This window comes from Stegostoma tigrinum, chromosome 46, assembly GCF_030684315.1.
Source record: "Stegostoma tigrinum isolate sSteTig4 chromosome 46, sSteTig4.hap1, whole genome shotgun sequence".
Taxonomy (NCBI): domain Eukaryota; kingdom Metazoa; phylum Chordata; class Chondrichthyes; order Orectolobiformes; family Stegostomatidae; genus Stegostoma; species Stegostoma tigrinum.
Window position 1 is genome coordinate 5584580 of NC_081399.1, and position 144179 is coordinate 5728758.

General features: G+C 45.7%; 1 protein-coding gene across 1 annotated transcript; it reads right to left on the bottom strand.

Annotated features, from left to right (window-relative positions):
• Positions 1–35369: 35369 nt before the first annotated feature.
• On the bottom strand, positions 35370–87777 carry LOC125449507 (equilibrative nucleobase transporter 1-like). Its single transcript, XM_048525320.2, has 13 exons — positions 87676–87777; positions 85456–85691; positions 85189–85321; positions 84758–84804; positions 77013–77089; positions 74498–74590; positions 71550–71689; positions 54254–54453; positions 51715–51882; positions 49390–49509; positions 43685–43877; positions 40642–40765; positions 35370–37592 (listed from the first exon to the last, which is right to left on the bottom strand). Exons 2-13 carry the CDS (start codon positions 85643–85645, stop codon positions 37431–37433), a joined length of 1647 nt encoding a protein of 548 aa, XP_048381277.1. The 5' UTR covers positions 85646–85691; positions 87676–87777; the 3' UTR covers positions 35370–37430.
• Positions 87778–144179: the final 56402 nt, after the last annotated feature.

Below are 144179 nucleotides of genomic sequence, written 5' to 3' on the forward strand. Positions count from 1 at the left end.
TGCTCTTTGTGTCCTCATTTACGAAGACCCTACGCTGGATGTGAGCTGACACCAGAACCAGCCCCATCCCCCACCCCTCTGCTATTGGACCCAACAACCCATTCCCCTCCGGCCGTGGGATCAGAGAGGACCCTAAATCCCCAGAGCTACAACTACCACCCATAGCCCCCCTCCAGCCCACTTTAACTAAGCCCACACGCTTATCACTTTTATGTCAGGCACTCAGAAGCCCCCCCTCCCCACCCCCGACAGCAACTGACAGACTACCCTACTGGCATCTTGCTTGCACCGCAGCCAGAATTTTACTGACAGTCCAACTGGACCCTACCCACATCCCAGTTGGCAATCTAGCCACTGCCCAGCTGGCACTCTACATGCCTGATAGCTTGGCACCCTAAACACCTGGCTCCCCGATTAACCCGGTTCCCTCCGTCATTTCCCATCTGGCACCTGACTCTTACAGCACCATCAAACCGCATTTACTTCATACAACATATGGCAGTGCTGGCCAGGAGAGGTCTGTCAGGATGAAGGCATGGTTCTGCATCTCTGAGGGTGCCCTGAGTGGAATCCCCTCTCAGAGATGCAGAGCTCTGCTCTTGCATCAGAAAGTAAAAGGACCCCGAATGCTAATCAGTGTGAGATACTCACTGGAAAACCTGTCACAGTGTTCTGTTTGATTTAAAAGGCAATAATAAAAGAAAAGCAACATCTTAGTCTGATACAGAATGACTTTATTACTGACTGTAGTGCATTGTTCTTTCTGTTGAAATTATTTCAAAAATAATCTTTTAACTTTCAACTTCATTCCTTTGTTTTTCCACAAAATATTAAGAAGGGCTGTAATGTGTAATTTTTAAATTTGTTTCTTAATTTTTCTACTTTGCAGTTAACATTTTGTAGCTTTGGATGTAAGATAACCCTGGGAATGGTGGCATTCTACACGTTCCACTGTGCTCATATAATTCCCTACTTGAGTACATATGACAATAAAATATCACTCTAATTCTCAAGAAATCAGTGATATTTTATTCTTCAAGCTAGATTCCACTGCGTGATAACCCTCAAAGGAAAGTGTTTAATTTGCTGCTTGTTCAAATTACTGCAACTAATATAATTAGTGAATCAACCAGGTGTATTGTCTCACTGGGCATTTAGCTTGCAAATAAAATGAGGTTGTGTTTGCAATGTTATTGCATTTCAGTGGACAGAATCATTTGCTCCACAACAACAGACTGATCTGACTGGGGCAGAATGAAATACTCTGCAGTCATACAGGTAGCACAAATTTACTACCGAATACTTGCAGCTGTTGGCATTATTGGTAAATCGTTAAGCCCAGTCATGTTTGCGTAAATCTATTTATATCCCAACTCTCTCATTCTTTCATTGGAGTTCGGCATACTTTCCCCGGATGTGGTTAATTTCAACCAGTGCTCTCCTTGTGCTTCCAAAGGTAGTTGATTTTTCTTACTGCTTCCTTCCATCTAACAGAGAAGGTTTATTTGCAAATGTTTTAGAGAGTATTTAGTTCCAATACAGAGCAGGCTGTGTCAGAATTTATTCCCCAACCCAAGTTATACTGAAGATGGTGGGGGTGAGCTGCCTTCTCAATTCACTGCAGACCATTTGGTGTAAAAACACCAACATCGTTTATTCATTCATGGGATGAGGTTGCCGCTGACCAGGCAGCATTTATTGCCCCATCCCTAATTGCCCAGGAGACAGTTCAGAGTCAACCACGTTGCTGTGGGTCTGGAGTCACGTTTAGGCCAGACCAGAAAAGGATGACAGTTTCCTTCCCTTAAGGGCATTCGTGAACCAGATGGGCTTTTCCAACAATCAGTAATGGTCATCATTAGATTCTTGATTCCAGATTTTTTATTGAGTTCAAATTCCACCGTCTGCCATGGTGGTGGGATTCAAACCCGGGTCCTGAGAGCATTGTCTGGGTCTCTGGATTAACAATGCAGCAACAACACCACTAGGCCAACACCTCCCCATCGGCTCATAGAACATGGAAACAGACCCTTCTGACCATCTCGTCTGTGCCGACCAGGTTCCCTCAACTGAACTCGTCCCATTCACCTGTATTTGGCTCATAGCCTGTGAAACCTTTCCAATCCATGTCACTGTCTAAATGTCTTTCAAATGACTCAACAATGAATGGCATCGTGTTTCAAAGTTAGGAGGTTAGTGTCCTGAAGGGAACTGACAAGTGGTGTCATTCCCATACATCTGCTGCTTCTAGACAGTAGTGGCTTGAGGATGAGAGGGAGTTGTCTGAGGAGCCTTGGTGAATTGCTCAAACACATCTTGTAGGTGGTACACATTTCTTTAGCTGAGCAATATTTGAGGAGAAGGACTAAAGGTTTGTGGGTATATCAAACGGGCTGGATATATCCTTGAATAAAGAAAAACTACAGTGGATTCTGGATATCTGCAATAAATCCAAATAAAATGTTGGATAAGTGAGGCAGATCTGGCATTTTCTGTGGAGAGACTAACAAAAGTTAAGGTCTCAGGTCTCGTATGACTCTACTTCAGAATTTTCCACAGTTGTAGACGGTGTCGAGCTTCTTGAGTGTTGTTGGGGCTGCCCATCCAAGGCTAGTGAGGAGTTTTCCATCACCCTCCTGGCTTGTGCCTTGTAGAAAGTGGGACAGGCTTTGAGGGGGGAGTCAGGAGGTGAGTTACTTGCTCCCAGCCTCTGAACCGCTCTTTTGCGACAACAATTATATGGCTAAGCCAAAGCACTTTTGGATCAAAAGCAATCCCCAGGATGTTAACAGTGGTGGATTTCCTGATGGCAATGTCATTGAATATCAAAGGGTGATTGTTAGAATTTCCTTTGTTGGAGACGGTAATTGCTTGACACTTGTGTGGACCAAAAGTTATTTACTTCTTGTCAATAAGATCATAAGAACACAATATATAGGAGCAGAATTAGGCCATTCAGCAAACAAATCTGCTCTGCCATCTGACCTTTTCTGAACCTCATTCTTCCTGTAATCCTTGATCACCTAACTCATCAAGAAACTATCTCCCTCTTAGATACAATCAGTATCTTGGTCTCCACAGCCTTTCTGAGGCAATGAGTTCCATACATTCACCACTCTCTGGCTGAAGAAACTCCTCTTCATCTCAGCTATAAAGTGTTGCCCCTTTACCCTGAGGCTATGGTTCTCCTGCTGGCGGGAACATCTTCTCCACTTCCTCTCTATACAGGTCTGTCAGTGTTCTGACCGTTTCAATCAGATTCCACTTTGTATTTCTATACTCCATCGAGTGCAGACCCAGAATTCTCAACTGCTACTCATATGACACATCTTTCAAAATGTGAAGCATTTTTGTAAAACTTCTCATTCAAGTCCAGCACATTCTTCTGGTTACCGCATTATAAGAAGGATGTGGAAACTTTGGAAAGGGTGCAGAGGAGATTTACTACGATGTTGCCTGGTATGGAGGGAAGGTCTTACGAGGAAAGGCTGAGGGACTTGAGGCTGTTTTCATTACAGAGAAGAAGGTTGAGAGATTACTTAATTGAGACATATAAAATAATCAGAGGGTTAGATAGGGTGGATAGGGAGAGCCTTTTTCCTAAGATGGTGACGGCGAGCACGAGGGGACATAGCTTTAAATTGAGGGGTGAAAGATATAGGACAGATGTCAGAGGTAGTTTCTTTACTCAGAGAGTAGTAAGGATATGGAACGCTTTTCCTGCAACGGTAGCCAACTTTAGGTACATTTAAGTCGTCATTGGATAAGCATATGGACGTACATGGAATAGTGTAGGTTAGATGGGCTTCAGATTGGTATGACAGGTCGGCACAACATCGAGGGCTGAAGGGCCTGTACTGTGCTGTAATGTTCTATGTTTTATATGTTCCTAAGACACGAGGCACAAAAACCAATCATGTTGAATAATATGTTAACTATGTACGAATGAGGACATAAAATCAATGAGTACAAGAAGCCTTCACTTTTATTACATATGTGAATGTGTTACACTTTCTGCACAGTTCCTATAAGTTGATTTTTTTGTGATAGTTGCAATAATTTTCTTGTAATTGACAGAATTGACAGAAATATTTTCTGTTTCCTGGTCGAGTGCTCTTGTGTTCAATTTTATGTGCTTGACTGATGGTTTTTCAAAGGGCAGTGATGTAAAATATTGTCCAGCATGATCAAACACAACAATGCAAAATAACTTCAATTCAGAATCATCAGATTAGCAGCACCGTGTCCTGCTCATATAATGCCTAATATCACATCTGTCCGATGTGAGCTTGAACAAATATATACTCAGCATGACTGGGGCTAATTAATATATACATCTGCAATTTGACTTTTTGAATTTCATTCTGGTGAGTTGCATTGGCTCCCTGGTAGATTGCCAGCAACATTCAGCTCTGTTTGGATGAATGCTTTTAATCCCTACCTGTGGATCAGAGAGTCCCAGTCCCACCTGCTCCAGGGGTATGTCATAACATCTGTGAACACATGGATCCTGAAAACACATCGATGCTTTTAAACATCTGTCAAAGTCTATAAATGGAAGTCAATCAAATCGGTTTTGCAGCACTCGCTCGCATTTTCTTGCCAACATTGTTTCATGCAGCATTGAGTCAAATGGAGTTGTACAGTTGTACTGCATGGAAGCAGACCCTTAGAACCAACTAGTCCATGCAGAACATTATCCCCAACTAAACCAGCCCTACCTTCCTGTTCCTGGCTCACATCCCTCCAAACCTTTCTTATGCATGCATCCATTCAAATGTCTTTTAAATGCTGTAACTAAGACCCATTCACCACTTCCCCAGAAAGTTCATTCCACATGCAATCCACCCTGTGTGTAAAAAAAAAGCCTCTCTTTTTCAAGTGTCTGTCCTCTCACCTTAAAAATGTGACCCCTAGTCTGGAAGTCCCCCATCCTAAGGATAAGACAACTGCCATTAACCCCTCTCGTTATTTGCTGAGTTTGCACATACGTAGGCACAAAAAGGTTGTAATATCGGAGCAACTTTAATTTTCCAAACATTTTCTTATCCAAGGAGCAGCTGCAAGATCCACACTGCCTCCCACAACTTTGGAACAGCGAAAAACATTGTTTGTGCTATTTAACATCATCATGTCATCAAATGCTGCCAACGTGTGCCAGCAAGATTGCAGATTCTGTGAGAGCAATATTTGTTCTCATCCCTTCTGCCATTTCAGCACTTTCATACTCCCCGAATCTCCTTCTGCAGAATAGTTCATGGAATCATAGAATGCCTATAGTGTGGAAGCAGGCTTTTCGACCATTTGAGTCCACAAGAATCCTGCAAAGAGCATCCAATGTAGATACACCCCTTCCCCTTCCATCCCTGTAACATTACACTTTACATTGCTAAACCATTGAGCCTGCATATCCCTTGCTACTATGGGCATTTAGCATGGGCAATCCAAATCATGTGCAAATCCTTGCACTGTGGGAGGAAACCAGAGCATCCAGAGAAAACCCACACAGACACAGGGAGAATGTGCAAACCCCACTCAGTCACCGCCTCCCAAGTTGGAATCAAACCCGGGTCCCAGGCGCTATGAGGCAGCAGCACTGACCACTGAGCCACAGTGCCACCCCAAGCCAATTGTTTGGTCCCTGTACATCATTGTCTATTTGTGCTCCCTGCATCAAAGGTTCATCTTCTGAGTGTGGCTTGCAACGCTTCCTTGGAGCTCTGCATTCTGCTGTTCTTAAAAAGATTTCATTTTACAGTTTAAAGATCAAACGTGGGGGTTTGTTACCTTTTGAGGAACTAAGAAATTCACAAAACAGAGAAGTTGATTTTGCTGTTTCCTTCTGAAGCATATGTTGATCTTCTCCAAAGCTTGAATTCTCACACTTCCATGATCTTTGCAAACTCCTCGTAATTCAGTCATCTTGATATGATATAAGAACATGGGAAATGGGAGCAGAAGTAGGCTACCCTCAAGCTTGCTGATTGTTCTTTCAGATCATGGCTCATCTGCTCTAAGTCCCAACACTTCTTTTGTGCCATGGACTTCAACTCCTTGATATTTCAGAAATCAATCTCCCGCTTCTTCAAATACTTTCAGTGATCAAGCTTCCAAAATTTTCTGGGCGGAGAATTCCAGGCATTCACTACCCTCTGAGAGAAGAAATTCCTTTGAAGCATGACTAGTAATTTTGGAGATGACACTAAAATTGATGGTATAGCGGGCTATGAAGAAGGTTATCTACGATTACAAAGGGATTGGGTCAACGGGCTGAGGAGTAACAGCTGCAATGTAATTTAGATGAATGCGAGGTGTTGCATTTTGGTAGGATGAATGAGGGCAGGTTTGTTGCAGTTAATGGAAGGGCCCTGGGTAGTCTGGTCAAAGAGAGACCTCAGAGATCAGGTACATAGTTTTTATGAAAGTTACACCACAGATAAACAGTCTGGTAAAGAAGGCATTTGGCATGTTTGCCTTAAAAGCTCAGACCATTGAGTACAGGAGTTGGGGCTCCATGTCGTGCTTGCACAGTTTGTTAATGAGGCCATTTTTAGACTACTCTGTACAGCTCTGGTCATCCTGCCCATCGAACATAGAACATTACAGCGCAGTACAGTCTCTTTGGCCCTCGATGTTGTGAATTTTATTAAATTGGAGAGTGTTGAGAAAACAATTTACGAGGACATTGCCAGGACTGAAGTTTTTCAGGATAGGCTGGATAGTCAGGATGGTGAGTGGCATGGAGAGTAATATATAATAAAGGCCTTTGTTCCTCATCTCCACTAGCTTTTTAGTTTTGAAACGACAGGATCTTTTTTGTGTCCAGAGGTGGATATTGGATTGGAATGGTGTCCAGGAAGTTTAAAACCAGAATGAACTCTTCTAGTGGTGGCACTACCAAGTGGTGTATTTGCCAGTGAGAGGTGGCTTGAGGTATGCACATTTTCCAGTTGGCTGACTGGACAGTGTTCCAACTTGTGACTGTACGCACTTAGAATGGGGGCCCGTCACTGAATTCCATCAGAAGCTATGAGCTGCATGACCTTTTCTTCTTTAAGTAGCCCTTGGGAGAGGTTAGTATCTGTTACTGTCACAAATTTACATCCGGAAAGGCATTGGTTTAACTTTTTCATGCCAAAGATGACTTCCAAACCCTCCTTCTCTATCTGGAGATAATTGATCTCGGCCAAAGTCCGGGGAGTGCATGGTCCCAGGCCACTGGTTACGCAATACTACCCTGATACTATACATGGAGGAACTGCATGTCAGCACCATCTCTTGCTTTCGGTTGTAACGGGCCAACACCATTGATGCTGATAACTGCTTTTTCACTTCGCTAAAGGCTATCTCTTGTGTACATGGCCAGCTCCAAGGCTGACCCTCATTCGTTAGCATGTGCCAAGGTGGAGGCCAGGTTATATATGAAATTCCTGAAACAAATCACCAATCCAATAAAAAAAAGTACAGACATGGAAACCAGGGCACATTTGATCACCCTCACTTTATCTTCTAGTGAGTGTCACCCAGTCTTGTCTACTTTGTAGTCCAAATAGTTTACGTGGGCTGCCTGGTATACACATTTTTCCCTTCTAAGGTGTTCACCCATCTGGAAGAAAGCACTATTTCCAAATTCCCCAAGTGCTCTTTATTGGTCTTCCTTGTTAATAGGTCATCATCCACATAAATGGAAATCTAGTGTAGACCTTGTTCCATGGTCTCCATCATCTACTGGGAACAAAAAAATGCAGGCTGATGATACCCCAAAGGGCAGTCTCGCATAGTGGTTCAAATCCTTATGGTATTAATTGTGGTATACTTCTGGAAAATCCTCATCTAGTCACAAATGGCAGGTATGCATGGCTCATGTCTAGCTTTGTGAAGGGCAGCTGCTGGTGTGAAGAGACTCTCTGAGGCCAGAGATAATGGGAACTCAGATGCTGGAGAATCCAAGATAACAAAGTGTGAAGCTGGATGAACACAGCAGGCCAAGCAGCATCCTAGGAGCACAAAAGCTGATGTTTTGGGCCTCAACCCTTCACCCCTGGAGAGCTTCAGACTCTCTGGGACTCCTGTTTATGTTTGTCAGCCCGGGCTTCCTGATTGGCCCAGGGCAACAGCCCCAATCCGGGATCTCACAGTCATTGCAATCCATCTGGCCTTCCTTCCAATCACTACAAACACCAAAGTGTAAACATCTCCCATTGAACCAAGATAACGAAGTGTGGAGCTGGATGAACACAGCAGGCCAAGCAGCATCTTAGGAGCACAGAAACTGACGTTTTGGGCCTTGACTCATCAGCTTTTGTGTTCCTGAGATGCTGCTTGGCCTGCTGTGTTCATCCAGCTCCACACTTTGTTATCACGGATTCTCCAGCATCTGCAGTTCCCATTATCTATGATCCCATTAAACCAATAGTTTCAGTTTTTGTTTGTCAGTGACAGCAGTCTCTAGGGTCTTTAAGTTGTGGAAAGCTTTTTTGTTCCCCTCTCTTGTTTGCAGCTCAAAGCTGGAGTTCTCTGCCTGTTACAAAAATTGCATGTGAGACAATGTGCTTTCGTTTTTGCCAAGAATAAGCATTGATAGTATTGCTATATCAGACCAGTTACTATTAGGTAGTTGAATAATCTATTATAAAGTTTTCCAACAGAGTTAAGTCATTCCAATTTCTTCTTTCTAATGTTGTATTTTAACTACTGTGCATGCATAAAGTGTGTTTTGCTTCAAATCCAGTAGTTTGACCAAGCAAATTGCACCCAGAATGCAACACCTAGAACTTGCCTTTAAAATAAGAGAAAGTTAGTGTCAAGGCTAGCTTTGTAATATGTTTTAAGAGGTTATGGTCTGGTCCATAATGAACTGGGGACTCTTAGTCTAATTCCAGGTTGGGTTTAGGATTGTTGGGTTCAAGGAGAGCCAGTACTTTTCCAGTACATGATGGGGCACATGTAACAAGGTCTATCCCATTTATTGCCATGTGTTGCCATTTGTCTGAATGATGTGCTAATAACCAGAAAGACCAGGAAGGAAGGGTTACCAGACCTGAACGTTAACTCTGATTTTTTTTTAACTTCTCAGGTGTTCCTGTATCCCTCCAAACATTTTCTATTCATCTACTTGTCCAAATGTCTTTTAATTGTTGTAACTGTTGAGCCTTCCTATCAACTTCTGTGTTTGTTCCTGATTTACAGCATCCGCAGTTCTTTCAGTTTTTAAGTCACTTTGGGGGTTTGACAGACAAAGGCAAACCCTTTGGGATCGGCAAAGAAGCTGGAGTTGGGGATGTCTGTGCCTGTAAGGAAAGGGGAAATAATTGTGGCAATAGCTCAGTGGTTACAATGACCAGGAAAGCCATCAGAATCTTTTGGAAATAGCTAAAATCCAACTGAAAATGAAACAGCTTGAAATTAAAAGGAAATGATACAGTTTGGATGATGATTGAAAGCAGAGGCTAAGCAGAGAGAATAGTCTTAGCAGAAGGAAACAAAAATGAAAGGAAAGCCCTAGCAGAAGGAAAGGAGAAAGAGAAAGAAGATAGGGGGAAGCTGAGAGAAGATAGGGGGAAAGAGAGGGAAGATAAGGAGTAAGAGAAAGTTTAGTTTATAGGTTATCTTCTTAATATGTTTTGAAGATGATTTGCTCTGCTCCATAACACTGTTCAAACAAAGTACCAAATTTACCAAGTTTCAGAATGTTTCTTATACGCTCCTGTGCTTCATCACCTGCCGTCCCTGATTGGTAGCCCTTGGAGACTGTCAGAAGTGAAAGAGTATCTGTCTCCATTAAATGACAGGCCAGTCCAACAGCCTAAACCTCATATCTGATCCTCTCAGCTTCCCTTCAGAAAATATATATTGCCCTGTCTCCTCATGTATTACATTCCTGCTTTGGTCCAATGATGCTAAATACCTTGTCCTTATTACCACTTTAATTGGATTTATTTTCTTCATTGCCAGTTTGATAAGCATGAAAAACCTGTAACCATTTCAGTGAATCTGTCAGCATAAGATACTTGCATTAAAATATTTCATTCATAATAGTTTTTATTCCTCATTTATTTGTTCATTTATCTGTTTGCCTATGGTTCAAAGCATGTCTTTATTTCATTCTAGTTTGCTTGAGTCAATAATCCCATTGTAAATTTTCATGTATAGTGTAATTCAGTTCACATATTAACCTGAGCTAATTGGTATGATTTATCAGACATATTAAGCTGGTGTTTTTGCTGTGACCATGATTGTGAATAAGTTCATCTTTCTTTTTTTTAAAACAGCCAACTTCGTGGGAATTGTGATCCTGAGCCAAGGCAAGTGTGGGCTCTCCAAATGCATCACTCACTATTTGTTGGCGATGTCTGCAGCAGATCTTCTTCTTGTCATCCTTAATGTTTTACTGGACCGAATTAACAATCTTTATTTCCCAGTTACTTTCTTATTCATCACTCCTGTGTGTGCCTCAAGAGTTGCTTTGTATGTGGCAGCCATGGACTGTTCAGTTTGGTTCACAGTTGCTTTCACATTTGCTTGGTTTGTAGCAATTTGTTGCCAGAAGCTAAGAGCAAGATATTGCAATACGAAAACTGCACTTGTGGTTATAATAACTTTGAGTGTAGTAAGCTGTTTGCGGTCAATTACTTGGTATTTTGTATTCATTCCATCAATTGTTATTGACAATGTACCGTGGTTTTTCACCACAAAATCAGATTATCACACATCACTATTTTGGAAAGTGTATCTGTGGATTAATGTTATAATCGTACCTTTACTTCCAATTGTATTGATTTTGGTGTTCAATGCTCTGACTGTCAGGAATATTAAAAGAGCCAACCGCATTTGGTGTCGTCTCCAGACTTATGGAAATGCTGATCCAGAGGTGGGGAATCGGAGAAAATCCATTATCTTGCTCTTTGCATTGTCTGGAAATTTTATACTGTTGTGGATACCATTTGTCATCTGCAATTTAATGTGGCAAGAAGTAAACCATAATTATCATGACAAGACTTTGAATGATCCAATATTTGTCTTTCAAGAAATTGGATTCATGCTACGCCTTCTGAGTTCATGCACCAACACCTGTATATACGCTCTAACACAGGCTAAATTCAGACAGGAGTTGATCAATGGAGTAAAATATCCATTTACTCAAATTGTTAAACTATGCAAATAATCATACAGGTCTGAGCTGTATTTGAAGACGCATTTCCTGTCGTAAAACAGGATGTCCAGATTGAAAGAGCTCATGGAATTTCCCTGGCTGCATTAACTGAAAAAGAAGTCCATGTTCTTAGATAACAAAGTGTGGAGCTGGATGAACACAGCAGGCCAAGCGTCATCTTAGGAGCACAAAAGCTGACATTTCGGACCTAGACTCTTCATCAGAAAAAGGGTCTAAGCTTTTGTGCTCCTAAGATGCTGCTTGGCCTGCTGTGTTCATCCAGCTCCACACTTTGTTATCTCGGATTCTCCAGCATCTGCAGTTCCCATTATCTCCATGTTCTTTTAGAATTGGAAAGAAACCTCTCAGCCACTAAAATTGGAAACAACCAGGTACGCGAAAAATAAACCAAATTGAATTCAGAATATTATTCCACTGAAACTTAGTATCTGTCAAGAATATTGCTGATCAAAAAGCTGAACCTTTTCTTCTGTGCTCCATGTTAAGACATTTTCCAATTTCTAATGTAATGCTTTTTCTCATTAATAAGTTTATGTTGTTGTGCTGAAAGGACAGTGACAGCCTCATGTGAACAATGATTAACCACCTCAACAACCAAATGCAAAAAAAACTTAAGACCTTCCAAATTGTTGTCAATCTGCTTTGAGCAATCAGATTTGAGCAGGAATATTAGCTGCAGCGAGCATTACATACAACATTTAAAGGTTTCCTTCCACAATTCACGGTCAGTACTGGCATTGCTTCCTGCAAACAACTTCATCAGTACTTCCAATTTGTGTGTACCACCTCCCACCATCCATCTTTGAAACTACTCCATTGACAACATTCCTGAGCATTCTTCTTGAGGTGTGCCTTGCATTTAGTCTTTTTTATTTAAGCTGTTATAAAATGCCAGTTGAGGTTTCAGCCCCTGTCTACAATTGTGACTGCTTATTGTTACTCCTCCTATTTATTTCCGGACACATTGAGTACAACACAGAGTGAATGGTCACTTAGCTCACCATATCTGAGCAGCTCCCTGAATATTGAGACTGAGCATCGAACTTCACCGTGAAAGAAATACCAAGCACTGACACTAATGGTGAAGAAAATCCTGAACCAGCCAGAATTTGAATAGTATCAGAGATAATAGGAACTGCAGATGCTGGAGAATCCAACACAACAAAATGTGAGGCTGGATGAACACAGCAGGCCAAGCAGCATCTGAGGAGCGCAAAAGCTGACGTTTCGGGCCTAGACCCTTCATCAGAGAGGGGGATGGGGTGAGGGTTCTGAAATAAATAGGGAGAGAGGGGGAGGCGGACCGAAGATGGAGAGAAAAGAAGATAGGTGGAGAGAGTATAGGTGGGGAGGTAGGGAGGGGATAGGTCAGTCCAGGGAAGACGGACAGGTCAAGGAGGTGGGATGAGGTTAGTAGGTAGATGGGGGTGCGGCTTGGGGTGGGAGGAAGGGATGGGTGAGAGGAAGAACAGGTTAGGGAGGCGGAGACAGGTTGGACTGGTTTTGGGATGCAGTGGGTGGAGGGGAAGAGCTGGGCTGGTTGTGTGGTGCAGTGGGGGGAGGGGACGAACTGGGCTGGTTTAGTGATGCAGTCGGGGAAGGGGAGATTTTGAAACTGGTGAAGTCCAAATTGATACCATTAGGTTGCAGGGTTCCCAGGCGGAATATGAGTTGCTGTTCCTGCAACCTTCGGGTGGCATCATTGTGGCACTGCAGGAGGCCCATGATGGACATGCCATCTAAAGAATGGGAGGGGGAGTGGAAATGGTTTGCGACTGGGAGGTGCAGTAGTTTGTTGCGAACTGAGCGGAGGTGTTCTGCAAAGCGGTCTCCAACCCTCCGCTTGGTTTCCCCAATGTAGAGGAAGCCACACCGGGTACAGTGGATGCAGTATACCACATTGGCAGGTGTGCAGGTGAACCTCTGCTTAATGTGGAACGTCATCTTGGGGCCTGGTATAGGGGTGAGGGAGGAGGTGTGGGGGCAAGTGTAGCATTTCCTGCGGTTGCAGGGGAAGCTGCCGGGTGTGGTGGGGTTGGAGGGCAGTGTGGAGTGAACAAGGGAGTCACGGAGAGAGTGGTCTCTCCAGAAAGCAGAAAGGGGTGGGGATGGAAAATTGTCTTGGGTGGTGGGGTCGGATTGTAGATGGCGGAAGTGTCGGAGGATGATGCGTTGTATCCGGAGGTTGGTGGGGTGGAGTGTGAGAACGAGGGGGATCCTCTTTGGGCGGTTGTGGCGGGGGCGGGGTTGAGGGACGTGTTGCGGGAAATACGGGAGACGCGGTCAAGGGTGTTCTCGGTCACTGTGGGGGGAAAGTTGCGGTCCTTGAAGAGCTTGGACATCTGGGATGTGCGGGAGTGGAATGTCTTGTCGTGGGAGCAGATGCGGCGGAGGCGGAGGAATTGGGAATAGTGGATGGAATTTTTGCAGGAGGGTGGGTGGGAGGAGGTGTATTCTAGGTAGCTGTGGGAGTCGGTGGGCTTGAAATGGACCGCTCAGTGGATATGTACATGTTAAACCCAGTGATTTATGGCCCACAGGCTACACTGAACTGAACATCTAGTGATTGTCTTAAGTCATTCCTCTCTAACAAAGAGTGTGTGACATTTGGTGGTTGAGTGGAGCATTGAGTCGATGGTCGATGAGAAGGTGAAAGTAAATTTGAACAGATGGAGACCAGTTCAGCCCCTTGAGCCTGCTCCACGATTCTGTAGGATCAAAGTTGGCCAGACAGTGATCACATCCAATTCCTAGCCCTTTCCCCATAACCCATGATTTCCTGATTGGTCAAGAATCTGTCTCTCAGAGGCTTAAATATGCACAAGCACTGCCCCCCAACTGCTTTCTGTGGAGGGGAGCTCCAAAGTCTCACAACCCTCTGAGGGAAGAAATCCCTCCTCATCTCAGTCTTAAATTGGCACCTCTTAATCCAGTTACATGCATGGGACAGCACCAGCGATACTCAAGAAACTCGCCTGCATCCAGGGTAAAGCAACCCACTTGATTGGCACCGCATCAATAAACATACACTCTCTCCACGACTGGCACTCCGTAGCAGCAGTGACAAGGTGTGCTGCAGAAATTTACCAATGATCCTTGGGCAGCACCTTCCATACACATGACCACTTCCATCGAGACATGGGAGCACCATACCCTGCAAGCTCTTCTCAAAGATACTCGTCATCCTGACTTGGAAATATATCACTCTTTCTCCAATGCCATTGGGTTAAAATCTGGAATTTCCTCTCTGAGCGCAGTGTAGGTCAACCCAACCAGAATGTAGACAAGAAGGGATCCCACCACTATCTTCTCAAAGGGCAACTTAGCACAGGCAATAAATAGTGGCCCATCTGCAATGCCTGCATCATTGCTGGAAGAAAATAAGCTGACCTGTTAATTTGTCCTCATGAAATTGATTTAAAATAGTTGTGGATTTAGATGCCTTCTTGAGACACTGAGTGGACTCAGTCCACCAATAAACAAATGACTGTTCTCTTTTATTCCAGTTCAGATTTCTAATCAATTCGAATTCATAACAATGAAATGTATTCATTTTTTGACAATGTCCCAGACACCACTATCACTGTCCTTGGATATGTCTTGCACCTCTGGTAGGACAGACCCAGCAGAGGTGGTCACACAGGATTATACAGTAGGGAGAGAGTTGCTCTGGGATTTCTCAACTTTGACTCCAGACACCATGAAGTCTCATGGCTTCAGGTTAAACAAGGGCAAGGAAAGCTCCTGCTGATTACCACATACCATCCTCCATCAGCTGACGAAACAGTACTCCTCCATGTTGAACAATACTTGGAGGAAGCAGTGAGGATGGCAAGGGCACAAAACATACTCAGGGTGGGGATTTCAATGTCCACCACCAAGAGTGGCTCTGCAGCAGTACGTCTAATCGAGCTGATGAGTCCTAAAGGACACTGCTACCAGATTGGGTCTGTGGCAGGTGGTGAGGGAATCAACAAGAGGGGAAATAACATCCTTGACCTCATCCTCACCGATCTGCCAGCTGCAGATGCATCTGTCCATGACAGTATCGGTAAGAGTGACCATCGCACAGTCCTTGTGGAGACAAAGTCCCACCTTCACATTGAGAATAACTTTCATGTTGCGTGTTTCTATCACTGTGCTAAATGGGACAGACTTCGCACAGATCTAGCAACAAGAATGGGTATCTATGAGACGCTGTAGGCCATCAACAGCAGAATTGTTCTCCTGCACAATGTGTAACCTCATGGCCCAACATTTCCCCCACTCAACCGTTACCATCAAGCCAGGGGATCAGCCCTGCTTCAATGGAGAGTGCAGGAGGGCATGCCAGGGACATACCAGGCATACCTGAAGATAAGCTATCAACCTGGTGAAGTTGCTAAACAGGGCTACTTGCGCACAAAACAGTGAAAGCAGCAAGTGATAGACAGAGCTAAGCGATCCCACAACCAACGGATCAGATCTAAGCTCTGCAGTTCTGCCACATCCAGTCATGAATGATGATGGATAATTAAATAACTCACTGGAGGAGAAGGCTCCACAAATATCCCCATCCTTGATGATGGAAGAGCCCAGCACATCAGTGCAGAAGATAAGGCTGAACATGCACAGCAATCTTCAGCCAGAAGTGCTGAGTGGATGATCCATCTAGGGCTCCTCCAGTGGTCCCCAGCATCACAGATACCAGTCTTCAGCCAATTCACTTCACTCCACATGATATCAAGAAATGTAAGCAGACACTGGATACTGCCAAGGCAATGGGCCCTGACAACACTCTGGCAATAGTACTGAAGACTTGAGTTCAAGAACTTGTCGTTCCCTTAGCCAAGCTGTTCCAGTACAGTTGCAACCCTGGCATCTTCCCGACAATTTGGAAAATTACACAAGTCTGTCCTTTATACAAAAAGCAGGACAAATCCAACCCGACCAGTAACCTCCCTATCAGTCTCCTCTCGATAATCAGTAAAGTGATGGAAGGTGTCAGTAACAGTACTCTCGAACAGCACCTGCTCAGTAATAACCTGCTCAGTGACGCCCAGTTTGTGTTCCGCCAGGGCCACTCAGTTCCTGATCTCATTACAGCCTTGGTTCAAACTTAGACTGAAGGGCTGATTTCCACAAGTGAGGTGCGAATAATAGCCCTTGACATCAAGGCTGCATTTGACTGAATGTGGCTTTGAGGAGTCCTAGGAAAACTGGAATCAGGTGGCAAACACTCCGATGTTGAGGGTCATGCCTGACACATAGGTAAATGTTCGTGGTTGTGGGAGGTCAGTCATCTCCTGGACATCTCTGCAAGTGTTCCTCAGGTCAGTGATCTAGGCCCAACCATCTTCAGCTGCTTCATCAACGATCTTCATTCCATCATACGGCCAGAAGCGGGGATGGCCACTGATGATTGCACAAGGTTCAACACCATTCTTGACTCCTCAGATACTGAAGCAGTCCACGTTCAATTACAACAAGATCTGGACAATATCCAGGCTCGGGCTGACAAGTAGAAAGTGAAATTGTGCCCCACAAATGCCAGGCTGTGCCCATCACCAGTAAGAGACAATCTAACCCCTGCCCCTTGACATCCAATGGTGTTACCATTGCTGAATCGCCCACTACCCACATCCTGGGGGTTACCATTGACCAGAAACTCAACTGGACTGACCACATAAACACAGCAGTTACAAGAGCAAGTCAGAATCTGGGAACCCTGCAGTGAGTAACTCCCCTCCTGACTCCCTCAAAGCCTGTCGCACCATCTACAAGGCACAAGTCAGGAGGGTGATGGGATACTCCCCACTTGCCCCTGGATGGGGGCAGCTCCAACAACACTTGAGAAGCTCAACATCATCCAGCACAAAGCAGCCCCCGCTCGATTGGTACCACATCCATAAACATCCCACTCCTTTCCCCACCGACGCTCAGTTGCAGCAGTGTGTACCATCGACAAGATGCTGCACAGAGATTCACCAAAGATCCTCAGGCAGCACCTTCCAAAACCTACGGCCCACTTCCATCCAAAAGGACAGGGAAGCAAATACATGGGACCCCCACCCCCTACAAGTTCCCCTCCAAGCCAATTCCCATTCTGACTTGGAAGTATATTGCTGCTCCTTCACTGCCACAGGGTCAAAAACCTGGAATTCCCTCCCTAATGGAATTGTGGGTCAGCCTACAGCAGGTGGACTGCAGCGGTTCAAGAAGGAAATTCATCACCACCTTCTCAAGGGGAGTAACTAGGGATAGGCAAGGAATACTGGTCTTGGCCAGGTATGCCTACATCCCATATAATAGACAAAAAATATTGAAATAACTGCCAGTATCCCATCACCAAGTCACCTTTTTTGTACATGTGCCATACTACACGGTCCCTTGACCAGCCAGCTCAAAGCTAGTCCATACAGTGTGGAGACTGTCCTCACTATATGTCAGCCAGGGCTCTCTGATAGGCCCAAGTTAACACCTCTAATCAAGGACCTCAAAGGCTTTGAGATGAGCCTCATTCCTATCATGACATCTCTCCCCCTACTTTGTCTGGGAAAGGAGGCCTGTTCTTTTTCTTGTAGCCTTTACTGGGAAGTGATACTTGCAGCTATTCAATCATCACCCATGTGTTTGACAAGTTGACTCTACATCCATTCAATCACTTTGAATGGGCATCCCAATAGCCAAGGGGGTTGAGCTCATGAATGGACCAGCGTAACCGAGACTAGGGTCTACCCAGCCATTCCCACGATGGTGGCAGAGCTGCCTGGTGGTACTATTTTGTGCCTTGTTGGGACCCTGTGCATTGCACCTCCAACGGGGATGTGCCTGCATCCAACCCTGGCCTCCAGACGTTATACCTCAGCAACATTTTCCCTTTGGGTAACTCTGATGGAGTACAGCCAGCATCCAGCAGCAAACTTTAACTCGGGACTATCGCTCTTCCTCCCAAATACGCCGTCCTCCCACTGAATCCCGGCAGGTTTCCATCCTGGTGGCGATGGTCCTTTTGTTTCCCACGTCAATATCAGCCGTTTTACCTTTGGCCAGGACAGGACCTCACTGAGGTCTTGCGCAAATGTAAGGGTTGGAGTCCACAGTGAATCTTGTTCTTCGACACTGGCACTGCTGGGCTGCTATCAACCTCTGTGGGAACTGGATGACCATTCAGTCAGGTGTTGGCTCTCATTTGGATGTTGCTAAGTTGTTCTATCCCACACTTCAGTTTCCTCCCACAGTCCAAAGATATGCAGGTTAGGGTGGATTGGCCATGCTGAATTTGCAAGACGTTTACATTTAGAAATAGAGCCCTGGATAATGATGTAGAACAGAGAGACCTAGTGGTTCAATTCTTTGAATTTTTAATCATAGGTAGACAGGGTGGTTAGGAAGGTGTTTAGCATGCTTGCCTTCATTGCTCAGACCTTTAAGTATAGATGTTGAGGTCGTACAGACATTGGTGGAGTTGGTTTTGGAGAACTGTGTCCAGTTGTGGTCTCCCTGCTCTGGGAATGATATTACTAAGCTCGAGAGGGTTCATAAGAACTTTACCAGGATGTTACCAGGATTGGAGGGTTTAGGATATAGGGACAGGCTGGATAGTCTGGGACTATTTTCATTGGAGCACAGGAGGTGGAGAGGTGACTTCTTATAAAATAATGAGGGGTCAAGATAAGATGAATATCAAGTGTCTTCCCCTTCGGGTGAGGGATTTCAAGACTAGGGGCATATTGTCAAGGTGAGAGGATAAAAATTTAAGCAAAAAATAAGGAGGGGCAGAAGAGTTGGTGAATACAGGTATAGTTACAACATTTAATAGTCATTTGGATAAGTACATGAATCAGAAATGTTTGGTGGGATATGAGCAAAGCACAGGCAGGTGGGAACAGTTTAATTTGGGATTATAGTCAGCATGAACTGGTTGGGCCGAAGGCACATTCCAGCAGATGTGTGACAATCTCTAGCCCCCCACCCCACCTCCACACAGCTGCTTGCAGAGCAGTATGCGGTGGTGCAGATCAAATGGGTGTGGATTAAGGATCTCGGAGGTGGTGAGCTTCTCTCCACCTGCCAAACGATGCCTTGGTGCTTGTTGGAAAGTCCTGGGGATGAGGCAGTCTGCCAAATGACTTTGACAATCTGCCCAGGGAACCACCGGACAGGATCCACATCCTCCTTTCCCCTCAGGGTCTCGAGGACACTATGCGCTGACCATTTCCTGAAGGACTGGTGGTCAAAGGTGTTTCTCTTGGCAAATTTCTCCACGCAGGACAGCTGATGAAGAATGGCCCAACTAGTTGGAACGTCCTGTGACAGTGAGGTCAGTCCCAACCTTGGCAACACCAGGGACGGGTGGAACCTCAGTGCGTAGTGACACTTGGTGTTTGCGTACCGAGGGTCTATGCACAGCTTGAAGCAGCTGCTCACAAAAGGTGGCCATCAGGGTAAGGACAGTGTTGGATACCTTCTCCTCCTCACTTATCGACAGATTCCCACCAATGTGTCCCTGTGGACATGGTCCATCTTAGACCTGCAGATGAAATGGACGCTGTCTCGGGTGACTGGAGTTTTGGGGGATGGGTTCGGCCTGCGCCACGTCCAGCAACAGAGAGAGTGCCTCACGCCTGATGACCAGTTTTTACCTGGAGTGGTGGAGAGGGAGCAGTGCTCTCAAAAGCTCCTTTTCCACCCTGGCAATGGGCTCCTCCCAAGGCTTTGTGTGCACCCCAGTTCCACTGAGCCATTTCCCAGCAACTTCGGGTAAGCTGTCCCGACCGCGAAGGGGATTGAAGGGTCAGTCGGCCCCCTTCCCAAAGAACATGTCCTCCCTCTTGCCTTGATTGACCCGGTGTCCCAAAGCCAGTCTGAGCATGTCGCAGATGCTCGAGGTTCTGCTCTCTGATGGCAGATCTGGGTAGAAAACAGTGTCCCTGACCATTTACATGGGGCCTTTGACCTGCAGGCGCCATGCTAACTGGCACAGTCACCCCCCCTCAGGATCGCATCCTTCCAGATGGACTGAGCAAAATGCTCTCTATGATGGTAGGACGGAGCGGGCAGCCCTGCCTGACTCCAGATCTGCTTGGGAAGCTTTTTGATTCCCTCTCTCATTGACTAAAGATGTTGGTGCAGAACAGTCGGACACAACTTCCAACTTCCTCCCTAAAGCCCATTTTGGATGGCACGTCCCACACGGACAGTGTGCGATATCCTGTCACAGGCCTTCGTCTGGTCCAGGCTGATGAGGCATTTGGCCAGTCCCTCCGCAACTTCACGTAGGTGATCGTATCCCTGAGGAGCTTGAGAATCTCAGAGCTCATCCAGCTCAGGTGCAGCACAGGTTTGGTCAGAGTGAGTCACAGATCTCAGGGCAGCTATAAAGCAATAACCTTAGGCAGCGTTTGGTAGCCTGCATTCAGAGGTGAGAGCGATTGGCTGGACCATCTGTGCCACTGCACACTTTCAGCGAAGTGGCTGCGGATGTGGGGAGTAGAGACCGCCACACACGCTCTGATGAGTGTGCCCTCAATTTCAATTCATGATTAAGATGCTGAATTAAGAAGCAGCAGTTCAGTTAACCAGGCATGAAAGGTGTATGGGACACAATATTCAAGGATCTATCTGAAGCAAAGCAGGCATCTTGAGCTTGTGGAGGAAGTACCCTGCTCCCCACTCTTTCTTTCAGTGCAGAGGGAGTGCCGCACTGTCGGAGGGTCAGTGCTGAGTGAGTGGGCACTGTCGGAGGGTCAGTGCTGAGGGAGTGGGCACTGTCGGAGGTTCAGTGCTGAGGGACCGGGCACTGTCAGTGGATCAGTGCTGAGGGAGTGGGCACTGTCGGAGGAACAGTGCTGAGGGAGTGGGCACTGTCAGAGGGTCAGTGCTGAGGAGCACCACATTCTCAGAGATTCAGTGCTGAGGGAGCGCTGCACTGTCAGAGGGTCAGTGCTGAGGGAGCGCCGCACTGTTAGAGGGTCAGCGCTGAAGGAGTGGGTCCTGTTGGAGGGTAAGTGCTGAGGGAGCCCTGCACAGTCAGAGGGTCAGTGCTGAGGGAGTGGGTCCTGTCAGAGGGTCAGTGTTGAGGGAACGGGCGCTGTTGGATGTTAAGTGCTCAGGGAGTGGGCATTGTCGGAGGGTCAGTGCTGAGGGAGCGGGCACTGTCAGAGGGTCAGTGCTGAGGAGCACCACATTCTCAGAGATTCAGTGCTGAGGGAGCGCTGCACTGTTGGAGGGTCAGTGCTGAGGGAGCGGGCACTGTTGGAGGGTCAGTGCTGAGGGAGCGGGCACTTACGGAGGGTCAGCAGTGAAGGGGTGGGTCCTGTCAGAGGGTCAGTGCTGAGGGAGTGGGTCCTGTCGGAGGGTCAGTGTTGAGGGAACGGGCACTGTCGGTAGGTCAGTGCTGAGGGAGCGGGCACTGTCGGAGGGTCAGAGCTGAGGGAGCGGGCACTGTCGGAGGGTCAGTGCTGAAGGAGTGGTTCCTGTTGGAGGGTAAGTGCTGAGGGAGTCCTGCACTGTCAGAGGGTCAGGGTCAGTGCTGAGGGAGCGGGCACTGTCAGAGGATTAGTGCTGAGGGAGCGCCATACTGTCGGAGGGTCAGTGCTGAGGGAGCGGGCACTGTCGGAGGGTCAGTGCTGAGGGAGCGCCGCACTGTTGGAGGGTCAGTGCTGAGGGAGCGGGCACTGACGGAGGGTCAGCACTGAAGGGGTGTGTCCTGTTGGAGGGTAAGTGCTGAGGGAGTCTTGCACTGTCAGAGGGTCAGTGCTGAGGGAGTAGGTCCTGTCGGAGGGTCAGTGTTGAGGGAACGGACACTGTTGGTAGGTCAGTGCTGAGGGAGCGCCACATTGTCGGAGGGACAGTGCTGAGGGAGCGCTGCACTGTTGGAGGGACAGTGCTGAGGGAGCGGGCACTGTCAGAGGGTCAGCGCGGAGGAGTGCCACATTGTCAGAGATTCAGTGTGGAGGGGGCGCCGCACTGTCGGAGGGTTTGTGCTGAGGGAGCACTGCACTGTTGGAGGGACAGTGCTGAGGGAGCGGGCACTGTCGGAGGGTCAGCGCTGAAGGAATGGGTCCTGTCGGTGGGTCAGTTTTGAGTGAGCGCTGCACTATTGGAGGGACAGTGCTGAGGGAGTGGGCACTGTCGGAGGGTCAGCGCTGAAGGAGTGGGTCCTTTCAGAGGGTCAGTGTTGAGTGAGCGCTGCACTGTTGGAGGGTCAGTGCTGAGGGAGCGGGCACAGACAGAGGGTCTTTGCTGAAGGAGTAGGGACTGTCGGCGGGTCAGTGCTGAGGGAGTTGGTCCTGTTTGAAGGTGAGTGCTGAGGGAGTCCTGCACTGTCAGAGGGTCAGTGCTGAGGGAGTGGGTCCTGTTGGAGGGTCAGTGCTGAGGGAATGGGCACTGTCGAGGTTCGGTGCTGAGGGAGAGGGCACTGTCGGTGGGTCTGTGCTGAGGGAGCGGGCACTGTCGGAGGGTCAGTGCTGTGGGAGCGGGCACTGTCGGAGGGTCAGTGCTGTGGGAGTGGGCACTGTCGGAGGGTCAGTGCTGAGGGACTGGGTCCTGTTGGAGGGTCAGTGCTGAGGGAATGGGCACTGTCGAGGTTCGGTGCTGAGGGAGCGGGCACTGTCGGTGGGTCTGTGCTGAGGGAGTGGGCACTGTCGGAGGGTCAGTGCAGTGGGAGCGGGCACTGTCAGAGGGTCAGTGCTGTGGGAGTGGGCACTGTCGGAGGGTCAGTGCTGAGGGAGTGGGCACTGTCGGAGGGTCCGTGCTTAGGGGGTGGGCACTGTCGGAGGGTCAGTGCTGAGGGAGTGGTCACTGTCGGACGGTCAGTGCAGAGGGAGCGGGTCCTGTCGGAGGGTCAGTGTTGAGTGAGCGCTGCACTGTTGGAGGGACAGTGCTGAGGGAACGGGCACAGAGGGAGGGTCTTTGCTGAAGGAGTAGGCACTGTCGGAGGGTCAGTGCTGAGGGAGTGGGTCCTGTTGGAAGATGAGTGCTGAGGGAGTCCTGCACTGTCAGAGGGTCAGTGCTGAGGGAGTGGGTCCTGATGGAGGGTCAGTGCTGAGGGAATGGGCACTGTTGAGGTTCGGTGCTGAGGGAGCGGGCACTGTCGGTGGGTCTGTGCTGAGGGAGCGGGCACTGTCGGAGGGTCAGTGCTGTGGGAGCGGGCACTGTCGGAGGGTCAGTGCTGAGGGAGTGGGCACTGTCGGAGGGTCAGTGCAGAGGGGGTGGGCAATGTCGGTGGGTCTGTGCTGAGGGAGCGGGCACTGTCGGAGGGTCAGTGCTGTGGGAGCGGGCACTGTCGGAGGGTCAGTGCTGAGGGAGTGGGCACTGTCGGAGGGTCAGTGCTGAGGGAGTGGGCACTGTCCGAGGGTCAGTGCTGAGGGAGTGGGCACTGTCGGAGGGTCCGTGCTGAGGGAGCGGGCACTGTTGGAGGGTCAGTGCTGAGGGAGTGGACACTGTCAGAGGGTCAGTGCTGAGGGAGTGGACACTGTCAGAGGGTCAGTGCTGAGGGAGTGGGCACTGTCGGAGGGTCAGTGCTGAGGGAGCGGGCACTGTCGGAGGGTCAGTGCTGAGGGAGTGGACACTGTCAGAGGGTCAGTGCTGAGGGAGTGGGCACTGTCAGAGGGTCAGTGCTGAGGGAGTGGGCACTGTCGGAGGGTCAGTGCTGTGGGAGCGGGCACTGTCGGAGGGTCAGTGCTGAGGGAGTGGGCACTGTCGGAGGGTCAGTGCTGAGGGAGTGGGCACTGTCGGAGGGTCAGTGCTGAGGGAGTGGGCACTGTCGGAGGGTCAGTGCAGAGGGGGTGGGCAATGTCGGTGGGTCTGTGCTGAGGGAGCGGGCACTGTCGGAGGGTCAGTGCTGTGGGAGCGGGCACTGTCGGAGGGTCAGTGCTGAGGGAGTGGGCACTGTCGGAGGGTCAGTGCTGAGGGAGTGGGCACTGTCAGAGGGTCAGTGCTGAGGGAGTGGGCACTGTCGGAGGGTCCGTGCTGAGGGAGCGGGCACTGTCGGAGGGTCAGTGCTGAGGGAGTGGACACTGTCAGAGGGTCAGTGCTGAGGGAGTGGACACTGTCAGAGGGTCAGTGCTGAGGGAGTGGGCACTGTCGGAGGGTCAGTGCTGAGGGAGCGGGCACTGTCGGAGGGTCAGTGCTGAGGGAGTGGACACTGTCAGAGGGTCAGTGCTGAGGGAGTGGGCACTGTCAGAGGGTCAGTGCTGAGGGAGTGGGCACTGTCGGAGGGTCAGTGCTGTGGGAGCGGGCACTGTCGGAGGGTCAGTGCTGAGGGAGTGGGCACTGTCGGAGGGTCAGTGCTGAGGGAGCGGGCACTGTCGGAGGGTCAGTGCTGAGGGAGCGGGCACTGTCGGAGGGTCAGTGCTGAGGGAACAAGCTTCTTGATTGTTACCACGTACTTCAGCCAAAGATTTGGGGGCAGATGCTGAAGCTCATTGCGCCTGAAACTAATTTTGCCCTGGGGAAACTAAAAGTAACATTTTTCATCATCCCTCATGCTTTTTGTTACGATGAACAGAGATTGCATGGCCACAAATTCCATGAGTTCCATGTCAACAAGGAATGAAGTCTCTAAAGGGTTACTGCCTCTAAATGTGCCAATCGTTGTGAAATTCTCCCTCCCCGTTCACTTGTCAAAGGAGGGCAGCGCACCATCAGAATGTTACAGTTGACAATTTGAGGAAATGATGATTTCCCAAGAAACACGCGCAGCACCTGAAGTTGTGAAACGAGGCATGTTAGAATGTGAAATGCTGCCATTCACTCCATTGTTTCGGCGTGTGTCTCCGAAGGAACAAGGTTTGCTTGTCTCCCATTCCTGCTCTCTCCCTGAAACACTATAAATACCTAAAGCAGGAGCCTCATGTCCTCTGGCTCGCCGCAGTTTTACTCACCCGGGATAATTCACTTCATCCTTCTCTCTGTTCACTGCCACACAGTTATAGAGAACAGAAGAGGCCCTTCAGCCAATCCAGTCTTTGCTGATCTATCTGCATGAGTCCCTTTCCTGCATTACCCCTTAGCCATGAATGTTATGACACTTCAAGTGCTTATAAAGGTACTTGTGGAGTCATAAAACACTTTATTCATAAGAAGTATCTTTATATGTTTATATAACATACACATAAACACAAACAGTTTATTTTGTGCAGCATCATATCAAGGAAACAAACATTGTACTTGGCGTTCATCTAAGCAAACCAAACACATCCCTTCCTTAAACTAGACTATATTTACATGCAAGACAACAAATTGTGGAGCTGGGTGAACACAGCAGGCCAAGCAGCATCAAGATGTGTTCATCCAGCTCCACAACTTGTTGTCTCAGATTCTCCAGCATCTGCAGTTCCTATTATCTCTATATTCTATGCATTTGAGGCACTAGGAAGGCCCACTAATTAAACACATCTCTATTTAACTCTATCAGTAAGACTTCAAACAGTGGTGTTTCCCAATGTGCCTTCACATCTGTTGTCCCAAGTTTTAGAGCATCCCACAGCATGTTGTCTTGGACGTTGGAATGTGCCAGCCAGCAACACTGAGTTGGGGTCAATCCCCTGTCCTGGAACATGTTTCAGGTAAGGGCAAAGAGGGCCTTTGATCTGGTCGGGGGGAGTGGGGGAAAATGATAGTCATTCCTCGGGCCTGGGTGCTCTGCTTCAAGGAGGTAAATTCACTGTCTCTGAAGTTAAGGAGGTGATGCGTGGATGCCTTCTTGTAATAGATGTTATGTACAGAAACACATGCCCACCCCACCCCACCACCGCCGGGACTAATTAAAATGCAATCCCCGATGGTCAAGGGCGAGTGGCTGACCATCCCACAGCAGCTCCAGCTGTTGTTGGCGATGTCCAGGCTGGTCATTCTGGCCGGAAGCTTCAATTTCAATGTGAACGGACAATGCAGGGGGAGGGAGGCTGACAGCAAACTGGGGACCACCATCCAAATTCCTGAGGGAAATGGCTAAAGTCGCGAAGCGACAGGATGGCTTCAGCATCGCTGCTGCTGACAGAACACAGAGTAGATGTACCTGGTCATGACCAAACGGTCTACCCACACAATGATAGATTTCCCATTGGTGTCACGCGTGTTCCAGGTCAGAGCCACTAAAGTTAAGCCAGTGTTTTTCTCCTCATCGCCTCCTGCTGGTCAACCACCACCACTGCACTGGCACGGGTATGTGGAAACTGACTGTGAAAGGGGTGGCCTCAGATAACATTGGAGAGCTGTGAAACCCCGCCTCTTTAAGTCTCCTTCGGGCTGCTCAGAAGCAGTCAAGGGAAACACAAAGATAAGATGTTATTTATCCTCAGAGCATTTCAAAAGGAGAGAAAGTGATGGCGAGAACCCCCTTGAAACTCCACAAAACCTACTGCTGTTGCAGATGAATGGGACGGATACCATGGAGGGGGTGAAGAGCCAACAGACCTCGCCGTTTGCCTCAGAGGCCTCCAGGATAACATTCAGATCCAGGGTCCGCACCATGGAGAAGCACAAGATGCACATTTAGAGCTCTGGGTTCAGCAGCCTGGAGGAAGAAGGAAAAGCAGCAGACCACCAGCCCCCTTTGCCACTTCAGTAACATCATTGCAGTCTGACATACTGAAGAAAAGCAAATCCTTTGATACCTGTCTGTGTGACACCAAGCCTACAGACAGCGCAGGGCCCCGGTCGTTCCTGTCCTTCGTCAGGGAGGTCTGAGGCAGCAGCACACGGGAGAAACTGGACCACCCGATATCTCTGGACGACGAGGTCTGGGAAGAGAACAAAACTGGAAAGAACAGCTTTCAGGCCTAGTTGAATTCAGCTTTGTGCAACGTGATTGTTCAGGACCAGCTGGAGATGTATAATTGTATGTGTATGTTTCTGGCAGGTAGTGTGCGCGAATCCATGGGGAGAGGTATCATGGCCCTCATTTACAAGCAGAAGGGGCAGACAGGGAGGAAATTGCAAATGAGCCAACAATATCACTGCTGAATGCAGACTACAAAATCCTGTCTAAGGTCATCGCCAACCATGTCAGTTCTGCTCTGGGACTGGTGAGTCACCCCAAACAAGCCTGTGCTGTACCAGGCAGGGCAAACACTATGTGCTCCTTAGGGATACAGAATCACCAACATGCAGGGCAGGGGGAGGGGTGGCTGCAATGCCTGCCTCATCAGCCTGGACAAGGAGAAAGGTGGAAATCAGCAATTATATCCAACTGCTAACAACATTGGTGCAGCTTTGATCAATGGATGGGAATCAGTGCTGCCAACTATCTCCTTCCTTGTTTGTGTGTGGTATACAGTCCTCCCTGCTGAGTCCATCAGGAAGTCTGAGAGGGGCGACTATTCCAGGCAATGTAGAATTGCAGGTGAAAGCCTCTCTGTGCGCAGACAACGTTGCTGTTTCCCGCTTGGATTTGGTGTTAGTGCGCAGAACTGTGAGCATCTGCTACCAGTTGGAACTGACCTTGGGAGCCAAGGTAAATCGAGGCTACAGCAAGGCCATGTTCTTTGGGATCTGAGTTGACCAAACCTTTCTCCCCTTCCCCGATGGTGCAGATTGTCTGAAGATGTTGGGAACATGGTTCAGAGGAACCAGGCTGTGCACAAAGTCTTGGGAGGATGGCATTGCGAATGCAAAGTACAAAGGGAACATTACTCCCTCTGCACTGTGTGTAAAATCCTGGTCATCAGGCGTGAGGTTGTTGCTGTATGTGATGTAGGTCTGGCCCATTCCCTAGAACTTCTCTGTTTCAGTCACCGGGGCCATCTTCCACTTTATCTAGAGATCTAAGCTGGACTATGTACAAAACTGGATAAGTGGGGGGATGGGGGGGACAACTTACCCGACACCACCCTAACCCTGCTGGCCACCTTTGTGTGCAGCTGCATCAAGATGTGCATAGACCCTTGGTATGCAAATGTCACTCCATACTGACCCCTGGCCCTGATGTTGTGAAGGTGCGACAGGTCAATGGAACACTCCAAGTAATTGAACTGTTCCAGAGAAATACCTTTGACCACAAGCCCAGCAGGAAATGATCAGCAAGTAGAGTCCTCAAGATCCTAAGGGAAAAGGACAGGGTGGATCTTGTCACATGGTCCCCTGAGCAGACTGTCAAAGTCAACTTTGCAGAATGCCTCATCTCCAGAACTTTCCAATGAGCACTAAGTCATGACATGGCTAGTGGTGAGAAGGGCATTATGTGTGAGGTCCTTCGTATAAGATCTCTCTTTGTGCCAATGGGTTTCTTCTGGTGCCCTCCCACAGTCAAAATATGTGTAGGTGAGGTGGAGTGTTTGTGCCAAATTGTCCTATGGTGTCCAGAAATGTGCAAGAGAGGCAGATTAGCCATAGGAGTTTCAGGGATAGGGTGAGAAGGGTGTGAGCTGGGTGAGATGCTCTTTGAGGGTCATGTGGGCTTGATGGGCCGAATGGCCTGCATGCACAATGTAGGGGATGCTACGATCAATCCAGAGATCCCAGGAAGGTCCTGGGCACCCGGGTTCCAATCTGGAACTTGGGCTGGCTAACGGTTATCGCAGTCTGAAAGGGTTTGGGTGTGAACAGAGTTTCCAGGATGGCGAGGGGTCCTTTCTGAGGTGTTGAGGATATTGACTATCTGAGGGGTTGAGTGAGCACTGTATGGGGGCTACATGATGGGGAACACAGAAGGAGGAAGATGCATTCCCCTGTACATTTCCTCAGGGCCCCTGAGGCACCTCAGCATTATAATTTGAGTCACTTACTTCTTACAGTTTCGGAAGATGCAGTTCTTCGAAAATAAGTAAAACAAATCACATGGAGCATGTGTCTTAGACATGGATTGGAGGAAAACTATTATCAGTCGATCAACTTGGAGGAAATTTATAAAAGCAGGCACCCAAACAGGCCAATACAGTCACAGCAAGAGGCAGTGCATGGGAAGATCCAACAAGTCATTTGCAGTTGCTGCCTGTCTCCCTGGGGCAGTCATTATTTAAGATCAGGTCTGTACAGTAATGTATAATAATTGTGTGTGTGCATGTGTGCACACGTGCGTGTGTGTGCGCGTATGCATGTGCGTGCGTACGTGTATGTGTGTGTGAGTAAGTGTAGAACCAGTGTCATACAGGGTGCCAAAAAAAATAAGATCATTCTGATGTTTCAGGCTGGTTGGTCCTTGATTTTTAAATAAAAAAAAAACTTGCTGAGACGCATAAGTGAAAGTTATTAAAAAGCCTCAAGACTCACTTAATTGGGATAAAGTGAATGCTGTAAGCCTTCCTAAAGAGGTTGAAACAGAAGAGGCAAGTAATATTAGACTGACAAGAGATAGTGATACTCAGGCTGCAGGGGTATTGCTAGAATATCTATTCAGAATTAACTAAAGTCATTCAAACATTTTGTTTCACAGAGAAAAAAAAACACATTCCAGGTGTATTAAACAAACTTAGAGGTATTTTCCTAACCAACGTGGACAAAGGTCTTACTGCACTCCTGTGGAGCAGGTGGGAATTGAACCGGAAACTCCTAGCTCAAGGACAACACCACCGTCTCTTTCTACCTTTCCTACACTGTACAAGAGGCGTAATATTAGGCTGCAGACAGACATCAATTAAGAAAAGTCAGCTTGGTAAGTTATTCAAGAAGCGAGGGAGGAAATAAACTACAAGCCGATCAGCCTAAATTCCACAGTGGAGAAACTCTTCGAAGCAATGCGGAGAGACAGAATTAATCTGCACTCGGAGAGAGGGAGGGACTAATGAAGAGTCAGTGTGGTTTTGTTAAGGGGAGGTCATGTCTGATCGACTTCATTGAATTCTTCAGAGGGTGACCACATGTCGGTGAGAGCAATGCATTTGGTGTACTGGACTTGGACTTCAGCAAGGCTTTTAATAAGGTCCCACATGGGAGACGGACAGCAATGGTGAGAGCCCGTGAGTTCCAAGGAAATTTGGCAAATTGGATCCACAATTGGAAGCAGGGGGTGAAGGCTGAGGTGTGTTTCTGAAACTGAAATCTTTTGCCGAATGAAATCTTGCAGGAATCCTTATACTTATTGACTACATCTCCAACATCAACTCCATAATTCCAGAATAACTCATCTCCAGACTCTGGGACCTAGGTCTTCACTGCAACCCATCCACCACCCCCCCAAACCCCGCACCCTTCCGTAACTGGACTCTTGACTTCCCAACCAATAATCAGTAAGGTGAGGGCTCAACACTTCCTCTACGATAATTCTCAACACTGGTGCCCACAAGAGATAGCAGAGCAAATTAATTCATTCACAATGTGCTGATCCTTGGAGGTTGGTTAGCTCAGTTGGCTGCTTAGTGATGCAAAGCAACACTGACAGCATGGGTTCAGTTCCCTCACTGATTGAGGTTACTGGGAAGCATTCAGCTTCTGAACCTCTCCCATCACTTGAGGCATCATAACACTCAGGTTCAACCCTCAGTTTGGAGCGCTTGTAGTTTCTGGTTTATGTGAGCACTTTTGAGTTTAATGTAGAAGGATTGAGCAGTAAGTTCATGGATGATATGGAAATAGATGGGTGGTAAGTAAATGGGAAGGCAGCCTTAGATCACAGGAGGATAAATGATGGCTTGGTCTGATGTGCTGATCATTGGGAAATGGAATTTAATTCAAATAAGTGTGGGGAGATGTACTTGGGCAGGACTAACAGGGTATGGAATACATGTTGGCCACTGAAGAGGGTGCAGCGTGTTACCTGGTTTGGAGAAATTTCTTAAATTTACTCCTACACCTCTCTAGGGATTCGTTTGTGCCCGACTGTCCCGAATTTTCTTGACCAGGCCCTTGGGGTCAGCTAGGACTTTGTCCCTTGGAGAATTAGAGGCTGAGGGATGACCTAAACGGGGTCTAAAAAATCATCACAGGCATGGATAAGGTGAATAGCCAAGCCCTTTTCCCCAGGACTGGGGAGTCCAGAACGAGGCGGCATATGTTCGAGGTGAGAGGGGAAGGATTTAAAAGGGACCAGATGGTGGTGCGTGTGTGGAACGAGCTGCCAGAGGAAGTGATGGAGGCTGGTGCAATTTCATCACTTTAAAGGCATCTGGGTGGGTACACGAACAGGAAGGGCGTGGAGGGATATGAGCCAAACACTAGCAAATGGGACCAGTTCAGCTTGGGATGCCTAGTCAGCCTGGATGCGTTGGACTGAAGAGTCTGTTTCCACACTGTACGACTTGATAACTCGAGAAAGAATTCGAGAGAAAGAGCGTGAGAGACAGAGAGAAACTCAGACTCAGGCAGGTCGAAACACAGAAAGGAAGCCCTTGAGCTGAATTTGCGTTGCCTGTCTCATTCGGCTGGCTTCAAAAGTTTACTGGTTTCATATTTTATTCATGACTTTTCACAATCTCAAATCGATTGCCCGCTTGAAGGAGATACAAACACGAGGATGTACAGTTAAGTTTTCAAGTATAATCTTTTATTTGTGTATGTGTGTGTGATAATACACGACCAGCAGGACTGTGCAGTTCCTTGATGGAAGACTCCATGCTTTTGAAATCTGTATCAGATAGGGCTGTGACATTGCAGTTAACACTACACCTGATTTCTCACAGGCTTCCCCCAGACGTGATCAATAAATTGCTGCAGTGACAGCAAACTGATCAATTCAAACAGGATGCCCATTTCTTAAAAAGGGACCCGACCCAAAACGTCAGCTTCCCTCCTCCTCCGATGCTGTCTGGCCTGCTGTGTTCCTCCAGCTCCACGCTTGTGTTATCTCAATCTGAACTGGTTGATGGCTCAACCTGAGAATGTAACAATGAGCTAAAGATGAGTGCTTGCTCCAAAGAGAAAAATGCAACATATAATTGACATGTTCACCATTATCTGAAAGACAACTGAGTTTGTCTTGATTATCTGGAAGAGCAAAATGCCCCACGCTGCTGCAAACCCAATACATTTATGGTGGGGGTGTGTTGGAAAATATACTTCATGCCTCATGATAATGAAACCTGTCTATCTCAATGACGAGGGATAACAAGGGACATGAACCTAATTTGCTCTCAATATCACCCCTTCCAGCTGACGTCTGATCTGCAGAATTTCCCAGAGATGGTAGGAATTGCCAATGCTGGAGTCTGAGATAATTTTCCATTTCTTTTCCGTATTCCTTTTTAGTCATTCACTTTGTATCACTTTCAGCTTTAATGTTTTGCCTGTGCTGTGAGACAAAGAAAACAGATTATGGTTGTAAACATGCACCCTTATGGTGGTAGCAATTGGGCAGTCGGGCCTTCTCATTGAGATCATGAAAAGTCATGAGCAGCTCATGAAAGTTTCGAATTTGTTACTGCATCTCTCCCAACTGTTAAAAACCTGTCCTGTTATCTGCGACATCTGCCTGCTCATTTGAGTTTGAGAAGAGGCAGGATCACATCAAAATTAATAATTATTCACTTGTGGGGCATGGGCTGTACTGGTTGGCCAGCATTTCTTGCCCATCCCTCATTGCCATGTTGAGCTACCTTCTTGAGCCGCTGCTGCCCATGTGCTGTATGTAGACCCAGTGTGCCCTTAGGGAGGGAATTCAAAGCCTCTGTCCTGGCGGTATTGGAGGAAGGTTGATATATTTGGTTCTGGGATAGTAGGAACTGCAGATGCTGGAGAATCTGAGATAACAAGGTGCAGAGCAGGATGAGCACAGCAGGCCAAGCAGCATCAGAGGAGCAGAAAGGCTAACGTTTCAGGTTGAGTCCCTTCTTCCTAGGCCCGAAACGTCAGCCTTCCTGCTCCTCTGATGTTGTTTGGCCTGCTGAATTCATCCAGCTGTTATCTCTGATATATTTGATTGGTAGATTTATTGTCACATGCACCAAAATACAGTGAAAAGCTTTGTTTGCGAATGGTACAGGCAGATCACAGCAAGCAAAGAATGTACAGATCAAAAAGACTGAAAGGAATACAGGTTACATTGCAGGTTCCATTATTTGAGGTTAGAGTCCATTTAACAGTCTGATAACAGCTGGAAAGAAGTTATTCCTGAACCTGCTGGTGCCTGTGTTCAGACTTCTGTATCTTCTGCCTGGTGGAAGTGGTCGTAGGAGATCATCACTGGGGTGGGATGGGTCTTTGTTGTTGGCTGCCTTTCCCAGGCAGCGAGCCATGCAAAAGGAGTCCGTGGATGGGAGGTTAGCTTCCACGATGATCTGGGCTGTGCACTCCACTTTCTGCAGTTTCGTATGATTCTGGGCAGAGCAGTTGCCATACCAGACCGGTATGCTCCCAGACAGTATGCTTTTAGCCGTGCATCTCTAACGGTTAGTGAGGGACCTTCTGGACATGCCAAATTTCCTGAGCCGCCTGAGGAAGAAGAAGAGGCATTGTTGTGCCTTCTTGATGTCGCATCTACGTGGGAAATCCAGGACAGTTCACTGGTTATCATCACTCCGACTAACTTGATGCCATTCATTCTCTCAACCTCAGTTCCGTGTTCTGCTCCTTTCTTTCTGAAGTCGATAATCAGTTCTAAGTCAGGATGGGGAGTGGCTAGGAGGGGAGCTTGCAGGGCATGGGGGTCCCATGTAAATGTTGCCCTTGTCCTTCGAGATGGAAATGATCGGGTGTTTGGAAGGTGCTGACTGAGGATGTTTGGTGAATTTCTGCAGTGCATCTTGCAGATGGTACACACTGCTGCTCCTGAGCATCGAGTGGTGCCAATCAAGTGGGGGTGGGGTGCCAGGGTGCGCGGGCTGCTTTGTCCTGGATGGTGTAAAACTTTTTGAGTGCTTTTGGAGCTGCACCCATCCAGGAAAGTGGGGAGCATTCTATTGCACTCTTAACTTGTGCCTAGTGGACGGGCACAGCATTGAGATTTTGCAACTAGAAATGGAATTTCATTTTGGCAAAGATCTGTAGCTCAGGTTGTGGATGAGCTCGTTGACTTGCCGAGCTGGCTTGCTTTTGTTCAGACGTTTCATCACTATGCTAGGTGATATCATTAGTGGAGCCTCCAATGAAGCGATGTTATTCTACTCTACTTGGAATTTATACTGTCTGGTCCATTAAGGTGAGTAGTATCACTTCTGGAACTAATAACCATAGCACCTCAAGCCAAACATAGACACCCATGGGAATTCCTAGAGTCATGGTTCTCCACCCATACTTAAACCAACAAACATATAGAGTTGGACTTCATATACAAACCCATACAGATCAAACCTGGGAATGATGCTACTCACTACAACAGGCCAGAGAGTGTAACTTACAAGCGGAGTAGAATATCATCGCTTCATTGGAGGCTCCACTGGTGATGTGACCTAGCATGGTGATGAAACTTCTGAACGAGAACAAGCCAGCTGGGCGAGCAAGTCAACAACCTCATGGGATTTCATCCCAGAGGTCACTGCTGAAGACAATTCCACCAATCATAAAAAGAGAATCACTCAACCTATTCAGAAGTCATAGTTTTAAGGGGTCATAGTTTTAAGCTGGTTGGTGGAAAGTATAGAGGGGATGTCAGAGGCAGGTTCTTTACGCAGAGAGTTGTGAGAGCATGGAATGCGTTGCCAGCAGCAGTTGTGGAAGCAAGGTCATTGGGGTCATTTAAGAGACTGCTGGACATGCATATGGTCACAGAAATTTGAGGGTGCATCCATGAGGATCAATGGTCGGCACAACATTGTGGGCTGAAGGGCCTGTTCTGTGCTGTACTGTTCTATGTTCTATGTTCTATGTTCTATGTTCTAAGTGCACAGACGGAAATGTTGGGGATCAAGACTGGGACCAGAACAGATCTAGAGAGATGTGAGATCAGGAGACGAGAAAGTGCTGCTATAGAAACTTGGCGGGGGGGAGGTGAAAGGGGGTGACTGAAGAGAAAGGGAGAAAGGCAGCACTAGAGTGGTGGCATGCAATGGGGAGAGTTGTGTGAAAGCCCAGGAAATGGGAAACGCGATGGAATGGAGCAGAAGCAGAGACAGAGGAAATGAATGGTAGCAGAAAGAGGCAAATGGAAATCAGGGAAGAAAGGTGAATCGGAGAGAATGACAGACGTAGGAGAGAGGGAAAAGGAAAAATGAAAGACAATCTGAAGGAATGGGGAAACGGGGAGATGGGCTGCAGGAAGATTTGTGAAAAAAAAAATCATGAAGAGGGAGGATAGTTGGATGAAACAATGTGGTAAGGGAGAGAAACAGAGATGAAAGTGGAAGGAGAGCATGGAGGGAGATTGGTGTAGGGTGACCCTCTGACTTAAAAAAAACATATTGCCTTCAAAATAGATAACACTGTTTATTCATCACGAAATGATTCCATTTTCTGAGTAGGCTATTACAGAATCGTGCAACTCATGTCATCATCAGATTCAGAGGGTTTTCTCATTGATACTTTTAAATAAATAATTGGATTGGCTTAGGTATAATTCTGTGCTTTATCTCAGATCCAAATCTCACATCCCCCTCCCACTGGGTGTCATAACCCATACCGTGTGCAGTTTCACCCCTGCAGATCCTCACCTTGTACACCAGCCACCCTGTTCATCCCAACTGTGTGGGCTCTGGATGTCCCCTCCTACAGCCCGTGTGCCTGCACAGCACTGACCTATGCACTCATATATTCTGACTCCCCCCAACCCCACAGCAGCACAAATCCACCTGATGTACACTGATTCTGCAGAGCTTTATAGTCGCATGCTGCAACATGAACACCCAAAGCCGTTCCATGCCCACCCATCCTGCTTGCTCACGCCTCATTGATCGTGCCCCCGAAACTCGCCACTCCGAGGCACCAGTTTTCCCAGTGAGACCCTGTTGGCACATTTCCTGAGCTGTAACACACACCACCCAGGAGGTGTTCGGTTTATCTCTGTGCACGGCAGCAGCAACAGTGCGGCTCTAATTCCCGGACCAGCTGAGCTGCCCAGGACAGTCCCACATTTTTGCCCTCTCCCCACCACCAGATCTCTTTCTCTCTAATGGTAGAGCGGAGCTCTGAGATGATGGTGACTGTATTTACTTTATCATAAACAATTTAATGGGCTTCAGCTCGGTATGACAGGTTGGCACAACATCGAGGGCCGAAGGGCCTGTACTGTGCTGTAATGCTCTATGTTTACGTTCTAATTCCGCAACAGACCCTACCCTCACAGATAGATGTTGACACTGTACACATACTGAAAAAAATAATCTCCAGACTGCATACAGTCAACGGGCATGGGCCTACACGTACATATTCAAACTCCGCACACAGAAACATATAGACTCTCATATGCGGTGAGTCTCAAATCAACGATTGGGAAGCTATTGGAGAGAATTCTGAGGGATAGAATTGAAACTCATTTAGAAAAGTATGAGCTAATTAGGGACAGTCAACATGGCTTTGTGCAGGGGCAGGTCATGTCTCACTAACTTGATTGAAGTTTTCCAGGAGCTGACAAAAGTGATCGATGAAGGTAGAGCAGTGGACATTGTCTACATGGACATCATTGAGGTACAGAGGCTGTTAGGGTTCAAGCCCACATCTCCCTGGAAGTGGCTACACAAGTAGATAGGGTGGTAATGAAGATGTATGGCATGCTTGCCTTTATTGGTCGGGGAATTGAGTACAAGAGTCAGGATGTCATGTTGCAGCTTTATAAGATTTTGGTTAGACCAAATATGACATGCAGTTCTGGTTTCCACATCACAGAAAGGATGTGAAGGCTTCAGAGAGTGTGCAAAAGAGGTTTAACAAAATGTTCCTGAATTAGACAGTATTTGCTTTAAGGAGAGTTTAGAAAAAACTTGGATTGTTTTCTCTGGAATAGCAGAGGCTGAGGAGAGACTGGATAGAAGTCGATAAAATTATGAGATGAATAGATAGAGTTGATGGTCAGAATCTTCTTCCCAGAGTTGAAATGTCTAAGGGAGCATGCATTTAATGAGAGGGGGATGCTTAAAGGAGATGTGAGAGACAAGTTTGTTTTACACAGAGGATTGTAGGACTCTGGATCACACTGCCAGGAGTGGTGGTGGAGGCAGAAATGATAGGGGTGTTTTAGGGGATTTTAGGTAAGCATATGAATAGGCAAGGAATGGAAGGATATGGACCAAGGGCAGGCAGAAGGGATTATCTTAATTTTGTATCATGTTTGGCACAACATCGTGGACTGAAGGGCCTATTCCTGTGATGTACAATTCTATATCCTATTTGTGCACACACACACACAAACACACACACACACACACACACACACACACACACACATACACACACACACACACACACACACACACACACACACACACACACACACACACACACACACACACACACACACAAACTGATGAGCAGCTCAGATATCTGTGTCCTTCGTCAGCTCAACTCCCTGTATCTTGACCCCAGCTTGGGGACTCTTAATGGTGACTCTTTGCTGGAGTTCCTTTCGCCAGTGCAGGTACAGGTTTAAGGGATGTATGTAGGTTAGGATTACTAGGATGATGAATCCAATGTTCATCTGTATCAAAATGGAAAGAAAAGTTAACAGCAATGAAAATATCACCACAAATTCAATCTTGACCTTCCTTTCGTGAAAGATTGGAGCTCCAAAATCGAGGAACACCATCTTTTCCATGTATCTGTAATGCAGTTTCCAACAGGAAATCCAGTTTGTCCCAGTCATTAGAGATAATGGGAACTGCAGATGCTGGAGAATTCCAAGATAATGAAATGTGAGGCTGGATGAACACAGCAGGCCAAGCAGCATCTCAGGAGCACAAAAGCTGACGTTTCAGGCCTTGACCCTTCATCAGAGAGGGGGATGGGGGGAGGGAACTGGAATAAATAGGGAGAGAGGGGGAGGCGGACCGAAGATGGAGAGTAAAGAAGATAGGTGGAGAGAGTGTAGGTGGGGAGGTAGGGAGGGGATAGGTCAGCCTCACAGTGCCAGGTACCTGGGTACGATTCTACCCTCAGTTTGTGTGGAGTTTGCACGTTCTCCCCGTGTCTGCGTGGGTTTCCTCTGGGTGTTCTGTTTCCAGCCACAGATCAAAGATGTGCAGGCTATGGTGGGTTGGCCGTGCTAAATTGTCCCATAGTGTCCCAGGGATGTGCGAAATAGGGTGGAATGGCCGTGCTAACTTGTCCCATAGTGCCCAGGGATGTGCGGGTTAGGGTGGATTGGCTGTGCTAAATTGTCCCATAGTGCCCAGGGATGTGCGGGTTAGGGTGCGTTGGCCATGCTAAATTGTCCCATAGTGCCCAGGGATGTGCGGGTTAGGGTGGATTGGCCGTGCTAAATTGTCCCATAGTGTACATTGCTATGCAGGCTAGGTGGGTTAGCCCTGAGAAATGGCTTATGCAGATAGGGTGGTACGGGTGAGTCTGGGTGGAATGCTCTTTGGAGAGTTGATGTTGACTTGATGGGCTGAATGGTGTCTTCCTACACTGTAAGGATTCTGTGCTTCAATCTAAGATTCTATTGGAATGGTGTCCCTTATTAGTTGAAACAATGCATTTCGGAAGGCAATGTGCCACTTCTTGTCTAAACTCTCCCTTATGTTTGTTGCATTGGCTAATCATCTTAAACCTGTCTTCTCTGAAAGTCATTGAGGCCTACAACACAGAAGTAGGCCCTTCGGCCCATCATGCCTGTGCCCATCAAAAACGACCACCTAACTATCCCAATCCCATTTCCCGGCACTTGGCCCATAGCCTTATCTGTCTCTGCATTGCAAGTACTCATCTAAATTCCTCTTCAATGTGTTGAGTCTTTTGGCCTCTACCACCCTGAACTGGCAGTGAGCTCCAGATTCCCAGCCTCTGGTTGAAAAAGATTTCCTTATATCCCCGTTAAACCTCCTGCCCCTTTACCTTCAATCCGTACCCCTGGTTACTGATCCTCCCCATCAAAGGGAAACATTTTTACCCAATCTTTGCCCCTCATAATTTTATACATTTCACTCAAGTCCCCTTGCCATCTCCTCTTCTCGACGGAAAACACCCTCGCCATCACCCTCAGTCTGTCCAATCTCTCTTCCCAACTCAGACTCTCCAGTCCAGGTAACATCCTGGTAATTTTTTTTGTTAGCAGTACTGTTGACAAACCATATCTGTTCCTGTTTATTGTCAGTGTATAGTCACGTAATGACTTCAGTGAAAACAGAGATAACACAGTGTGAGGCTGGAGGTACGTAGCAGACCAGGCAGCATCAGAGGGGCAGGAAAGTTGGTGTTTTGGGTCTTCTGGTGAAGGGTCCTGACCTGAAATGTTGACTTTCCTGCTCCTCTGATGCTGCCTGGCCTGCTGTGTTCCTCCAGCTCCACACTGTGCTATCTCTGACTCCACTATCTGTAGTTCTTATTATCTCTGAATGATTTCAGTGAAGTCTCCTCTGAAAGCTATTTGCCTTACAGAAAACTACCTTTTATCTCCTACCTGGCCTGCACTGAAATCGCTCACTCAGGAAAATTTTGTCAATCACCGCAGCTTCCTTTGTGTAACCATCACAATCTTCCTAAATTAAGTGCAAAATACATGCCCTCTGTCATAAATGAGTTGTTTACATTGAGCATAACTTCCCTCTTACAATTCAGTGTCTCCAATATTATCGAGTAGAGCTGGAGGAACACAGCAGATCAGGCAGCACCAGAGGAGCAGGATAGTTGACATTTCAGGTCTCCTGGCAAATGGTCCTGATCCATAATGTTGACTTTTTGCTCTTCTCACACTGCCTGACCTGCTGTGTTCCTCCAGCTCCACACAGTATTGACTCTGACTCCAGCATCTACAGTTCTTGCTTTCTCCAATATTATATCCTGGGATTCTTATATGAGTCAGAGACAGATGATAAGGGGGGTGTGAATTCAACTACATATCTGTCTTCACTTTTGGAAACTGGAAGTCACTTCTCGTCTGATCATATTCCGAAATAGTGGCATCAGGAATACACTGCTCATTCCCTTCTTTGCCTTGTTCATCCCTTCATTTCTCTCTCTCCGTTTCTCACTTTTCTCCTCTCTCTCTCTAGGGTTCCCCCCCTCCTTCTCTCTATGCACCCTCTCGCTCCTCACTGTCTTTCTAACTCCCCTTTCCCTCTTACCCCCTTTCACTTAGTTCATTCCCCAACCCCTACTGCCTCTCGCCTCTATTTCACTTCTCTCTTCCTTTGTCTTCACTCTCTCAATCACTTCTTTACACCGATTTCTCTCCCAGCACCCCCTCCCAATGCTCAAGTACCTCTCCTCCACCATGTTCTTCTCTCCCTCTCTCTCTCTCTCTCACACACACACACACACACATGCACACACACACTCTCTTCATTTCTTTCACTCAAGAATCTCTAATTACACTCTCTACCTTTTCTCCTGTTCCATCTCTCTTCCTCTCTTTCTTCATCCTGTGTCTCCCTGTGCTTTCTGTCTGCTCCCCACCCTCTGTGACACTCTTCCTGCTACCTCACTCCAATGTTAATGCTTCCGAACATGCTTCATATTTAACCCTTGATGTTTTGTTTAGTGATATTCACAGGGAGATCTGAACATCCTGATTTGTGACACACACTCACAAAGAGAGGGTCATTATTCAAGGGTCCCTGGATCAGTGCGAAGCAAGGGTACTGAAGCAGCGAAATAAACGCTGAAAGTGTCTGTCCCACACCATAGATCTTCCCAAAATGACAGGAAGGGTACCTGGAGGGAAAAACAAAGAACAGGAATTAAGGAAACAAGGCAGAGAATGACGATGAGCAAGATGTTCAGTAACAGTCCAATCAACACACTCTTGAATAGTAGAGGCTTGCAGCACCACAACAGGTCTTTCAGCCCATCAGATCAGTGCAGGACAAAAACCATCAGATAACTATTCTAATCCCATTTCCCAGCACTTGGCCCGTAGCCTTGTATGCCTTGGCATTGCTGATGTGCATCTAAATAACTCCTCATTGTGATGAGGGTTTCTACTTCTGCCAACCCTACAGACAGTGAGTTCCAGATTGCCGTCACCCTCTGAATGAAAGAAATTTCTCCATATCTCCTCTAAATCTCCTGCCCCTAACCTTAAATCTATATCCCTGATTATTGATCCCCCCATCAATGGAAAGATTGCTTCCAGTCTACGCCCCTCCCCTCATCATTTTATACATTTTAATTCTGCACCATTCCCCCAAGTCTCTTCTGCTCTAAGGTTTACAATTCCAGTCTCTCTTCATAATGGAAACCATCCAGCCCAGGTAACATTTTGGTAAATCTCCCCTCCCCACTGCTATCAAGACCAGATACATTCACTTTATCACAGGTTACATGCAAACTACCATCCACATGTTTTCAACTTATCCAGTCAATACAGAATTGACATTCTCATATGTCTATCAGGCATCCCATTAATTCATTCGCACATCACCCTGAAAACCTTTGTTTCATAATGAGTTATAGGATCATACTCCTCTCTGGTTAAAAACTTTGCTTTATACCTTGATCAAATATTCAAAGAATTCTAGTTTCAAACATCTTTTCAATTAGAGCCTTCTTGAGTACATTAGAATGATGAGGTTCTAAACAACTGACTCACCTCTGAAATCCAGAGCAGCTAAAAAATAAACACTCAACCTCAGAATCTAAGTCCTTGTTTTTATTCATTCAATGGACGAGGCTGTTGCTGGCCAGACAGCATGTTTTGCCCATCCCTAATTGCCTTGAGCACAGTTAAGAGACAATCACGTTACTGTGGGTCTGGAGTCACATGAAGGCCCAGACCAGGTAAGGATGGCAGTTTCCTTCCCAAAAGGACGTTAGTGAACCAGATAGAATTTTCCAACAGTAGACAATTAACTCACGATCATCTTTAGATTCTTAATTCCAGATATTTATTGCATTCAAATTCCACCATCTCTGCGCCCCCAGAACATTACCTGTGTCTCTGGAATAACAATCCAGTGATAAATCCACTAGGCCATTGCCTCCCCTTGCAAACAATGGCAAAGGTTTCAGATAACAAGGTGTAGAGCTGGATGAACACAGCAGGCCAAGCAGCATCATGAAAGCTGATGTTTCAGGCCTGGGCCCTTCAGAAATTTCCAGACCTAAAACGTCAGCTTTCCTGCTCCTCTGATGCTGCTTAGCCTGCTGTGTTCATCCAGCTCTACATAGTGTTGTCTCAGACTCCAGAATCAGCTGTTCCTACTATCTGTGGAAAAGATCTAAAATTGTTTGGTTTTTGAAGTGTTGTGGGAGGCAACATGGGATGAGGATATTGCCACTCATTGTCCCTCCATAACTGAACTTGAGTTGAGCGACTTGCGAACACATTGCTCAGGATCCATGGTTACATTGACACCAAGTAAGAATAGGATGGCTTCCTTCTGGAGAAAGGTATTGCCATCGTTTCCGCAACACTCAATGATAGCTGTCAGTGACACTATCCCTGAGGCCACCTTTCAACGTCAATTTCATCGAAACCACTTCACGTGCCTCCGTGGTGTGTAGGCATCAGTTGGCTGGTACAACATCTGTTGCCAGTCGCTCATTGTCTTTAATCCATGATAACTCTCATGGTGGGGTAAAGGTCACCTGCCATAGTCTTATCCAATCATAAGGCTGTTGTCTCATTAGAGAGAGAGGTCGTGTTTAACCTGAGGGTCACCGCACCTCAGATGGATGGATGAGTTGAGGAGAGACCCTACTGTTAACCTCAGGCCGTGAGGGGAATTGAACCCACAAAGTTGGCTCCACACTGCATTAGATTGCAAACCAGCCATGATGCAGCCAAAGTACCATGAGGAATGTAGGCCCAGGATTTTGAACCAGTGGCAGTGAAGGTAATTCCAAATGTGGTACTTACAGGAGGCATTCTGACGCATCTGCTGATCATTTTCACCTAGCTGAAAGCGTTAACTGGTTTGGAATGTGTTGGCAAAGGAGCCGAAGAAGTGCACATTGAGGTGCTGCTACTGTATGCTGTTGAAAGTGCTGGATGGGGGACAAGTCACGCTCCCTACCGCATCCTGAGTGGTGCCAAAATTCCCAAACGTTGGCAGAGTGGCAGAGAAGTGGAGAAAATCGGCTAATCAGCTGACATTACCGCCACACCATCTTCAATGCATCACCCAGACTTACCTGGCTGGCACTTGGCCTCATTTCACTCATTCATTGGACGCGGGCATTGCTGGCCAGCCACTTGTTGTCTGTCCCTAGCTGCCCTTGAGAACATGATGGCGAGCTGCCGCTGCGGTCCTTTTGGTACAGGTTGAGCAATTGATACCAACGAGGGGTTTGCTGAGCCAATTCACAGGGGCAGTTGAGAGCCAATCAACTGGGGATACATGGAGGCCAGACCAGGTAAGGAAGGCAGATTTCCTTCCCTGAAGAACATTACTCAGCCAGATGGCTTTTTTCTCCCGACATTCAACAGCAATTTTATGGTCATCAGTAAATTCTCAATTCCATATTTATATTTATTGACTTCAAATCCCGCCATCTGCCAATGCAGGATTGGAACCTGGGCGCCCCAGAACTTTACTTGAGCTTCTGGATCAGTGGTAATACCTCCCCATTGCCTCCCCATTCCTAAACATGTGGAAGGGTTTCCCACCAGGTGACAGAGACCGGACTTACAAAATGCTGATGAAGGCTGCATCTCCCCCATACAGGAAGGAATGGTTGATCACTTGTAAGATAAACGACAAATACTGAACCTCCAGGACAGGAATAGTCGCCGATATCGAGAACAGGACACACTGGGTGATGGTGATAATGAGAGAAACCACAGCTGACCGCATGCCAGCCAAACGCTTTGAAACAACTGGATCTGACAAAGAACAAGAGCAAGTCTGGTTAGAAAGAAAGACTTATAATCACAGTTGAAACTAGGACGGATTTGAGTTAGGCAGGTTGAGGGGGAGGGGGTGGGCACAATTGGTGTCAATGACTAAGATGCATGAGAAATGCCAAAAAAAAATCAAATTGAGATCCTGCATCCCCTGCCATATGTGGAAGAGTTCCAAACCTCTGCCAGCCATTGTGTATAGAACACCTCTCTTGAATATTTAACTCTAATTCTCAGACAACGTCCCCTAGTTCTAGAAACTACAACCAGCTAGTCGAAATAGTTTATCGACTGTGTTGACATCTTTAAACTGCAGTCGATTACCCCTGAAACTTCTAAGTCCTCAAGAAAGCAGACATAGTTGTTGTCATCTCTTTTCATCCCTAAAGTCCAGGTTTTATTCTTGTAAAACTATGTGGTTCTGCCTCCAAGGACAATACATCCTTCCTGAGGTGTAGTGCCCAGATTTGCTCACAGTTTACAAGTAGGGTCCAACCAGGATTTTGTGTAACAGGAGCATAATTTCTGTCTCCTTGTACTCCAGTCCTCTGGATACAAAGGCCAACGAGAGAGAGAGAAAGAGAGAGAGAGGGATGAGATGAAATGAAGCTTCAAAAGGAACAGACAGAACTGGCAGTATGAGAAAGGGTCTGATTCAAATGGAGGTTGATATTTCAGAAACGATCCCCCGCTGAAATTTTGTGAGAAATGAGATGCAGCATGGTGGCTCAGTGGTTACATCTCACAGCAGCAGGGACCGAGGCTTGATTCCACCATCGGGTGACTGTCTGTGTGGAGATTGCACATTCTCCCTGTGTTTGCGTGAGCTTCCTCCAGGTGCTCTGGTTCTGTCCCACAGCCCAAAAATGTGCAGGCTAGGGGAATTGGCCATGCTAAATTGTTTAGGAATGTCGAGATTAGCTGGGTTATAGGGGGATGGGTCTGGCTGGGATGCTTCGAGGATCGGTGTGGACTTGTTGGACTGAAGGGCCTGCTTTCACAATGTAGGGACTCTATAGTTCTATGATCTATGATGAGTACCTATGTGTGCTTACCTGAAACTGCCTGTAAGTCTTTGGAAAGAAGAACAGAGGCGTAAACTGCTTTCTAAAGGGGAAAAGCTTCGGAAATCTGAAACTGAAAGGGACTTGTCAGACCAAGTTCAGGATTCCTTTTGGGTTGACATGCAACTGACACTGGGGAAGGCAAATGTGAAGTTAGTATTCACTTCAAGAGGGCCAGAATGCAAGACTAAGGCTGTACTGCTGAGGCTGTATAAGGTCAAACTGTTTATAAAATATTCTAAGCAGTTTTGGGCCTTGTATCTAAGAAAGGATGGACCGCCCTTGGACAGCGTCCAGAGGAGGTTCACAAGAATGATACTGGGGATGAAGGATTTATCATGTGGGAAGCAGTTGAGGGCTCTAGGTCTGTGGTCAATGGAGTTTAGAAGAATGAGAGGGTATCTAATTGAAATTTACAGAATGTTGAGTGCCCTGGATAGAGTGAACATGAAGAAAATGTTTCCACCAGTAGGACAGACTAGGACCTTAGGGCACAGCCCTAAGTGAGTGAAGGAGCAACCCTTTAGAACAGAGATGAGGAGGAACTTCTTCAGCCAGAGGGTGGTGAATCTGTGGAACTCATTGTCACAGAGGGCTGTGGAGACCAAGTCATTGAGTGTATTTAAGACAGGGCTAGTTAGGTTCTTGATTAGTAAGGGGATCAAGGGTTACAGGGAGAAGACAGGAGACTGGGGTTGAGAAACACATCAGCCATGGTTGAATGGTGGAGCAGGTTCTAGGGGCTGAATGGCTTAATTTTGCTCCTGTTTCTTAGAAAATAGAAGAATAGAACAGTGCCGTACAGGCTCTTTGGCCCACAATGTTGTGCCGAACTTTTACCCGAATCCTGAGGTCTATCTAACCTCCACTGTTACCTTATACTATCATCCATGTGCCTATCTAATAGCCGCTTAAATGCCCCTAATGAGGCCGACTCCACTACCCTCTCCGGCAATGCATTCCACGCCCCTACCACTCTCTGAGTAAAGAACCTCCCTCTGATGTCTCCCCAATATCTATCTCCTTTCACTTTAAAACTGTGCCCCCTCGTAAAAGCTACCTCCATCCTCGGAAAAAGTCTCTGGCTGTCCACTCTATCTATACCCCTGATCATTTTGTACACCTCTATCAAGACATCTCTCATCCTTCGTTGTTCTAAAGAGAAAAGCCCTAGATCTGTCAACCGATCCTAATAAGACCATCCCCCCATTCCAGGCAACATCCTGGTAAATCTCCTTTGCATCTTTTCCAAGGCTTCCACATCTTTCCTGTAATGAGGTGACCAGAACTAGACACAATACTCCACATGTGGCTGAACCAGACTTTTGTATAGCTGGAGCATAACTTCACGGCTCTTGAACGCATTCCCTCTATTAATGAAAGCTAACACACCATACGCCTTCTTAACAACTCTGTCCACCTGGGTGGCAGCTCTCAGGTAGCTGTGAACATGAACCCCAAGATCCCTCTGCTCCTCCACACTGCCAAGAATCTTTCCGTTGCGTAAAGAGTATTTTCTTACAGAGACAGAGGAGGGACTGAGTGGACAGAAGCAGTTTATTGAGCTGTGCTAGGGATCTCAGTGATCACTGCGCTTCCACCTCTCAAATCTCCCTGAGTTTTCTGTTGCCGGCCACTTCAACACACAGTGTGTTCTCTGGCCAGCATCTCTGTCTCGGGCTTGCTGCAGTGGTCCGGTGAAGCTCAGTGCAACAGCAGCACCTCATTTTCCTCCTGGTGACTCTGCAGCCCTCAGGACTCAATATCAACTTCAATAATGTTAAAGCCTGAACAGCTTCATCCATGTCCTATCCCCACACCCCCGGGTCCTATCATGCCATGTGCTAGCTTTAATACAGCCCATTATTGCCCATTCATAGCCCGCATTGCCATCTACCTAAGCCTCAATTCTTCCCTGCCTTACTATCTCCAATCTATTTTGTGCTGTTGCCTCTCTCTCTGTATCCATGCCCATGCATCCGTGCTTTTCTCAACCCCCTCCCACTATCAGCGTAAAGACCACCTTTTCCAATCGGCTATCAGATCTGAAGAAGTTTCCCTGGTCTCGAAATGTTTGCTCCGCTTTCTCTCTGCACACAATGAGCTTGCCTAGCTGTCTCTGTCTTTGTACATGAAGGATCTCAGTGTTCAATCAGATTAGATTAGATTCCCTACAGTGTGGAAACACGCCCTTCGGCCCAACAAGTCCACACTGCCCCTTGAAGCATCTCACCCAGACCCATTCCCCTATAACCCACACACCCCTGAACACTATGGGCAATTTAGCATGGCCAATCCACCTAGCCTGCACATCTTTGGCCTGTGGGAGGAAACCGGAGCACCCGGAGGAAACCCACACAGACACGGGAAGAATGTGCAAACTCCACACAGGCAGTCACCCGAAGCGGGAATCGAACCCGGGTCCCTGGTGCTGTGAGGCTGCAGTGCTAACCACTGAGCCAACGTGCCACCCATCTGAGGTTTGGGTCTGTTTGAACTGCTACTGAGAGAACAGCCAGAATCGGGAGCGTGATTTAATGTTCAATTCTGGATCACTTGCAAGTGGATGAACTGAGGCAGATGGGGTGGGGGTGGGAGGGTTGCAGATGTGGTGGCGAGAGCACTGGGTGATCTCAGGTGACATTCAGTGAGGCTGAGAGAGAGGCGAGTGTGCAGACATGGACTATCTGAGAGTGGGATAGCCCAAAATTGATAGACTGTGAGGGAAGAAATGCCCAAGACCAACAACTGAATCGTACAAGGTACGAGGAGATCACATCTGGATGTCAAGTAAAATAAGGCATTTTGTATTCCCATGCTAAAGGACCTCACTCATTGTAAGATCTGAGCGCAGTCATGTGAGTGACAAAGAGATGGTCTTAAAATCTCAGTGAGCTGGAACTAATGAGGGAGCAGAATGTTCTCACATCGGTGACTGAAGCTCAAAAGGCGCTTTGTGTTAGCCTCAGATTTCCTGAGAAAGAGCAATGCTTCCGAACACGGAATTGCATGCGGATTGCTTGTAACGGAGAGGGAGAGGGTCGTGGTGCTGGAACTGCATAAAACGCCAGTCAGACCACAGCTCAAGGGCTGTGTACGATTCAGGAATTCACAATATAGGAGGGATGTGATCACGCTGGAGATGTTGCAGAAGGGATTTATTAGGATGTTGACTGAGCTGGAGCATTTCAGTTATGAAGAGAGATTTGTTTATTCATTGATTCACCAGATGAGGGCGTCGCTGACCAGGCAGCATTTACTGCCCATTCCCAATCGCCCAGAGTGCAGTTTAGAGTCACATGTAGGCCAAACCAGATAACGATGACAGTTTCCTTCCCTAAAGGACATTAGTGAACCAGACGGGTTTTCCCTGACAATCGACAATAGATTCACGGTCATTATTTGATTCTTAATTCCAGGTATTTTATTGGATTCAAATTCTACCATCTGCTATGGCTGGATTCGAACCAGTGTCTCCTGAATGCTATTTGGGTCCTTAGGCTAACGTCCAGTGATAATACCACAAGACCATTGCCTCCCCTAAAATTGGGCAGGCTGGGCTTGTTTTCCTTAGAGCAAAGAAGATTGAGGGGGACATGAATGAAATGTGCAAAATTAAGAGAGGCATAAACAGGGTAGATAGGAAGAAATCTTTCCACTTGATGGAGAGATCAATGATCCAAAGGGCATAAATTGAAGGTGGGGGCTGTGGTGAAAGAGGTTTAGAGGGGTTGTGAGGAAAAACATTTTAGTTAGACACAGAAAGCAGCAGGAATCTGGAGCTCTCTGCCTGTAAGGGTGGTAGAGGCAGAAACACTTATCCACATTGATGAAGTATTTAGATACACATTTGCAAAGCTAAGTTGCATGAGGTCATGGGCCAAGTGCTGGGAAATGGGATTAGAATAGCTGTTTTTCCCACTGGCATGGATTCGATGGGCCAAAAGGCCCCTTTCTGTTCTGTAGATCTATCCTTGTTAATGCATCCAGTGCCTGCAACTTTTGGAAAATCAGTAATCACAGCTTGATTATCTGAGATAATGGGAACTGCAGATGCTGGAGAATCCAAGATAATAAAGTGTGGAGCTGGATGAACACAGCAGGCCCAGCAGCATCAGAGGAGCAGGAAGGCTGATGTTTCAGGCCTACTTGTGCAACAGTACCATCACACACCTTTGGAGCAGGTGGGATTTGAACTCAGATCTCCTGTTTCAGTGACAAGGACACTACCACTGCTCTGTAAGTGCCTTTTTGCTTACTTGAGACTGATAGGTTACCCACTATTCAAGTTTGGTCATTCATTGTATAAGCCACTATTAAAGCAGCATTTAATTTGCTCATCAGGATTACCTAAGACTGGGTGAGAGGTCAATACTCGTGATCATACTCTCAGACATTGTGAGGAGACTTTGCAGTGACTTCTGGTTTACCTGAAATAGCATCAGAGGTTTTGTCTCTGTATTGCAGCCAGTCCATCACTATCCCATTCCACGGAGCACAGAATATACCACAGATCTGTGTGAGGGCGAATGCATTTGTATACTTGCTTACTAAAGATGTAGATAGAGAGAGAGAGAGAGATGGTCAATGGAGGGAAGGAAAACAGGGAGATGTGGAAGTGAGCCAAAGAGGGCGTTAAAAAACGGAAAAGCAAATAAAGAAACAAAAAAACAATCAGTCAAATACAACATAAATGCTTTCCAGCACATTTATGCAAACTTTTTTTATGGTATATGGATGAGAAATGTAACTTGTTGAGAAACTCAGCAGGTCTGGCAGCATCTGTGGACAGAAAGCAGGATTAACATTTTGACTAGAGTCTGAAGAAGGGTCACTGAAGTCAAAACATTAACTCTGTTTCTCTCGCCACAGATGCTGACAGACCTGCCGAACTTTTCCAACAATTTTTGATTTTGTTTCAGATTTCCAACATTCACATTTCTATGTGTTTATTTCCCATCAGATATGTGGATTTGTGGCACAGGTTCACTTTGGAATGAAATACTGGTCTGACTGAAAATCAGGAAGTAATTATGATCAACGATTACTTGTTAATTTATTGACTGTCGTTTTTCATTGGTATTGAGAGTGTGGGTTGTGCAAACTTGGGGTTGGGAAGCAGATCTCATCATGGAATAGGACAGGTCACCAGGCGTAGATTGTGATACAGAGGGTTGGGAATCCAGATGTCATGACAAACGTAGACACAAATATTTATGCAGGCCCAGTACAGGCTGAGAGTTGAATATCAATTCAGTTGGGATGACAGTCTCAATGTGTATAACCTAATATTTGTAAACGTGTGTACAGATTATTTTCAGTTATTTCCTACATCAACTGTCTTCCTAAAATGTAACAAAACCACCTTGGGAAAATAGAACTGAACTTGAACTCTCTTAAGTTCATGGCCAACTGTGAGACAGATCTCATACTTCGCATTGCAATTTGTACTACAGGTTCAAAGTGCATCCAATATACATCCCACAGGTCTCCCACTTTGCACTCCCACATTCTCACACCTTACAATTCTCTCATTCTGCCTCCCACTTTGTTCTCTCCTGCACTGCTATCCTTCTGCCCTTTCCATCCTCCAATCATCCTTAAATTACCTTCTCCCCATTCTATTGCATACATGATGGTTCTCCTCTATTCTGAAGGAACTGGTTAGTTATTTTTGGAGTGTGCATTTCAGTAAGGCAAACCAGGGGAGAACTTATACACTTAATGGTAAGTTCCTAGAAATAGTTGCTGAACAAAAAGACTTTGGGTTGCAGGTTCATAGCTCCTTGAAAGTGAAATCGCATCTGGACAAGGTAGTGAAGGAAGCATTTGGTATGCTTGCCTCTGTTGGTCAGTGCGTTGAGTATAGGAGTTGGGATGCCATGTTGTGTCTGTACAGGACATTGATGAGGCCAGTTCTGGAATATTGTGTTCAGTTCTCAGGCCTCCTTGCTCTAGGGAAGATTAAATATTAATAATTAAAATTACCAAATTTGAAAGGGTTCAGAAAAAGATTTACATGAATGTTGCCAGGGTTGGAGGGTTTGAGCTACAGGGAGAGGCTGAATAGACTGGGGCTATTTTCCCTGGAGTGTCGGAGGCTGAGGGGGTGACCTTATAGAGGTTTATAAAATCATGAGGGGCAAGGATAGGTTGACTAGTCAAGCTCTTTTCGCCCAGGGTGCAGGAGTCCAAAACTAGAAGGCATACGTTTAAGGTGAGAGGGGAAAGATTTAAGAAGGGCTTGCAAAGGATGGCGTGTGTATGGAACGAATTGCCAGAGGTCGTAGTGGAGAATGGCACAGTTACAACATTTCAAAGGCATCTGGATGGGTATACGGACGAGGGATATGGGCCAAATGCTGGCAAATGGGACTAGATTAGTTTAGGATATTTGGTCGGCATGGATGAGTTGGATCAAAGGGTCTGATCCCTTGCTGTACAGCTCTACGATTCCACTTGGTGAACGACGCCTTGGAGGAATAAGGGTCAAAGGCAGGAAATTGACACTTGATGATAGGGATGTGATGGGCTGAATGGCCTTCTATCCGGACAGGAGTAAGTCTGTGATTTTCTCCTCTGTCCTCCATCCCGCCCTTTTCCCTCTCTCCCAATATTTCCATCTCCAGCCCAACTCTCCGGCTCCACCTCAGCCTCGCCAATTCTCTGAATGCCTCTTTCTCCCTCCACCTTCCCTATCTCTCACTCCCCTCTTGGACCTCAGCCAAAATCGCCACTGTGACCGGGAGCCTTACCCTCTGTGGTGCTGCCGTGTGACATCAGTGTGAGCGTGGGGTTCAGAGTGCCTATGAATAGGTAGTGTCGGAGCTGCAGAACAGAAATCCACAGCAGATGAGTGGCAAACAGTTTGGAGAAGATGCAGCTCCTGAATGAGCGGGCTTTTTCCTTCTTCACCTCAGTCCCTGCAGCAGTGGAAGGGGAGGAGGTTTTGTGGGTAGAGAACCAGAGAGTTAAACCTGCCAGAAATCACTCAGGAAACAAAATGGGGCAGCGATGACTGAGATAGGCAGGATTCCATTGCCTTCACCCCAAAGGCCATTCATTTGATCCAATAATTCAGATGAGGGAGGGGAGATGTGGAGTGAGATTGAAGGGTATGAGATGGGGGGAAGATGGAGATGCAGACGAGAGAGGTGTTGAGGGGGGGAGATGTGGGAGATGGAGATGGGGAGTGAAATGGGGTGATGAGTGAATGGGAACATAGGAACGGGGGGAAATGAGGGAGGGGAGATGTGGAGTGAGATGGAAGGGTATGAGATGGGGGGAAGATGGAGATGCAGACGAGAGAGATGTGGAGGGGGGGAGATGTGGGAGATGGAGATGGGGAGCGAAATGGGGTGATGAGTGAATGGGAACATAGGAACGGGGGGGAAATGAGGGATGGGGAGTTGTGGGTTGAAATGGGCGAGATTGAGGAGAAGCAGCTGATGAGTGAGAGGGGAATGAAAGTATGAGATGGGGGGAGTTGGGTGACTGGGAGGTGGTGAGTGAGATGGGGAGATATGGGATGTCGGAGAATGGGGTGGATGGGGGTGCAGAAAAGAGGAGATGCAATTAGATGTAGAGGGGGAGCGAGGGTTGGGAGAATGGGATTAAGGTGGGGGGATTATGGAGGATGTGATGAGAGAGGGGGAGATGGGAGTGGGATAGGGAGATGGGAGTTGAGGTGAGGTGATGAAGGAGGGGAAGATTGTGAGTGAGATGAGGATGAGGAGGGTTGGAAAGATGGGATATGAGATGCGAGGAGGTGAGGGGGTTGGAGGTAATGGGGGAGGAGAGTTGTGGGAATGTGACAAGGCAAGAAATGAGGGAGGGGATGAAATAGAGAGAAATGAGGGAGGCAGTGAGATGGGGCGTGACAAGTGACGTGGTGAGGTAGAGAGATGAGAGAAGGTGTGTGAGATGGGGAGAGAAGAGGGAGGCGGAGAGATGGGGAGAGGCTAGGGAATGGGGTTGAGTTGGAGAGATGAGAGAAGGTGTGTGAGATGGGGAGAGATGAGGGAGGGGTCTGAGATGGGGTGGGTTGAGGAAATGGGTGTGAGTTGGGGGTGTGGAGTTCAGGCAGGATGGGGAGAGGAGCTCAATATGGTAGCGGTCATTTAAAGTGTTGAAAGTTGTGATAGCGTAGACACCCAAAGGAGTTTATGAAATGAAATGAAAATGAACATAAATTGCTGAGCTCAGTTAATGCTGTTGATTATAGCAGATGAGAGGGGTAGGAAAGAAGGCTGACCCAGGTTTATAAAACTTTGCTTCACGCACAGCTATAATATCATCATCCTTTCCATCAAACACACCATCTAAAGATACACCAGCCTTTCATAGCCCCAGAACTCAATTTACAAGAATAACACCTCTACTGCAAAAGTTAATTAATGCACAGAGATCATCCAGACTCAGATTGTGATGTCTGAACTTTAACATTTCAAAAGACAATCGATTAGTTTTCTTAAAATATGAAGCGGATGAGTTAAAGCAGAAGTGAAAGGTTGGTTTCCAAGAGTTGAGTAATATGGAGCTGTAAAGAGCAGAGTCTACAAATTAAATCTGAAAATCCATCGGTTAATAAGAAATGTGTGTATGCATTTTTAGCTCACATATTGATCATGAGCCCGTGGTAAAAGTTGAACAGTTTCAAATCTAATTGGCTGTTTCTGTGTAGGATTAACAAATCAGCAGGGCCAAAATGACATTGAACTAAGATGTTACAGTAAATTCTAGACAGGTTGGGACTCTGCTCATTGGAGCTTGGAAGAATGAGAGGTGATATCATTGAGACATATAGGATTCTTGAAGAGTTCAACAGGGCAAATGCTGAGGGTGCTTCACTTCATAGCAGAGTCTAGAATCAGATTTCAATTTCTCAGAATAAAGAGGACCCAATTCAAGGCTGAGATGAGGAGGAATTTCTTCTCTCAACCTTTGGAACTCCTTGATACAGAGAGCTGTGGGGGCAGTGCCCTTGTGCATATTTAAGGCTGGGACAAATAGATTTTTGATCAGCCAGGGAATCAACGCTTAGTGAGAAAGGGCAGGAAAATGGACATGAGGAGGAATGTCAAATCTGCCATCATCTCAGTGAATGATAGAATAGTCTCAAGGGGGCCAATCGCCTGGTTGGGAGGGGGGTTAGTGAAAGGTGAAATAGAGAGCATAGCACAGAAAAGGGGAAGAGGGTTGGGAGAAGTGAGAGGCGTAAGAAGAAGAGGGAAGGTATGTAAGGAAGAGAACGTTCAGAGACAGATGGAGTGGAGAGAAAGAAGGCACTCACACCTTTTGAAGTTTTGGGTTGGGAATTAAAATGATCAATCAGCTCTGTCTTTTCTGTTTTCTCTTCCACCTCCCACTGCTTGCTTTCAGAACCCTTGTCCATTTTTCCCTCTGCCTCATTTTCTCCACGCAAAGGCTTCATCTGTTTTGTTGTCTCTTCTTCACGGGGCAATGAGTCCAACCCAAATTTCTTGCAAGTGATTCTTGCGAGCGAAAGCAGAAAATTTCTCATTAAACAATAGTTTCGAGGGTAACCATCAAGACAAGACATTGCTTCAATATGATGTAAGATTTACGATCATTTCAAAATGAGTAATTGTAAATCAGAACACAAATCTTCAAGAGATTATCAACTGTAACGAAATAAATTATTCCTAGCCTCATTCGGTTTTGGAAATAACATTTCATCTCAATCTTTTGTAATCATATATAATGCTAACAAACTTCCACACAGCATATTTGGATCCAAAAGGAAATTATGTACATTTCACCCAATGTTTTGTTTAAAATTCGTCTTCCACAGAACTACTGAGATAAATCACCATGGATCCTCAAATCCTTCACTGACTGTGATTTCCAGTACATGATGTAGGAAACTAGTTGTATTCTTAGATTTTGGAAAGTTTTTATGCAACTTCCTTGTTCATTTTTTTCTCTCTCTCTCTGTCAATGAAATTCAGGAATCCTTAAGCTTGGCTACATATTCCCTGAATATTAGCTGTCTCCTAGTAAAATTGTCACTTGCAAAGTTACATTAATTTCATTAAAAGGGTGCTGGCATATTGTGAACAGGTTTGGTCCACTTAGTGTCATAGATTTGTAGATTAATACAGGCTGGAAACAGGCCCTTTGGCCCAAAGTGCTCCATGCTGTCCATGGTGCTCACTCAGCTAGTTCCAATTGCCTGCATTTAGTCCATATCCCTCCAAACCCTTCCCATCCAGGTAACTATCCAAATGTTTTTAAATGTTGTTACCTGAACTATTTTCTCTGGCAGCCCATTCTGTACACACACTACCCTTGGTGTGAAAAAGTTGCCCCTCAGGTCCTTTGTAAAGCTTTCCCCTCTCACGTTAAAACAATGCCATTTAGTTTTCAATTCCATGTCCCTGGGGAAAAAAAAACTGAATGCATTCATCCTATCTATGCCCCTCATGATTTTATACGTCTCAAAAAGGTCACCCCTCATTCTCCTACATTCCAAGGAATAAAGTCTTATCCTGACCAATCTCTCCCTCTAACTCAGGCCTAAGGGACCTGGCAACATCCTCGTAAATCTTCTTTGTACACTTTCCAGTTTAACTATAACAGGGTGACTGAAACTGTACACAATTATCCAAGTGCGGCCTCACCTATGACCTCCTACAACTGTAACATAACATGCCAACTCCTGTACTCACGGACTCACCCAATGAAGGCCAGCATGCTAAATGCCTTCTTCATCACCCTGTCTACCAGTGACACCACTTTCAACAAATTATGTACTTGTACTCCTAGTCCCTCTGTTCCTCAACGCTCCTCAGGACCTCACCATTTACTGTGCAGGTCCTACCGTTGGCTTGAATTTCCAAAGTGCATCACCTCACACTTATCTGTATTGAATTCCATTTGCCAATCCTCAGCCCACTTCCCCATCTGATGCATCTTTCCAATTTCCTCAATTGAGAGACAAGGGCGAGAGACCAAAATCTCAGAATAAATGGCCACACAGTTAAGGAATTTCTTCTCTCGGAGGGTAGCAAATCTGAGGGCTTCATTACCATAGCAGCTGGGTCATTAAGTATATTCAAGGCTGAGGTAGATTTTATTCAACGGGAGTAAGGGAAACAGAAAGAGAAGTGGAACTGAGAGTTAGCAGAGCTGAGAAGGTCTTGTCAGCAGAGCAGACTCGATGGGCAGAATTGCCTACTTCTGCTTCTACATCTTATAATCTTAAGTATCCACCTCCTGGTGTCTCCAAACCCTGCTTGGAATGGGACCACATACCTCTTTTCTGTCAAAATTAACTGCTCCTGCTTCCAATTTCTTCTTATTAAATTCATTTTGGCCCTAGTCTGCCCATTTTGTTCACATGCACCTATATCTGAAGGACTCAGTTATGTAAGGGGTTGTGTAAAAATTGACACTCAGGAAACCTGGCTGGAACTCTCGCTTTCACTTTCCAAGCACAGATGCTTATCACCTGGTAACACGTTAATCCTGGTAGCAAGCCAAGTCCTGAATTTAGCATAAAATTCTCTCAATAAATGTCCCTCCCTAGATTCTCAGAAAGGCGTAGCTCTCCGTTGCCCTGAATGAAACAACTCCCACGTGCCTGAATTACTGTTGATGTTTGTTCACTTTATCATTTGACTCCTCTGAACAAACAGGCCACTAAATCATCTGGTCAACACCAGGATGAAATGCAATATCCCATCGGAGAGAGATCTCAGCCTATATATCACAAGGAATGGATCACATTTCTAACATTTATAATACTTCAGTCAATTATCAAGGAAATTAGGAGTGAGGATTTGCCAATACATTTGTAGGCTAATCAGTGAAAAGTCAATTTACCATCATTCAAGTACAAAGAAATAACCGTTGAGTTCAGAATCACCAATTTCCCAGAGCTACATGAGCCGTATTCTTGTGTCTACAAAAGTAGGTGATAGACTGGGAGGTTTGAGGCTCAACTCTCTGCAACAAGCCTCGAAGCAGCTGTGAGATAGAACACTGCACCTATCCCCTGAAAAAGCGCTCACTGGAGGCATCTTAGTGAGAAGATCTCACCATTATTCCATTCCTACGTCTGGTCCACATCTGCAACCTGTGTCAACATAAGGTGAAATGGCATCACAGAAACCTTACAGTGAAGAGAGAAACCATTTGGCCCATTGAGTCTGTACCAATCCTCTGAAGTGTGGTCCACCCCATCCCTGTAACACCACGATGTTCTTTTTTTACCGTGGCATAACCTGCACATCCCTAGTTAATACAGGACTATTTCACATCAAGGCCAATTCAGCTAACTTACTCATCTTTGGACTGTGGGGAGAAACCGGAGCACCCAGAGGAAACCTACGCAGACATGGGGAAAACGTGCAAACTCCTCACAGACAGTCACCCAAGGGTGGAATCGAACCCAGATTCCCCGACACTGTGGGACAACATTGCTAACCACTGAGCAACCAGGTCTCCCATAAGCCATGGAAGAACAGGGCAATCTCTGAATGTCATTTGAGGCCTTTTTAAAATTATTATTATTCACTCATGAGACGTGGGTATGACTAGCTGGGCAGCAGTTACTGCCCATCCCTAGTTGCCCCTTGAGAAGGTAGTGGTAAGCTGCCTTCTTGAACCTAGTCTTAAATTTAGTCAAAAGGGAAAAAAGAAGCATATGTAAGTTTTAGGAAGCTAAAATCAGATAAGGCCCATGAGGAATATAAGAAAAGCAGAAAAACATTCAAGCAGGGAATTAGGAGAGCAAAAAGGGCCCATGAAATGACCTTGGCAAGCATGGTTAAAGAGAATCTCAAGGCATTCTATACATACATTTAAAAAAAAAGGATAACAGGGGAGAACGTATGATTACTCAAGGATGACAGAGGGCATTTGTGCTTGGAGGCAGAGGATGTGGGCAAGATCAAAAGTGAACACTTTGCATTGGTATTCACCCAGGAAAAGATAACGGAGGACCGTGAGATTAGTGTGGAGCATATGAATATACTGGGACAGTTTGAGATCAAGAAAGAATTGGTGTTGGAACTCGTGAAGAGCATTAAGGTGGATGGGTGCCCAGAGTACAATGATATATATGCCAGGTTATTGAGAGATGCAAGAGAGGAGATTGCTGGTTCCTTGACTAAGATCTTTGTACCTTTGCTAGCTGCTGAAGAGGTCCTGGAAGACTGGTGAGTAGCTAATGTTGTTTCTTTGTTCAAGAAAGGAAATAGGGATAATGCAGGAAACTATAGCCCAATAAATCTCACATTGGCAGTTGGGAAGCTGTTGGAGAGAATTCTTAGGGATAAGGTTTACGCACATTTGGAAAAGCACAGATTTGTACAGGCAGGTCATGTCTTACTAACCTGATTAAATTTTTTGAGGAGGTGATAAGTGTGATTAATGAGGGTCGAGCAACGAATGTTGTTTACACGGGTTTAAGTAAGGTTTTAGACAAAGGCCCTCAGGGTAGGCTCATCCAAAATATTAAGATGCATGGGATCCACGGTGAGTTGGCCACGTGGAGTCAGAATCGGCTTGCCTACAGAAGGCAGAGGATGATGGTGGAAAGTTGGCTTTCAGGCTGGAAGTCTTTGACCAGTGGCATTCTGCAGGGATCCAGACTGGGACCTCTGCTGACTTGGATGAAAATGTAGATGAGTGGGTTGGTACGTTTGGAGATGGTACAAAAAAATGGTGGAGTTGTACATGGCATAAAAGACTGTCAAAGGATGCAGCAGGATATAGATCAGTTTCAGAGATGGGTGGAGATATGGCAGATGGAGTTTAATCTGGTTAAGCGTGAGGCACTGAAATTTGGGAGATGAAATCTGAAGGCAAAGTATACAGTTAATGGCAGAACTCTGAACAGCATTGTTGTAGAGAAGAATCGTGGGGTTCAAGTCCATAGCTTCCTGTAATTGGCCACACAAGTAGATAGGATGGCTAAGAGGAAGCATGACGTGCCTCTCGGGGATTTGAGCACAAGTTTCAGGATGTTACATTGCAACTTTATAAGGCAGATCACAGTGTCGTGTGCTACTCTGATTGCCACATTACAAGAAGGGTGTGGAGGCTTTGGAGACGGTGCAGAAGAGGTTTACCAGGATGCTGCCTGGAGTAGAGGGTATGAACAATGAGGAGAGGCTAGAAAAACTCGGGTTGATTTCTCCTGAGAAGCTGAGGGGAGGCTTGATAAAGTTATGAGATGCATAGATGGGGTTGATGGTCAGAATCTTTCCCAGCGTTGAAATGTCTAATTCTAGCAGGCATATGTCTAAGATGAGGGGCTGGTGGGGGTGGGGGGGGGGGGGGTGGCGAGTGGATTGGGGGGGATGTTCAAAGGAGACACGAGGGCAAGAATTTTACATAAAGAATGGTAGGAGTTTGGAACGCACTGCTGGAGATAGTGAGGGCGGTCAGTACATCAGGAGCATTTAAGGGACTTTTTGGTACGCAAATGAACATAGAACATAGAACATAGAACATAACAGCACAGTACAGGCCCTTCGGCCCTCGATCATACCGATCTTAAGCCCATCTAACCTACACTATTCCATGTACGTCCATATGCTTATCCAATGACGACTTAAATGTACCTAAAGTTGGCTAATCTACTACCGTTGCAGGCAAAGCGTTCCACTCCCTTACTACTCTCTGAGTAAAGAAACTACCTTTGACATCTGTCCTATATCTTTCACCCCTCAATTTAAAGCTATGCGCCCTCGTGCTAGCCGTCACCATCCTCGGAAAAAGGCTCTCCCTATCCACCCTATCTAACCCTCTGATTATTTTATATGTTTCAATTAAGTCACCTCTCAACCTTCTTCTCTCTGACGAAAACAGCCTCAAGTCCCTCAGCCTTTCCTCGTAAGACCTTCCCTCCATACCAGGCAACATCCTAGTAAATCTCCTCTGCACCCTTTCCAAAGCTTCCACATCCTTCTTATAATGCAGTGACCAGAACTGTACACAATACTCCAAGTGCGGCTGCACCAGAGTTTTGTACAGCTTCACCATAACCTCTTGGTTCCGGAACTCGATCCCTCTATTAATAAAAGCTAAAACACTGTATGCCTTCTTAACAGCCCTGTCAACCTGGGTGGCAACTTTCAAGGATAAATAGGAGTAGACAAGGTATGGAGGGATATGGAGCAAGGGCAGGCAGTAGGGATTAGTTTCATTTGGTGTCATGTTAGGCACAACATCGTGTGTTCCTATGCTGCACTGTTCTGTGTTCTAACTGTGGTAAGTAGACCCTCCATTCCGGGAGGAAATTCCAAGATTTTGACCCAGTGACACTGAAGGAACAGCGATATATTTCCAAGTCAGGATGGTTAGTGGCTCAGCGGGGAACTTGCTGCTGGTGTTGCTTTTGTTGACTAGTAATTGTGTTGGGGTTCCTTCTTATTATGTGTCTGCAATCCTGGAATTTTGCCTCGAATAGGGGTGTAGTTCCACTGAAGTAAGAAAATCACTGAAAAGTCCCTTAAATACCCGAATGTGCTGACCTCCACCACTACCTCCAGCAGTGCGCTCTTTATGTAAAACACTTGCCCCTCGTGTTTCCTTTGAACATCCCCCCCATCCACTCACCAGTGAAATTCAGTGTGTCCAATACAGTAATGCCAATTACGCTGTAGGAATGAACAGAAACACTTCTTTTTCCCCAGGCTCATTATGTTTGATGTTAAAATACTTAGCCATCTTGTTTGGAAGAAATAATTTCTGTGGTATCTTTCATTCCACCTGTGGTTACCATGAAGAACTCCCCTCAGTCTCTCTGCTGCTGTCCCTCAGGGTGAATTGCCATCAGTCGTCTCTCTCTCTCCTTAATGAGAGAGCAGCCCTGCCATTTGGCAAGATTGTGATGGTTTTGTGTTTAGTTCCATGCATAAACTACACAAAATCTGTTACTTCCCTACCAGAAACCCAAACTTGAGTGTTTCTTGCCCTCTATGCCAAACCGTTTCCTGTTCGGATTCCAAACCACAACTAAGAAGGGTCACTGGATTCAAACTGTTAACCCTGTTTCTCTCTCCCTCTTGACAGATGCTGCCAGACCTGCTGAGTTTCTCCAGCATGTCCTATTTATTTTTGTTTGTTTCAGATCTCCAGCACTTCCAGTTTTTTTTAATATTAAAACCGAAAGAACAGCGAATGCTGTAAATCAGGAACAAAAACAGAAGTTGCTGGAAAAGCTCAGCAGGTTTGGCAGCATCTGTGAAGGAAAAAGAAACAGAGTTAATGTTTCGGGTCCAATGATCCTTCCTCAGAACTGGGCCCGAAACGTTAACTCTGGTTTTTCCTTCACAGATGCTGCCAGAGCTGCTGAGCTTTTCCAGCAACTTCTGTTTTTATTTTACTTCTAGTTCTTTGTTTTACTTAACTTTATCTCAATTCTCAGTTTATATTATTTTTATCCGTGTGACCTTCATGAACTCCCAGCTCAATGTAAAAAAAAATTAGTTCATGGGATGTGGGTGCCACTGGCCAGGCCCAGCATTTATTGCCCATCCCTAATTGCCCAGAGGGCAGTTAAAAGTCAACCAAAAAAATCGAAAGAGCAGCTGATACTGGAAACCAGCAACTCAAACAGAAATTGCTGGAAAAGCTCAGCAGGTCTGGCAGCATCTGAGGACAGAAATCAGAGTTAATGTTTTGGGTCCAGTGATGCTTCTTTAGAACTGATGGGTCAGCCACATTGTTGTTGGTTTGGAATCACATGCAAGCCAGACCAGGTAAGGACAGCAGAATTCCTGTCCCAGATGAGGTCTTCCTGACAATGACATCATAATTCTACTTGCATTCCTGGATTATTATTGAATTCAAATTCCACCATCTGGGCTGGCAGGATTCAGGCCCAAGCCCCCAGTATGTTAACCGGATTTCTGGACTAATAGTCGAGTGATAATGCTACTCGGCCATTAACCTGGTTTTCAGAGATGTTAGGACCCACCTCCGCATCAGATGGGCTTGAAACTTGGCCCACTTGCTAGGGACGCTACCACTGCACCACAGAGCAGAGGCACTATTAGGCAGGAACACATCTGGCATTCAAGAACACTTGGATACAAACAGTTTACAAGAGTGTAGAGAAAAGGCCGGAGACTGCTACTGGCTTGTGATGTTCATTTGAAAACCAGGTGCAGACACAACACACCTCCCCCCCCCCGCCACCCCACTGTCTCCTATCACAACAATTCTGGGGCTGTTGACTCCAAAATTGTTTCTCGGTATTTATTGACTCATACAGTCATGTAGCACAGAAACAGACACTTCTGTTCAACTAGTCCATGCCAAACATAATCCCAAACTAAACTAGTCCCACCTGCCTGCTTCTGGCCCATTTTTAACTTCCCCACCCCAGGGAAAGACCCTTGTAATTCAGCTTATCCATGCCCCTCATGATTTTATATACCTCCTTAGGTCAACCCATGATCCTCCTATACTCCAGGGAAAAACATCCCAGTGTTTCCAGTCTATGGTTATAATTCCAGCCCTCCAACCCAGCAACATCCTGGTGAATCTTCTGTGAACTCTCTCCAGTTTAATCATTTCCTTCCCAAAACAGGGAGACCAGAACTGGACAAAGTGCTCCAGCAGAGATTACATCAATACCCTGCACAGTCTCAACATAATGTCCCACCTCCTGTACTCAAAGGTCTGAGCAATGAAGGAAAGCATGCTAAATGCCTTCTTAACCACCCTGTCTACATGTGACGCAAACGTTAATGAATTAGGTCAAATCCACTTGTTTAGTTGTAAAGGCTGCAATCGTTCTCAGAAACTAAATGACTTTGTACATAAATTACTTAAAGCCCTTCATCAGCTGAAAGTCCACAATGAATTCCTGGGCACCTTTCACAGAAAACCCACCAAGGGTCACAGACCAATGATTAACGGCTCAATTCTATCAAGGTGTGTGTGTGTGTGTGTGTGTGTGTGTGTGTGTGTGTGTGTGTGTGTGTGTGTGTGTGTGTGTGTGTGTGTGTGTGTGTGTGTGTGTCGTGAGGAAGGGCAGGAATGTGTATTTGAATGTTGGCTTCAGGCAGGGTAACAGTTACTCAAGTTAATAACCCATTACAAGCCCCTTCACAGAGCCTGGTCCCCTGTTAGATCTCAGTCTGCAATTTGCAGCTTCCCCATTCATTTTGATTTCATTCTTTCTTGTAATTCGAGAATATGTTGGTGCCCAGGTCTACTTGCAGTGAACTGAGTAGCATGCAAGGTCATTGGAGAGGAGGATTGAGAATCAGTAACACAGCAGCAGGTCTGGAGTCACCTACATGCCAGTCATGACCAGAGTTAATTTTAGCCTGTAACCTCATAGAACAAATACATAGAAGGGAGTTGTGAGCAGGATGGGCTCCCATCACTAAAGTGAACAGGCTTTTGTGAAGATCGATTACAATTAATCAGACTACATAACCCAACTGAACCTCTGACAGACCTGCTCACTGCAGAATATCTCGCCCTTTAAGCGAATGTAGCACATCTTGCATTGCACATTTATGCACAAGCCCAGTATTTGTTATTCAATGCATAAACCCACCAGCATAAGCCCACAATGTTCCAGAATGTTTTTCTTACAAGCCCAACTGAAACACAAAATTATATTCAACCCTCTAATCCACTCTGGCTATTTTTAATTCTACTAATGAAGCACATTAATTTCCAGATTAGACAAATGCCAGCAATTAATTCCGGCTTATCACTTACACAATGTTCAAAAAAAAAACATAACCTTTGGTCAAATTCATGCTCACAACTCGCTTCCATTTATTTGTTCTAATAGATTACAGGCTAAAATTAACTCTTACATGAAGGTACTCATTTTAGTCTGAGGAATAGCGAGAAAATGTATGATCTAAATGGAGAGAAACTCAGTACAGAGAGATCCAGGTGTCCTTGTGCATGTAATAGAGAAATCTCGAAGGCAAAAACAGCAAGTAATAAGGAAGGCCAATAGAATTTTGGCATTTATTGCCAAAGGGATAGCGTTTAATAGGAAGGAAGTTTTGCAGCAACCATACAAGGCACGAGTGGGACTGTGCCTGAAATATTGCATACAGCTTTGGTCCCCTTGCTTGAAGTGGGATGTAATTGCATTGGAGGCAGTTCAGAAGAGGTTCACAAGTTTGATTCCAGACAAGTGGGGCTTGTCTTATGGAGAGAGATTGAGCAGTTTAAGCCTATATTCTCTGGAGTTTAGAAGAATTGAGAGAAGATCTAATTAAGGTGTTGAACATGCTGAAGGGGATTGTCAAAGTTGATGTAGAGAGGATGTTCCTGTTGTGGGGCAGTCTAGAATGAGAGGTCACCGTTCAGGATCAGGGTTTAGCAGATTCAAAACAGCGGTGAGGAGAAATTACTTCTCTCATAGGGTCACGAATCTGTGGAGCTCACTCCTTCAGGGTGCATTGGATGCTGGGACATTAAGTAAATTTAAAGAGGAGACAGACAGATTTTTAATTAATAACAGGTTAAAGTGTTATGGAGATAACAAAGTGTAGAGCTGGATGAGCACAGCAGGCCAAGCAGCATCTTAGGAGCACAAAAGCTGATGCTTTGGGCCTAGGCCCTTCATCAGGCCTTTACCTAACACGAGTTTATATTATTCCATAAGGAAATCGCACAAACCCCTCAACCAGCTGAACATCAATGAACAGGTTGTGGCTGCCCATCAGAACTCAAGACACAACTTGAAACCACAAGTCAAAACATAGCTCAGTGACTCACTCCACGATGCTTATCATCCCCTTTCAGTAACTGTTACCCCACCTCAAGTCAACATTCAAATGCACATCCCTGCCCATCCCCACTACATGTACATGCACACACATGCATGTACATATGCGCACACATGTACACACACATGTACGCACACACATGCACGTACACACACATGCGCGCACAGACACACACACACAAATGCGCACACATGTACATACACACACTCACACACATGTATACACACACATGCACGTACGCACTCACACATGCATGCACACACACGCACACTCACATGAATACAGACCTGCACACACACACACGCACACACACACACACACACACACACACACATGTACACACAGACACACACAAATGCACTCACATACACAGACATGTACATACACACACACACATAGAACATAGAATATAGATCATAGAAGATAGAACAATACAGGGTAGAACAGGCCCTTTGGCCCTCAATGTTGCGCTGACCTGTGAACTAATCTAAGCCCCTCCCCCTACACTATCCCGTCATTATCCATATGCTTCTCCAAGGACTGTTTAAATACCCCTAATGTTAACTACATTGGCAGGCAGGTCGTTCCACGACCTTACCACTCTCTGAGTAAAGAACCTGCCTGTGAGATCTATCTTAAATCTATCACCCCTCAATTTGTAGATATGCCCCCTTGTAAAAGCTGAGGTCATCATCCAAGGAAAAAGACTCTCACTGTCCATTCTATCTAATCCTCTGATCATTGTATATGTCTCTACTAAATACCCTCCTGGCCTTCTTCTCTCCAATGAGAACAGACCCAAGTCCCTCAGACTTTCATCATAGGGCCTGCGCTCCAGACCAGGCAACATCCACACGCAGACATACACGTACATGCACATGCATGCACACATGCATGCACATATACACAAACATGTACAAATGCACACAAACTCACATGCGCACACACATTCGCCCACACACTCACGTGACCCTTGATAGAATCAAGCCTTTAATCATTGCTCGGTATCAGTTATTCTAATGCATAGAAACCTGACCCTCAGTGGGTTTTCTGCCATTGATTCTCTTCGAGGAACCTGTTTTTCTTCACACAGGGCCTTAGGCTTATTTACTTACAAACTATTTTACAGTTTAAACCTGGTTTCTGTTTTTCTAGAAGTGGTTTTTGAATGCCTGGGGAGTAGAATTCTGTCTAATTTAATTATAAAGGCTTTAATATATATTATTTCTTGTGGGTTGTAAGTGCTATTTGAAGTGAACGACTTGCTAAGTTACTTCAGACAGCAAGCAGGGATTTGGTCTGAAATTATTAAACTCAATATTGAGAACAGGCCACAGTTTTTGGATCTGGAGTCATCTGTGTGACTGTTGGGAAAAGGACTGCAGATTTTCTTCCCGAAAGTAAATAAGTGAATCAGATTTGTTTTTGAGTTCCTGAAAATTGGTGATAACTATTCTGGCTCATGTTTACGCGTCGAAATAAACTTGCTCAAACTTCAAGTAGATTTCAACCAATGTTACAATTTGACATTCTTTATGCAGACATGGCAGAATTTTCCACCTGAGAGTACATCTACAACCCCATAATCTGTAATTACATCCAATGCTGCAATTACTAGACTGCAGAATATTCCATTCTTTAAAACACTGGCTGAAACCCTTGATTAATTTGCACCACTTAAAAATCTGAAGTCATTCAATTTATAACCCGTGTGAAATTCTTAATGAGATAATTGCCTGGAATTAATTCTTGATAATTTGTTACGTAATGCATAAATCAATGGTGAGCATGCGATCTGATTTCCTGCCTGTAAATGACTTATTGGTTACATCTCAATCTCAAAACAACTCTTTAATTTGGTCTAAAGTTAAATATTTCATTTTGGTCCAAAATTAAATATCTTGCATTTTGGCCTGAAATTAGTTATTTCATTCCATTCTGATGTTAACACTTTCTGTCCATCATTAGCTCTTTAAATTGAATCTGAAATTAACTCTTTCATTTCGGTCTAAAATTATTTTTTTCAACTCAGTCTGAAATTAACTGTTACAACTTGATGTGAAATTACCTCTTACATTTTGATCTAATATCAACTCTTCCATTTCGGTCAAATATTATCTCTTTCATTTCAGTCTAAAATTAACTCGTGGCACTACTGTGGAATATATAATTGCTCAGAGAACTTCAGTTATCATCCAGCCTGTAATTTTCTCATGTAATCCCAGACGCTGACCACACACACATACGTGCATGCACACACACACACACACACACACACACACACACACCCTGATAGGTCCCATATTGCTGACTAGTTGCTATCTAGGGGGCCAGTTAACTCAGATGGATGGGCAACTGGTTTGTGATGCAGAATGATGCCAATGCTATGCGTTCAATTTCTGCACTAGCTGAGGTTTCTCTGAGAACAAAACAAAATAAAACATCAGCTCTGAGGAAGGGCCACCAGACCCAAAACATTAACTCTGTTTTCTCTTTCACAGATGCTGCCAGACCTGCTAACCTTTTCCAGCAACTTTGTTTTTATTCAAAACATAAGAAAGAACTGGATTTCTGAGACAAACAAATATGAAGGAACTCAGCAGGTCTGGCAGTATCTGTGAAAAGAAAACAGAATTCACATTTGAGGTCCAGTGACCCATCCACCTACGAAGCACTTACTGCCTTACTGTCCTTCACCTAAGATATGGTAAACCTCTCTGTTTCTCTCTTTAACAACAGAGCACCCGCATGGGAGTATGGTGATTTTAGCTGTTACTGAGACATGAATAAAGCATGTGGCTTGAATGGATTTCAACTGCTGGCCCACTTTAAAGTATCACATTTTTAAAATTTATGCATTAGATCAGATTCTACTCTAGGTGTGCATAAACACTCAGGATATGTTATACTAGAAATAATATCTGGAATATCTGAGGATGAATATTTACACTGTAAGTCTGTCTTTTCTAACTATGCGATGATAAACATTTTAATATATTAGTTTTAGGGATATGGTTGTCAGTCGGGAGACCAGCATTGACTCTGTGTTGTTAATTTCAATGATCATCTTGCTCTGTTGTTTCAGAGAATAATTATAAGTCTGTCACATTGAATTGGGTCTGAAATTAGGTAAGGACTAAAGACATGTCTTCCCTGGAGATTTTTAAAATATATTAATAACGCAACAACCTTTGACAGTTTAGCGATGCTTTGCAGACACTATTGTTGAGACAATAAACTTAGGCCATTCAGCCCTTTAATTTTTCACCACCATCTAATGAGATCATTATGATGACACCAAGATGGGTGGCAAATTGGACAGTGAAGAAGGTTATCTGAGATTAGAGAGAGATCATGATCAACTGGGTTGATGGGGCGAAGAGGGGCAAACAGAGTTTAATTTGGATAAACGCAAGACCTTGCATTTTGGTAAAACAAACAAATACAATACTTATACAATTAAAAGTCGGGCCTTGGGTAGGGTTGTAGAACAGAAACACCGAGGGGTTCAGGTTCATAACTCATTGAAGTTTGCATCATGTATGTAAAGCATGGTTATGAAAGTATTCAACACGCTTCATTGCTCAGAACTTTGAATGTAGGAGTTATGTTGAAGTTCTACAGGACATTGGTGAGGACTTTCCTGGAATAATGTGTCCAGGTCTGATCTCCCTGTTATAGGAAGGCTATTATTAAGCTGGAGGGGGCTTAGAAAATGTTGCCAGAAATGGAGGATTTGAGTTATAAGGAGTGGTTGGATAGTCTGGGATTCTTTTCACTGGGGTGTAGCAGGTAGAGAGGTAGCTTTGTAGAGGTTTACTAAATAATGAGGGGTATAGAGAAGGTGAATGGTGGATGTCTTTTCCCTAGGGTGGGGGATTTCAAAACGCAGGGGGCATATTCTTAATATGAGAGGAGAAAGATTAGTAAAGGAAATGAGGGGCGTTTTTTATGATGAAGAGAGTGGTTTGTGTGTGGAATGAATTTCCAAAGAAAATGGTGGATACAGGTATAGTTACAACATTTAAAAGGCATTTAATTAAGTACATGAATAAGAAATGTTTGGAGGGATATGGGCCAAATGCAGGTGGGACTAGTTTGGGAATGTGGTCGGCATGTACTGGTTGGAGCTAAGGGTCTGTTTCTGTGTTGTGACTCCATTTAATTGTGAAATTTACTACGGTGGGATTTTGAACCCATGTCTCAAGACCTTTCGGTTTTGTGATTACAAGCTGTGCAGCTGGATGAACACAACAGGCCAAGCAATATCAGAGGAGCAGGAAAGCTGACGTTTTGGGTCTCTTCCCTTTTCTGAAGAAGTGTCTAGGCCAGAAACTTCAGCTTCCCTGCTCCTCTGATGCTGCTTGGCCCTTTGTGTTCATCCAGCTCTACACCTTGTTATCTCGGATTCTCCAGCATCTGCAGTCCCTATTATCTCTTTCGGTTTTGTGCCAGGATTTTGAATCCAGTTGCATTAGCTGCAAGCCAGACTCCTCCTCTTATGGAATCATAGAGTTTTACAGCATAGAAGGAGGCTACTTGGCCCAGCGTGCTTGTGCTAGCCCCTGGTAAGCGACCCAGCCCGATCTCCATAGCCCCCTTACTTCAACATGTGCAAGTACATATCCAGCTGAAACCTCCTATAGAATCTGCCTCCATCAATCTTCCAGGCGTTGCATTCCAAATCCCAACAAGTCTCCGAGGAAAGAAATTTCTCCTAATCCCACTGCTAACTCTCTTGTTGGCAATGTTGAAAATGTAATCCCGAGCCACTGACATGGAAAACTCCCATCTTGGGATGAGATGACAGCTTGTAATTAGCTACTTCTGCCTTTTGTCTTCATTCCAACATGGAATTAACACTTGGATAATTGTTACATATTAAGATCCCAGGATGCCATTCACTTCCAGATAACTGTGGCTCCATTTTGTTTCCCAGCCTCCTCATTTAGATACCTGAGTAGAATTCATACCATCCTTACAGTGTGGAAGCAGGCCATTTGGCCCATCAAGTCCACACCGACTCTCCAAAGAGCATGCCGCTCAATCCCTGTAACCCTACATGAATCAAAGCTGATCCACCGAGCTTGCACAACTTTGGACTGTGGGAGGAAACACGCACAGCCGTAGGGAGAATGCGCAAACTCTACACAGATGGTCGCCTGAAGGTGGAATCGAACCCAGGTCCCTGGTGCTGTGAGGCAGCAGTGCGAACCACTGAGTCACCATGATTCACGACTAGCTCAGTGCTTAGATTCTGGCATGTGATTAAAGTTTGGGTCTCCAACCCTCATCTAAACAAATCGTTTTCATTCTGCAATTTTTCTTCTTGATAACAATTACAAACAGAAGTACACCCCCTCGAGCCTATTTAACCATTCGATCATGTTATGCCTGATCTGTTGCCTCACAGCAAAGACTTATGTTTGGCCCAATTCCCTTAATACATTTGCTGAGCTAAAAAAATGATCAATCTCAGATTTAAAACAAACAAGTGATCCAGCATCCACTGCCATCTGTGGAAAAGAGATCCACACTTCCACAACCCTTTGTGTGTATCTCTCCTGAATGCTCTGGCCCTCATTCTCAGACTATGCCCTGATTCTAAAATCTCCAATGAATGGAAATAGATTATCTTTATCTTGAAGACTTCGATCAGATCACACCTTAACCTAAAAGATTCTAGAGAAAACAGACCTCATTTATATAATCTTTCCTCATAACATAACCCTTTAAGTCCGGGTGTCATTCTTGTAAACCCATGTTGTACTCCCTCCAAGGTCAACCTCTCCTTCCTGAGGTGTGATGCCCCGATCAGCTCACAGTCTCCAAGTGGGGTGTAACTGCAGCATAATGTCTGTACCGTTATACTCCAATCCTCTTGATATAACTTATTCAAAATTAAATTGTTGCTCCCACACTATGGTCAATGCCCTTTATCGGTCCCAGTGTGTAACTTATTCCTGCATACATTGCTCAATGATATAGTAATCCTACTTCTGAACTGAACTGTAGTCTTCAATTCATCTGCATACAGACTCCTTGACTGCCTTTCAGTCAGTCCCATATGTTTCATTTGTCATTATTCCTTGTATTCACGTCGTTCACCCAACAACTTCATTCCATTCAATTTAGTAAAGTCAGCCACATTGCGTAAGGATTCCCAAAACACATGACTGCTCAGAATCTCTATGTGAACTAAGACCATGAGATCATAAGACATAGGAATGGAAGTAAGGCCATTCGGCCCGTCAAGTCCACTCTGCCATTTATTCATGGCTAATGGGCATTTCAACTCCACTTACCCACACTCTCCCCGTAGCCCTTAATTCCTTGCAAGATCAAGAAGTTACCAATCTCTGCCTTACAGACATTTAACGTCCCAGCCTCCACTGCGCTCCGTGGCAATGAATTCCACAGGCCCACCACTAGATTGGAAATCTAAAATGCTTTCAGTTTTCCATTCATTCTGGTGTATCAGATTCTCTTAATGTAAATCAGGTGAAGCCTCGATTAGATTCCAGTGTATCTCACATAATACATGCTATTCTACAAATTTCATCGCACTGACCTTTTAATTAGCTTCCCTCCCATAATTGAGTTTTGGGGCAAGTAAAAATAAATGAAAACCATATCTGGAACTTCTGTTCTTTGTCAAATTTTCTGGTTTTCTGTTATTCTGAAAATACCATGACTGGGGATTGATTATTCTACCCAGAAAACAAAAAGACATGCATTTCTCTTGTAGTCTCTAGCATTTAATTTCCTTCTCTTATCTAACATTTTACGAATATTCCTCAATTTTATCCCAGCCTCTATTGTAAATGTTGTCCCTTCCTTACCCATATGTGTAATCCTCTGGTAGGGGATAAGGGATATGCTTGCTGGGGAGGAGAAATAATACACGCAGCACATGGACAATGCTCATTGAGCTAATGAACAGGAAAATGGATCTCACTGAGAAACCAGCCTGGTAAAATACCTAGGGAAATATGAGGGAAAGGGAGTAAAACAAGAGAAGGCAGTTAAGGTCTGACTCCAGCATGTCAATGTTCCCATTCTACATTTCAGAACTTCTCCCATCTTTCTCTCTTTCCCTTGTGACCCATCAGCAAGCGCAGCGTCATGTTCTTTCTCTTTTTTCATCTCGACCATGTGTGCCCACTGTACCTCTCACTTCAATCCAATGTCTTCCCCAGATCTCTGACCACCAACCCCAATCCGCTGTCCTTCCCTTGCTCCTCTCATCTCACCATACTTATTTATTGTTCTCTTTTCCCTTCTCTGCCTCCACCTTTTTCCCGCCTGCTTACCTCCTCACTCTTCTGTAATGCACCTTCTCTACCCAGCCTTCCTCGTCTTCCGTTTCTCTCCACTTCAACCCTGTGTACCTCTCTCTCACTCAGAATATATGTACCCTGTATGTTGTACCTCTCACGCTGTCCTGGCATATAACGTTGCAGCCGCCATCTCCATCTCACTTTCTCCCTCACTTGGTCCAGCTCTCTTCCTGTCTCCTCTCCCCACCCTCAAACTGTTCCCACTTTCTTTCTCTCTGCACCCTCGATCTTCATTCCTAACTTCCCCCTTCTCCTTCAGATGGAGAACCATGGGTCATCCCTCCGATAGGCTGAGACTGTTTCAGTTCAGTAATTCAGATGCTAACACAGCAAGCCCTTGTGTTGCTCTGTGCCACTCAGATCTCCTTATAGAGATATTCAGCATGGAAACAGAGCCTTTCAGTCCAACCTGTCCATGCTGACCAGTTATCCTCAACTAATCTAGCCCGTTTTGTTTGTTTATTCATTTTCTGGAATGTAGCTGGCCAGCATTTATTGTCCTGTCCCCGGTTGCCCCCCTTGAGAAGGTGGGGGTGAGCTGCCTTCTTGAACCACTACAGCCCTCCTGCTGCAGGTTGAACCACAATGCTCTTCGGGAGGGAATCCAAGACTTTGACCCAGCAACAGTGAAGGAATGGCGATATATTTCCAGATCATGATGATGAGTGCCTTGGAGGGGAACCTCCAGGGGTTGGCATTCTAATGTATCTGCTGCACTTGTCTCATGGGATAAAAGTGGTCATGGATTTGGAAGGTGCTGCCTGAAGATCTTTGGTGAATGTCTGCAGTGCAACTTGCAGATGGCACACACTGCTGCGACTGAGCGTCGGCGGGGGGGAGGGAGTGGGATGCTTGTGGATGTGGTGCCAATGAAGTGGGGGCTGCTTTGCCCTGGATGGTATTGCTCTTCTTGAGTGTTGTTGGGGCTGCATGCATCCAGGAGCAAGTGGGGAATATTCCATCCTACTCCTGACTTGCTCCTTGTAGATGGTGGGACAGGATCTGGGGGGAGTCAGGATTGGAGTTACTCACGGCAGTCTCTGACCTGGTCTTGTAGCCGCTGTGTTTATGAGGTGAGTTCAGTTGAATTTCTGATCAATGATAGCTCGCAGGATGTTGATAGCGATGGTAACGCCATTGAATGTCAAGGGATGGTGGTTAGATCATCTTATTTTGGTGACGGTCATTGCCAGGCATTTGTGTGGTGCAAATGATACTTGCCTCTTGTCAGCCCAAGCCTGGATATTGTCCAAATCTTGTTGCATTTGAACACGGACTCCTCAGTATCTGAGGAGTCGCAAATGGTGCTGAACATTGTGCAATCATTGGCGACCATCTCTATCTGCAATAGGGTTAGGTGACCCCTGAACTTATGGTGGAGGGAAGGTCATTGGTGAAGCAATTGAAGATGGTTGGGCCAAGGACACTACCCTATGGGACTCCTACAGAGATATCCTGGAGTTGAGATGACTGACCTCCAACAATCATGACCATCTTCCTATGTGTCAGGTATGACTCCAACCACTGGAGAGCTTGCACCCCGCTGATATCCATTGATTCCAGTTTTGCTGGGGATCCATGATGCTACACATGGTTGAATGCAGCCTTGATGTCAAGGGCTGTCACTTACACCTCGCCTCTGGAATTGAGTTCTTTTTTCCATGTTTGAACTGAAGCTGTAATGAGATGAGGAGCTGAGTGGCCCTGGTGGAACCCAAACTGGGCGTCACTGAGCAGGTTATTGCTGAGCAGGTGCTGATTGATAGCACTGTTACTGACACCTTCCATCACTTTACTGATGATTGAGAGGAGACTGACGGGGTGATAATTGGCCGGGTTGAATTTGTTCTGCTTTTTATATACAGGGCATACTTTGAGTAATTTTCCATACTGCTGGGTAGATGCTAGTGTTGTAACTGTACTGGAACAGCTGGTTAGGGGAGTCCCAAGTTCTGGAGCACAAGTACTATTTGCCAGCACTTAGCCCATATCCCTCTAAACCCTTCCTATCCATGTCCCCATCCAGATGCATTTTAAATGTTGTCATTGTACCAGCCTCCACCACTTCCTCTGGCAGCTCATTCCATATATACACCATCCTTTGTGTGAAAAATTTACCCCTCAGGTCCATTTAAAATTTTGCCCTTCTCACCTGAAATCTATGCCCTCTAGTTTTGGACTCCCCTACCCTGGGAAAAAGACCTTGTCTATTCACCCTCCCCATGCCCCTTATGATTTTAAAAATCTACATTATGTCCCCCCTCAGCCTCTGACGTTCCAGGCAAAATAGCCCCGGCCTATCGCTCAAACCCTCCAACCCCGTCAACATCCTTGCTAATCTTTTCTGCACCCCTTCAAGTTTAACAACATCTTTAACACTTCAGAAGAAAAATTCTGATTACTGTCTCAATCATCATCCCTCACCATTAGGTCGTGCTCATATGACTCACTTTAACAAGTAGAAATGAACAGGATGACGAAGCGAAGGCCCCATTGTACAAAGTGATCACTGTGGACCGTCGATCTCCAAATAAGTTTCCAACCTGGGAATCGGACACAATTACGACAATTAGTGGAGGGATGGACTTGCCTTAATCTGTGTTCTCCCACCTTCTGTGGCCCACAGAGAGCAGGAGGGCTGCAGACGTCCCTCCCATCCTACATTATTTGCCGAGCTAGAATGATAAGACACCCAGAAAAACACAAGTCACACTAAAACAGAAGATCTTCCATCCCATTCAATTTCCTATTAACGACAGGACAAAGAATGATCAGTGAAAGAAAATACAAGCCTTAGGCAAGATAACCAGAACCCTAATTTTTATTTTTTTTTTGGTTGACCAAGTGGGCAGAAAATTGGGGAACAGTATACAATGTGGAATAATGTCAGGTCATGCAGGAGAACAGAGGAATGGGTTATTGTTTAAAATGGAGAAGCACTACTGACAGCTATAGAACAAAGGCAGTATTGTCCATTTAACAGGAAAAGGTTCAGTGTGTCATAGGGACTTGCCCATGGATCATGAAAAAGGTTCAGCATGACGGCAAATGGAATGTCAGCCATTATTTTGAAGAGAATGGAGTATAAAATATAGGTAGGTATTACTAAAACTACGCAATGCGCTCATTAGATTACTGCTGGATTTGTGAATCATTTTGGACCCCTTATCTAAGCAAAGATATCATGGCATGGGGGAGTCTATAGCATTGTCTCTAGGTTGTTCCTAAGTATGAAGTCTTATGAGAAGAGTTTGAGTAGACTGGGCATGTACTTATCTGGTTTGATATATTATTGTTGCATGTGCCAAAATACAGTGAAAAGGATTGTTTTGCGTGTGATTCAGGCAAATTGTGCCTTCTGTAAGTACATGAGCGCAATAGAGCAGAATGCAAAATATCATGTTACAGCTACAGAGAAGGTGCAGAGAAAGGTCAACTTGAATATATGAGAGGTGCATTCAAAATAGGAGGGAATAAACTGCTCTTAAATCTGTTGGCACGTGTCTTCAAACTTTTGTATCTTTTTCTGGATGGAACCGAGTGGAACAGAGAATAACCAGGGGTATGAGGGGACTTTGATGATGTTGGCTACTTTCCCGAGGCGGTGTGAAATATAGATGGAGTCAATGGGTGGGAGAACAACAGAAGTTGCTGGAAAAGTTCAGCAAGTCTGGAAAGCATCTGTGCAGAAGAAAAAGATCAGAGTTCGCATCTCGGTCCGGTGCCCCTTCCTGAGAACTGGACGGAAGGCTGGTTTATGTAATAGACACTGCTGGAGTTCAGGAAAATGAGATGCAACCTTGTTGATACATATAAGATTCGAATGGGAGTTGAGAGGGGGGATGTGGAAAAGTTGTTTCCCCTTGTGGGATAGTGTGGGATCAGAGTGAAGGATTGCACATTTGTGATAGAGATGAGGAGAAATTTGTTCTCTCAGTGAGCAGTGAATCTGTGGAGTTCTTTATCTTTATGAGTTCTTTATGAATTTGGGGTATTGACTATACTCAAGGCTGAGGGTTTTTTTTTGGTTGACCAAGTGGGCAGAAAATTGGGGAACAGTATACAATGTGGAATAACGTCAGGTCATGCAGGAGAACAGAGGAATGGGTTATTGTTTAAAATGGAGAAGCACTACCAGGGTTAGGTAGAGACTGGTATTCACTGAGTGGTTACAGAGACCTGCAGCCGATGGGTGAGGGCAGCGACAGATCGATAAATGTGATTTTTCCATGACAGCAATAGCGACAAGCAACAACAATGTTAGTGGGCCACAGATTCCTTAACTTAAATGCCACCCCCCCAACCCCCCGACAGTCCACTGTTGGCATGGAATGTGTGAACCAGATGACTGCCGTGAAGGTCTTGCACTTTCTCCCCATTCAGAGCAGAAATAGGTGCAACCGGTTGATGGCTCAGTGGTTTGCACTGCTGCATCACAGCGCCAGGGACTCAGGTCCAATTCCACTCTTGGGCGACTGTCTGTGTGGAGTTTGCACATTTTCTCTGCATCTGTGTGGGTTTTTTCCAGGTGCTATAGTTTCCTCCCACAGTTCAGAGATGTGCAGGCTCAGGTGGATTGGCCATGCTAAAATAAAATGCTCCATAGTGCCTAGGGATGTAGAGATTCGGTAGGTTTGCTCTGATGAAAGTCCCTGGTGGGGTAAGCCTGAGTGGGAAAATCAGTGCTGACTCGATGGGCCAAATGGCCTCTTTCTGCACTGTAGGGATTCCAGGAGTATCTTTAAAAATATCCTTCCCAGTATGCTTTGTCCACCAGTATGGCCCGTCTTTCCTCATTACCCTATCGTCCATCCTAAGGCAGTTCAGCCCCCTCCCGATACACGTACTCCAATAATGAGCCACCCTGCACTGTCCTGCCTCCTACACAGCAGCACAGACACTGCAGTCCATCAGCAGCACTCCCTCACCACACGTTAGGTTCTGTTCCATGTGATTAAGCACTACCTGCATGTTGGAGATGTAGAATGTTCCACCTCCCACCGCGATTAAGCAGGCTGCAGGGAACAGCAACACAGAGGACGCTGCGAAGAGAGATGACAGGTCCAGGTGGAAAAACAAAACAACATCTTTCACAACCTCATTGTAACAAGGCCCTTCAGGACAAGGGCAACGCTTTATTTCAATTACCCGCACTGCAGCCACCTTGAAAGCACTATCGGAAACTTCCTCACAGATAGCAGGGACATCTTTCCTCCACTGGGCCAGCTTTTTATTATCCCATTTAGCTGCCCTTGAGAAGGTGGTAGATGTAACAAGGCCACTCGGCTGAACCTCATAGAATATGAGTTCCCTGACTGGGGCTATTAACCTGCTCCAATCAGGGAGACCTGGCTGACAGTTAAAAAGCATCAGAGATGTCCTTAGAGGTGTTATTGATGGAAGGTTAATCCTCAGACCCATATAATGTTCTGGGGAACTCAGGTTCGAATCCCACCATGGCAGATGGTGGAATTTGAATTCAGTAAAAACACGGAATGAACAGTCTAATGATGACCGTGGATCCGTTGTCAATTGTTGGAAAAACAACACCTGGGCCATTAATGTCCTTTAGGGAAGGAAACTGCCAACATTATCTGATCTGACCTACATGTGACTCCAAACCCACAGCAATGCGGTTGACTCTTAACTGCCCTCTGGGCAATTAGGGATGGGCAATAAATGCTGCCTGGTCAGCGATGCCCTCATCTGATGAGTGAATTTTAAAAAAGCCTACCTGATTCCTGATCCTGAATGAGTTTGTACTATATTCAAGAACTGTTTATGTGCAAGTAAGGTGAGAGTTGGTAATGGGATACTGCACTCTGAAGAATTGTTTCAGTGGTGAGCTGATATATTTTATACATAGTACATTCTACTTTAGTACTGAGTGGGTGTTCAGGGTATGGATGCTAGGGCAGTTGCTTGCTCCTCCTGCAGAATGTGGCAGTTGGGAGACGTGGCACACGTCTCCGCTGGCTACATCTGCGGGAAGTGCACCCAACTCCAACTCCTTGAAAACTGTGTTAGGGAAATGGAGCTGGAGCTGGATGAACTACGGATCATTCGGGAGGCAGAGGGGGTAATTGAGAGGAGTTACCGGGAGTTGGTCACTCCTAAGGCTCAGGACAAGGATAGATGGGTTACAGTTAGGCGGAGGAAAGGGGACAGACAGACAGTGCAGAGATCCCCTGTGGGCATTCCCCTCAGCAATAAGTAGACCGTTTTGGATACTGCTGGGGGGATGACCTACCAGAGGAAAGCCACAGTAGTCAGTTCTCTGGCACTGAGCCTGACACTGTGGCAAAGAAGGGAAGGGGACAGAATAGAAGAGTACTCGTTGTAGGGGACTCGATAGTTAGGGGAATTGACAGGAGATTTTGTGGCCAGGATCGGGATTCCCAGAAGGTATGTTGCCTCCCTAATGCCAGGGTCCGGAGTGTCTCCGATCGGGTGTATAAGGGGAGGGCGAACAGCCAGAAATTGTGTTACAAATTGGCACTAATGATATAGCCAGAAAAAGGATTGAGGATATAAAAAGTGATTTCAGGGAGTTAGGATGGAAGCTGCAAAGCAGGATGAACAGAGTAGTGTTCTCTAGTTGACGACCGGTGCCACGAGATAGCGAGGTGAAGAACAGGGAGCGGGCACAGCTTAACACGTGGCTGCGCAGCTGGTGTAGGAGGGAGGGCTTCAGATATGTAGATAATTGGGATGCCTTCTGGGGAAGGTGGGACCTGTACAAGAAGGATGGGTTTCATCTGAACTGGAAGGGGGACCAATGCCCTGGGTGGAAGGTTTGCTCGAGTAGTTCGAGAGGGTTTAAACTAGTATGGCAGGGGGGGTGGGAACCTGAGCTGTATACCGGAGGTGAGAGTTGATGCAGGTGAGGCAATAGCAAGACGTAGACCAGCTAGTGGGAAGGAACCAAGGGATCAGTTAAAGTGTGTTTGCTTTAACGCAATGAGTATCAGGAATAAAAGTGATGAACTTAGAGCATGGATCAGTACCTGGTGCTATGATGTTGTGGCCATAACAGAGACATGGGTTTCTCAGGGGCAGGAATGTTTGCTGGATGTTCCAGGGTTTAGAGCATTTAAAAAGAATAGGGAGGGGGGAAAGAGGAGGGGGTGTAGCACTACTAATCAGAGATATATCACAGCTACAGAAGCTTCCATTGTCGAGGAAGATCTGCCTACTGAGTCAGTATGGGTGGAAATTAGGAACAGCAAGGGAGCAGTCACCTCATTAGGGGTTTACTACAGGCCCCCCAATAGCAGCAGGGAGACTGAAGAAAGCATAGGTCGGCAGATTTTGGAAAAGTGTGGACAGAGTAGGGTTGTTGTAATGGGTGACTTTAACTTTCCTAATATTGATTGGAACCTCCTTCGAGCAGAAGATTTGAATGGAGCTGTTTTTGTAAGGTGTGTTCAGGAGGGTTTCGTAACGCAGTACATTGACAGGCCGACGAGGGGAGAGGCCATTCTAGACTTGGTGCTCGGAAACGAGCCGGGGCAGGTATCAGATCTTGTGGTGGGAGAGCATTTTGGTGATAGTGACCATAACACTCTCTCATTCTACATAGCTATGGAGAAGGAGAGGATTAGGCAGAATGGGAGGATATTTAATTGGGGAAGAGGAAACTATGACGCGATTAGACATGAGTTAGGAAGCATGGACTGGGAGCAATTGTTCCATGGTAAAGGCACTATAGACATGTGGAGACTGTTTAAGGAACAGTTGTTGTGAGTGATGAATAAATATGTCCCTCTGAGACAGGCAAGATCGGGTAAGATAAAGAACCTTGGATGATGAGAGCGGTGGAGCTTCTCGTGAAAAGGAAGAAGGTAACTTACGTAAGGTGGAGGAAGCTAGGTTCAAGCTCAGCTCTGGAGGATTACAGGCAGGCAAGGAAGGAGCTCAAAAGTGGTCTGAGGAGAGCCAGGAGGGGGCACGAGAAAGGCTTGGCGGAAGGAATCCGGGAAAACACAAAGGCATTTTACACTTATGTGAGGAATAAGAGAATGGTCAAAGAAAGAGTAGGGCCGATCAGGGATAGCATAGGGAACTTGTGTGTGGAGTCTGAGGAGGTAGGGGAGGCCCTAAATGAGTTTTTTGCTTCTGTCTTTACGAAAGAAACGAACTTTGTAGTGAATGAAACCTTTGAAGAGCAGGTGTGCATGCTGGAATGGATAGAGATAGAGGAAGCTGATGTGCTGAAAATTTTGTCAAACATTAAGATTGACAAGTCGCCAGGCCCGGACCAGATTTGTCCTCGGCTGCTTTGGGAAACGAGAAATGCAATTGCTTCGCCACTTGCAAAGATCTTTGCATCCTTGCTCTCCACTGGAGTCGTACCTGAGGACTGGAGAGAGGCAAATGTAATTCCTCTCTTCAAGAAAGGAAATAGGAAAATCTCCGGCAATTACAGACCAGTAAGTCTCACGTCTGTTGTCTGCAAGGTGTTAGAAAGGATTCTGAGGGATAGGATTTATGACCATCTGGAAGAGCATGGCTTGATTAAATGCAGTCAACACGGCTTTGTGAGGGGCAGGTCATGCCTCACAAATCTTATCGAGTTCTTTGAGGAAGTGACTAGAAAAGTTGATGAGGGTCGAGCTGTGGATGTGGTGTATATGGACTTCAGCAAGGCATTTGATAAGGTTCCCCATGGTAGGCTCATTCAGAAGGTCAGGAGGAATGGGATACAGGGGAACTTAGCTGTCTGGATACAGAATTGGCTGGCCAACAGAAGACAGCGAGTGGTAGTAGAAGGAAAATATTCTGCCTGGAAGTCAGTGGTGAGTGGTGTTCCACAGGGCTCTGTCCTTGGGCCTCTGCTGTTTGTAATTTTTATTAATGACTTGGATGAGGGGATTGAAGGATGGGCCAGCAAGTTTGCAGACGATACAAAGGTTGGAGGTGTCATTGACAGTATAGAGGGCTGTTGTAGGCTGCAGCGGGACATTGACAGGATGCAAAGATGGGCTGAGAGGTGGCAGATGGAGTTCAACCTGGATAACTGCGAGGTGATGCATTTTGGAAGGTCGAATTTGAAAGCTGATTACAGGATTAAGGATGGGATTCTTGGCAGTGTGGAGGAACAGAGGGATCTTGGTGTGCAGATACATAGATCCCTTAAAATGGCCACCCAAGTGGACAGGGTTGTTAAGAAAGCATATGGTGTTTTGGCTTTCATTAGCAGGGGGATTGAGTTTAAGAGTCGTGAGATCTTGTTGCAGCTCTATAAAACTTTGGTTAGACCGCACTTGGAATACTGCATCCGGTTCTGGTTGCCCTATTATAGGAAGATGTGGATGCTTTGGAGAGTGTTCAGAGGAAGTTTACCAGGATGCTGCCTGGACTGGAGGGCTTACCTTATGAAGAGAGGTTGACTGAGCTCGGACTTTTTTCATTGGAGAAAAGGAGGAGGAGAGTGGACCTAATTGAGGTATACAAGATAATGAGAGGCATAGATAGAGTTGATAGCCAGAGACTATTTCCCAGGGCAGAAATGGCTAACAGGAGGGGTCATAGTTTTAAGCTGGTTGGAGGAAAGTATAGAGGGGATGTCAGAGGGGGGTTCTTTACACAGAGAGTTGTGAGAGCATGGAATGCGTTGCCAGCAGCAGTTGTGGAAGCAAGGTCATTGGGGACATTTAAGAGACTGCTGGACATGCATATGGTCACAGAAATTTGAGGGTGCATACATGAGGATCAATGGTCGGCACAACATTGTGGGCTGAAGGGCCTGTTCTGTGCTGTACTGTTCTATGTTCTATATATACTGTATGCGCTGTAGCAGTCCTGCATTAACTGCCCCCTTCCTCATAGTTATCTTCCTCTTTTTTGCCTGAAGTTTGATTTCTGACCCTTTCCAAACCTTGTGCTATTACTTGTTCTGGAAACTTTAACAACTTTTCCTGAGCCCTCCTTCTCTGTTTCCAGAATTTTTACGTGCAACCGAATCCATGTCTCCACCATTTAGTTTCCAGCCCTATCCACCTATCCATAAAACACTACAGTCCACGTGCTGTATGTAAACCCGTGATGCTGATGTGAAAGTGGCTCTACAGTATGGACTTAGCATCAGTTCAGGTCCTAAGTCAGGTTGCTGAGAGGCTGGGAAGGGAACGTGCAGTGAGTAGTGTTCCCATGTATCTGCTGCCCTTTGTTCTTCGGGATGGAAGAGTTGAACTCTCTGGAACGGTCCTGTTGAGAGGGCTTTGGTTAGTCAGTGCAGTGGCACACAATGGTGGGTTGGTGATGGATGGATGCAGTGCCTATCCAGGTCGGGCGCTTTGCCGTGGATGACATTAGAAGCGTATTAGATGCTGGTAAACTGGGATTAGCTGTGTGCTACTCTCGTTGCCCTACTGTGGTGGCTTCCACATCGCAATGGGCAGACAATATGACCTCAGGGTGTATGGCTATCTATCAGGTACCCAACATCTGCCAGTGGCAAGTGATGCCTGTCCAAGCAACTGCATCAGAGTACCTCACTTTACATTCTGACACTCTGACCCCACAGTCTTCTGACATGGCTGGCCAGGCGAGACTGTAATAGTTAAAGGAGACGCAGGGCTGCTCTCTCATTTGAGAGAGACAGAGGGAGAGAGACGGCTAGTGGAGGTTTAATCCGAGGCTCACTGTGCCTCAGACGAGGGGAGAGCTTGAGATGGAAAGCCCCTCATGGTAAACCCACTTGTTGTGGGAATTGAGCTGACACTCTGCGTGGCAAATCAGCCATCCAGCCAAATGAGCTGCACTGAGTAACATCAGGTTCATGACAACTGGCCGGCCACACCGTGGATGATCAGTTAAGCTTATTAGTTAAAGCTACGCTGCAGCACACCTGCTCATTAAACCAATAATACTCCCTGTGTCTTGCCTAGTGTAGTTTCTCATTTCAGCAACATGGCATCTGGAAAACCCATCTGGTTCACTAATACCCTTTCGGGAAGGAAACTGCCATCCTTAGCTGGTCTGGCCTACATGTGACTGCAGACCCACAGCAATGAGGGTGACTCTGAACTGCCCTCTGGGCAATTAGAGGTGGGCAATAAACGCTACCTGGCCAGCGATGCCCTCAATGAATAATAATAAAAAATGACACTGACATCCCTTAAATCATACAATCAATATTATAACCATTGTATTGGTTTATCCTGTATTAATAGTCCTGCACCACAGAAACTGCACCATCATACATTGAATTAACACTGAAATAATAAAACACTATCACTGTAACCCAGTTTATAAATCCATGAGCAATGCTGTACTCACACACTTAGCTGATTAATTTAGCATTAACCGATGACACTGCCACTCTTCTCAGTTTCTGTCTGTGAGAAGATAATGCATCTAAATACTCACTTAGGTGAAGGATGTAATTGCATTGGAGGCAGTTCAGAGGAGTTTCACTGGGCCAATTCCAGCGATGAGAAAACATTGAGCAGTTTATGCTTTACTGTGCGGAGTTTAGAAGAATGAAGGATGATCTGACTGAGATATGTAAGACCCTGAAGGGGATTGACAAAGCAGACGACCAGAGGATGTTTCCTCGTGTGTGGCAATGTAGAATGAGAGATCATTGTTCTAGGATAAGGGGTTTATCAGACTTAAATCAGAGATGAGGAGAAATTATCTCTCTCAAAGTGTTGTGAGTCTGTGGAATTCACTATCCAAGGAACGGCAGATGCTGTGGTGTTGAGTAAATCTGAGGAGGAGATAGACAGCTTTTGAATTAATCATGGGCTGAAGGGTTATAGAGGAAAGTGGAGGTGAGCCTGAAATGAGATCAGCCATGATTATATCAAATGGTGGAACAAGAACAAGGGAGCTGAATGATCTCTTCCTGCTGCTAGCTCTTATGTTCTAGAATAACGTGCGTCTTGCTGTAACATAGTCACTCCAGGAACATTACGTACCCATTTAGGAGAAATAACTACTGCATTTCTGTACACGAGGTAGAAAGAGAACCATTCTCGGATTGCATCCTGGATTATTAGCCTGGATTCGATTCCACCGTTGGCCAACTGTTTGTGTGGAGTTTGCACATTCTCCCGGTTTCATCCGGGTGCTCCGGTTTCCTCCCACAGTCCGAAGATGTGCAGGTTAGGGTGGATTGGCTGTGCTAAATTATCCCGTAGTGTTCAGGGATGTGTAGATCAGGTGGGTTATAGGGTGATGGGTCTGGATGGGATGCTCTGTGGGTCAGTGTGGACTGTTGGGCCAAAGGGCCTGTTTCCACACTGCAGGGATTCTATGACCCATGAACATAATCCAAACCTGAGCCTCGCAGTCTGAGAATGAGGGGCAGTGCATTCAGGAGGGATGTGATGAACACAAATGGAGCTATATGTTTGGAGAATCTCTTCCAGAAATGGCAGTGGATGCAGGGTCAATTGTTCATTTTAAATCTGAGGCAGTTTTTTGTTTTGTTCAGCAAAGGTATTGGGGGATTTAGGCCAAAGGAAAGTTTTTGGGGTGAGTTCACCCATGATCTCATTGAACAGCAGAACAACAATGAGGGACTGAATGGCCTACTTTTGCTGCTATGCCTGGGCCACCCGACCCAACATCAATTAGTCCGATGTTGCACAGTGAACCTGAGGCGATTCACTTTATAACCCCACCCCACCCCCCAAGAATCTATGAGAAGATAGTCAATCATCCCTGAAGTAAGATCCCAGAGATCCCAAAATACTCACCTGCTGTAGAAAAGGCAATCAGCAGTGTTCCTGTGGTGTACATGGATCTGAAAAAAAAACATTTATGGAGAGAACAAAGAAAAAGCATAATTCATTTTAAGCTGGTATCATTTGCATCGACGTCCACCTCCTCCCATGCATGCTCCCACCTGAATTCTCAGGCTGTGGCGCGTCTCTCCTCCAATGCTTCCATTTCTTCTCCGTTTTAATACTAACTCCTTCTGTGGCCCTTCTGTCTCCGACAACATCCCTTACTCTCACCCGTTCCACCTGTCCCTTCGTATTCCCACTCCCATCCACCGCCTTGCCTGGCCAATCGTGATCTCTTTCTCCATCCCCATTTCCTCTCCGACCGGCTCCTGCTTCCTCACCTCGCACAGGGTCACAGGCGCTGCAGGGATCCTATCCCTCCCAGCGTCCAAAGTACTCACATGGCCATGAACTGGGCAGGCATGGTGCCAAGGTTATCGAAGATGAAACCACCAGGCAAGGTGGTGAAGCTGTCCATGAAGGAGGCCATGGTGAAAATGAGAGCGAAACGCTCATCCTGGAGGTGACAGTCCACTGCAAAAGCAAGAAGGAGAGAGGCTCTGAGATAAGGGCGAGCAGGAAAGCAGGGGATTCAAATCTGAGCTCCTGGAAACATTGGCCAAAACAACACCACCAGGCCACTGCCTCCCCAACTTTCACACCCTTACCTGTGCCATTACTGCCTCCAGGCTCAGTAACATTGTGCGGCGAGGTACAGAGGTCATAGAAATAGCCCTCCTCCTTCAGTACGAAGACCAAAGAAGCCCAGCCGAAGATTGCACCAGCAAAGCCAAGGCACTCGAAGATCCCTGAGGCGAACGTCAGATAACGCTTGATTTTCTCACCCAGGGGCAACATTTGACTTGATTCTGGGGAAGCCCCCTTCACCACTCAAGAGGTGAGCCTGAAAACAAAAAAAACAAGAGCTGTTGTTAAAAATAAAACAAACATATTTCACCTTTCCAGGACGAGAATCCAAAATAGGACAGAAACCAAGGAGTTGGGTTGATATGGAGCAGTGGCAGCGATTGTTAGCTTAAAGGTCAAAATTCCTGTGACATTTTTGACGCAAAGTATGGTTCAAACATTTGGAAGCCTCCCCTCCAAAAACACCCCTGACAATAATGCAGCACTCCCTCAGTCCTAACTGTCTGGCAGTGTGGCGCTCCCTCAGCACTGACCCTCCGACAGCACAGCACTCCCTCAGTACTGACCCTCCGACCCATCTCCAATACTGACCCTCTGACACTGTAGCACTCCTTCAGAACTGATCTTCTGACTCTGTAGCTCTCTGTGCCATCTGACGTGGCAGCACTTCCGCAATATCAAGCATCCAAAAGTGCTGCGCTGCCTCATTACTGATGCTTTGATAGTGCACTGTTCCCTCAGTACTCGCCCCGAGAGTGCAGCATTCTCTCGGTACGAACCCTTTGTCATTTCACTGCTACTTCAGCACTGACCCACTGACAGTGCAGCGCTCCCTCAGCACTGACCCTCCGACAGTGCGGCGCTCCCTCAGTACTGACCCTCCGACAGTGTGGTGCTCCCTCTGCACTGACCTTCCGACAGTGCGGCGCTCCCTCAGCACTGACCCTCCGACAGTGCAGCACTCCCTCAGTACTGACCCTCCGACACTGCGGCGCTCCCTCAGCACTGACCCTCCGACAGTGCAGCACTCCCTCAGTACTGACCCTCCGACACTGCGGCGCTCCCTCAGCACTGACCCTCCGACAGTGCGACACTCCCTCAGCACTGACCCTCCAACAGTGTGGAGCTCCCTCAGCACTGACCCTCTGACAGTGCGGCGCTCCCTCTGCACTGACCATCCGACAGTGCCCGCTCCCTCAGCACTGACCCTCCGACAGTGCGGCGCTCCCTCAGCACTGACCCATTGACAGTGCCCATTATCTCATCACTCAACCTCCAGCAGTGTGGTCCTCCCTCAGTACCGACCCGCCGACAGTGCAATGCTCGCTCAGCACTGACCCTCTGACAGTGCAATGCTCCCTAAGCACTGACCCTCCGACAGTGCAATGCTCCCTAAGCACTGACCCTCTGACAATGCGACGCTCCCTCAATACTGACCCTCTGACAGTGCGGTATTCCCCCAATACTGACCCTCTGCCACTGTAGCTCTCCTTCAGAACTGATCCTCTGACTCTGTATCACTCCCTCAGTACTGACCTTCTGACATGGCAGTACTTCCTCATTATGGACCCTCCAACCATGCTGCAGTGTCTCACTACTGACCGTTTGACAGTGCACTGTTCCCTCAGTACTGACCCTGTATGACTAATTCCATACCCAATGATTTTCCCTTATGCAGAGCTGCCACCAAAGGAGGCTGTTTGGCCCTTCATATCCATTCTGCTGTTTCTCTTCCACTCTAACCTCCTCCTAAGCAACTTCCCAAGAAGGAGCTGTTGGACCCTTGGCAGATGTAGCAAGCAGAGATGGTCATTTAGCCCTGGTCTTTGTTATTGAATAATTGATTCACACAGGATGGAAACCGTACCTTTGATCCAAACAGACATTGCTGGCCATAATCACAGACAAAATTAGTTTCATCTATCTGCTCTTGATCCATATCCCTGAAAACCTTACATTTTCATGTCCTGATCCAATGCATTTTAAATGTTGTAAATGTATCTGCATCCTCAGAAAGATAATTCTACCTACAGATCACTCACTGAGTAAAAAAAAAAGTTACGCCTCATCCCTTTAATAAATCTTTCTCCTCTTGCCTTAAAAATGATGCCTCCTGGACTTTTAATCCTAGTCCTCAATTCTGTACACTTACATCTGAGCTATGACCTAACTTCTCAATCCTGAGTTTGTCCCTGATGCCGTGAGAGCATTGGACTCAAAGCCATCCATCAATCACTTACTTAAATAAAAGAAACTGATGAAACCTTCTGGCATCAATTCCCACTCTCCGAGCAGAATTCCAAACTGTTACTGCCCTTCACTAAATTGTTCTCGAGTCCTAGGCTCCCCGATCAACTCTAACAATTAGTTATATTTCCATCTTATCTATCACTATCAGTATCTTGTAAACTTTGATCAATCCTTTCTGCTATTTAGGCGTAGAGTTCCAAGAGGGATGGTTTCAGTTACTTTGTCTTTGCAAATTCATTTTGCAATGTAACTCATTCATGGCCATGCCTAATCTTGGTAAATATCTGTTCCACATCCAATGAGGCTAATATTTGGTCCCAAAACTGGAATGTGAATTGTTGCCCATCACAGGTCTTATCTCATCATTTTCGAAAAGTCAAAGTTCCAGCAATGGCTGGTGAGAAAAAAATAAGTTAGCATTCCAAACTGATTGAAGGTAAAACAGAGGTTACTGGTAAAGCTCAGCAGGTCTGGCGACGAAGAAAAATCAGAGGTGATGTTTTGGGACTGGTGGACCTCCCGCAGAACTCATGGCAACAATGAAAATGTCGGGCTACATGCAGAAGATAGGGTGGAGGGAGTGGCAGAAGGAATAAATGATAGATGGGGATAGAGCCCAAAGAGTGTGGATAACAGTTGGACAGTCAAAGGAGTTGTTACCGATCTGACTTGGAGGGTTAACAGCTGTTCATGGGGACTGTTAGTGACAAACAACAGGCGGTGTGTATGGAAGGCTATGTGGTAACAACGCCTGGTGTCTTGGGTAGGGGGCGAGAAGATGGGACAGTTTGCTATTGAGTCCAGAGGGCTGCAGGGTACCCAAGCTGAAACATTGCAGCAACCCTGAGACAGAGGTGTTGACCAGGGAACAGAGTGGTGCGTTAAAGTGCCAGGCAACTGAAAACTCAGGGTCTTTTCTGCGGGCAGAACATGAATGTTCTGTGAAGTGGTGACCCAGTCTCTGCTTTGTTTCTCTAATATAGCGGAGACCACGTTGTGAGCAGTCAGTGAAATAGACTCAATCTGGGAAAACAGCTACTGCATCTGGAAGGTATGTTTGGATCCTTGGATATGGGGAGGGAGGAGGTAAATGGCAGATATTACACCTTTGCTGGTTTCAGGGGAAGGTTCCATGGGGCTGTGGGGGTGTGTTGGGGGTGAAGGAAGAGTGGACCAGGGTGTCCCAGGGGAAACGGTCTCTGCAGAATTTGGACAAGGAAGGGGAGGGGAATATAGGCCTGATGGTGACATCTCACTGGAGTTGGTGGAAATGGCATCTGACGATCGTCCGGGTGTGTCTGTTGGTGGGATGGTGGGTAAAGACAAGGGGAACCCTATTGATGTTGGGGGAGGGAAGACAGAGGATGAGGGCAGAGAATAGTCGGATCTTGTTAAGGATCCTGTCAAGAATGGTGCTGGGGAATCCTCGTTTGGGGAAGAAGATGGACATTTTGGAGGGTCCCTTGTCAAAGTTGGCCTCATTGGACCAAATGGACGTAGATGGAGGAACTGGGAGAGTGGAATGGAGTCTTTACAGGAAGTAGGGTATGAGGTTGTATAGTTCAGGTAGCTGTGGGAGTCAGTGGGCTTAAAGTGGATAGCAGTTGCCAGCCTATCCCTAGAAATGGAAACAGAGATGTCGAGGAAGGGAAGGGAGGAATCAGAGATAGACCAGGTAAAAGTGAGAGTGGGGTGGAATTTGAAAGCAGAATCATTGAGAGGAGTTAGAAGAGAAATTGTTGAGGGTAAGGGCGAGCTCGACTCAGCGGAGGAGGATGGTGGTAGCTGGGGACGGTTTAGGATTTTGCTCCGGGAAGAAGCTAAGAGCCCTGAGACCTTCCTGGTGGGGAATGGACAACTAAAGGGATTACATGTCCCTGGTAAAGAGGAGGCATCAGACAAATATTGGAGAAACGAAGCAGAGACTGGGTCACCAATTCACAGGACAGTCATGTTCTGCCCACAGAAAAGACCCTGAGTTTTCAGTTGCCTGGCACTTTAACACACCACCCTGTTCCCTGGTCAACATCTCTGTCTCAGGGTTGCTGCAGTGTTCCAGCTTGGGGACCCTGCAGCCCTCTGGATGTATGTGGGCAGGGACTGGATTGGGGAGAGAAGGCTGAGTCAAGGTAGGAAGAGATGAGTTCTGTGGGACAGGAGCAGGCTGAAACTCTGTGTCTGCCTGTTTGTGGGTTTTTGGAAGGAGGTAAAAGCGAGCTGTAAGGGGCTCGGGGACAATCAGCTTGGAGGCAGTGCGGAGGAGATTGCTGGATGAAATGAGGCCAGTGACCGTAGTTGATACAATTGTTGGATGCCCCATGGTGGTTTCGTGATCCAGGAAAAGATAAGACAAGGTATCTGAGATCTCCAATGAAGCTTAGCGTAAGCTTGAAGAACAACACCTCACTTCACCTTGGGGCCCCTGCAGCACTCTGGGCTCAATATCAAGTTCAATAATTTTAGGCCTGAATTCTCTTACGTCCTAGATCCCAACCACACATCAGGCCTTGTTATCACATTGTCTGCCATTACACAACACCTATTGTTAGCCGCTACCAGTCTCCATTAATAGTTCACAAAATTAATACTTATTCACCCTCCCAGCTGGATTGATATCAACTTCTTTGTCTGTCCAACTGTTCTTCTCTCACTTTGGGCTCTATCCCCAGCTGTCATTTATTCCTTATGCCTCTCCCTCCACCCTATTTTCTACATACAAACCAACGTTTTCCAACGTACCATCAGTTCTGAAGAAGGGTCACCAGACCTGAAATGTTAATTTTGATTTTTCCCTTCACACGCCTGGTGAGTTTTTCCAGCAACTTATGTTTCGGTTTCTGATTGGCTGCATCCACACTTCTTTTGGTTTTTATTCCAAACTGACTGAAATTGTCCTTACTGGATAATGCATCAACATTCTCATTAGACAGCATGCCTCTGGCAAGGAGAGAGGTTGAGAAGCAAAGTCTTTTTCTGGCGACCTCGGCCAGAACGGGATTTGAGCCTGTGTTATTGGTGTGATTATGTATTACAAGGCAGCTGTCCAGCCATTTCAGCTAATCGACAACCACCCCCCCCCCCCATCTCATATTAATGCCTTTATATTGAATGTCTAATCAAAGATTGGTTCTGTTCTGAAGAGGGATTACTGGACCCAAAACATGAAGTCTGCTTTCTCTCCACAGATGCTTCCAGACCAATTGAGATTTTTCCAGGATTTTTTATTTTTGTTTCTTATCAAAGGCTTGTTCAGTACAAAATTGCCTCGTGAGCCAGATTAAAAAAAAAATTCTAGAACTCCATTAGCTGTCTCAATTCTTTTCGATGCACAGTCTGTGATCTAAGCACTCTGGTCTCTTCAAAGCTGATGGCCCTTTCTCTGTTAATTATAACTCCTATTTATCAATAGTTTGCTTTCTTATTCACGGGGTCCAAAAGTACAAAAGCGCTTTGACTTAGCTTGACATATTGGAAACCGATTTTCTGCAAAGTTGCCCACTCTGAGCACGAGTCTGTGCGTGTGATATTGCAGACACGTGGACTATGTGTGTACAGTGCCCTTGATCAGCTGTGTTCTGTTCCATAATGCCATTTTTTATCACAAAACAGCCGTGAATTTGAGGTATGAAGTGCTGAGTTAACTTCAGAGCAGCTGTTCAAGGTCCTGGACCCTGTTATTAATTAGTGAAAGTTAAGTTTGATTGCTGTGTTTGACAATAACAGTAGTGACCTTTTGACTTCATATCTTATCAATGCCTTTGCAACTTACATCGTCTTAATTCTTTAGTTTTACACTGAATTGTCTGATTTAACTTGTCAGCTTATACCCTACCTCAGTGTTCTGTGACTTTTCTCTGTGATTTGAACTTTGTGGCTGGACCTTCAGCGGTAAGGTATACAGCTACACGACTAGTAACTGGGATCCTTATATTTTCCACATGTTTCTGAATTGGCCATTCACAAGCTCCCCTCCTTTACCCATCTGAAATGTCACTGGTCATTCTGGTCCAGCCCCCATACATTCTGCATGTGGGTTTTTTTTCACTCTCTTGTAACAACCTTTAACCTCATGTAAATTATCGATGTAGACAGAGTGAATTTACTCATTAGTACATGACTTGTAATTATGATGTTCTTTCCCCAATGAAACTGTATCTACGGATGCTACCTTGTTACAGTCAAATGCTAACAGAAGACTTGCAATAAGGTGGGAAATACATTGTTGGATACTTTCATAGTTTTCACTACCCTCTTAGGCAGTTCCCTCAATGCCAAATTGCTGGAAAATCTCAGTAGGTCTGGCAGCATCTGTGGAGCGAAAGCAGAGTTAATGCTTCACGTTCAGTAACCCTTTCCTCAGGGCAGTTCTGATCCAGTGACCCTTCTTGAGAATAGCTCTGAACTCTGCTTTCTCTCCACAGATGCTGAGCTTTCCCAGCATGTGTGGTTATTTGTTTTTTTAAAAATTCCCTCATTCAACCGGCTCAGGGATGTTGCTGCACATCTCTTGAGGGATGGGATGAGAACCTACATTTACTGGGTTCAGATGTAGGGACTGTACCATTATGCTACAGGAGCCCCTCAGCTCGATTTGATTATTAACAACACATGCCTGTTGAACTGTGTGCATGAAGTATCACAGTGTAAGCAAACTTTTGATGTAACATCAAAGTACGTTTTTATTTATCCGCATTGTATTGGCTCACACCCTGTGATGATAAAGCCTTATTTTTTAAGGACATGCAATAATTTCACCCTTGGTTGGCTTTAAGGTAAATTAACTTTCCAGAATTAATTGTCTTATTGTGGCATCTTTCAAGTTATATCTGACTCTATTTTGTGTTGTCAACAGCAAAGAAACAGAATATTTTCTTTTATCATAGACTTCCTTAAAGATCTTCCATGGCTAACTTTAACATGAATTGCACATCTGAACTGCAGAGAAGGAAAATTTCTAATCCACATACCGTCTTTCATAAAGAATTCACTGAATTCCACTTCAAATTCACTTTTTCACATTCAGAGCCCAAGACAAACTGGCAGAACAAATTGGAATTAATTCTTGGGTCATGCTAGGACATCTTTTCTCCTAGCGAGTTCATGCCAGCTCCCTCTATGCCTATAAGGAGTGAACCATTGACCGTTCTATATCTTGCATTCAAACCTCAACCCTTAAACATGTATTCACCATTCCATGCTCTGTGCACTGTTGGAAACAAAGAAACAAAGAAACCTACAGCACTGGAACAGGCCCTTCGGCCCTCCAAGCCTGCGCTGATCAAGATCCTCTGTCTAACCTGTCATCTATTTTCTAACGGTCTGTGTCCATTTGCTCCCTGCTCATCCATGTACCTGTCCAAATATATCTTAAAAGACGCTAATGTATATGTGTCTCCCACGTCCACTGGCAATGCGTTCCAGGCGCCCACCACCCTCTGCGTAAAGAACTTTCCACGTATATCTCCCTTAAACTTTCCTCCTCTCACTTTGAACTCATGACGCCTAGTAATTGAGTCCCCCACTCTGGGAAAATGCTTTTTGCTATCCACCCTGTCTATACCCCTCATGATTTTGTAGACCTCAATCAGGTCTCCCCCTCAATCTCTGTCTTTCTAATGAAAATAATCCTAATCTATTCAACCTCTCTTCATAGCTAGCACCCTCCATACCAGGCAACATCCTGGTGAACCTCCTCTGCACCCTTTCCAAAGCATCCAAGATCCTTTTGGTAATGCGGCGACCAGAACCGTACACAGTACTCCAAATGTGGCTGAACCAAAGTCCTATACAACTGCAACATGACCTGCCAACTCTTGTACTCAATACCCCGTCCAATGAAGGAAAGTATGCCATATGCTTTCTTGACCACTCTATTGACCTGCGTTGTCACCTTCAGGGAACAATGAACCTGAACACCCTGATCTCTCTGTTCATCAATTTTCCCTAGGACTTTTCCATTTACTGTATAGTTCGCCCTTGAATTTGATCTTCCAAAATGCATCACCTCGCATTTGCCTGGATTGAAGTCCATCTGCCATTTATCTGCCCAACTCTCCAGTCTATCTATATTCTGTTGTAATTTCTGACAGTCCCCTTCACTACTCCACCAATCTTAGTGTCATCAGAAAACTTGCTGATCAGACCACCTACACCTTACTCCAGATCATTTACATATATCACAAACAACAGTGGTCCCAGCACAGATCCCTGTGGAACACCACTGGTTACAGGTCTCCAATTTGAGAACCTCCCTTCTACTACTACCCTCTGTCTCCTGTTGCCCAGCCAGTTTTTTATCCATCTAGCTAGCACACCCTGGACCTCATGTGACTTCACTTTCTCCATCAGCCTGCCATGGGAAACCTTATCAAATGCCTTACTGAAGTCCATGTCTATGGCATCTACAGCCTTTCCCTCATCAATCAACTTTGTCACGTCCTCAAAGAATTCTATTAAGTTGGTAAGACATGACCTTCCCTGTATAAAACCATGTTGCCTATCACAGATAAGCCCATTTTCTTCCAAATGGGAATAGATCCTATCCCTCAGTATCTTCTCCAGTAGCTTCCCTACCACTGATGTCAGGCTCACCGGTCGATAATTACCAGGATTATCCTTGCTGCCCTTTTTAAACAAGGGGACAACATTAGCAAGTCTCCAGTCCTCTGGGACCTCACCCGTGTCTAAAGACACTGCAAAGATATCTGTTAAGGCCCCGGCTATTTCCTCTCTTGCTTCCCTCAGTAATCTGGGATAGATCCCATCCGGACCTGGGGACTTGTCCGCCTTAATGCCTTTTAGGATACCTAACACTTCCTCCTTCCTTATGTCAACTTGACCTAGACTAAGCAAACATCTATCCCTAACCTCAACATCCGTCATGCCCCTCTCCTTGGAGAAGGTCAGCAGCTCAAGTTGGCTGGTTTGTGATGCCAGCATGGACCAGAACAAATGCACTTGACACATATTAAGGAGACCCTAGTAATTATCTTATTTGAAGGGAAGTTTAAAGCGTTGAGTTCCAGATTCAATACAAACAAAACTTTAATCTATCAAAGTACTTCACAAAAGATGCATTTTATTTAACTGCCAGTCATCAACTGTTCTAACATAGCAACATCCTATAGACACACCCTTGGCAAAGGTAAATCCAGCAAAACAGATTTCCCATGCTTGATCCTGTTACAAAGGAGTGGTGGTCAAATTACACAGACCACCAATATTTAAAACCAGAAGCCGACAGAGAAGGTTGCCTCACCTGGTCATATGTTAAAGGAAGTGTGAAAAGTGGTGTAACCTGCCTCTTGCCTCCCAATCTGTTGTAAAGGAGTGGCAAAATAACACGAATTCCTGACAGACACTCTACAATCAACAAGTATCAATTTATGTTTCTAATTCTAACATTTAAGAAACAGTAACAGATCTACTAACAAACCAAACAGTTGCCACTTAACTACTAACTATTCCCCAATAAAACAAAATTCTAACGGTAGGCTGTTCCAATAGATACAAGAGCCACTTATATGAAACAAATTAACAAAGAAAATAAATTAAAGCATAATCTCTCGAAATTTCATTCAGAATAAGTCTTCTGGAATGTTCTTTGCTTTCTCTGCTGTCCTCAGTCAGGAACATCTTGCTTTGTTGAATTCTTGCGTCAGGAATATTTGCTAAGAGTGCCGTAGTACCTTCATTTAGATGATGCTCACTCTGACAGCTTACAGATTTCTGTGAGAGCCAGAGATTTTCTCTTTATTTAGGGTTGATGGCTGTTGGGAGCCATTACCTTAACAGATGACAGTTTTCTTTCACACCATTTTCAAATACCCTCTTCTTTTATACCGTAGATGACTTATTAATTTCTAATAACAGAATTGCTCCAAGGATGTCATAACCATCAAATATAAGGTTAATTTTGCTTTGGTGGCTAGGACCTGGTTTAAGTTAATTGGCTAAATTAAAAAAAAAGCCCTGCTGCCTGTAGAAGGGACTAGGCCCGAAACGTCAGCTTTCCTGCTCCTCTGATGTTGCTTGGCCTACTGAGTTCAACCAGCTCTTGCTTTGTCAGATTCTCCACCATCTGCAGTCTCTACTAAGCCTGCAGGGATGTTGTTTTACCGGAACCACATTGCCTATATCAGCCTCATGTACTATAGCATCAGTTCTAGAACATAGAACATACAACATAGAACTGTACAGCGTAGTATAGGCCCTTCAGCTCGCAATCATGTGCCGAACATTTACCCTAAATCTAAGGTCGATCTAATCTCCACCCCTACATTATACTATCATCCATTTGCCTATCTTATAGCCGCTTAAATGCTCCTAATGAGGAATACTTCACTACCCTCTCTGGCAATGCATTCCATGCCCCTACCACTCTCTGAGTAAAGATCCGACCTCTGACATCTCCGTTATATCTACCTCCACTCACTTTAAAACTATGCCCCCTCATAATAGCTACCTCCACCCTGGGAAGAAATCTCTGGCTGTCCAATCTATCTACTCCACTGATCATTTTGTACACCTCCATCTCATCTTTCATCATTCTAAAGAGAAAAGCCCGAGCTCTCTCACCCTTTCCTCGTAAGACCTTTCCTTCATTCCAGGAAACATCCTGGTAAGTCTCCTCTGCACCTTTCCTGTGATGAGGCAACCAGAACTGGACACAATACTCCAGATGTGGCCAAACCATGCTATCTTTACAGCTGGAGCATGACTTCACTGCTGTTGAACTCAATCCCTCTATTAATGAAAGCTAACACACCATATGCCTTCTTAACAATGCTATCGTCCCAGGTGGCAGCTCTCAGGGAGCTATGGACACGAACCCCAAGATCCCTCTGCTCCTCCACACTGCCAAAAATCTTTCTGTTAACAATGTATTCTGCTTTCAAGTTTGTCCTTCCAAAATGAATCACCTCACGCTTTTCAGGGTTAAACTCCATCTGCCACTTCTCAGCCCAGCTGTACATTCTATCAATGTGCCTTTGTAACCAAGAACAGCCCTCCGCACTGTCCACAACTCAACCCCCCATCAGGTTCTGAGGAAGGGTCACCAGACCTGAAACATTAACTCTGTTTTCTCCTTCACAGATGCTGCCAACCTGCCGAGCTTTTCCAACAGCCTAACATACATCTATGAATACCACATCCGCTTTTCTACCTGCCTCCACTTATTTGGTCACCTCTTCAAAGAATTCAGTAAGGTTTGTGAGGCACGAGCTACCCCTCACAAATCCATGCTGACTATCTAGTATCAACCGGTGCCTATCCAAGTGATCATAATTCCTAATTTGCCCACCACTGAAGTAAGACTAACTGCCCTGAAATTTCTGGGGTTATCCTTATTCCCCTTTTTGAGCAAGGGAATGATGTTTGCCAGTCTCCAATCTTCTGGCACTATACTCATGGACAGTGAGGACAAAAAGATCATCGCCAAATGCCCTGTGAGCTCTTTCCTCGCTTCCCATATAATCCTTGGTTAAATCCCATCAGGCCCGGGGTCTTATCTATCTTCATTTCCCTCAAAATTCCTCATACATCTTCCTTACTAACATCCACCTTGTATTTTTACATTGTTCCTCACAGTGCTGCAACAATCCTTTTGGTTCAAACCTCTGTTCCTGAGACAGACAGCTCATTACCCTATCCCATTCTTTCAGCTTTCCATATTATTTAATTTATTTCTAGTCACATTAAAATCCAAATCAACTGAATTTGATTCCTCACTCTGAGTGTCAGGAACTAAAACCTGTTTTACTGGTTAGCTTTCCCTGTCATAGTAAGTTTTCAGCATATTCATATGATATTCCTGATCATTTTTTCCCATCATGTTACTTTACCAGATAATTCATCTGACTTAACATCTTCACAGCCTGGCAGGGACCACTAAGCATTGCTTGGAAGGGATCTCCTTACTCTAGTAACAACACCCGTACTTTATCCATCTGGGAAATATACTAATTTTAGATTTCCTATCTGCCTTTTGCTTCATTAAATGCTGTGCACACTTCAAACTCTGTTTAATCTTTCTCCCATCTCAGATACATAAGCTGAGTGTGAGATCTCTGAATTCAGACCAATCAACTTGTCCTTAATTCATTTTAATGGCCTTCTTACTGAGTGTATGAACATCAATTCAAATGGAGTAAACTGCGTCAATTCATTTGGAGAAACCCGAATAGAAAATAATGTAAATGGAAGACTTTATCCCAATCATTTGGGTTATCCTGGAAATAAGCACTCAGCATGGTACTTCAGGTCTGATGCCACCATCCCAATGCTCTTGGGATGGATGACTGCACACCCTTGATTTAAAGAGCCCTTAGAGATGGGATCAGAGAATATAGCTGATGTTACTGTCCCATTGCAAACAAACACACAGTTCAGTCTGAATAAAACTTGTTTTTTTTCAAGCTTGCCCCCAATCATTCCTATTTTTTTTCCTCTAAATTTCAAATTCTTGTTTTTTTTAACTTCCAGGCACTTGCATTGAGCATAGTAAGTACAGACCAAACTGAAATACATACCTGAAATATTCCAAGCTCAGAGGTTTATAACAACAGCTACTCCTGAAACAGTGAATTATCACCGTCACTGCAGGCACAACCTTTACACTCTATTTATTGTGCACACTCTCTATTACACCTTGTTCTGTGAACACTCCAGATGCACTCAATACTGTTTAGTTTAGACACGTACGAAACAAAGATTTAAAATCAGGAGTGGACCATTCAGCCCCCGATTACGATCCACCATTCACCTTCATCATCTACCCCAATGCCGTAACAGGGTAAATAATCCCAGAAGTTCGCCAACCTTCAACTCAAGTATTTCCTCCGCATCTCAGTCCTAAATGGTTTACACTTCATTTTTGACACTAGATTCCCTCATTCTGGACCTCACCATGCACATCAATCCAACACAGCCCTCCCCATTCGCAAACTCACCCAGTCAACCATTTACTAGGAAAGGAACAGCAATAGGTTTCCAAGTGAGGAAAGTGAGTGGCTTGGACGGGGAATTACAGGGGGTGGTGTTCATGTGTATCTGCTGTCCTTGTCCTTGTTGGTGGATGTTGTCATGGCTTACTGTCAAAAGATCTTCAGCGTATCTTGTAGGTGGTGTGCACCGCTGCAACTGTGTCTCAGTGGTGTCTGGTGGGGTTGGGGGTGGGGGCGACAGGGGCGGTGGTTTGAAATGACTTCCTCTGTTTTGTGAAGCTTCTGTCAGCCTGGGAGTGGGATCTTGCTGTGCATTAAAAGCAGTCAGTCAAAGGCCTACCAGGTCACACAGACCCATTTCTCTCTGCTCCAGGGCATGGTGCTCAGTTTTCTATTGGGGGCAGAAAAATATTTGGGCAGTGTGCACTGTTGGTGGTGCAAATATTTGGAGGGTAGGGCAAAATATTTGCAGATGTAATTGAGGTGGAATATTTGGGGAGGGTGCAATAATGCAGGGTGCAAAATATTTTGCTGCAAACATTTGGGAATGGCAGATATTCTGGGGCAGGAAAGAATATTGCTGCAAAAGAATTGGGGAGGTCAAAAGTTCATGTCAAAATTATTGAACTGCACTGAACTTGATGATAATCAATTGGGTGCTAAAGTATAGGTTTGCGTAAATCTGGGGGAAATATCTGGGGTGTGCAATACTTGATAGGGGCAATGTCTGAGTCGAACAAGTTTAGGACTCGGGCCAAATCATTGGCGGGATGAAGCACCATTTATTTTACGCAGCAAAATTTGGAGTGGGGCGAACTTGCTCATACTGCATTTGGGTGAGGTGCAACAATTGTGGAAGGGCATAAATTTGGGAGGGAGCGAAAACCTGGAGGGATGAAATTTTGAGGGGAGCACTCATTCGGGGGCTCAAGTCATTGGACTGAATGTTGGACTAGTGGCTGGCCCTGCTGCCTCATCGTGTCTCGGACCTGGGTTCAATTCCAGACTCAGGTGACTGCCTGCGTAGATTGGTTCATTCTCTCCATGTCTGCATGGGCTTCCTCTGGTCTCTTCACTCAATCTGAAGATGTTCAGGTTGGGTGGTTAGCCAAAGGGAATGCAGGGTTACAGAAATAGGGCAGGGGGTTGGGGTGGGCTAAATAGCCTGCTTGCACACTAGGACTTCTATGATTTAGATCAGATTGTGGTGCTTTCAGACGCAAATATATTTATGCAAGGGTTGACATTCACAGACACTGACAGAACACTAATGACAGCAACATGTTCTGTGATATGTAACTTTTTTTCCCTGAATCTGGTCAATTTGAGAGTACATCTTCAATGCCTAGTTTGCTCTCAGGTTATCTGCCTCTAATTGAACTGCAACGTTTGAGAAGGACCGTTTTCCAGCTTATTCATTGAAGTGAACAACTGATGGCGACAGTGAGTCAGTTCTCTCCGGCAATCTTTCGTCACATGAAGATACAAATGTATTATGCACACCTCACTCACTCACAGGCAGAGATTGCACATTGCCTTCGAAGGTGCTGTCAATTCAAAACACAATCCGTTGCATCCCCAGACCTTGTTTTTTATTTCCATTTTGACAACACTTGACACTAAATGTTCATTCAATACATTCTAAATGGTCACTCGTCTCACCCAGGGCTGTATATATCACTTGTGGGACATGGGAGAAACTGGCTGGGTCAGAATTTATTGCCCGCCTTTCACCGACCACCTTGAGAAGGTGGAGGTGAGCTGCCTTCATTATCTTTTGCAATCCATGTGATGCAGGCGGACCCATGATGCTGTCAGGGAGGGAGTTCCAGGACTTCATTCCAAAATTTCTGTTCTACTGCACTCTGAGAAGTTGCTTTTATCTTTAGCCAATTTGTTAGCCAACCTACACCTGCAGGTTTTAACCCACAGTCGCTGAGTTAGCCAAAATGAATGGCAGGACACATTCGCAAGCAAATTAAGGATGTACAATAAATGCTAGACAGCCAGTGATGCCCGTGTCCCAGGCGTTAATCCATTCCAAAGATTCCTAAAGGTGACAAGGCATGTTAATAGGTTCATGAAGAAGGCCTGCGGGATGCTTGCCTTAATCAGACATGGTGTAGGTTATAAGAGCAGGAAGGCGATGTCGGAGCTGTACTGGACTTTGGTGAGGTCACTGTTGAAGTACTGTGTATACTATTGTTGCCCTCACTGTGGGAAGGATGGGATTGAACTGGAGGGGGTGCAGAGGAGATTCAGGGGGATATTTGCCTGGGGTAGAGCATTTCAGTGATGGAGAGAGACTGGATAAGCTCGGAACCGGGTTTGATTTCACCATTGGGTAACTGTCCATGTGGAGTTTACACATTTTCCGCGTGTTGATATGGGTTTCCTCCCGGTGCTCCGGTTTCCTCCCACAGGCGACGAGGATCAACCATTCTAAGTTGTCCCGTAGTGTCCATGGGTGTACAGGTTAGGCTGGATCGGCCGTGCTAAATTTCTCACAGTGCTCAGTGATATGGTAAATTAGCTGGACTATAGGGGGATAGGTCTGGGTGGGATGCTCTGAGGGTCAGTGTGAAGTTGTTGGGCCAAAGGGGCTGTTTCTACGCTGTAGGGATTCTATGAGGAGTATGCTTTGTCTCCCAGTTCAATTCTGCATGGATGGGACAATTCTGCATCCTTGTGTGTGCAAACAACGCCATGTCCCTTCAACCTGTTCCATCCCTCCATCATTCTGATATTTTAGGTGTGTTCACTGAACAGTACACTTCAGGCAACAGAGATTGATTCACCTTTACCTGCTGCCGTACACATTGTGTGGGTCTCAGTGTCTGCCGAAATATACGTCCAGTGCACTGCAAGGAATGCAGAATGATTTACCCCAATCTGCTGCTGTACAGCTCTGCACGTGTCTCAGTCTCATGTCTGAAACTTCTTCAGTCCAGTTTCATTCAGTGTCTGTGTGTCTCTGGCTCTGTATCTGTGTCTGTGACTCTCAACCCCCGATCACTAAATGCTGTTAACATGCCTATCCCTCAGTTTCTATTTTATCATCAGAGTGCGGTCTGGGCTGAATGCAGGTCAGGCTTCTCCCGCAACGACATTATTGGGTGACCATTGTCTTCCTTTTGTGACAACAAAAAAGCTCTCCTCTCTCTCAAACTTATTTGACTTGAATTCTGTGCTTCACTGCAATTGGCCCTCAAGAGTGAGGAAGCTTTGCTTGGACTGTTTTACTGATTTGTATCCTCCTGAATTCTGCTACTCTCCTCTTCCATTGTTTACTCCATTGACAATTTGTGTGTCCCTTGAAAACACTGAGGTTATGTCCTGGCGAATGCAAGACCAGTTCATTGTTGTGTCACCAAAAGATGCAGTGGTCCAAACGTGAACATCAATGTGATCACACTGTGTAGATCCTACAACTTGAACTGAACATTCACCATTGCCCTGTGTTTTGTCTCTGAGACAATGCTGTATCCTTCCTGCCATGGCCCCTGTAATCCCAAGAGCGTTTACTTATCTCAGGGTTCAGCTGTGAGGCTTTCGCTCTTCAGTATGTGGGAATTGGACTGAAGAATCTCTATTTACACTGGCTCCTAACAAAATGCGTTGGAGGAATAATGCACAGATTATCATCGTTTCGAGCTAACATCACCAGGTCACCTAAAGGATTCAACTAAAACTCAAAGAGCAGGTAGCGAGTGGAATTAGAGACAGACCAAAGCTCCCTCCACATCAAACAATCCCAGGACAGGTGAAACACGGGGAGCTCACTGGGTAACGACACAGGCAAATATTCGAAGAAATGCCACAATCTGATAAAAAGATGCAGATTTAAACTCAGGCTAATCTGTCCTCATCACCCTCCCTGAAAACACGAAGACACACATACACAATGATGCATCAGGATGGACCACAAGCGTGAGGCCAATGATGCATTTTGGATGGACAGTGACAGTAGGTGGGAGGTCAGCGATGTATCCATCGTTTGAAGCCCATCTTGTTCACAGACTCCTTTCCTCGGGGTCAAAAAAAGCATGTTATCTTCACTTGGCCTTTCACATTACAAACGTTTCTGAACAACTGGGGCTGGGGGATAAGTGCTGACCTCGGCAGCAATGCACACATTCATTGTGTGTGGAAAATCACATTGCAATCTGCAAGTGAAATGTTCTTGCTTAAAGAGAGCCATTCCAGCCCTAGAGGTTAGAAGGGCAGCACTGAGGCATATTTTCATAGTCAAAATAATTTGTGACATTGGGCTGGGGCTCCTGGCATTTGAGTGGGCAACGTTATTGTTAGATTTCAGATTCTGTTTTTGTCATTTCATTGTGATGCACTGAGCAGTAATGCTCCTACATAATCAGGATTAAACACGTTATTAAGTTTTTTCATTAATTAGTAGATCGCAATCAGGAATTGGATTGTTCATTTAAAGAAATTTGAGATATACAGTGATGTAATTTCAAGCTCCCCAAGGAGCTTCCACACAGTATAAGGCAACGTCTCTGTGAATGCATCAGCTCAGAGATTCAGACAAGGAGCTGGTCACCTGCCTGAAGGGACAGATCAGCTCGCAGGGAAATATGATTGGGCCAATTCAACGTGGAGAAGGCGTTCTACACTGCCCTTGCTATAATTTGCATCCCTGGTATGGCATTATGAAAATGTCCTGCTGATCTGCTCTCTGGTTTTATCTGTTGAACAATAATGTCTACAGCTCACTGACTGTTCAGCCTTATCCAGACGCTGGGAACAGTGACAGCAATTCACCGAGCAGCATTCTCAGTACAATTCTCCACTGACAGAGACTCCCAACCTCACTGCTGCTGCAGTATTTTCTGCCCACAGCCAGGAGGGAAGCATCGTGACACAGTGGTTAACACTGCTGCCTCACAGCTCCACAGTCCTGGGTTCGATTCAAGTTTTGGGTCTCTCTTTGTGTGGAGTTTCTACATTTACCCTAGGTCTGCATGTGTTTGCTTCGAGTGTTCCGGTTCCTCCCACAGTCCAAAGATGTGCAGGTTAGGTGGATTGACCATGTTAAATTGCCCATAATTTTCAGGGAAATGTGCTTTGGGTGGCCTATGTGGAGATGGGTCTGGGTGTGATCTCTGAGGTTTGGTGTGGGCTTGTTGGGCCGAAGGGTCTTTTACCACACTGCAGTGATTCAGTGTTCTGTTGTCGATGCCGTGTTTCATACAATTTGAAAGTGTGATGAGAGATCAGGCAGGCTAGTTCCGAAAAAAGGTAACCGGACCAGGGATGTTGACTCTACTTTCTCTCACACAGCTGCGGCTGAGCAATTTCTGTTCTTGTTATACAAATTTGGCACATTTTGGCATGGATTTAGAAAGTTAGGGATGATCTGAGTGAAGTCCTGCAAGACTTTAACAGGAAAAGATTAATTATTTGCACTGGATGGGGATGCTTGAATGAGGGAGTACAGACTGAGAATTAAGTCCAGGCTATTTGGAAGAGAAGTTAGGAAGTACTTCTGCACACAAATGCTGGAAGTCTCTTCCAAAACTGGTAATGAATAATGGATTAGTTGTGAATTTTAAACCTGTGCTGGGTTTTTATTTTCATCAGCGACAGAGTTTCAGCAATATGCACTCCAGTTTGATTTGTAAACCTTCATCTAATAACCATCCCTTCTGGACTTTATCCCTGCTTCAATGACTCTGATTAATGGATTTAAATCTTGGCAGATTTCTTCCCAATCCCTACATGTTGAGATGTTTGCAATGTACAGATGTGTAAATTTACAATGTAAGTACCACAGCAGGCCGAACAGTTACACTTTGTCACTAAAGGAGCCCTGCATGCCCTGTTATACTGAATTTGTGTAAGGCACATGGAGTAGCCTTGTTTGATATCTTACCTGATTCTAAAGGCTTGCTTCCTGGTCCTGTTGCAGCTCTGTTCAGGATTTGGTCCAATGTCAAGTTCAGGGTATGACCTAATGTAAGGAGATGAAGACTTGTTTTGACAGTCCAATCACCAGCCCTATGATTGAGTTTGGCAGGGAGATTTCTACTGGGGTTTTGGCACCTAGTGGAGTGGGAGCTGAGAACTGGAGGAATATATTGTCGTCTTCAAATAATGCAACAAAACATAATAACAGGCTTTATTCTGCTGTCATAGGCGGGGCTGTTAGGTCTGTTTCTGTCCAAGCTAAATAATGTTTTGGAGCGATTTAGGCTGGTGAACAATCTGAGGTGGGTGTGCAAGTCTTATAATCAAAACTTAGTCAACCACAAACCACTTGCACTCACACAGTACACTGTTCCTTTGGTGACAAATTTATATTTCTGCTCTCTGAAATAGGCAGGGGGTATTTCTGATCCTTAATTCACACTACTTTTTCCCATTTGTCTTCTGCAGTTAATTTATTGGCGATTGTTATTCTTTCCCATGGAAAATGTGGTGTATCCCCTTGCACTACACGCTACCTGGTGCTTATAGCAGCTGCAGATCTGATGGTCATCATCACTGATGTTATACTGAGGAGATTTTCCTATTATTATCTCCCACTATCTTTATTGGACGTCACTCCTGTGTGCAGTCTTACTGGAGTCCTGTACCGTACAGCCAGGGACTGTTCTGTCTGGTTCACCGTCACATTCAGCTTTGATCGATTTGTGGCCATTTGTTGTCAGAAGCTGAAAACAAAATATTGTACTGAGAAAACTGCGACTGTGGTTCTAGCAACAACCTGCACCCTGTTCTGTTTGAAAAGCATCACCTTCTATTTTCAGTATGACCCTCGGTTGATAACCAACAATGTGCCTTTCCACTGTAAATCAAAGTCAAGTTACTATACTGAGATTTGGTGGGTGGCATTAGATTGGCTTGACACGGCTTTGACACCTTTCCTGCCATTCGCTCTAATTCTGTCACTCAATGCTCGAACAGTCAGACACATTTTAGTGACCAGTCAAGCCCGGAAGAGGCTGCAGGATCTGAGCAAAAGAGAGAATCATAGAGACCCAGAGATGGAGAGCAGAAGAAAGTCTGTGATTTTGCTCTTCATCATCTCTGGGAGCTTCATTCTTCTGTGGTCAAGCCTTATGGTGTATTTCATGTATTATGTCATTCAAGGAATCAAACCTGACGATTTCACACCTTTTCTATTCAATTTCGGTAGAACGGATTATATGTTGCAGTTCCTAAATTGTTGCATAAACAGATTTCTTCATGTAGCAACATTGCCCAGGTTCAGAGCAAAGATCAGTAATGCAGTAAAATATCTAGTTACTCAAATTTCTTGTATTATGAAGAAATAAAAGAACTCAGTGAAGCTCACAGGATGGTCCTTTTCTTTCTAGTGTCTATTTTCTTTTCACACATGAGACGTGGGCTCTGTTGGTTGGGTCAGGCATTTATTACCCATCTGTAGATCCCCCTTGAGAACGTGGTGGTGAGCTGCCTTCATGAACTGCTGCAGCCCATGTTAGGGAAGGAATTCGAGGATTTTGACCCAGCGACTTTGAAGGAATGGCGATATATTTCCAGGTCAGGATGGGGAATGACTTCGAGGGGATCTTGCAAGGTGTGATGAGACCAATTATCTGCTGTTCTTGTCCTTCGAGATGGAAGTGGTTGTGGGTTTGGAAGGTGATGTCTGAGGATCTTTGGTGAATTTCTGCAATGCATCTTGTAGATGATGCACGCTTCTGCTGCCGAGCATTGGTGGTGGACGGACTGAATATTTGCAGATGTGGCGTCAATTAAGCTGGGGCTGCTTTTTCCCGGATGGTGCAGGAAGAGAGTTGAGTAGGGAACGTGCATATTCCCCACTGTAGAACAATCCAAAGGAATTGTTCAGGTAAGTGTAATTTGTGACTCGGTAATTCCTGTCAGCTTGGAACCCTCTGGAAGTTGCTGACAAAAGCAAAGGTTTTGGAGGGTTTTGATGAAATAAAACAGGATAGTTAATCATAAAATGTTTGACCCTTAAACATGTGACTTCACTCCTCTGCTAGAGCTCAACAGACATCATACCAATTTCACAAACAACTATGAGCTGTTCTGATGTCAGAAATTGTGGCAGATGGTGACTTGATATTATTATACTCCATCCACCAAACATATAAGACTAGAAGAACATGAGACATAGGAGTGGAAATAAGGCCATTCGGCCCATTGAGTCCACTCCGCCATTTAATCATGGATGATGGGCATTTCAACTTCACTTCCCTGCCCTCTCCCCGTAGCCCTTGATTCCTTGTGAGATCCAGAATTTATAGATTGCTGCCTTGAAGGCATCTAACTTCCCGGCCTACACTGCACTCCATGGCAAAGAATTCCACAAGACCACCACTCTCTGGCTGAAAAAATGTCTCCTCATTTCCGTTGAAATTTACCCCCTCTAAGGCTGTGCACACGGGTCTGAGTCTCGCCACCTCACGGAAACAAATGCCAGCGTCCACCCTTCCTAAGCCAGACATTATGTTGTAAGTTTATATTAGATCTCCCCTCAACGTTCTAAAATCTAAGGAATACAATCCCAGGATCCATCGCTGTTCATCGTACACTGAACCTACCATTCCAGGGATATGATAACAACCTAAGATATCAAAGTGTGGAGCTGGATGAACACAGCAGGCCAAGCAGCATCTCAGGAGCACAAAAGCTGATGTTTCGGGCCTAGATCCTTCATCAGAGAGGGGGATGGGGTGAGGGAACTGGAATAAATAGGGAGAGAGGGAGAGGCGGACCGAAGATGGAGAGAAAAGAAGATAGGTGGAGAGGAGAGTATAGGTGCAGAGGTAGGGAGGGGATAGGTCAGTCCAGGGAAGACGGACAGGTCAAGGAGGTGGGATGAGGCTAGTAGGTAGGAAATGGAGGCGCGGCTTGAGGTGGGACGAAGGGATGGGTGAGAGGAAGAACAGGTTAGGGAGGCAGAGACAGGCTGGGCTGGTTTTGGGATGCGGTGGGGGAGGGGACGAACTGGGCTGTTTTTGGGATGCAGTGGGGGGAGGAGACAAACTGGGCTGGTTTTGGGATGCGGTGGGGGAAGGGGAGATTTTGAAGCTGGTGAAGTCCACATTGATACCATTGGGCTGCAGGGTTCCCAGGCGGAATATGAGTTGCTGTTCCTGCAACCTTCGGGTGGCATCATTATGGCACTGCAGGAGGCCGGTGATGGAAATGTCATCTAAAGGATGGGAGGAGGAGCTGAAATGGTTCGCGACTGGGAGGTGCAGTTATTTATTGTGAACCGATTGGAGGTGTTCTGCAAAGCAGTCCACAAGCCTCTGCTTGGTTTCCCCAATGTAGAGGAAGCCACACTGGGTACAATAGATACAGTATGCCACATTGGCAGCTGTGCAGGTGAACCTCTGCTTAATATGGAAAGTCATCTTGGGGCCTGGGATAGGGGTGAGGGACGAGGTGTGGGGGCAAGTGTAGCACTTCCTGCAGTTGCAGGGGAAGGTGCCGGGTGTGGTGGGGTTGGAGGGGAGTGTGGAGCGAACAAGGAATTCACGGAGAGAGTGGCTTATCCAGAAAACAGACAAGGGTGGGGATGGAAAAAATGTCTTGGGTTGTGGGGTTGGATTGTAGATGGCGGAAGTGTCGGAGGATGATGCGTTGTATCCGGAGGTTGGTGGGGTGGAGTGTGAGAACGAGGGGGATCCTCTTTGGGTGGTTGTGGAGGGGACGGGGTGTGAGGGATGTGTAACGGGAAATGCGGGAGACGGGGTCAAGGGCGTTCTCGACCATTGTGGGGGGAAAGTTGCAGTCCTTGAAGAACTTGGACATCTGGAATGTGCGGAAGTGGAATGCCTCATCGTGGGAGCAGATGCGGCGGAGGCAGAGGCATTGGGAATAGGGGATGGAATTTTTGCAGGAGCGTGGGTGGGAGGAGGTGTATTCTAGGTAGCTCTGGGAGTTGGTGGGCTTGAAATGGACATCAGTTGCAAGCTGGTTGCCTGAGGTGGAGACTGAGAGATCCAGGAAGGTGAGGGATGTGCTGGAGATGGCCCAGGTGAACTGAAGGTTAGGGTGGAAGGTTTTGGTGAAGTGGATGAACTGTTCGAGCTCCTCTGGGGAGCAAGAGGCGGCGCCGATACAGTCATCAATGTAACAGAGGAAGAGGTGGGGTTTGGGGCCTGTGTAGTTGCGGAGGAGGGACTGTTCCACGTGACCTACAAAGAGGCAGGCATAGCTGGGGCCCATGCGGGTGCCCATGGCCACCCCCTTAGTCTGTAGGAAGTGGGAAGAATCGAAAGAGAAGTTGTTGAGGGTGAGGATGAGTTTGGCTAGGCGGATGAGGGTGTTGGTAGAGGGGTCTGGTTGGGCCTGTGGGACAGGAAGAAGCCATGTGCATGCGGAAAACAGGTGTATAGGGACTGGACGTCCATGGTGAAAATGAGGCCATTGGGGGCCAGGGAATTGGAGGCTCTGGAGGAGGTGGAGGGCGTGGGTGGTGTCACGGACGTAGGTAGGGAGTTCCTGGACCAAAGGGGAGATAATGGTGTCCAGATAAGTGGAGATGAGTTCAGTGGGGCAGGGACAGGCTAAGACAATGGGTCAACCAGGGCAGGCAGGTTTGTGGATTTTGGCAAGGAGATAGAAACGGGCCGTGCGGGGTTGGGGAACAATGAGGTTGGAGGCTGTGAGTGGGAGGTCCCCTGAGGTGATGGGGTCATGAATGGTATTGGAGATGATGGTTTGGTGCTCGGGGGTGGGGCCATGATCAAGGGGGTGGTAGGAGGTGGTGTCGGAGAGTTGGCGTTTAGCCTCGGCGATGTAGAGGTCAGTGCGCCATACTACCACTTGCGCCACCCTTGTCTGCGGGTTTGATGGTGAGGTTGGGGTTGGACCGGAGGGAGTGGAGGGCTGGCCATTCTGCGGGGGAGAGGGTGGTGTGGGTGAGAGCGCTGGAGAGGTTGAGGCGGTTAATGTCTCGATGGCAGTTGGAGATGAAGAGGTCGAGGGAGGGTAGGAGGCCTGGGGGTGGTGTCCAGGAAGAGGACTTGTGTTGAAGGTTGGTGAAGGGGTCAGTGGAGGGAGGGTTGGGGTCCCGGTTGAAGAAGTAAACGTGGAGGCGAAGGCGGCAGAAAAACTGCTGTATGTCCAAATGTGACTGGTATTCGTTGATGTGTGGGGGGAGGGGGACAAAGGTGAGCCCCTTGCTTAGGACTGACCGTTCGTCCTCAGTCAGTGGGAGGTCTGGGGGGAAGGTGAAGATGTGGCGGGGCTCAGTGTGGCTGTCTCCTCTGGGGTTGCTGACTGTGGAGGTTGTGGGCAGAGCGATGAGGTTGTCGGCCATGGACGGGGTTCCGTCTATGTTATCTATGATAACAACCTGTTTTCTATGTTTCCGCATGAAGTTGCTCAGTTTCAACGGCTGCTACTCCAAAGCAACCTAATCAGAAATTTCATGTCATGGGGTGCTGGATCAAAATTATGCAACAAATCTCCTTTGTGCTGACATTGACGCAAAAGGTGGATCCCAATTGTATCAACTGAACAGCACTCAGCAGAAGTGAATCCTTTACCAAAGAGGGACGGAGCACAGGGACTGTCTCTGTGGACAACAGAAGTAGCTGATGTTGGAGGGTGGAAGATTGTATTCCATTGTTTAAGAAAGCAAATAGGGATAAACCTGGGAATTGCAGACCTATCAGTCTTAATTTCATGGTGGGGAAATATTGGAGTGGATTCTGAGTGATATTGGTTCAGATTATCTGGAAAACCACAGTTTGATTAGAATCAGTCAGCATGGCTTTGTGAGGGAAAGATCATGTCTCTCTAGCCTTATTTAATTCTGGAAGGATGTGACAAAACACCATGATGAAGGTTGAGCAGTGGATGTGGTGTACATGGATTTTAGCAAGGCATTTGATAAGGTTCCCCGTGGTTGGCTTATTCGGAAAGTAGGCAAGCACAGGATTCAGGGAAAGTCTGGCTGTCTGGACACAGAATTGGCCGTCCACTAGAAGGAAGAGAGTGGTAGTAGATAGAAATTATTCAGTTTGGACCTCAGTAACCAGTGCTGTTCTGCAGACATCTGTTCTGGCACTACTGCTGTTTGTGAAGTTAATAAATGACTTGGCTGAGGAAGCGGAAGGATCGGGTCGTAAGTTTGCTGATGACACGAAGGTTGGTGGAGTTGTGGACAGCATGGAGAGCTGTTGTCGGTTGAAATGGGGCATTGACAGGATGCAGAGCTGCGCAATGAAAGGCCGATGAAATTCAACCTAGAAAAGAGTAAAGTGATTCATTTTGGGAGGTCAAATTTGAACAGAATACAGGCTTAATGGCAAGATGTTTGGTAGTATGGAGGAACAGAGGGATCTTGGGGACCACGTCCAAAAGTCCTTCAAAGTTGCTACCTAAGTTGATAGGGTTGAAAAGAAGGCATACGGTTTGGTGGCTTTTATTGGCAGGGGAATTGAGTTTAAGAGCCGTGAGGTTACACTGCAGCTTGACAAAACCGTGCTTAGACCACGCTCGACATAGTGTGTTCAGTTCCAGTCATCTCATTATAGGAAATACGTGGAAGCTTGATGAGGGGAAGAGAAAACCTACCAGGATGCTGCCTGGACTGGAGGGCAGGTCTTATCTGGTATGATGCAAGAACTTTCAAAAATTGATTAGAGTAGTGTATTTGCAGGTAGCGGGATGTCTGATAACTATGAGACTATCAAAAGTGTGATGATGAGATTTCAGAATCATTGAGTTCCTGTTCCTGGAAAGGTTGGTAAGATTAGAGAACAATGGATGAATAAAGATATTGAAGTTCTGGACAAGAATACAAAACAAATCATGTATTTGATCTAAACATTTGTGTTCAAATGAGTCTGTTGAACAGTAAAAGCTGTGTGGGGTCATTCTTCAGAGGGAGATCAGGAAGGCAAAGCCATGATGAGATGTTGCTTTGGCAAATAGTGTTAAGGTTAATCGAAAGAGATTCTATGAGTATATTAAGAGTAAGAGAACAGTAAGAGAGAGAGTAGGGCCCCTTAAAGATCAAATAGGTCATTTGCGTGTTGAACCTCGGGAGGTAGGAGATGTATTAAATTAATATTCCACGTCTGTTTTTACACTGGAGAAAGAAGTGGATCCTGGAGAACTTGGGGAAATAAACATTGATATCTTGGAAACGGTTCACATCACAGAAGAGGAAGTGCTGCACACCTCAGAACATGTAAAGGTGGATAAATCTCCAGCATCCAATCTCATGTATCCGAGGACCCAAAGCCACGTTTTGCCCCTTCTATACAAAGAACATTTGCAGGAGGTTGAAGAGAAAATTATGGGGTCCTTTGCAGAAACACCTGCATCATCTATAATTATGGGTGAGATGCTGAATGACTGGAGAGTGGTAATTGTTTATGCCTTTGTTTCCAAAGGGATGTAAAGAGAGGCCTGGAAATTATAGACCGGTGGGTCTGTTTTGAATGGTGGGCAAATTGTCGAAAGTGATTCTGAAAAACAGGATTTCGATGTATTTGGGGAGGAAAGGAATGATTAGGGTGGTTTTGTGTGAAGGAAACCATGCCTCACAAACTTGACTGAGCTTTTTTGATAGTCACCAAGAAAATTGATGAGGACAGAGCGGCAGTCATCATTTACTTGACCTTCAGAAAAGCCTTTGACAAAGCCCTGCGTGGGAGGATAATTGATTAAATTCGATCACATGGGACTCAGGGTAAGTTTGCCAACTGTAAGGAAAATTGGCTTGACAGCAGGAGACAGGGAGTGATGTTGGAGGGTCATATTTCAGACTGGAGGCCTGCAATCAGCGATTTTCCACAGGGATTGGTCCTGGGTCCACCTTTGCTTGAATGCTTTAGAAAAGAATATGGAAAGCATTGTAAGTCTGTGGCTAACACTAACATTAGTGGTACAGTGAACAATGATGAAAGTCATCTCAGATTATGAAGAAATCTTGATCAGTTGCGGCTGTGGACTGATGAGGAGCAGATGGGGTTTAATTTGAAGCATCGCGAGGCATTGCATTTTGATACAACAAACAAAGGCAAGGCTTATACAATTAAAAACAAGATCTCTAGTTGTGCTATAGAATGGAGACAACTGTGTGTTCATGCACATAATTCTTTGAAGTTTAAATCGCATATGGGTAGTGTAGTGTTGCACACATGTGTTGTCATGCACTCAAAACCTTTGATTTTAGGAGTTGAGACGTCATGTTTGAGGTTCTGCAGGAGATTGGTGAGGACTCTTCAGGAGTATGGTCCAGTTCTCATCTCTCCATCGTGGAGACGATGTTGCTTAGCTGGAGAGGGTTGAGAAGAAATTTGCCAGAATGTTGCAGTGAATGGAGTGTTTGTGTTCCATGGAGAAGTTGGGACATTTTTCACTTAAACCTAGGAAGCTGAGAGGTGATATTGTAGAGATCTATAATAACATGAGGTGTGTATGTAAGGTGAATGGCTGGCGTATTTTCCCTCTGGTGGGGGATTACCAGAGTAGGGGGCATATTGTGAGGGTGAGAGGAGACTTTAAACAGGCACATGGGTCAATTTTTATTACAAGAGCGAGGTTTACATATGGAATAAATTTCTAGAGGGAATGGCGGATGCACATACAGTTACAACATTTAACAAACGTTTTGACAAGTAAATGGTGAAGTAATATTTGGAGGGATATGGGCCAAAAGTGGGCAGTCGGGATTGTTTAGTCTGGTGTAATGATCAGCATGGCTTGGTCTGATTCATGCTGTATGACTCTACTCCCCTTCCAGAGTGCAGCATTCCCTCGGCGCTGACCGTCGGACAAAGCAGCACCTCCTCAATATTTGACTCTCTGACAGTGCATCACTCCCTCAGTCGTGACACTCCAACGGTGCGGCTCTCCCTCTGTACTGATTCTCTGACAGTGCAGCTCTTCCTCTGTGTCGTCCCTCCAACAGTGCTGCACTCTGTGAGCATTGACATTCCCACAGTGCAAGACTTCCTCAGCACTGACATTCGATAGAGCAGCACTCTTTCAGTACAGACCCTTTTCTCACACTGAATCTCCTATATCTTTGCACTTCATTCCTATATTGGCTTTTTGTGCTCCGTTGTTGAACACATAAAAAAAGTCTCTGCTTCAAAACCAAGATAGACGGGAGGTTTATACACGCTGTTTACAGAGGCCTCATTTCATATCCCACATTTTATGATGCTGATGAGCCACGCCTGGTATTTTTCACAAAGAAAGGAGTGTTTGACTTGACCAAAGTTTATCGTAATTGAGCGGCGTCTGGTTAATAATCGACTGTTGGTAAGGACTTTATAAAGTTGTACTTACACTGCATTTGGAAATTAATTTAAAGTGTCTCCTTAAACAGGGGAGTGAAAAACTGATTTTATGCTTCCTCTGAACTGCTGGAAGGGAAACAGGTCTTAGAGTGCGATTGCAGATATAGGTACACCCCAGGAACTGGCTTTCATGATCAGTCAGTCACCTTGAGATGTTATTGGGACAACATCCCATTGCTTTCTATACTTCTACAAATTAATGTCCTTTATCTGCCTCCACATTCCTACCCAACTAGACATTAGGTGTAAAACTTTGTAACTCCTTACGTTCCTACACATCGGTATGCAGACACTGCCTTCAGCTTCCTGTCTGAATAGAATTAGAGTTAAAATGAGCAAATCTTTATCTTCCTGCACGGGGTTATGTGGAAACTGTCTCAAACAAGGTTAAGTGAGGAGCATTTGTTAAGGTGTGAGACTTCTGAAATATGTAACTTCTGTTTCTGACAAAGGGGCCAGGGCACTGTCTTTGTTCAAGGCAGACACATCGGCAGCTGGAAATTACAATCTGTCACGGTGACAACTTGAAATCGCCTCCTGCATTAGCAGTCACTTCACGAACGATTGATACTATATCCTAGTCTTTTATGTTCTGGATGTAATAAATGTTTTGTATCTTGTCTTTACCTGTTGTAGTAATTGTTTCATGTATCACGTCAATGTGAGATATAATTTTGTTTTATGTATTGTGCACTTTGTAAAGTTTAAAAAGCGTGAACTGTCAGCTTCTTGGGGAGAATTACTTACGAAACTCTGCACTCTCTGCCGGGTTAGGTACAGTGATTCTCCGCACCTTGTATTGCTTTGTAACAAAAGGATTTGTGTTTTTTTCTAAACAGGTCAGTGTCTTGTTATTGCAGCAAGTCCGTGAGGGTCTCCGAAAATGAACCTGGCAAACCGCTTATGTTTGGCGTGCGACACCTTCATCTGATGAATGAATAAAAAATAATTTACAAACATAATACATTTTGGAACTAAGGAACTGAGGAAAGGATTTTCGGCTGCTTCATGTCACTGTTCTAGTCCCATATCCCTCTCTTCCTTTTCCCTCCAACGCGCTCTGACCAACTAACATGTCAGAAACGGAATAACGCTGTATGTCCATCCCACAAAATCTCATGAAAACCTTTGGAAATTAAAGGCACCTGCTGCAAGCCGAGACCCTGTGTGGAACGTCGTGGATGAAAGGCCATTAAGGACGGAAAGGCTGCAGGGATTTTCCTGACTGTTCTGAGAGTTAAGCAGATTCACTCAATTTATTCTATTAATTAGGCTCACTAATTTATTCTCAGTCGCATTAAAACCCAAATCATCTGAATTTGATTCCTCACTCTGCGTGTCAGTAACTAAAACCTCTTTCTCTGGTGAGCGTTCCCTGTCATAGTACGCTTTCAGCATATGATACTCCCGATCATTTTGTCCCATCATGTGTCTTTACCAGATAATTCATCAGACTTAACTTCTTTACAGTCTAGTTGGGACCACTAAACCTTGCTTTGAAGGGAACTTCTTGTGTGTTCTCTGAATTCAGACCTATCAACTTGTCGTTGATTAATTTTAACGGCCTTCTTCCTGAATATTTGAATATCAATTCAAATGGTGTAAACCGCGTCAATTCATTTTGAGGAATTCTAATAGCAAATAATGTAAATGGGGCACCTTTATCCCAATCATTTGTGTAATGCTGGACATAAGTCCTCTGCATAGTCTTTAAGGTCTGATTAGACCAACTTCCCAATGCTCCTTCGCATGCATAATGGTGCACACTTGATTTAAAGAGTTGGATGTCTAAACATTGCATGGCCATCTTAAATAGTTTGGCAGTAAAGTTGGATGCTTGCTCTGACTGAATCGCCCTCGCTAGCCCACAATGGGTAAAGAAAGCAAGCATCTCTTCCACAACATTTTTTGGCTTTACATTTCATAACGGAATTGCCTCTGGAAATCTGAAGGACACATCCATTCTGTTTAGCAAATACTGGTTCACACATTCGGTCTTACAAAGAACAAAGAAAATTGCAACACAGGAAGAGGGCCTTCAGACCTACAAGCCTGTGCCGATTGAGATCCTCCATCTAATCCTGTGACTGACTTTCTAAGGATCGGTATCCCTTTGCTCCCAGCCCATCCATGTACGTATCCAGGTACATCTTAAAAGACACCACCGTGCCTGCATCTACCACTCCCGCTGGCAACGTGTTCCAGGCACGTATCATCACCTGCATAAAGAACGTTCCACGGATATCTCCGAAAAACATTACACCTCTCACTTTGAACTCATGACGCCTAATAATTGAGTCCCCCACTCAGGGTAAAAGCTCCTTGATATCCACCTTGTCTATGCCCCTCATAATTTTGTAGACCTCAATCAGGTCCCCTCTCAATCTACATCTTTCTCATGAAAAGAAACCTAATCTCCTCAACCTCACTTCGTAGCTCACTTCGCCATACCAGGCAACATCCTGGTGAACCTTCTGCACCTTCTCCAAAGCATCCACATCCTTTTGGTAACGTGATGGCCAGAACTGCACGCAGTGCTCTAAATGTAGGCGAACCAAAGTCTTATTCATCTGTAATATGACGTGTCAACTCTTGTACTCAATACCCCGTACAATGAAGGAAAGCATGCCATATGCCTTCTTGACCACTCTATTGACCTGCGTTGCCACCTTCAGGGAACAATGGGCCTGAACACCCAGATGTCTCTGTGCATCATTTTTTCCCAGGACTTTTCCAATTCCTGTGTAGTTTGCTCTTGAATTACATCTTCCAAAATGCATCACCGCATATTTGCCCGGATTGAACTCCATCTGCCATTTATCTGCCCAAACCTCCAATCTATCTGTATTCTGCTGTCATCTCTGACAGTGCCCATCACTATCTGCTACTCCTCCATTCTTCGTGTCATTTGCAAACTTGCTAATCAGACCACCTATACCTTCCTCCAAATCTTTCACATATGTCACAAACAACAGTGGTCCCAGCAGAGATCCTGGTGGAACATTACTGGTCACAGGTCTCCAATTTGAGAAACACCCTTCCACTACTATTTTCTGCCTCCTGTTGCCTCGCCAGTTTTTTATGCATCTAGCCAGAACACCCTGGACAGCATGCAACTTCACTTTCTCCATCTGCCTGCCATTGAGAACCTTACGAAATGGCCTACTGACGCTCTTGCATGTGGCATCTACAGCCTTTCCCTCATCAATCAACTTTGTCACATCCTCAAATGGTTCTATTAAGTTATTAAGGCATGACCTTCCCTTCACAAATCTCTATTGTCTATCATGCGTCTTTCGTGGCTATTCTCCATTAACTCAGAAATCTCCAAAAGTCGCTTTTCTGTTGCATTTTTCAAGTAAAGGTTCCTGAGACTTTACTATAATGACCGTTGCTATGTTATCTGTCTGAATGTAGGGAGAGGTCGTAACTCCTGCAATTGGAGTATGACAAACCAAGGATCGATCAAGATGAACCACAGTGAGCAGACACCTCTTGCTATCCAGAAAAATTACATGGGTACGGTCTCGTTAGCACAAGGTTGGGAATGAATTGTCTGAATATCCCTCGGTATCCCACACAATCGCTGCCCTGTGCTCAGTGGCTGCATTAGAGATGGGATCCGAGACTGCAGGTGACGCTACTCAAGATTCACTGTCCCATTGCAAACAAATACAAAATTCAATCTTAATAGAGCTTCTTTTTTAAGCTTCCCTTCAATCAATCTTATTAATTTCCCTAAATTTCAAATTTTTGTAACTTTTTTTTTAACTTCCAGGCACTAGCATCGAACATTGTAAGTACAGACCAAATTGAAATACATACCTGAAGCATTCCAAGCTCAGAGGCTTATAACAACAGCTTCTCCCGATACAGCGAGTTATCACCGTCACTGCAGGCACAACCTTTACACTCTATTTATTCTGCGCACTCTCTACTGCACTTTGTTCTGTGAGCACTTCCGGATGCACTCAATACTGTTCAGTTTCAACACGTATGAAACAAAGGTTTAAAATCAGGAGTAGGCCTTTCAGTCCCTGATGCCGCTCCACCATTCACCTTCATCATCTACCCTCTGCATCTCAGTCCTAAATGGTTTATACTTCATTTTTTGGCACTAGATTCCCTCATTATGGATCCCACCATGCACGTCCGTGCAACACCGCCCTCCCCATCCCCAACCCCACCCAGTCAACCAATCACCAGGAAAGGAACAGCAATATATTTCCAAGTGAGGATGGTGAGTGGCTCAGTGGGGAAGTTGCGAGGGCTGGTGTTCACGTGTATCTGCTGCCCTTGTCCTCCTTGATGGAAGCCGGCGTGGGTTTGCTGTCTAAGGATCTTCAGATTATCTTGTAGATGGTGCGCGCTGCTGCAACTGAGTCTCAGTGGTGTGGGACAGTGTGGGGGTGAGACCGGCAGGCACGATGGGTTGAAATGACTCCCTCTGTGTCGTGAACGTTCTCTAATCCTGGCTGTGGGATCTTGCTGTGCTTTAATAGCAGTCGGTTCAGGGCCAGCAGTTCACACAGACTTATTTACCTCTGCCCCAGGGCATGGTGCTCAGTTTGCCATTGGGGGTAGAAAAATAGTTGGGCAGTGTGCACTTTTGTTGGGACAAATATTTGGAGAGTGAGGCAAAGCATTTTCGGAAGCAATTGAGGGGGAATATTTGGGGAGGGTGCAATGATGCACGGTGCAAAATATTTTGCTGCAAACATTTGGGAACGGCAGATATTCTGGCGACGGAAAATATTGTCGCAAAAAACTGGGGAGGTCAAAATTTCATGTCAAAAATATTGAGGTCTGCACTGAACTTGATGATAAAATTGATTGGTGGCTAAATATATTGGGTTGGGTTAATCGTGGGGCAATGTCTCTGGTGCGCAATATATGACAGAGGCAACATCTGAGGCGAACAAGTTTCGGAGTCGGGCAAAGTCATTGGAGGGAGTGAGCAACATTTATTTTATGCAGCAAAATTTGGAGGGGGAGGATTTGCTAATTCTGCATTTGGGTGAGCTGCAATAATTGTGGAAGGGAATAAATTTCGTAGGGAGAGAAAACCTGGAGAGATGCAATTTTGAGGGTGGGGCGCATATTCAGGGACGTCAAGTCATTTGACTGAGTGGTGACTGAGTGGCTAGCACGGCTGCCTCACCGTGTCGAGGACCTGAGTTCAATTCCAGCCTCGGGTGACTGCCTCTGTAGATTGGCTTACTCTCCTCATGTCTGCGTGGGTTTCCTCTGGACTCTTCCCTCAGTCTGAAGATTTGCAGGTTGGATGGTTTCTCAAGGAAAATGCAGGGTTACAGAAATAGTGCAGAGGGTTGAGATGGGCTAAATAGCCTGCTTGCACACCGTAGGGATTCTATGATTTTTATCAGATTGCTGTGCTTTCAGTCACACAGTAGAGATCACTCAGACATTTATCCAAGGGTTGATATTCAGAAGCTCAGAGAACATTAATGACAGCAACATATTTTGGAATATGTAACTTTTTTCCTGAATCTGCTCAATTTGAGAGCATATCTTCAATGCCGAGTGATCGCCCTTTGCTCTCAGCTTATCTGCCTCTAATTAAACTGCAACGTTTGTCAAGGACCGTTTTCCAGCTCATTCATTGAAATGAACAACTGATGGCGACAGTGAGTCATTTCTCTCAGACGATCATGTCTCACATGAAGATACAAATGCATTATGCACACCTCGCTCACTCACAGGCAGAAGTTGCACATTGCCTTCGAAGGAGCTGTCAACTCAAAACACAATCCATTGCATCCCCAGACCTTGTATTATATTTCCATTTTTGACAACACTTGACACTGAATGTTCATTCAGTAAATTCTAAATAGTTACTCATCTCTCCCAGGGCTGTGTGCGTGTGTTTTTTTAAATATCACTTTTGGGACATGGGAGACACTGGCTGGGTCAGAATTTATTGCCCGCCTTTCACTGACCCCCTTGAGAATGTGGAGGTGAGCTGCCTTCATGATCTTTTGCAATCCACGTGATGTAGGCGGACCCATGATGCTGTCAGGGAGGGAGTTCCACGATCTCATTCCAAAAATTCCTGTTCTACTGCACTCTGAGAAGTTGCTTTTATCTTTAACCAATCCGTTAGCCAACCTATACTTGCAGATATGAACCCACAGTCGCTGCGTTAGCCAAACTGAATGGCAGGACACATTCTCAAGCAAATTAAGGATGTACAATAAATGCTAGACTGCCAGTGATGCCCATGTCCCAGGAGTAAATCCATTCCACTGATCAATAAAGGTGACAAGACATGTCAATAGGTTCATTAAGAAGACCTATGGGTTGCTTGCCTTTATCAGACATGGTGTAGGTTATAAGAGCAGGAAGGCGATATCGGAGCTGTACAGGACTCTGGCGAGGCCACAGTTGAAGTGCTGCATGCACTTTTGGTCCCATCACCGTGGGAAGGATGGGATTGTACTGGAGTGGGGTGCAGAGGAGATTCAGGGTGACGTTTGCCTGGGATGGAGCATTTCAGCGATGGAGAGAGACTGGATAAGTTCGGGTTGTTTTCTTTGGAGTAGATGAAGCTGTGTGGGGACCTAACAGAGATGTGTACATAAAGTGAGAGGCATGGATAGGCTGGATAGAAGGCAACCGTTCCCCCTATTTGAAAGGTCCGCAACAAGAGGGCATAAAGCTGATGTGAAAGGCAGGAGATTTAGAAGGGATTTAAAGCATTTTCTTTTTTCACTGAGAGAGTGATGGAAGTCAGAAAGGCCCTGCCTGGGAGGACCATTAAGGTATTAAACCTCACAACCTTTCAGAAGTAAAGGGGTGACAATGTGTGGAGCTGGGTGAACACAGCAGGCCAAGCTGCATCTTAGGAGCACTTGGACGAGGTCTTGAAGTGTCACTGCATTCAAGTTTACCGGCCGAGGGCAGGAAAGTGAGACGACTGTAGGTAGCGATGTATTCTTGGTGGTACAGACTCAATGGGTTGAATGTCCTCATTTGTGCTGCATGATTCTATGATCAATGTGCCATGAATTTTCCAACCATGGTTCAAACTCAATGTGGTTAGCACTGCTGCCCAACAGCGCCGCGGGCCCGGGTTTGATTCCACCCTTGGGCGAATGTCTGTGTGGAGTTTGCACGTTTTACCAGTAACTGTATGGGTTTCCTCCTGGTGCTCCACTTTCCTCCCACAGGCGACGAGGATCGATCATTCTAACGTGTCCCGTAGTGTCCAGGGATGTGTATGTTATGGTAGATCAGCATTACTAAATTTCCCATAGTGTTCAGGGATGTGTGGATGAGGTGGGCTAGAGGGTGTTCGGTCTGGGTGGGATGGTCTGAGTGTCAGTGTTGACTTGTTGGGACGAAGTGACTGTTTCTACGCTGTACAGGCTCTATGAGAAGTATACTTTGGCTCCCAGTTTAATTCCACATTGATGGGACAATTCTGCATCCTTGTGTGTGCAAACACCTCCATGTCCCTTCAAACTGTTACATCCCTCCATCAGTCTGATACTTTAGGTGTATTCACTGAGCAATGCACTTCAGGAAGCAGAGATTGATTCACCTTTATCTGCTGCCATACAACTTGTGTGGGTCTCAGTGTCTGCCTAAATATACGTCCAGTGCACTGCAAGGAATGCGGAATGATTTACCCCAATCTGCTGCAGGACAGCTCTGCACGTGTCTCAGTTTCATGTCTGAAACTTCTCCAGTACAGTTCCATTTGGTATCTCTGTGTCTCTGGCTCTGTATCTGTCTGTATAACTCTCAATCCCTGATCACTGAATGCTGTTAAAATGTCTATCCCTCATTTTCTCTGAGGATGTTTATCGTCGGAGTGTGATCTGGGCTGAATGCAGGTCAGGCTTCTCCCACAACGACGTTATTAGGTGACCATTGTCTTTCTTTTGTGACAACCAAAAAGCTCTCCGCTCTCTCTGTCTCTCAAATTTACTTTACTTGAATCCTATGCTTCACTGCAATTGGCCATCAAGATTGAGGAAGCCTTGCTTGGACTGTTTTACTGACTTGTATCCTCCTGAATTCTGCTACTCTCCTCTTCCATTGTTTACTCCATTGACAATTTGTGTGTCCCTTGAAAATACTGAGGTTATGTCCTGCGCATGCACGACCATGTTCACTATTGTATCACAATAAAGATGCAGTGGTCCAAATGTGAGCATCTGTGATATCACACGACATAGATCCGACAACTTGAACTGAACATTAACCATTACCCGGTGTTTTCTCTCTGAGACATTGCTGTATATTTTCTGCTGTGGTCCCAGTAATCCCAAGAGCGTTAACTTATGTCAGTGTTCAGCTGTGATGCTTCAGCTCTTCAGCGTGAGGGAATTGGACTGAAGAATCTCTATTTACTCTGGTTCCCAATAAAATTCGCCGGACAAATAATGCACAGAAAATCAGCGTTTTCAGGGCACGTAAAGCATTCAAAATCCATCTTCTTCAATCTGTCCTCCACAAAAACTCAAAGAGCAGATAGCGAGTTAAAGACAGACCAAAGCTCACTCCACATCAAACAATCCCACAACAGGTGAAACACGAGCAGCTCATTCAGTGATTATGCAGTCAAATATTTGAAGAAATGTCGCAAACCATTAAGAGATGCAGAGTTAAACTCAGGCGAAGCTGCCCTCATCACACAACCCGAAAACACGGATACACTCATACACAAGTGATGGATCAGGGTGGACCACAAGCGTGAGGCCAATGATGCATTTCAATGGACAGTGACAGTAAGTGGGAGGTCAGCGATGTATCCATCGTTGGAAGACCATCTTGTTCACTCAGACTCCTTTCCTCAGAAAAAAAGCATGTTATCTTCACTGGGTCTTTCACATCAGAAAAGTTCCTGATCAATTGGGGATCGGGTATAAATGCTGACCTCGGCAGCAATGCACACATTCATTGTGTGTGGAAAATCACATTGCAATCTGCAAGTGATATGTTCTTTGTTTAAAGAGTGTCATTCCAGCTCAAAAGTATAGAAGGGCAGCACCGAGACACAGTTTCATACTTGAAAAAATTTGTGACCTCGGGATGGGGCTCATGGTGTTTGAGTGGACAACGTTATTGTTAGATTACAGATTCTGTTTTTGTAATTTTATTAAGAGGCACTGAGCAGCAATGCTCCTTCATTATCGGGTTTAAACACCTTTTTCTCATTAATTAGTAGTTATTAATTAACTATTGGTTTGTTCATTTACAGAAATTTGAAAAATAAACAGCGACAAAACTGAGCAATGCTGTAACATCAACCTCCCCAAGGAGCTTCCACACAGTATAAGGCAACGTCTCTGTGAATGCATCAGCTCAGAGTATTTACATGGAACTTGCCACCTACCTGAAGGGACAGACCAACTCGTTGGGAAAAATGTATCGACCAATTCAATATGTGGAGAAGGCGTTCTACACCATCCTTGCTTTTATTGGGATCCCTGGTATGGCATTATGACAATCTGCTGCTGATCTGCTCTCTGGTTTTATCTGTTGAACAATAATGTCTACAGCTCACTGACTGTTCACCCTTATCCAGATGCAGGGAACAGGTGACAGCAATTCACTGAGCAGCATTCACAGTACAATTCTCCACTGACAGAGACCCCCAACTTCACTGCAGTATTTTCTGACCACCTTCAGGAGGGCGCCACGGCAGCCCAGGGGTTTGCACTGTTGCCTCACAGCACCAGGAATCTGGGTTCGATTCCAGCCTCAGGTGACTGACTGTGTGGAGTTTGCACATTCACCCTGTGTCTGAGTGGGTTTCATTCACGTTCTCCGGTTTCCTCCCAGAGTCCAAAGATGTGCATGTTCGGTGGATTGGCCATACTAAATTGCCTGTAATATTAAGGGAGCTGTAGCTTCGGTGCGCTATAGGGAGATGCGTCTGGATGGGATGCTCTCAGTTTTGGTGGTGTGGCCCTGTTGCGCCAAAGGTGCTGTGTCCACAAGGTAGTGATTCAGTGTCCTGTCATCTGTGCCATGTTCATACGATTTGAAAGTGTGAGGAGAGATCAGGCAGGTTAGGTCTGAAGAAGGATCACTGGACCAGGGATGGTGACTCTGCTTTCTCTCGCACAGATGCTGCTCAGCAAATTCTGTTTTTGTTACACAAATGTGGCACGTTTTTGCAAGAATTTAGAAAGTTAGGGGTGATCTGAGCGAGGTCTTGCGTGACATTAACAGGAAAAGATTAATTATTTTCCCGGATTGGGATGCTAGAATGAGGGAGCATAGTCTTAGTATTAGGTCTAGGCCATTTGGAAGAAAAGTTCGGAAGTTCTTCTGCACACAAATGTTGGGAAGAGATTTGGAATTCTCTTCCAAAAATGGTAAAGTATAATCTATCAGTTGTGAATTTTAATCTGAGTTGTTTTTATTTTCATAAGTTACAGTGTTTCAGGGATATGGCCTCCAGTTTGATTTGTGAACCATCATCTAACTACTATCCCTTCTGGAATTTTTCTCCGCTTTAATGACGCTGATCTGAGGATTTAAATCTTGGCACATTTCTTCCTGATCCCTACATGTTGAGATGTTTGCAATGTACAGATGTGTAAATTTACAGTGTAAGTACCACAGCAGCCCTAACAGTCACAGTTTGTCCATAAAGGACCCCTGCATACTCTGTTATGCTGTATTTGTGCAAGGCACATGGAGTAGCCGTGTTTGATATATTACCTGATTCTAATGGCTTGCTTCCTGGTCCTGCTGCAGCTCTGATCAGTATTTGGACTGATGTCAAGAGCAGGGTATGACCTAATCTAAGGAGAGGGAACTTTTTTTGACGGTCCAATCACCAATCCTATGACAGAGTTTGGCAGGGAGATTTCTACTGGGCTTTTGCACTTGCCGGAGTTGGAGCTGAGAACTGTGGGATTATATTCCAGTCCTTCAAATAATGCAACAAAACATCATTACAGACTTCGTTCTGCTGTTTGAGGAGGGACAGTGAGTTCTGTTTCTGTCCAAACTCAATAGTTTTTTGGGGCAATTGAGCTTGTGAACAATCTCAGGGAGGTGTGAATGTCGTTTGATTAAAACTCACTCAACCACAAACCGCTTGTACTCACACAGTACACCGTTCTTTTGGTGACAAATTCATATTTCTGCTCTCTGAAATAATCAGGGGCAATTTCTGATCCTTCATTCACTCTGCCTTTTCCCATTTGTCTTCTGCAGTTAATTTATTGGCGATTGTTATTCTTTCACATGGCAATTGTGGTGTTTCCCCTTGCACTACACGCTACCTGGTGCTTATGGCAGCTGCAGATCTGATGGTCATCATCATTGAGGTTATACTGTGGAGATTTCCCTATTATTATCTCCCACTATCTTTCTTGGACATCACTCCTGTGTGCAGTGTTACTGGAGTCCTGTACCGTACAGCCAAGGACTGTTCTGTCTGGTTCACCGTCACTTTCACCTTTGACCAATTTGTGACCATTTGTTGTCAGAAGCTGAAAACAAAATATTGTACCGAGAAAACTGCGACTGTGGTTCTAGCAACAACGTGCACCCTGTTCTGTTTGAAATGCATCCCCTTCTATTTTCAGTATGTGCCTCTGTGGATAACCAACAATGTGCCTTTCCACTGTAAATCAAAGTCAAGTTACTACTGAGATTTGGTGGGTGGCGTTAGATTGGCTTGACACGGCTTTGACCCCTTTACTGCCATTTGTTCTAATTCTGTCACTCAATGCTCTGACAGTCAGACACATTTTAGTGACCAGTCAAGTCCGGAAGAGGCCGCAGGGTGTGAGCAAAAGAGAGAATCACAGAGATCTTTAGATGGAGAGCAGAAGGAAGTCTGCAATTTTGCTCTTCATCATCTCTGGGAGCTTCATTCTTCTGTGGTCAATCCTTTTGATATATTTCATGTATTATGTCATTCAAGGAATCAAACCTGACGATTTCTCACCTTTTCTATATATTTTCGGTAGAACGGGTTACATGTTGCAAATCCTAAATTGTTGCACAAACACATTTATTTATGCAGCAACATTGTCCAGGTTCAGAGTGAAGATCAGTAACGCAGTAAAATATCTAGTTACACAAATTCCTTGTTTCATGAAGAAATAAAAGACCTCAGTGAAGCCCACAGGAGGGTCCCGTTTACCCTCGGCTATTTTTTTTTTGAAGCATGAGACGTGGATATTGCTGGATGGGTCAGGCATTTCTTACCCATTTGTAATTCCTCCTTGAGGAGGTGGTGGTGAGCTGCCTTCATGAACTGCCGCAGTCCGTTTTGGGAAAAGAATTCTAGGATTTCGGCCAGTGATATTGTAGGAACGGTGATATATTTCCAAATCAGTATGGTGAATGTCTTTGAGGGGATCTTGCAAGGTGTGGTGTGCCCATGTATCTGCTGTCCTTGTCCTTCCAGATGAAAGTGGTTGTGGGTTTGGAAAGTGTTCCCTGAGGAACTTTGGCGAATTTCTGCAATGCATCTTGTAGATGGTACATGCTGCAGCTACTGTGCATTGGTAGTGGAGGGACTGAATGTTTGTGGATGTGGTGTCAATTGAGCGGGGCTGCTATGTCGTCGGTGGGGCAGGAACAAAGTTGAGTAAGGAACGTGCATATTCCCCATTGTAGAACAATCCAAAAGAATTGTTCAGAGAAGTGGAATTATGACTTGGTAATTCCTAGCAGTTTGGAACCCTCTGTCAGTTGCTGACAAAAGCAAATCCTTTGGAGGGTTTTGATGAAATAGAACAGATATTATTATAACCCATCCACCAAAGCTATGATAACAACCTGTTTTCTATGTTTCAGAATTAAGCTGCTCAGTTCCGATGGGCTGCTGCTCCAATGCAGCCGAATCAGAAATTTCATGTCATGGGGCGCAGGGTCAAAATTATGCAACAAATCTCCCTTACGCTGAAATTGATAGAATGCCTCCTTCTGGTGGCTATCACACGCCACTGCTCAGGCTGCGGTGTGCTTTGAAAACCATCGAGGATTAAGTCAGAGAGGGTCAGAAACTGGCAGCATCCTCAAAGTACAAACAGACACACTGCCACCCACCCACTCTGTCTCTCTCTCTCTCTCTCTCATGCACACAGACACAGACACAGACACACACACACACACACACACACACACACACACACACACACACGCACACACACACATACGTGCACTCACTGACCAGCATTGTGCCTGTTCACTTCCTTCCCCTCATATCTCAGACAATTTCGCAGGTCATAGGGTAAAACTTCCCGTGCTCCCAAGGCTATGGTTTGAAGAATGAAACAAATGTGCAATGTGAAAGATTCACAGACTTCGAAGTTTTCTCCAAAATAAAATTTGCTGCTTGTGCAGTGGCGCGGGGAATCCAGCAGTGTGTGCTAGTGTTTCACTTTAAACACAAGACGAACAGACAGAGAGAGAGACGACTCTTCCCGAAAACCACAGAGATCCCATCGGGCGGATGCACAGGCGCAGACAAAGAGGGAGAAGCGAACACAGAAACACACTGCTACGTTCCCAGGGTGAAGCAAATCCCAGGAGCAGATTCTGTCACAAATAGAATCATCTGCGGAGACAGGTTCTCTGCCCTGTATCATACTCTGCCTCTCGTTCTTTCCCTCCTCCGTTTCTCTCTCCGACAACAGCCCTTCCCTCTTAGATAACAAGGTGTAGATCTGGATGGACACAGCTGGCCAAGCAGCATCAGAGGAGCAGGAAGGCTAACGTTTCAGGCCTAGAACTTTCAACACCTCATCACTCTTCTTACACCCCTGTGAAACACTCACCCCATCTCGGGCTCTCCTGCCCCCTCTACCACTCCCTCCTTCAGGATCTCGAGGACATGTTCACTGTCCAATGGCCCTCCCGCCAACCCCGAGCTACCTCCTTTCGCACACTTGCAGCCCCTGGGCTGGAGCACAGTGTTGATTATGCACAGAGACTCACAGGTCGAATGAGTGACTGCAGTAATGCACAGCAACATTCCAGTCTGCAGCCTTCCCCGACCACACACGCAATGAGAAATGTACTTCATGCCCTTTCCACCTGTCCCCTCCCCGTTTTCAACAAGAATGGCAGTAAAACCCAGGATAAACCAGGAAATGGTGGATCCCAACTGTATCAACTGTACAGCTCTCAGTGGCAGTGAATCCTTCACCAGAGTGGGACAGAGCACAGGGGCTGTCATTTTCCACTGGAGTGTTACCTGCTGATTGGAGGGTGGAAGATTGTATTCCATTGTTGAAGAAAGGGAATACGGATAATCATGGGAATTACAGCCCTATTAGTCTTAATTCCCTGGTGGGGAAATTATTGGAGGGGATTCTGAGTGATATCGGTTAGGATGATCTGGAAAACCACAGTTTGATTAGAGTTAGTGAGCGTGGCTTTGTGAGGGAAAGGTTATGTCTCTCTCGCCTTATTGAATTCTGTAAGGATGTGACAAAACATAATGATGAAGGTTGAGCAGAGGATGTGCTGTATATGGATTTTAGCAAGGTATTTGATAAGCTTCCCCAGTGTAGGCTCATTCAGAAATTAAGGAAGCACAGGATTCAGGGAAATTTTGGCTGTCTGGATACAGAATTGGCCATCCAATAGAAGAACGAGGGTGGTAGTAAATGGGAATTATTCAGCCTGGACGTCGGTAGCCAGGGCAGTTCTGCAGAGATCTACTTCAGTTTGTGAAGTTTATAAATGACTTGGGTGAGGAAGTGGAAGGATGGGGTAGTAAGTTTGCTGATGACAAGAAGGTTGGTGGAGTTGTGGACAGCATGGAGAGCTGTTGTAGGTTGCAATGGGGCATTGGCAGGATGCAGAGCTGAGCAAAGCATGGCCGATGTCATTCAACCTGGAAAAGACTGAAGTGAATCATTTTGGAAGGTCAAATTTCAATGCAGAATGCAGGGTTAATGGCAAGATATTTGGCAGGATGGAGGAACAGAGGGATCCTGAGTCCACGTCCAAAGGTCCTTCAAAGTTGCTACCTAAGTTTTGTAGGATTGTAAAGAAGGCATTTGGTTTGGTGGATTTTATTGGCAGGGGAATTGAGTTTAAGAGCAGTGATGTTATGCTGCTGCTCTATAAAACTCTGGTTAGACCACACTTGGAATATTGTGTTCAGTTCTGAACGCCTCATTATAAGAAGGACGTGGAAGTTTGAGAGAAGGTGAGAACATTTACCAGGATGCTGCCTGGATTGGAGGGCAGGTCTGAAATGGACAGGTTGAGGGAGCTAATGCTTTTGTCAGTGGAGTGAAGAAGGATGAGAGGTGACTAGATAGAGTGGATAGTCAGAGACTGCATTGTCAGGGTGGAAATGAAGTGGTATAATTTTAAGGTGTTTGGAGGAAGGCATAGTGGAGATGTCAGAGGTAGGTTCCTTACAGAGAGAGTGGTGGCTGCATAGAATGCACTGGTGGCAGTGATAGTGGATTCAGGAACCTCATTTGTAGATCCAGTGAAAAGGAGGTTGAGAGTAGTGAGGTCATGAATAAGGTTTCAAGGTCACAGGAGTGTAGTGGCAGGCAGGAAGGTGGTTTGAAGTGTGCCTACTTCAATGGCAGGGGCATCCGGAATAAGGTGTGTGAACTTGCAGCATGGGTTGGTACCTGGGACTTTGATGTTGTGGCCATGTCGGACACATGGATAGAGCAGTGGCAGGAACAGTGGTTGCAGGTTCCGGGCTTTAGGTGTTTCAGTAAGATCAGGGAAGGTAGTAAAAGAGGTGGAGATGTGGCATTGTTTGTCAAGGACAGTATTCTGGTGGCAAAAAGGACGTTTGATGAGGGCTCGTCTACTGATGTAGTATGGGCTGAGGTTAGAAACAGGAAAGGAAAGGTCACTCAGTTGGGAGTTTTCTACAGGCCTCTGAAAAGTTCCAGAGATGTAGAGGAAATGATTACAAAGATCATTCTGCATAGGAGCAAAAGTAACAGGGTCGTTAGTTCAGGTGCCTTGAACTTTCCAAATATTGACTGGTGAGGCCATAGTTTGAGTACTTTCAATGTGTCAGTTTTTTACCAATTGTGTGCAGGAGGCTTTCCTGACACCGAATGTAGGTAGGCCAAGAACAGGTGAGGCCACATTGGATTTGGTAGTGAGTAACGAACCTGGCCATGTGTGAGATTTGGAGGTAGTTGAGCACTTCTGTTTTACTGAATCATAACTTGGTTACGTTTAGTTTCGCAATGGAAGTGGATAGATGTATACCACAGGACAAGAGTTATAGCTGAGAAAAAGACAATTATGAGGCAATTATAGAACAAAGAACATTACAGCACAGTACAGGCCCTTCGGCCGTCGATGTTGTGCCGACCTGTCATACCGATCTCAAGCCCATCTAACGTACGCTATTCCATGTACGTCCATATGCTCATCCAATGACGACTTAAATGTACCTAAAGTTGGTGAATCTACTACCGTTGCAGGCAAAGCGTTCCATTCCCTTATTACTCTCTGAGTAAAGAAACTACCTCTGGCATCTGTCCTATATCTTTCACCCCTCAATTTAAAGCTGTGCCCCCTCGTGCTCGCCGTCACCATCCTAGGAAAAAGGCTGTCCCTATCCACCCTATCTAACCCTCTGATTATTTTGTATGTTTCAATTAAGTCACCTCTCAACATTCTTCTCTGTAATGAAAACAGCCTCAAATCCCTCAGCCTTTCCTCGTAAGGCCTTCCCTCCATACCAGGCAACATCCTAGTAAATCTCCTCTGCACCCTTTCAAAAGCTTCCACATCCTTCTTATAATGCGGTGACCAGAACTGTACACAATACTCCAAGTGCAGCTGCACCAGAGTTTTGTACAGCTTCACCATAACCTCTTGGTTCCTGAACTGGATCCCTCTTTTAATAAAAGCTAAAACACTGTATGCCTTCTTAACAGCCCTGTCAACCTGGGTGGCAACTTTCAAGGATCTGTGTACATGGACACCGAGATCTCTCTGCTCATCTACACTGCTAAGAATCTTACCATTAGCCCTGTATTTTGCCTTCCGGTTACTCCTGCCAAAGTGCATCACCTCACACTTGTCTGCATTAAACTCCATTTGCCTCTCAGCCCAGCTCTGCAGCTTATCTATGCCTCTCTGCAACCTACAACACCCTTCATCACGATCCACAACTCCACCGAACTTGGTGTCATCTGCAAATTTACTAACCCATCCTTCTACGCCCTCATCCAGGTCATTTATAAAAATGACAAACAGCAGTGGACCCAACACCGACCGTTGCGGTACACCACTAGTAACAGGCCTCCAGGATGAACATTTCTCATCAACTACCACCCTCTATCTTCTTTCAACAAGCCAATTTCCGATCCAAACTGTGATATCTCCCACAATTCCATTCCTCCGCATTTTGTACAATAGCCTATTGTGGGGAACCTGATTGAACGCCTTGCTGAAATCCATATACACCACATTAACCGGTTTACCCTCATCTACCTGTTTGGTCACCTTCTCAAAGAACTCAATAAGGTTTGTGAGGCACGATCTTCCCTTCACAAAACCGTGCTGGCTATCCCTAATCAATTTATTCTTTTCTAGATGATTATAAATCCTATCTCTTATAACCTTTTCCAACACTTTACCAACAACTGAGGTAAGGCTCACTGGTCTATAATTACCAGAGTTGTCTCTACTCCCCTTCTTGAACAGGGGAACCACATTTGCTATCCTCCAGTCATCTGGCACTATTCCTGTAGACAATGACAAGTTAAAGATCAATGCCAAATGCTCGGCAATCTCCACCCTGGCTTCCCAGAGGATCCGAGGATAATTCTCATCCGGCCCAGGGGACTTATCTATCTTCACCTTCCGAAGGATTTCTAATACCTCTTCCTTGTGAACCTCAATCCCAACTAGTCTCGTAGCCTGTATCTCAGTAAACAACTCGACAACATTGTCGTTTTCTAGAGTGAATACTGTTGAAAAATATTCATTTAGCGCTTCTGTTATCTCATCTGACTCCACACACAACTCACCACTACTACCCTTGATTGGGCCTAATCTTACTTTTGTCATTCTTTTATTCCTTAAATACCTATAGAAAGCCTTCGGCTTTACCCTGATCCTATCCGCCAACAAGTTCTCATGTCTCCTCCTGGCTCTTCTGAGCTCTCTCTTTAGGTCTTTCCTGGCTACCTCATAGGCCTCAAGTGCCCTAACTGACCCTTCACATCTCATCCTAACATAAGCCTTCTTCTTCCTCTTGACCAGAGATTCCACCTCCTTCGTAAACCACGGCTCCCGCACTCTACAGCCTCCTCCCTGCCTGACAGGTACATATTTATCTTGGACACGCAGGAGCTTTTCCTTGAATAAGCTCAAGATTTCTAATGTGCCCATCCTCTGCAGTTTCCTTCCCCATCCTATGCTCCCTAAATCTTGCCTCATCTCATTGTAATTGCCTTTCCCCCAGCTATAACTCTTGCCCAGCGGTATACACCTATCCCTTTCCATCACTAAAGTAGACATAACAGAATTGTGATCGCTATCACCAAAGTGCTCACCTACTTCCAAATCTAACACCTGGCCGGGCTCATTACCCAGTACCAAATCTAAAGTGGCTTCGGCCCTTGTTGGTCGATCTGCATACTGTGTCAGGAAGCCCTCCTGCACACTCTGGACAAAAACTGACCCATCTATAGTACTCGAACTATAGGGTTCTCAGTCAATATCTGGAAAGTTGAAGTCCCCCATGACAACTACCTTGTCTCTCTCACTCCTGTCGAGAATCATCTTTGCTATCCTTTTGTCGACATCTCTGGAACTATTCCGAGGCCTATAGAAAACTCCCAACAGGGTGACCTCTCCTTTCCTTTTTCTAACCTCAGCCCATACTACCTCAGTTGATGAGTCCCCAAACATCCTTTTTGCAACTGTAATACTGTCCTTGACCAACAATGCCACACCTCTGCCCCTTTTACCATCTTCTCTGTTCTTACTGAAACATCTAAATCCCGGAACCTGCAACAACCATTCCTGTCCCTGCTCTATCCATGTTAGGCAAGATTTAGAATGCATAGGAATGGGATGGAAACTGCAGGGCCTGGGCATATTTGAAATGTGGAGCTTGTTCAAGGAACAGCTACTGCATGCCTTTGATGAGTATGTAACTGTTAGGCAGGGAGAAAGTGGTTGAGCGAGGTAACCATGGTTTACTGAAGAAGTTGAATCTCTTGTCAAGAGGAAGTACGAGGCTTATGTAAAGATGAAGCGTGAAGGCTCAGTTAGGGCCCTTGAGAGTTACAAGTTAGCAACGAAGGACCTACAGAGAGAGCTCAGAAGAATCAGGAGTGCACATGAGAAATCTTTGGCAGGTAGGGTCAAAGAAAACTGTCAGGCTTTCCATAGATATGTCAGGAAAAAAGGAATGACCAGAGTAAGATTAGGACCAGCCAAGGAGAGTAGTGGGAAGTTCTGTGTGGAGTCCGAAGAGATAGGAGAGGCACTAAATGAATATTTTTCAGCAGTATTCACACATGAGAAAGACAATTCCGTCGAAGAGAACACTGAGATACTGAGATGCACTGGTGGCAGTGATAGTGGATTCAGGAACTCATTTGTAGACCCAGTGAACAGGAGGTTGAGAGTAGTGAGGTCATGAATAAGGTTTAATGGTCACAGGAGTGTACCAGCAGGGAGGAAGCTTGTTTGAAGTGTGTCTACTTCAATGGCAGGAGCATCCAGAATAAGGTGTGTGAACTTGCAGCATGGGTTGGTACCTGGGACTTTGATGTTGTGGCCATGTCGGAGACATGGATAGAGCAGGGCTATTAGACTCATATGGGATTAAGGTTCACAAGGAGGAGGTGTTACCAATTCTGGAAAGTGTGAAAATAGTTAAGACCCTTGGGCCGGATGGGATTTATACTCAGATTCTCTGGGAGGCTAGGGATGAGATTGCAGAACCTTTGGTTTTGATCTTTATGTCGCCAATGTCTGCAGGAATAGTGCCAGAATACTCTAGGGTAGTAAATGTTGTCCCCTTGTTCTAGAAGGGGAGTAGAGACAACCCTGGTACTACAGACCTGTGAGCCTTACTTCGGTTGTGGGTAAAGTGTTGCAAATGATTATAAGAGAATCGTCCCACAGCACAACACTTCCTCAGTACTGACATTCGATAGAGCAGCACTCCCTCAGTACAGACACTTTCCTCACGCAGAATCTCCAATATCGTTGGACTTCGTTCCTATATTGGTCTGTACTTCAAAATCAAGATGGAGGGAAGATTTATACACACTGTCTACAAAGGCTTAATTTCATATCCCACATTTTATGATGTTGATGAGCCATGCCTGGTCATTTGTACAAAGGAAGGAGTGTTTGACTTGACCAAAGTTAATGCTAAATGACCAGCATCTGGATAAGGATCGATCATAGGTAAGGACTTTATAAAATTGCTCTTACACTGCATTTGGAAATTAATTTTAAGTGTCTCCTTAAACAGGGGAGTGAGAAATTGATTTTATGTTTCCTCTGAACTGTTGTTCCAAGAGTGCGATTGCAGATATAGGTATACCAAAGGACCTCGCTTTTGTGATCATTCGGTCACCTGGTCATGTTTGGCATGCGACACCTTCACCCTATTAATGAATAAAAGCAAATTTAAGAACATAATACATTTTGGAACTAAGTAACTGAGAAACAGGCTTTCAGCTGCTTCCATGTGACTACTCTGGCCCCATATCCCTCTCATCCTTTTCCCTCGAATGCACTCTGACCAACTAAGGTAAGGCAGAAACGGACCAGCTCTGTAAGTCCATCCCACAATCTCACGAAACACTTTGGAAAATAAAGGCACCTCCTGCAAGCTAAGACCCTGTTTGGAACGTCGTGGATGAAAGGCCGTTAAGGACGGAAAGGCTGCGGGATTTTCCTGACTGTTCTGAGAGTTAAGCAGATTCACTAAATTTATTCTATTAATTAGATTCATTAATTTACTCTAAGTCACATTAAAATCCAAATCATCTGAATTTGATTCCTCACTCTGTGTCACTAACTAAAAGCTCTTTCTCCGGTTAACTTTACCTGTCATAAGAAGTTTTCAGCATATTCATATCACGTTCCTGATCATTTTCTCGCATCATGTATCTTTACCAGATAATTCATCTGACTTAACTGCTTCAAAGTCTGGTAGGGACCATTAAGCCTTGCTTTGAAGGGATCTACTTACACTCATAACAACGCCAATACTTTATCCATCTGGTAAATGTACTCATTTTAGATTTCCTATCTGCCTCTTGTTTCATTAAATGCTGTGCATCCTTGAGATGTTGTCTAGCCAATTCACCTACTCTGTTTATTCTTTCTCCCATCTCAGATACATAAGCTAAGTGTGAGATCTCTGAATTCACACCAACCAACTTGTCCTTGATTAATTTTAACGGCCTTCTTACTTCGTGTATGAATATCAATTCAAATGGTATAAACCGCGTCAATTCATTTCAAGAAAATCAAAGAGCAAATAATGTAAATGGGACCACCTTTATCCCAATCATTTGTGTAATGCTGGAAATAAGGTGTCTGCACAGTCTTTAAGGTCTGATTAGACCACCTTCCCAATGCTCCTTGGGATGCATGAAGGCACACACTTGATTTAAAAGTGTCGGATATCTAAACAATGCATGACCATCTTAAAACAGTTTGGCGTTAAATTTGGATGCTTGGTCTGACTGAACCGCCCTGGCTAGCCCCCAATGGGTAAAGAAAGCAAGCACCTCTTCCACAACTTTTTTTTGGCATGACATTCCATAATGGAATTGCCTCCGGAAATCTGAAGGACACATCCGTTCTCTTTAGCAAATCGTGGGTCACAATTTCAGTTTTACAAAGAGCAAAGAAAATTGCAGCATCGGAAGAGGCCCTTCGGCCATCCAAGACTGCGCCAATTGAGATCCTTTGCCTGAAGCTGCCATCTGTTTTCTAAGCATCTGTATCCCTTTGCTCCCTGCCCATCCTTGTACACGTCCAGATACATCTTAGAAGACACTACCATGCCTGCATCTACCACTCCCGCTGGCAACGGGTTCCAGGCACCTATCATCATCTGCGGAAAGAACTTTCCACGCATAAGCTAAATAAACTTTCCTCCTCTCACTTTGAAGTCATGACCCCTAATAATTGAATCCCCCACTCAGGGAAAATGGTTCTTGCTATTCACCTTGTCTATACCCCTCATGATTTTGTAGACCTCAATCAGGCACCACCTCAATCTCCATTTTACTAATGAAAATAAATCTAATCTCCTCAACCTTTCTTCACAGCTAGCGCCCTCCATACCAGGCACAATCCTGGCGAACCTCCTCTGCACCATCTCCAAAGCATCCACATCCTTTTGGTAATGTGGTGACCAGAACTCTACGCAGTACTCTAGATGTATCCAAACCAAAGTCTTATTCAACTGCAACATGACGTGCCAACTCTTGTACTCAATACCCCGTACGGTGAAGGAAAACATGCCATATGCCTTCTTGACCACTCTACTGACCTGTGTTGCCACCTTCAGGGAACAATGGACCTGAACACCCAGATGTCTCTGCACATCCATTTTCTCCAGGACTTTTCCAATTTACTGTATAGTTTGCTGTTGAATTGCCTCTTCCAAAATGCAACACCTCATATTTGCCCGGATTGAACTCCATCTGCCAGTTATCTGCCCAACTCTCCAATCTATCTATATTCTGCTGTCATCTCTGACAGTCCCCTTCACTATCTGCTGCTCCACCACTCTTCGTGTCGTTTACAAACTTGTTAATCAGACCACCTACACCTTCCTCCAAATCATTTGCGAATATCATAAACAACAGTGTTCCCAGCACAGATCCTTGTGGAACACAACGGGTCACAGGTCTCCAATTTGAGAAACACACTTCCACTACCACTGTCTGTCTCCTGTTGCCTCGCCAGTTTTTTATGCATCTCGCCAGAACACCTTGGACACCATGCGCCTTCACTTTCTCCATCTGCCTGCCATTGGGAACCTTACGAAATGCCTTACTGAAGTTCATGCATATGACATCTACAGCCTTTCCCCTATCAATCAACTTTGTCACATGCTCAAACAGTTCTATTAAGTTTTTAAGACATGACCTTCCCTGCACAAAACTATGTTGTCTATCATGCGTCTTCTGTGGCTATTCTCCATGAACACAGAAATCTCCAAAGTAGGTTTTCTGTTGCATTTTTCAAGTAAAGGTTCCTGAGACTTTATTATAATTACCGTCCGAGTGTAGGGAGAGATCGATCTAGTTGACCCCACAGTGAGCCGGCACCTCTTGCTGTCCAGAAAAATTACATGGGTACGGTCACGTTAGCCCATAGTTTGGAATGAATTGTCTGACTGTCCCCTGCAATCCTACACAATCGCTACCCTATGCTCAGCGGCTGCATTAGAGATGGGATCAGAGACTGTAGGTGATGTTAATCAGGATTCGCTGTTCCATTGCAAACAAATGCACAGTTCAATCTTAATAAAACTTGTTTTATTTTAAGCTTCCCTTCAATCAATCTTATTTATTTCCCTCAATTTCAAATCCTTGTAACTTTGTTTTTTACTTCCAGGCACTTGCACTGAACATTGTAAGTACAGAGCAAATTGAAATACATACCTGAAGTATTCCAAGCTCAGAGGCTTATAACAACAGCTACTCCCGATACAGCGAATTATCACCGTCACTGTCGGCACATCCTTTCTCTCTACTTATTGTGCACACTCTCTATTGCACCTTGTTCTGTGAGCACTGCAGATGTGCTCAATAATATTTAGTTTAGACACGTATGTCACAAATGTTTAAAGTCAGGAGTAGGCCATTCAGTCCCCGATGCTGCTCCACCATTCATCACAGCGCGAGCAAGAGCTTTGACCAGGAGCCCGTCGGGAAGCCGGTGAGTCACTGTTTTTGAATCTATAAAAAGCTTACCTCGTGAATAGGCGGAGGTACGCTGAGCAGGAGCGGAAAAGGAACTGATGATAAGTGAGGTAGTATATTTGTGTGGTTGTGCTACCCGAAAAACTCCCCAACCGTCTATCTCCTCTAACCAAAATTAAAAGGTTCTGTGCACCTGATTGGTAAGGTAACAAGTTTATTTTTTATTCTTTATTTTTTAACAATCTCTTTGGGAATTTAGAATAATGGGAACGGAGAGCCGGGCAGTTGAATGTTCCTACTGCAGAATGTGGGAGGTAAGGCTCACCACTAGTGTCCCTGCTGACTACATCTGCGGGAAGTGCACCCAACTCCAGCTCCTTGAAAACTGCGTTAGGAAACTGGAGCTGGAACTGGATGAACTTTGGATCATTCGGGAGGCAGAGGGCGTTAATAAGAGGAGTTACAGGGAGGTAGTCACTCCTCTGGTTCAAGAAAAAGGCAGATGTGTTACGGTCAGGGGACGGAAAGGGAACTGGCAGGCAGTGCAGGGATCCCCTGTGGCCATTCCCCTCAACAATAAATATACCGTTTTGGATACTGTTGGGGGGATGACTTACCAGCCGAAAGCAGTGGGGCACAGGTCTCTGACACAGGGTCTGTCCCTGCTGCTCAGAAAGGAAGGTGGAAGAGGAGCTGAGCAGTAGTCATTGGGGACTCATAGTTAGGGGGACAGATAGGAGGTTCTGTGGGGTCGAGAGAGACTCACGGTTGGTGTGTTGCCTCCCAGCTGCCAGGGTGCGTGATGTCTCTGATCCTGTTTTTGGGATCCTTAAGGGGGAGGGGGAGCAGCCCCAAGTCGTGGTCCACATTGGCACCAATGACAGAGGTAGGAAGAGAGACGGAGATTTAAGGCAGAAATTCAGGGAGCTAGGATGGAGGCTTAGAGCTAGGACGATCAGAGTTGTTGTCTCTGGTTTGTTGCCCATGCCACGTGCTAGTGAGGTGAGGAAGAGGGAGAGAGAGGAGTTGAACACGTGGCTACAGGGATGGTGCAGGAGGGAGGGTTTTGGATTCTTGGATAATTGGGGCTCTTTCTGGGGTAGGCGGGACCTCTACAAGCAAGATGGTCTTCAAATGAACCAGAGGGGTACCAAGATACTGGCGGGGAAATTTGCTAAGGCTGTTTGGGTGGGTTCAAACTAATTCAGCAGGGGGATGGGAAGAAATATTGAAGTTTGAGTGTAGAAAAGGTTGAGAGTCAGGAGGTCCGAAATAAAGTTTCAGGGACACGAGATGGCACCGGGAAGCAATAAGTTGTTTTGAAGTGTGTCTACTTCAACGCCAGGAGCGTCCGGAATAAGGTAGGGGAACTTGCAGCATGGGTTAGTACCTGGGACTTCGATGTTGTGGCCATTTCGGAGACATGGACAGAGCAGGGACAGGAATGGTTGTTGCTGGTTCCGGGATTTAGATGTTTCAGTAAGAACAGAGAAGATGGTAAAAGGAGGGAGGTTCGGCATTGTTGGTCAAGGACAGTATTACAGTTGCAAAAAGGATGTTTGGGGACTCATCAACTGAGGTAGTATGGGCTGAGGATAGAAACAGGAAAGGAGAGGTCTCCCTGTTGGGAGTTTTCTATAGGCCTCGAAATAGTTCCAGGGATGTAGAGAAAAGGATAGCAAAGATGATTCTCGACAGGAGTGAGAGAGACAAGGTAGTTGTCATGGGGGACTTCAACTTTCCATATATTGACTGGGAGCACTACAGTTCGAGTACTATAGATGCGTCAGTTTTTGTCCAGCGTGTGCAGGACGGCTTCCTGACACAGTATGTAGATAGACCAACAAGGGCCGAAGCCACTTTAGATTTGGTACTGGGTAATGAGCCCGGCCAGGTGTTAGATTTGGAAGTAGGTGAGCACTTTGGTGATAGCGATCACAATTCTTTTATGTCTACTTTAGTGATGGAAAGGGATAGGTGTATACCACTGGGCAAGAGTTATAGCTGGGGGAAAGGCAATTACAATGAGATGAGGCAAGATTTAGGGAGCATAGGATGGGGAAGGAAACTGCAGAGGATGGGCACAATAGAAATGTGGAGCCTATTCAAGGAAAAGCTCCTGTGTGTCCTAGGTAAGTATGTACCTGTCAGGCAGGGAGGAAGCTGTGGAGTGCAGGAGCCGTGGTTTACGAAGGAAGTGGAATCTCTAGTCAAGAGGAAGAAGAAGGCTTATGTTAGGATGAGATGAGAAGGGTCAGTTAGGGCACTTGAGGCCTACGAGGCAGCCAGGAAAGACCTAAAGAGAGAGCTCAGAAGAGCCAGGAGGAGGCGTGAGAGGTTGTTGGTGGATAGGATCAGGGTAAACCCTAAGGCTTTCTATAGACATTTAAGGAATAAAAGAATGACAAAAGTAAGATTAGGGCCAATCAAGGATAGTAGTGGGAAGTTGTGTGTGGAGCCAGTGAGATAGGGGAAGCACGAAATGAATATTTTTCAACAGTATTCACTCTAGAAAACGACAATGTTGTCGAGGAGAATACTGAGATACAGGCTACTAGCCTAGGTGGGATTGAGATTCACAAGGAAGAGGAGTTAGAAATCGTAGAGAGTGTGAAGATAGATAAGTCCCCTGGGCCGGATGGGATTTATCCTCGGATCCTCTGGGAAGCCAGGGAGGAGATTGCCAAGCCTTTGGCATTGATCTTTAACTCGTCATCGTCTACAGGAATAGTGCCAAATGACTGGAGGATAGCAAATGTGGTTCCGCTGTTCAAGAAGGAAAGTAGAGACAACCCTGGTAATTATAGACCAGTGAGCCTTACCTCAGTTGCTTGTAAAGTGTTGGAAAGGGTTATGAGAGATAGGATTTATAATCATCTAGAAAAGAATAAATTGATTAGGGATAGTCAGCACAGTTTTGTGAAGGGTAGGTCATGCCTCACAAACCTTATTGAGTTCTTTGAGAAGGTGGCCAAACAGGGAGATGAAAGTAAACCGGTTGATGTGGTTTATATGGATTTCAGCAAGGGGTTCGATAATGTTCCCCACAGTAGGCTATTGTACAAAATGCTGAGGAATGGGTTGTGGGAGATATAGCAGTTTGGATCAGAAATTGGCTTGTTGAAAGAAGACAGAGGGTGGTAGTTGATGGGAAATGTTCATCCTGGAGACCAGTTACGAGTGGTGTACTTTTTTAAAATGACCTTGATGAGGGCATAGAAGGATGGGTTAGTAAATTTGCAGATGACACTAAGTGACGGCTTCCCTACAGGCTCCTGGTCCAAGCTCCCGATCGCGCTGCGGTGAATGGTAGAGTGGCATCGGGGACTGAATGGCCTACTCCTAACTTTAAACCTTTGTGACATGCGTGTCTAAACTAAATAGTATTGAGCACATCTGGAGTGCTCACAGAAAAAGGGACAATAGAGTGTGCACAATAAATAGAGTGTAAAGGCTGTCTCTTTGGGAATTTAGAATAATGGGAACGGAGGACAGGGCAGTTGAATGTTCCACCTGCCGAATGTGGGACGGAAAGATCACCACTAGTGTCCCTGCTGACAACATCTGCGGCAAGTGCACCCAACTCCAGCTCCTTGAAAGCAGCGTTAGGGAACTGGAGCTGGAACTGGATGAACTTTCGATCATTTGGGAGGCAGAGGTGGAGTTGTGGGTAGTGACGACGGATGCTGTAGGTTGCAGAGAGACATCGATAAGCTGCAGAGCTGGGCTGAGAGGTGGCAAATGGAGTTTACTGCAGACAAGTGTGAGGTGATGCACTTTGGTAGGAGTAACCAGAAGGCAAAGTACTGGACTAATGGTAAGATTCTTTGTAGTGTAGATGAGCAGAGAGATCTCGGTGTCCATGTACACAGATCTTTGAAAGTTGCCACGAAGGTTGACAGGGCTGTTAAGAAGGCATACGGTGTTTTAGCTTTTATTAATAGAGGGATCGAGTTCTGGAACCAAGAGGTTATGCTGCAGCTGTACAAAATTCTGGTGCGGCCGCACTTGGAGTATTGCGTTCAGTTCTGGTCGTCACATTATAAGAAGGATGAGGAAGCTTTGGAAAGGGTGCAGAGAAGATTTACTAGGATGTTGCCTGGTATGGAGGGAAGGTCTTACGAGTAAACGCTGAGGGACTTGAGGCTGTTTTCGTTCGAGAGAAGAAGGTTGAGAGATGACTTAATTGAGACATATAAAATAATCAGAGGGTTAGATAGGGTGGATAGGGAGAGCCTTTTTCCTCGGATGGTGACGACAAACACGAGGGGGCACAGCTTTAAATTGTGGGGTGAAAGATATAGGAGAGATGTCAGAGGTAGTTCCTTTACTCAGAGAGTAGTGAGGGAATGGAACACTTTGCCTGCAACTGTAGTAGATTCACCAACTTTAAGTACATTTAAGTCGTCATTGGATAAGCATATGGATGTACATGGAATAGTGTAGGTTAGATGGGCTTGAGATCGGTATGACAGGTCGGCACAACATCGAGGGCCGAAGGGCCTGTACTGTGCTCTAATGTTCTACGTTCTATGTTCATCATCTACCCCTATTCTGTCACAGCGTAAATAATCCCAAAAGTTTGCCAATCTCCAACTCAAGTATTTCCTCTGTATCTCAGCCCTAAATGGTTTACACTTCATTTCTGGCGCCACATTCCCTCATTCTGGACCTCACCATGCACACCTCTCCAAACCAGCCCCCATCCTCAACCACCCGAGTCAGCCAATCGCCAGGAAAGGAACAGCAATATGTTTCCGTGTCAAGATGGTGAACTTGCAGGGGGTGGTGTTCATGTGTATCTGCTGCCCTTGTCCTGCTTGGTGGAAGGCATCGTGGGTTTGTTGCTGAAGGATGTTCAGCGCATCTTATAGAAGGTGCCCAACGCTGCAACTGAGTCTCAGTGGTGTGTGGCAGAGGTGTGGATGGGGGCGGCAGGCACAATGGGTTGAAATGACTCCCTCTGTGTTGTGAAGCCTCTGTAAGCCTGGGAGTGGGATCTTGCTGTGCATTAAAAGCAGTCAGTCCAAGGCCTATCAGGTCACACAGACTCATTTACCTCTGCTCCAGGGCATGGCACTCAGTTTTCTATTGGGGACAGAAAAATATTTGGGCAATGTGCACTTTTGTTGGGGCAAATATTTGGAGGGTAGGGCAAAATATTTGCAGATGTAATTGAGGCCGAATATTTGGGGAGGGTGCAATAACGCAGGGCACGATGTAGTTTGCTGCAAACATTTGGGAATGGCAGATATTCTGGGGCAGGAAAGAATATTGCTGCAAAAGAATTGGGGAGGTCAAAAGTTCATGTCAAAATTATTGAACTGCACTGAACTTGATGATAAAATTAATCGGGTGCTAAAGTATAGGTTTGCATATATCTGGGGTGTGCAATACTTGATAGGGGCAATGTCTGAGTCGAACAAGTTTAGGACCCGGGCAAAATCATTGGAGGGAGGAAGATACATTTATTTTATGCAGCAAAATTTGGAGTGGGGCGAACTTGCTCATACTGCATTTGGGTGAGGTGCAATAATTGTGGATGGGCATGAATTTGGGAGGGAGAGAAAACCTGGAAGGATGAAATTTGGACGGGGGCACACATTCGGGGGCTCCAGTCACTAGACTGAATGGGAGCCAAGTGGCTGGCAAGGCTGCCTCATTGTGTCTCCGACCTGGGTTCAATTCCAGCCTCGGGTGACTGCCTGTGACTGCAACGTCTCTGCGAATGCATCAGCTCAGAGATTCATACAAGGAACTTGTCACCTGCCTGAAAGGACAGAGCAGCTCGCAGAGAAAAATGAATCGAGCAATTCAACAAGTGGAGAAGGTATTTTACACCGTCCTTGCTTTTATTGGCGTCCCTCGTATGGCGTTATGACAATCTGCTGCTGATCTGCTCTCTGGTTTTACCTGTTGAACAATGATGTCTACACCTTCCTGACTGTTCAGCCTTATTCAGACACTGGGAACAGTGACAGCAATTCACTGAGCAGCATTCTCAGTACAATTCTCTACTGAGAGTGACTCCCAACTTTACCGCTGCTGCACTTGCTTTTGACCTCAGTCAGAATGATGGCACAATGGTTAAACTGTTGCCTCACAGCAAGACAGTCCCGGGTTCGATTCGAGCCTCGGGCGACCGTCTGTGCGGAGTTTGCAGATTCTTCCTGTGTCTGCATGTTCCGGTTTCCTCCACAGTCCAAAGGTGTGCAGGTTAGGGAGATTGGCATGGCTAAATTGCTGGCAGTGTTCAGGGATATGTAGATTCGGTCGGCTCTATCGTGTTAGGTCTGGTTGGGATACTCTAAGGTTTGGTGTGGACTCTTTGTGCCGAAGGGGCTGTTTCCACTCTGGAGGGATTCAGTGTTCCATTATATATGCC

Excerpts from the sequence above, each read along its gene's own strand:
- LOC125449507 (XM_048525320.2), bottom strand. The coding sequence starts at position 85,645 with ATGTTGCCCCTGGGTGAGAAAATCAAGCGTTATCTGACGTTCGCCTCA. Across the intron at positions 85,322-85,455 it reads TGGAGGCAGTAATGGCACAG|TGGACTGTCACCTCCAGGAT; the intron begins GTAAGGGTGTGA and ends TTGCTTTTGCAG. Across the intron at positions 74,591-77,012 it reads TCTACATCTCCAACATGCAG|GTTGGAAACTTATTTGGAGA; the intron begins GTAGTGCTTAAT and ends TCCGATTCCCAG.